This window comes from Pinus tabuliformis, chromosome Q, assembly GCF_031772625.1.
Source record: "Pinus tabuliformis cultivar Carrire ecotype Pingquan chromosome Q, CPIR1, whole genome shotgun sequence".
Lineage (NCBI taxonomy): Eukaryota > Viridiplantae > Streptophyta > Pinopsida > Pinales > Pinaceae > Pinus > Pinus tabuliformis.
Genome location: NC_142296.1, coordinates 365,639,846 through 365,784,024, shown reverse-complemented (window position 1 = coordinate 365,784,024; position 144,179 = coordinate 365,639,846).

The following is a 144,179-nucleotide window of genomic DNA, read 5'->3' as shown; positions in this document are numbered from 1 at the left end:
TAGGAAAATCAAACTTTCTGATCAGAAGGACCAAGTGCGATGGGGATATTCTCCCAAGGGCATGTTTACTACCAAGGAAGCATATCAAATCCTCTATCAACCCAGGCAGATTATAAAGGATCAACTATGGAACCAAGTCTGGCAACCAAACATCTGGCCTAAGGTCTCCACTTTCCTTTGGATTCTAAGCAAACAAAGGATCCTCACATGGGATAACCTACAAAAGTGAGGATTTATTGGGCCTTCCAGATGTTCCAACTGCAATCTTCATTTAGAGACCATTAAGCATCTCCTGGATACTTGCCCATTAGCTTCTCAAATATGGGAGAGAATAGCACAGTGTAATAGACGAACAGGTAGAAAAGAGGGAGACATCGTAAATACCATCAGGAACAGGCCTCGGTATCCTTTCCAAAGTTCTCTACTCAACACCCTCTGTAGCCTCCTTCCAGGCTTCGTCTACTAGATCATCTGGAAGGAAAGAAACAACAGGATCTTCAAAAGTCACAGTTTGCCTCTTGATACTCTTTGGCTTCTTCTCAAGTAGAATCTTCAAGAAACTCTAGCTCTTAAACAATGGCAAGATTTAGATATGCTAGTTTTACCCCAGGAATGCCTCATTCTCGCCAACTAGAACCTAGATCTCACCTCTGTAGATCTTAACAAGCCCAGTACTTCAATTCACTCTGAGTCTGCTCAATTCTAGTCTCCTCCTGCCACCCACCCTTACAAGCTGAACTTTGATGGAGCAGCTAAGGGAAATCCTGGGCCGGCTGGATATGGTGGAATCTTTAGAAATGCGGAAGGCTCTGTTTTGCATATTTATCATGGATCGCTAGGTAGAGATACCAATAACGTTGCTGAGCTTGAAGGCTTATGGAAAGGTATACGCATAGCAGAAATAGAAAACTTGCTCCCTCTAGAAGTAGAAGGGGATTCATAAATTCTAATAAAGGTTGCTATCCGGATACAATTAGGATCCTCAGCAGCAAAGATTGCTTCAAGCTGGAGGCTCCTAAGCAGACTGGAACAAATTGAAGAATGGCTCAAAATTCCACGTAGTATCTCCTTCAAGCACATTTGGCGAACAACTAATAAGGTAGCAGATAGTCTGGCTAATCAAGGGGCCGATCAGCAGCTCCCATTCTTCTCTGGTCCATTGAATAGTTCCAATGATATACAACTCAAATGAGATTGCACTCTCCTGGTGCAACAAGACCTATCTCTCCCGGATCCGGGTGTCTGATTGTTGTACAGGTACATGGGTAGCAACATGGGTGGGTGCGTGGCTCATCTCCACTGCCTCTCGGCCTCTCATGGCACCGAGCTTTATTTCCCCTGAGCTCAAATTTAATGCCGCTTTATTGCAGCCTGTCCCTCCTCTCCGGCCTGTTTATTTCCTGATTATGGCGCCCTTAACTCATCTCATTTGCGCTCCTCCTTTGCGCTCCAGTCCCTCCTTTGCAGCTGCAGAGAATCGTTCTCGCACCATCATGGGGGCTTGCTGGGCTCTGGTTCGATGGGTGGATTTCTGGCTAGGGCTTCAGGCTTCTCACCGCCACACCTGCAATTTCGCTAGCTACTTGTCCTCTGCTCTCCCATTCGCCCATCTGGGTGCTGAAGCCAAGCTTGTTCTAATCTTTTTCTGCCTCCATAGTTTAGCAGGCTGCCAGGATCTTCTTGTTCTTCCGGTTATGCCGAAACTTCGCCAGAGGATGAGCTGCAGGAGAGGCAGCTCACGGGGGCAAACGGGCCGCCAGGCCTCCTCCTCCAAGACGGATTCCTCGACCTTTTGTTCGGACTTCCGCATGGACCGGTATCCGGATACAAGGAGTGGACGGGGAAGGGGCAGAGGACTGCACAATTTGGCAGCGAGCTCTTTCAATTCTGCGACTAATACCGCTAGGCTTCAGTTCCCCTGCACTCATGGCAATTTCTCCTTCATGGCCTCTGTTACCATAGAGCTTAGCGAGATTAGTGCTGGTCAGGAAGTTGTTTCCCCTGGGGTGACTACGGAAAGGCTGGTAGAAGACAGATATGGCTCCATTCAGATGAACTACGAGCAGAGCAAGGCCTTAGGCTCAGGCAAAGGTATGGTATCCCCGATCATGAATCATCAGGCGGGCCCGAGTGTCCCTATCGGTAGCGGCTCTACAGGCAAAGAGGGCCACCCCTCTAAGGACGAAGAAGATTACAAGTATGGATGCCACATCATCGAAGAGTAGCCCGATACCTCTCATGACATTTAAACAGGTTTGTGCTCTATGGTTTTTCGGAATTCAGTATGCTCGAGGACATCCATTAATCACCTTATTCACAGTCATGATAAGCGCTCCAGCTCTTAACATTGGTTTCCCCTGCGAGGGGAGCACTCTGCCAGCCTATGGTTTCTGGTCTCGGTTGCAGTCTTAGTTGCTTCAGAAGTTTGTACTCAGATTTTGTTTCAGGCAGAGTTTCTCGGTTCATTTGCCATGGACTAGTCATCCTGTTATGGTTGTTGTATGGCCCTGGTTTAATTTTCAGTTCCAAGCACAACAATGGGGTTTTTTTGCTTTTTTGTAATAGTCATGGTCAGTTTACTTGCAGTCCTTCAGTGCAATACTCAGCAGGGTATTTTTTTTGAGTTTTTGATTAGCCATGCTTTGTAAACATGCCGCATCTTCAGGCTAGCTTTCACGAGGCCATGGAATCGATGTAAAAATATTTTGTATCAATATAGAAGTAGAAATATTTAGAAAAAAAAAAAAAAAATTCTGATACCAACCCCCCATTTGATCACATGGTGCAGTAAGAGACACATCACCATCCACTTTTGTAGGTAGAAGAAGAAGAGGTGACAAAGACGGTAGGAGAAATGGATGGAGATGATGACAATGAGGAAGATCCTCTTGGATTTCCCATTCAAGATATTGATGTTAGTGTGCAAATAAAGAACATCCCTCCATCTTTTCTTCCAAACTTTCATGGTCTAAGGTCAGAGTATCCGAAAACCTTTCTCTTTGAATTTGAAATTTTTTGTAGATCTTACGGTTACTTATTAAAAAATCAAAAATTGAGATTGTTTCAGCAACGTTGAAAGATAGAGCTCTTAAATGTTTCATGAGTTTAGGGACTAATTCATTAAGATCATGGAATGATATGCACAAGCTATTTCTAAAAAAATATAAATATCATGATCTTAAAGAAGAAATATTTAGAATGAATCAAAAAGAAGATGCGAGCCTTAAGGATCTAATATAGAGGTTCATGTATAATGTTAAGAGGGAAAAATCACATCATTTAGGATCTGACACACTAAAAACCCTCTTACTTAGAAAATTTAGGGATGAGTGGATTAATCTCCTTGATCTCACGAGTAGAGGTGATGTATACCAATTATCATTTGAACAAATTTGTGAAACATGCAAACACATATCAAGGGGAAGGGAAAGAGTAAGTAAATTAACATCAAGATCGGTAAGTCAAGCTAAACTTGAAAATTGGGTTGATAACTTTAAAACAAAAACTCTTAGTAATTAAATATTTCCCATCATTACCAAAGTTGAAGGAAGTTTACTAAGAAGGCAGTGGAGTAAGTCAATCACCAAAGCAGCTATGTTATGTAGCTCCAAGAAGACCATGGCAACCTAGTCAACCTGATATGATGCAAGGATCTAATTCACAATTTCAAGCTTATGTACATCCATCTCAAAGTAATTGGAACACACCCTTTCCTTGGAAACCTTGGCCATCTCAACCATAAAACCTGTTAGCGCTTGAAATTTCACCTCAGGCTGAGAAAGTTAAACCTCAAGGCAACATCAAACCACTTAGCCTCGTAGCTAGCCCTACGGGGCAGGAGAGGGCACTCTCCGGTCTATCTCGGTGAGATCTTCAATAGATGAGATGACCAATAGGGTAACACTGATTTTAGGTTAGTAAACTGATAAAAAAGGTTGTTTTGGGGTTTTTAGGGTTTTTGGTGGCAAATTGAGGGGCTGGCAATTTTGGGTGCGGGGACTGGACACAGTTTCTGCAGGGGGTTCTTTGGGGCGAGGTAGGAGACAGTATTGATGCCTTTGATTGGGGTGGATGGTCAGGAATGACAGGTGAGGAGCTAAGGAGAGCAAACAATAACTTTGAATTCTCCTTAAACAGTAGAAAACATCGAAATTAAACAAACTTAAAAGCAGAGCATGACAGTCATGAATTCTTACTTTAACACTTCGTTTGCTTGATGTGCAGAAGGGAAAGAAAGGAAATGATTCACATAACACACTTACAGGTACATAGAGAAACACACCATCAATACATGTAACCACAAGAATCCCAAAAAGGACTGCAAAACCCTGGTCTTCCTTAGCCAAAAATTGCAGAGATACAGTGAATAATACAATGATAGCTTCTCCCTCAAGAGTCCAACCATGAAAATGAGCAAGAAAGTACATAATATAGATGATCTAACCTCTTTCCTTGCCTCCATGGGTCGAGCTCACTATCCTAGGAGCTGTTTCAACCACTTATAAACTAAGCACTACAAACTAGGCAGTCAAAACAACTTGCCTCTATAAGCTAGGAAACCAATTCATTCATTTAATTTTCACATTTTTCATGAATGAATCTTCTAGAAGAGGTACATAAGAGTAAAAGTATCATAAAAGTACAATAATTACATCAAAGAGCCTAATAATCCACCCCAAAAAGTCAAACAGGGTCAAACTGCGTTTTTCTGAGCTGTACACTGAAAATTGGAGAAGTTTGCCTGACGGGTCGCGCGCCTTCGGGACCATATTTGGGGCACTTCGTGGTGTCCAAATTGAGCAAGCGTAGGCTTGGTGGAAAGGTCTATGAGTCTACTTTCCAACCCAACTGGAATTTTTGAATTTGGTGGTCATTTGCCCCTCCAAAATTGCAATCTCCCAAGACTGCTTTCTGCAACTCAAAAATGTGGCAGAAAGTCATTTTTTGCTTGTTTTTTGACTTTCTGGAGGCCCAAAACTTCATAAAATCTCAAGTTCATTGATGAGCATATGTAACTTCTCATGAAAAATCTAGAAATGCTGAGTTTTTACAAAATGGAGTTGCCATGATGTAGGGTCGCGCGGGGGGTGAGACCCGTTAATGAGCAAAAACCTGTAAATTGCCTGAAAAATCAAAATTGACCCAAAATTTTCAAAATTTCTTGGGATTTGTGCTGTGGCTGGGCTATTTAGTTCCTTGGTCCTTCAGTGAGGCCTTAGCCAAGATATGGAGGGGATCGGGCCTCTTTCTCCTTTTTTGTGCCTTGGCCAACCACCTTTGGAACATTTTCATCTTTGCCTTGCACACATGCATTCTTGCCCAGTAATGGTTCTTCATGTTCCTCAGCAATTTCTTCTCTTGGTTGGCCTTAGCCAACAGCCTCTCTAAGTGTGCATTTACCCGGATCAGCATGGACTCTCGGTTAGCGGGCAATGGATCACCGGGTCTTCTCCGGTTCAAATTGCGGTCACTACGAATCCTCCACAGCTCATCAAGTGCTTGCTCATCCTCCAACTGTTTGTTGCGCTGCTCGAGGTATGTGATGGTCCATTGTGCCCCCTCTAATCGCCTCTGCAAGGCATCATTTTCAGCTCTGAGGTGCTGAATGATCTCCTTTGCCTCTCGGCTAGGAGAACTGACATCAAGATCAATAAGCTCTATATCCGGAACACCTGATGGTCCCTTATCAATCTTGGGCTGTTTTCCCTTCCCTGGTACCTGTGCTTCTGAAGAAAGCGAGGCCCCTTCCACCTGATGTGGAGATAACACTCGCTGAGCCGATGAAGAAGGCGAGACCCCTTCCACCTGGTGTGGAGATAATACTCGCCTGGCTGTTGCAAATAAGGCCCTCTAGCCTCTCTGATAAGTAACCAAAGGTGAGGAGCTGACATGTCTAGTGAAGGGGATATCATGCTGCTGTGATGGTCTTCCCTCCTCATGAATAACCTCAGGATGTGGCGGTGATGGTGCTGTGAAAAACTCACGAGAGATGAACTCCTCCCATGAGATGCCCTGCTGAGCCAACTAATGTAATACCACTAGCTGAATCAAACCATAATGGTAAAGGCTCCTGTGCTGTTGTGCCAGGCTCTTCCTCTGCATCATGGACACCATCTTCTCAATGTTCTGATAGAAGAAAACAGGGATGTTCATCATCCTCACTCGGGTGAAGTGCATCAAGAGGCGAATATGGTATGAATATACCTGTGAAAATCTGCCCTCACAGGTAAAATAGTGCATGATGAGCCTCATCATGGGAGCATACTCGCTCCTGAGAAATCTGAAGGGAAACACTCCTGTCAAGTGTCTCATGAGTGCTGGTCTAACAAAAGGCTCAAAATGAACACTGTCCAGCACCTTGCGCTTATTCCATACCTCTCCAACATTAGGTATCCCTGTAGCCTGTGCAATCACCTCAGGTGTCAATGTGAAGTCCACCCCGGCAAGGTTGACATGTCCATCATGCAAGTGTAAAACAAACAGGCGAGCCAACTCTCTGTGGTGCTGAATCCGAGAGATCCTCTCACAAAACTCATAGCAAGACATGTACTGGAAGCATGAGACTGCCATAGGACAAGCTTATAAATCTGTCAAAGAGGTGGGCTCCTCTCGCCTATGATGACCACCCTTACCACCCTTATGAGGCCTCCTTTGTATTTCAATCTCTGAAGCTGATTCCTGGTCATCACTCTGCTCATAGGTTTCGGTTTCTGACATTGTTTAAGGAGCAGAGTGGCCAAAATGTACTGCTGTTTCTGCTTTGTAAAATGCTGATTTGTATGCTGTTTCAAGGGGGACAAGGAGCATGAAGGGAATTTTAGGGGAGGGACACTTTTAAAGGGAAAATGGGAATAAATATATAACACAGGGATTTAAGGAAAAAACATTGCCAAAAATCATTGCACATGCATCATCATATACATTGTTTACATGAGTAATGAGAGGTAGGGTTAGGGCTTTAATTTTTCATTTTTTAGGGAAGAGGGGTAGGGTTTGGCTTTTTCTTTACAAATTCAAAAGAGAAATTTATATAGAAAAACAAGGAAAATGACATGGGAAATGGGGAAAAAATGATTACAAGGGAATACTCTTAAAACAACATAAAACCCTAGGCATTTTTACAATTCCAAACTACAGCAACATGGAAGCTTTTCTCTTGCACAATGAGATCTTTACAAATGAATTCATGATGTCTTTAACCATAACTAGCAACCATTTTTATGTTGGAGAGCCTACCTTAGGCAATTTGGCGATTTCGTAGGGTCCTTAGACAAATTTGCAGTCGGTTTGGTAAAGAGGACGCTGACGGGTCGCGCGCCTCACCCAATGGGTCGCGCGCCACTAACGGGTCACGCCCGTTGAAAAATTACACTGCTGGAAGGCTGCTGACGGGTCGCGCGCTTGGTCTGACGGGTCGCGCGCCTGTCCAGCTCCCAAATTCGCTCCAACTTTCACTCAATCGCTCTTGCAAACAACTTGGATGCACAATTAGGGTAGATGGAGGGAGATTGGGCCTTTATAGCTTTGATTTGAAATAATTTCATGCTCAAACCCACTTTATAATGTTTCTCTTTGACACTTTATAAAATTGACCTTTTTGGTTTCCTTTGTCCTGAAATTGACTCATTTACTGCTTTTGCTCGATTCTTTTTGCAGGGATATCATCTGAGGGATCTTGGCAAGGGAGCCAGGGTTACATACTGTCCTTGGAAGCTTTTTGAGATTTCATCACTTTTTACAAAAATTTGAAAAATGACCTTGGCTTTAAAAACAGAGTTTTTAAATCCAAGGTGAACATTAACTGTACAAGATTGAAATTTGCGAAGAAACATCTTTAAAATCATCCCTTTGGCTTGCTGAGCACTTACTGACCTTCTGAGACATGACCTTGTAAACCATTTTGACCAAAACCCTAGACCTAGGAATTTGACCTCAAGACAAGACAAGATAAGCTTGAAAGTGACTAAGGACTGAAATGACCTGATCCAGCAATGCCAAGAGAGGGACAAATACACCAGCTCCTCCATCAGGGTTATGGCATGCCTAATGGGATGCAAAAAATGACACTGATGAGACACCTACTTATGCAAATGCAAAGAGCTTTGATCGCTGATGGAGGGCGACAAGACCGACTCTAACATTGGCTCCAATGGGGATGGTAGCTCCTTTGAGGTACCAAGAACCTTACACCTCTGGGAGAGCAGACCAGTGCCTTATCATCATTGGGCAATGGAGTCAATATTTACACATGTCACCCAAAGTTGGACAACTTTATTGACTTTGACAATTGACTGAAATTTGAACTAACTTTGACACAAACCGACTTGATGGCAAACTGAAATAACTTGAAAAACTCACTCAACAGACCAAACACAAATGACTCGTGACTGACTTAACTAAAACAAGAACTTACAAATCTTATTGAAGGGCAGCAGTCCATCAAGATTTGAAATCATGATGACAACCACCTGTGTTTCTTACAAGACAATATACATCAAACTATATCAAAATGCCAATGCAACCAATCAAGCAGATGGCTGCGTACCATATTTCTGCTTTCACTCTCGTCGAGCAGGCAGAATACTAAACTTGCAGGCAACTCAACACAATCACTGAAACCAATGCTTATAACAATAAACCAGACAATATTTATCCTTTCTAATGCTTGCAGAAGAACGCTGAAGGGGTCTTGAAAATCCTGAAACACTGGCTTATCTGGAGATCCAAATGCAAAAATACGAGTATTCACTTCACTCTGATCTGAAAGGACAACTGATTTCTGAGGAATAGAAATGCACAAATCTGCCATCTGAGCATTAGCTGTAGGTTCCTTGACCATGAGAATTTCGGGCATATATTCCTCAACTTCATGATCTATTTCATTCTTAAACAACAAACAGTCTTCAAGATTATCGAACATGACATCCTTATCATCTCTGTGAAGGAAAACATTATCTGTTTTTTGATCTACAAGATTTTCAACAGAGGAAGAGGTTTCCCCAACACTTTCCTGCCTATGTGTGCACTGCAAATCTGCTGTAGCTTGGGCTGTAACAAGACCTTTCAAGAGCTGATCTATCTCCTCTTCAGACAAAGGAGACAATGCCTTTTGTTTTCTTCTGCTTAAACAGTAATTATCTTCATATGATAGGGCACTCAAACTATCATTTATTACTGAGCTATTGAAAGGAGATTCATCACTTACTTGCACAAAGGTCTCACCTTGCTGTTCATGAACATCTGAATCCAAAACTCTGTCTATGATCTCAACAGCAGAGCTCTCTTTGATGGGTTGCATGCTGCTGTCTTCTGTGGGCAGATCTGAAACAAGCTCTTCTCTTTCATCATCTTCCACTATATGACCATCTTCAGCCTGCTGATCTTGATTCTGCTGCAAAATGTCCTGATCATCTTGACAAGTATCCTCTAAGTTTTCTTTATGCTGCTGAAACGGATTTTCATACAAAGCCTCCATAATCTCACGTCCATAAAATTATCATCTTCATAATATTTCTCAAGGCTTTCAATAAAAGTAGAAGCATGTTTGCAACAGTCATGAACCAAATTTAATGATGGATAAGATGCTTGATATCTTTCAATAAACAAGGCATGAAAATCCTTTAAACAGTAAATACAGGCCGGCGGCAAATTTTCATACCAGGATTGAGCTGCACCTTCCAGAGTGGCCAGGAATATCTTCATTAAGCAATCTTCAGGAAAATCCACCTTCAACTTGCGAATATGCATATGAAATCTAACTAGATGTAAAGCAGCGTCCTTCCTACCATCATCATTAAATATAGGTAGATTCCCTGACCAATCTACCTTCAGAATTTTATTTGGAAAACCAAGGATGTGATCTCGGCTCAGGGGAGCGTATCTTCTTGCAATCCGATCCATCTTGAAAAGCTCAAAGCTACTGATCTCTCTGCAGTGAAGTCACCATGAAGCATTGATCTCTCAAGTTTTTAGTGAAGGAGTCGCCAGTGAATGATTTCAGCCTTGTCAGTGTCTGATCATTGTCCACTATCAACAATCAGATCTGAACTTGATACATGTACTGGGGTAAAATGCAAATGAAGTGTTGTATTCACAAGCTCACGGAGATTGACTGAAGCAGCGTTTATCTACTTCCGCTTATGCAAAGCAAAAGCGTTTCGAAGGCTACCTGGCATAACTTCAGGCTCCGTCTAAGACTTATGAAACAAACACATCAACCCACAAACAAATTGAATGTTCTCCCCAGTATGGTCGCCAGTATGTTAGCGCTTGAAATTTCACCTTAGGCTGAGAAAGGTAAACCTCAAGGCAACATCAAACCACTTAGCCTCGTAGCTAGCCCTACGGGGCAGGAGAGGGCTCTCTCCGGTCTATCTCGGTGAGATCTTCAATAGATGAGATGACCAATAGGGTAACACTGATTTTAGGCTAGTAAACTGATAAAAAAGGTTGTTTTGGGGTTTTTAGGGTTTTTGGTGGTAAATTGAGGGGCTGGCAATTTTGGGTGCGGGGATTGGACACAGTTTCTGCAGGGGGTTCTTTGGGGCGAGGTAGGAGACAGTATTGATGCCTTTGATTGGGGTGGATGGTCAGGAATGACAGGTGAGGAGCTAAGGAGAGCAAACAATAACTTTGAATTCTCCTTAAACAGTAGAAAGCATCGAAATTAAACAAACTTAAAAGCAGAGCATGATAGTCATGAATTCTTACTTTAACACTTCGTTTGCTTAATGTGCAGAAGGGAAAGAAAGGAAATGATTCACATAACACACTTACAGGTACATAGAGAAACACACCATCAATACATGTAACCACAAGAATCCCAAAAAGGACTGCAAAACCCTGGTCTTCCTTAGCCAAAAATTGCAGAGATACAATGAATAATACAATGATAGCTTCTCCCTCAAGAGTCCAACCATGAAAATGAGCAAGAAAGTACATAATATAGATGATCTAACCTCTTTCCCTGCCTCCATGGGTCGATCTCACTATCCTAGGAGCTGTTTCAACCACTTCTAAACTAAGCACTACAAACTAGGCAGTCAAAACAACTTCCCTCTATAAGCTAGGAAACCAATTCATTCATTTAATTTTCACCTTTTTCATGAATGAATCTTCTAGAAGAGGTACATAAGAGTAAAAGTATCATAAAAGTACAATAATTACATCAAAGAGCCTAATAATCCACCCCAAAAAGTCAAACAGGGTCAAACTGCGTTTTTCTGAGCTGTACACTGAAAATTGGAGAAGTTTGCCTAACGGGTCGCGTGCCTCTGCTTGACGGGTCGCGCGCCTTCGGGACCATATTTGGGACACTTTCCGATGTCCAAATTGAGCAAGAGTAGGCTTGTTGGAAAGGTCTGTGAGTCTGCTTTCCAACCCAACTAGAATTTTTGAATTTGGTGGTCATTTGCCCCTCCAAAATTGCAATCTCCCAAGACTGCTTTCTGCAACTCAAAAATGTGGCAGAAAGTCATTTTTTGCTTGTTTTTTGACTTTCTGGAGGCCCAAAACTTCATAAAATCTCAAGTCCATTGATGAGAATATGTAACTTCTCATGAAAAATCTAGAAATGCTGAGTTTTTGCAAAATGGAGTTGCCATGATGTAGGGTCACGCGGGGGGTGAGACCCGTTAATAAGCAAAAACCTGTAAATTGCCTGAAAAATCAAAATTGACCCAAAATTTTCAAAATTTCTTGGGATTTGTGTTGTGGCTGGGCTATTTAGTGCCTTGGTCCTTCAGTGAGGCCTCAGCCAAGATATGGAGGGGATCGGGCCTCTTTCTCCTTTTTTGTGCCTTGGCCAACCGCCTTTGGAAAATTTTCATCTTTGCCTTGCACACATGCATTCTTGCCCAGTAATGGTTCTTCATGTTCCTCAGCAATTTCTTCTCTTGGTTGGCCTTAGCCAACAGCCTCTCTAAGTGTGCATTTACTCGGATGAGCATGGACTCTCGGTCAGCAGGCAATGGATCACCGGGTCTTCTCCAGTTCAAATTGCGGTCACTACGAATCCTCCACAGCTCATCAAGTGCTTGCTCATCCTCCAACTGTTTGTTGCGCTGCTCGAGGTATGTGATGGTCCATTGTGCCCCCTCTAATCGCCTCTGCAAGGCATCATTTTCAGCTCTGAGGTGCTGAATGATCTCCTTTGCCTCTCGGCTAGGAGAACTGACATCAAGATCAATAAGCTCTATATCCGGAACACCTGATGGTCCCTTATCAATCTTGGGCTGTTTGCCCTTCCCTGGTACCTGTGCTGCTGAAGAAAGTGAGGCCCCTTCCACCTGATGTGGAGATAACACTCGCTGAGCCGATGAAGAAGGCGAGACCCCTTCCACCTGGTGTGGAGATAATACTCGCCTGGCTGTTGCAAATAAGGCCCTCTGGCCTCTCTGATAAGTAACCAAAGGTGAGGAGCTGACATGTCTAGTGAAGGGGATATCATGCTGTTGTGATGGTCTTCCCTCCTCATGAATAACCTCAAGATGTGGCGGTGATGGTGCTGTGAAAAACTCATGAGAGATGAACTCCTCCCATGAGATGCCCTGCTGAGCCAACTGATGTAATACCACTAGCTGAATCAAACCATAATGGTAAAGGCTCCTATACTGCTGTGCCGAGCTCTTCCTCTGCATCATGGACACCATCTTCTCAATGTTCTGATAGAAGAAAACAGGGATGTTCATCATCCTCACTCGGGTGAAGTGCATCAAGAGGCGAATATGGTATGAATATACCTGTGAAAATCTGCCCTCACAGGTAAAATAGTGCATGATGAGCCTCAGCATGGGAGCATACTCGCTCCTGAGAAATCTGAAGGGAAACACTCCTGTCAAGTGTCTCATGAGTGCTGGTCTAACAAAAGGCTCAAAATGAACACTGTCTAGCACCTTGCGCTTATTCCATACCTCTCCAACATTAGGTATCCCTGTAGCCTGTGCAATCACCTCAGGTGTCAATGTGAAGTCCACCCCGGCAAGGTTGACATGTCCATCATGCAAGTGTAAAGCAAACAGGTGAGCCAACTCTCTGTGGTGCTGAATCCGAGAGATCCTCTCACAAAACTCATAGCAAGACATGTACTGGAAGCATGAGACTGCCATAGGACAAGCTTGTAAATCTGTCAAAGAGGTGGGCTCCTCTCGCCTATGATGACCACCCTTACCACCCTTATGAGGCCTCCTCTGTATCTCAATCTCTGAAGCTGATGCCTGGTCATCACTCTGCTCATAGGTTTCGGTTTCTAACATTGTTTAAGGAGCAGAGTGGCTAAAATGTACTTCTGTTTCTGCTTTGTAAAATGCTGATTTGTATGCTGTTTCAAGGGGGACAAGGAGCATGAAGGGAATGTTAGGGGAGGGACACTTTTAAAGGGAAAATGGGAATAAATATATAACACAGGGATTTAAGGAAAAAACATTGCCAAAAATCATTGCACATGCATCATCATATACATTGTTTACATGAGTAATGAGAGGTAGGGTTAGGGCTTTAATTTTTCATTTTTTAGGGAAGAGGGGTAGGGTTTGGCTTTTTCTTTACAAATTCAAAAGAGAAATTTATATAGAAAAACAAGGAAAATGACATGGGAAATGGGGAAAAAATGATTACAAGGGAATACTCTTAAAACAGCATAAAACCCTAGGCATTTTTACAATTCCAAACTACAGCAACATGGAAGCTTTTCTCTTGCACAATGAGATCTTTACAAATGAATTCATGATGTCTTTAACCATAACTAGCAACCATTTTTAAGTTGGAGAGCCTACCTTAGGCAATTTGGCGATTTCGTAGGGTCCTTGGACAAATTTGCAGTCGGTTTGGTAAAGAGGACGCTGACGGGTCGCGCGCCTCACCCAACGGGTCGCGCGCCACTAACGGGTCACGCCCGTTGAAAAATTACACTGCTGGAAGGCTGCTGACGAGTCGCGCGCCTCTGACGGGTCGCGCGCCTAGTCTGACGGGTCGCGCGCTTGTCCAGCTCCCAAATTCGCTCCAACTTTCACTCAATCGCTCTTGCAAACAACTTGGATGCACAATGAGGGTCGATGGAGGGAGATTGGGCCTTTATAGCTTTGATTTGAAATAATTTCATGCTCAAACCCACTTTATAATGTTTCTCTTTGACACTTTATAAAATTGACCTTTTTGGTTTCCTTTGTCCTGAAATTGACTCATTTACTGCTTTTGCTCGATTCTTTTTGCAGGGATATCATCTGAGGGATCTTGGCAAGGGAGCCAGGGTTACATACTGTCCTTGGAAGCTTTTTGAGATTTCATCACTTTTTACAAAAATTTGAAAAATGACCTTGGCTTTAAAAACAGAGTTTTTAAATCCAAGGTGAACATTAACTGTACAAGATTGAAATTTGCGAAGAAACATCTTTAAAATCATCCCTTTGGCTTGCTGAGCACTTACTGACCTTCAGAGACATGACCTTGTAAACCATTTTGACCAAAACCCTAGACCTAGGAATTTGACCTCAAGACAAGACAAGATAAGCTTGAAAGTGACTAAGGACTGAAATGACCTGATCCAGCAATGCCAAGAGAGGGACAAAGACACCAGCTCCTCCATCAGGGTTATGGCATGCCTAATGGGATGCAAAAATTGACACTGATGAGACACCTACTTATGCAAATGCAAAGAGCTTTGATCGCTGATGGAGGGCGACAAGACCGACTCTAACAAAACCAATCTTGGCAACGAGGTTGGCAAGGAACTTATAGGAGCGATATACAATATCCTCAATATCCTCCATACCCAACTCCATGTTATCCCTACCATCCACCTCCACCACAACCACAACCCCAACCACATCCATCTCAAATATCAACTACCTGTACCACCATTTCCAAACCCACACAATGAAGTAGCTCATCCCACTTACAATGCTGAGGTACAACACTTCCAAATATCTCCTCTTGATCTAAATGGTACTCATCTTAGCTCAGGAACAGTATTGCAAAAAAGAGATTATCTTGATTTCATTGAAGGACAACATGCAAAAAAGGAAGATTCAAATGAGAATACTAAGGAAACATGGGATGAACTTGATGAAGGGCAAACATCAGAATCAAATATTGAGAAAGTTCCCTCATGTTCACCATTAGATCCTCTATGTGTTCGAGAGAATAATCAGCAAAAAGAAGAAGATTTGAATTTCATGGAAGAAGAAGACACCCAAGATGATCCAAATCAGCAAGTGGACTAGGGGCATCAAATCTATATTGAAATTTGGTTCTAGACAATCAGTAAGTTGCAACCACAGACTATTCTTCAACAATTCCTGAGCTCATCTCAATCAAAGAAGTTGGTCTCTCATATTCAGGTATGTGTCAAAAAATATATTTCAAGCCTACACATCAATTTATCTATCATCTTGATGTGCACATGTCTCCATTGGAAGTATTCTTATACTTAAAAGAGATTTTTTTTTCAAGTAGACTATGATAGGAAAAAAAAATGGAAAATAAGAGAAAAAATAAAATCACAGGTGAAAACCTCCACTGAGGCACCTGAGATTGGCTCATTTATTTAAAACCTCCATGAGGCGGTCAATGGGTTGGAAAAAAGAGAAAAAAAGAAAAGAAAAGATCGTAGGTGAAAACCTCCTTTGAGGTGCCTAAGCAGACCTAATAGTTAAAAAACTCATTGAGGTAGCTAGTAGGCCTTAAAAAAGGGGAAAAAAATGAAAAAATGAAAGAAAAAAAATTCCTTTTCTCCATGTATCTCTCTGATGAATGCAGGTGCTCTCCAACCACTACAAGCAACACAAAGAAGTTGGCACCAAAAGAAAAAGGTTGTCAAAATTCTAGTAAAAGGAAGTCAAACTTGGACTTTCTTCCCCTTTTCTCACATGATCTAGAAGGACCAAGTCTATTCCAATCCATTACCATAATCTATTTCCACCATCCACCCATCATTCCCAAGCTTGCTGCCCTAAAATGCTACAGGAAGGCTCTGTTTTGCTACAGGAAGCCAAAAGACACAGAGCAGAAAATTATTTTTTCATATCTTAAAAACCGAGCATCTATTTACCGATATGTTTAAGGGGAAGATGAATATAGATGATGGTAACATGCTCAAGAAATTTCAGCAAATTCCAGTGCACACTTTTTGAGAAATCGGCCTCCATCACCTACAACCATTTTTAATCTTTCTCAAGATTCGTGCATCCATTGACCAAGATTTTTTATGGGGAGGTGCATAAGGATGATGCCAACGTGCTCTAACAATTTCGAGTCAATCCAGTCTATCGTTTGAGAGATGTGCATAAAACAAGATTGCTACAAGAAGATTGTAATTGCTACATGAAGATTTTGTAGCACTAGGGATGGCCGAGAATAAGCTACAGGAGTCAATTCGATTGGAGAAAGGGGTAAAAAGGTCATGTCTTCTTTAGGGAAGTTTGAGAGAGGTCCCTCAACACCACTTTTGTCACGCATTGACTCCACCAGTAGCAGATTGGGCACTGGAAAGAAGCTTGCACACAACAACCTTATTAGTCAAAGAATCATCAAGCTATGAAGACCTATGCAGAAACAAAAAAAGGAAATTATCATCTCCAGAGAAGCATGGATCTATTAGCAATTCAACAACAGTATGCATGCCTCTCCAACAACCATAAGGTAGGTACATGTATGCAATATTCTTCGCCTCTTCTCTTGATCGTATTATAAATATAAATTTGTTGTTAATGCATGAGAGATGAGGTTTTATAAGCTAAGGATGGGTCAGAAGCCTCAACCTCCCTCAGCAACCATAATCACAATTAAGCAATCGACTTGTCAGCAAAAGGAAGAATTAGAGGGAAATAAGGAGAATATTGAAGGAATAACCTCCCTCCAAGCTAAGGGGAAGCAACCCAAGCCTCATAGAGAAATCCAGACACTTGGGGAGCCAAGACTGAGCAGCTGCAAGAGGATTCTGTGTTGCTATAGGAGAAAGCAAAGCTGTTATAGAAGAAACAGGGCTCTTATAGGAAAGATAGACTGTGTGCTACAAGAAAAATAGAGATGCTATAGGAAGGCAAAAGTTGTTGCAAAAGACCTTGATTTTGAGGAATTTCACTCCCAAACCCTAGGATTCGAAGGAAAACACCCAAAGAAAGGGTAAATACATATTTCTCCTTTTCATATGTGAACAAGAAGCCTGCAAAATTTTCATTTTTTTTTCAGTAGTACAGCCTATGGGAAACTTTTGATAAAAGTTTACAAATAAAAAAATGAAATATGGATGCTTCCTTTGAATTGAGCCTGATAAGAAAGGGAATTGCAATTATTTTTGAGTAAGCATGAAATCAGCCTTCCTCCAGGAAATATGAGAACGTTGTTCTTTTTGCCTGTGTCATAAAACCCTCATTACACAAGAATATCTAAAATGTTTAGCAAAAATAGGCAATTACCTTGCCAACTTTGGAAAGCTGTATTGAAGGCTATGGGGGGTGGATCTAACCATATAAACCCCACAACCAAGAAGAAGGAGAAGAAGATACTAATAAAGAGGTAGAAGAATATGGAGAAGAGGGAAATTAGCAAAAAGAAAAACTCAAGGAGGAAGAAGGAAGAAATGAACAAATTGTGCTAAAAACCAAAATAACAGTGTATAAGAGAGACTTAATCAAAACAGAGAACTCCAAAGCCCATTAGGCAATCATCTAGGCCACAAAAGAGAAGATGAAGGCAATAAAAGGCAAGAAGGAATTCACCATGAAAATAAAACTCAAACTGCAGTGATGAAAAGAGGCTTTCCAAGAGGTCTCTAATCTCTTTCTAACTTTTGTCCAAGGCCTAAAAGATGTTATAGAAAGGTAAGAGGCAAAAATTAAGCATGAAGTGCAATTTTGGTCAATATTTGATAGATTTTGTGATGAGATACATAATGCTACAAGTCTGCTATAGGATGCTCTGTGTTGCTATAGGATCTCATTTAAGGGCATTTTGAGGGTTTCAGAGGTGTCCAAATGGTGGAAAAAGGTAGCAGGAGATTGGAAAAGGATGTGGAAGGCATTTCCAAATTGAAAAATATTCAAGAACCTATCTTGCATAAGGGGAAAAAGGTATGATTGTACAAGAGAGAGGCCACTAGGGCCATGAATGAGGCACAATGAGGTCACTAAGTTGCTCAGACGATGAGTAACACTTTCAGTAGGGGGTATAACAGGCCTCCAAGTTAGACATAAATTAAGGCCCATCTAAACATCCTTCAGCACATTAAACCTCTCTTTTTTCATTAGATAATGTATCTTTAACTTTGATATGTTCATTGGGAAGGTTTACGGATAATTGCATATTTGTGCCTAATATTATTTATTTTTGTGGAATATTGTGAGAATGTTGGGCAGACTATGAAGATCTGGAGGAGGAGTTCATTTAGGGACTTGCTCCCTACTACAGGAGGATCAATACTAAATAATAAATCAACAATATATCATGAAATCATGCACAAATTCTGGAGCTCTAATGATTGAGAAAATCTAGGAATGTTTTCCCTATCATTTAATGCAGATTCCTAGTGTTGGGAACCATATCCACTATTTGAGGGATTTTGGAGGGGAAAGCTTCCTCCTTTCATGGGGAATGCTTCCTAATCATTTTGTATAAGTACCAAGCCAAATGTTCCTCTAGGGTTTATTTTTCGTAGTCTTCTTGTGGAGAAAACTTGTATTTTTACTTCTCCACTTTCATTTCTTGTAGGGATGTAATTGTATCGATGGAAATAATGAAGATTGGTACCATTTTAACTTTCTAAATCTTGGTCTTATTCATAGGAATCTAATTTCTCTTAGGCTTTGCCATCCCAGGAGCCTCAAATCCCTTTTGTATTATTTACTTTTCTTCCTTTCACTTCTTATTCACATGCATCTCTTGTTCTTGTTTTTCTTATTTCTGCATTTAGTATTGATGATTTATTGTTGTAGGACTCGGTTAAATGGTTGAAGTAAGTTATTTTTCAGGATCACAAGTATGATTTCATCCTTGTAGTAGTTTTTGAAGGTCATATTAATCATTGAGCTACTTGGATTTGTTTGTTTATTCCCAAATCTAGATTTCTGGAAGTCCCTTGTGGCAAATAGTAGTAAATTTCTGCTATTTTTAGAATATGCTAATGAGTTTCAATAGAGTTGGTTCCACTTGAATTAGATCACAAAACATTCCAATTAATAACAAAATTACCCCATTTCATTTGCAATTTATTAGGTTAGGAATTTGATAAATTAAGTAGCTTACTAGTTCTCGAATTTCTAGATTTTAGACTAGTAATTTTCTGCTATTTTTTAACATGTGTTAACTGGGGTATTTTTGAGTGATTCCACTTGGAATGGAGACCTAATACATCCTAGTCAATAAAAATAATTGTCCCATTCAATTTGTATTTCATTTTCTTTGTCATTCGGTGAATTATAACTTCCTGTAGCAGCACCTGTAACTCCCTGTAGCAGCTTCCTGTAGCACTCTTCCAGCATGTATATAATTGACCAGATTTTCTCAAAAATAGTGGTTTTGTCCCTTAGGTTTGAATCATAACCCTTAGGCTCTAAATCAATGCTTGAGAAGGAATAAACACCACTTAGGACTTTCCCTTTTACCCCTACAAAACATCTCAACAGTTTGGGTTAATGGACAGATTTATGAAATAGATAATACAATGATGATTTTCTTGATTGCCACATGAAATGAACTCTATCAATGGATATAAATTCTTTGAAATGTAATGATTGAAATTTAGTCCATGATATTTACTTTATGCAATTAGAATAGGTTTTTTTTTTCCTGCAATAGGTTAAGGTTTCCATTTCAAGCATTTCATTTTTTGCAATTAGTTTAGGATTTGAGTTCATTACATTCACTCCATTACATCATGACAGTGAAGGAAGGACACAATGTATGCTGCACATATAGTGTCTATACCTCTTAAATTTGTGCGAACCCTGGTTTGATAATTAAATTTGGTAGCCTTGGGAGTTGCAACATTCTTGTTGCAATACTGAGGTTCATCATCACCCATTTGCACTCAAGTACATATCAACTATCTTATCACATATTGTGTTAGTAAAACCGTCTTAAAACAAGATCATTCATTCATGCAATCTTATATACACATACTCATATCAGGGAATTAATCAAACATTCAAACGACCTATAAACATATCATGTTAAATAAACCAAGTAAATGAAAGAATCAAACTCATCACATCTGCACAAGTCAGTCTAGATTAGTACGACACAATATCACAAATATGTCAACTCATACCTGAAAATCATAACCATAACCATCTACACAATCCAATCCAAATTAGAACCATACATAATAACATCAGGATATAAATGCAATGACCAAAATCACCATGCGTATGACTACAATGCATATAACAACAAGTTATTACCATGCATTACTAACCGATGCACGAGCATATGATCACACTGATTAACTAATATCTATCGTGCATGTAATCACAACATCGATTGAATGACAAGCATGTATAAAACCATAATGCATATAATAATCATTAACCATCATACCTGCATGCCCACCATACAAACCTATATGATGATCTTCTCTTACCACGAGGTCTAGGGCTGTAACCTTGCTCTAATAATATGCATTTCCTACTCCATCTCAGCCAACATATCAACATCATAACATAGCAACAAAATCATGATGACACTGACTAGATAATGACCACCATGACAACCATAACCATAACCATGACAATGAATGCATAACAACATACATCTAGCCCATCCATCCCAAGTGTTTTAACCATGCTCTAATACCACTCTGTGGTATCAAACATCACCCAACGAGAAAAAAAAATCACTCTGATACCACCCTATAACCACCCCTCCCACATTTATGCAATTCCGTTGGCTTTCCAAGGTAAACATGAAATGTAGAGTTACTATGATATGACCCGACCTCCTAGTTCCAATTAAGGAAGTGGGGCCGACAAACTGGCCACAGAATGACAACTCACCTCATCCCTCAAGGTTACAAGACACTCAAGGGAAAAAGAACCACCCCAGGAACAAAACCCTGAGTTGGGGATCCTTTTCACACATAATCCTCAACTGCATGCATGAAAAGGTCTCCATATGGTTATATGCCTCCAATGCATGCACAATCCTGCCTGGGTGTAGTTGTGACCCAAATTATCCAGTTCAGAGGTTGTGGTCTCGAATCTGAGCCTCAATTCCAGGTTAGCCTCCAGACCACTACCCAAAACTTCCTGAGAATTCTCAGGATCATAAATTACTTGAAACAAAGGATGAACATACAAACTTGAATGCATAACTTGACCTAGACTACCTATAACATAACAAACATTTCGTCGAACATATGGAAAACATGTAAGCTATAGGTCATGAGTGCATATCTAATCATAAATTAATAGTATTCACTTGAGAATCATCAAGAAGGCTCTAATGCTCTTTAGCTAGTTGCAATAGCACTTGTTAGTCCATGCATTCATCAACCAATCAATAACTAAACAATTCACGACAAGAACCATAGATGGTACACATCATATAAATAACATATAACCATAAAATAACAATCATATAAACCATGCAAACCCAACCATAATATCGTCAAAATAATCATTACATATGCTCAAAGATCACAATAGAAAATACCTCTTATTAACATATGATATACCAACCAAGTTAGGGACTTCCATGTACCACCTGACCATAGATTAGGCTGAACCAAATCTCTCTTTCATCCAATCACCCCTTGCCATATTCCAAGCGTGAATGTGGGATCTCATGGAATAAACTGAACAAAACCCAAACCAGGGCTTCTAGAGGCCAAACCACCTCAACCCTCAACCAGTGATTCCACCTCATGGTCGGACATTAGTAACACCAACTAGATTGGTCTTTACCCAAGTTATCCAGGGATCTAGAGTGTTTGTTCCAACTGCGGCTCCAGGAAATAATAAATCAACCCACAACCTTCCAGGGCTCCATATATTTTATCTAATCTGGCTCCAAGTCCTAGTAACTCAACCCACCAAGGGCTCTAAAGCGTTTGTCCCAACCTAGGCTCTAAGACTAGTAACTCAATCCAAGTTGTTCCAGGGCTTCCAGATCATTTGTCCCAACCAACGACTCCAATAAATAGTAACCCAACCCACATCCCTTAGGAATCTAAGCACCAATTAAAAAACAACAAGTGGAAAAACCCATGACACCATGGCTATCCTAGAAGTGACAAGGCAAGGCTAAAGCCACTGCCAATCCAGGAAAATCCCCATGCCAATGACAACATATAACCAAAAATCCACATGCATATACCATGCATGCTAAAACTGGCAAGGAAATCATACATGTAACTCGATACCTGCAAAGTAATCTAGTTGTAGTTGTTGATCCACTCGTTCCCTTGTGCTTTCTTGCTTTCTGTTTCCTTCTTTCTCCAAATCCAAGTGAACACTAGAGTGCTCCAAGCATGCTCGAAGAATACTCTAAGTGTGCAAGAGTATGAGAGAATATATGAGAGCTCCAAAATTGAACTAAAAAAATTCTATGAATTGATCCTCAAAAGCATATTTATCATTGAGGCCTCTATTTTCTTCGTTTTCCTTCCTTTTTCCTTTCATGCAAACCTTTGACCCTTCATCTCCCTTTTCTCCTATTTTCCTTTATTTTCATAAATAAATTCCAATTATTTCCTCTTTTCCTTTTCCAATTTCCTTATCCATAATAAACCAAAAGTGACACCACTAGGATGTTTTTCCCACCATTCAGCTTGGAATACATGTCCCGTGACCTTGGTATTATACTTTTTTACATGGAAAATCAACCAGGGGTTGTTATACTTGAGATGAGACTCATTCATAGTGTAGGAAATGATATGATCATTTTCATCCTTTAAAAGATAGGAATTAGGTCCAACAACTGCAGTGATTTTAAAGGGACCTATCCATAATTTCTGAAATTCATGATGTTTACCCTTTTTAGTGTGCATACAATCCCATCATAATACTTTCTGATTCATAGTGAAATTAATAGATTTAGATTTCTTATTAAAATATTTCTTCACTATTTCCATTATGCATTTTAAATTATCAAGAGAATGATTGCATTGTTCTTTGAGGGCTAACAAATCTAACACTCTTTGAGGAATATTAAAATAGTTAATTTCTTTAGCCTACCTGGCAATATGTAATGAGGTCAATTCAAGTTCAACAGGCATGAATACCTCTTGTCCATATACAATCTGGAAAGGAGAGGTGTTGATACTTGATTTTATGATTGTGCGATCAACCAATAAGGCATACTTTAATAAATTGTGCCAATTACGAAGATTATCATTTATGGTTTTCTTTAGAATTCAAATAAAATTTTTATTCATATATTTAGCTAACCCATTACCTCAAGGGTAATAGGTGGAAAAGGTGGAGTGTTTAATCTTGTATTTGTCATAGAACTGAGTAAAACATGTGGAATATAAATGTTGGGACATTATTTGTGATTAGATAAAGAGGGATACCAAAGCAAGACAAAATGTTTTTCTCCAAAAATTTAATAACTTGTGCATCCTAAGAATTTTTTAATGGAACAATTTCTGCCCATTTTGTGAAATAATCAGTGGTGGTGAGTATGAAGATATGCCTTGTAGATGAGGGAGGATTGATTGGACCGATGAAATAAAGGCCCCATTTTGAGAATGGGAATTTAGCTGTAATGGGCTATAGAGGCAAGGCATGAAATTTCTCTTTACCAGTAGCTTGTTGACACTCTTTGCAACTTTTCACGAATTTATATGAGTTTGAAAATATTGTTGGCTAAAAATAGCCATATCTCAATATTTTATATGTTGTGGATTTGGCCCTAAAATGACCACCTATGTGTATCCCTCCATGAGTGGAACCATGATATTGTGATAAGATAACATCAACAGATTCATCAATGACATAATGTAATAATAGACCATTGAAAGATCTTCGAAAGAGCATATTATTCAAAATAAGATATTTGGAGGATTCTAAGAAAAATCTTCTTTGTTGTATTAGGAAATTTTTACTTTTGTAAATAATAAATTATGTCCTTATACCAGGGGTAATCTGTGACATTGATTTATTTTTAATTGATAAAAAACATAGCATATAGGGATTTATCATCATTTTCTGGTTCACAAGGTTCAAGGTATTCAGCTAAGTGAAGCACCAAATCATGTCCCTTTATTGTTTTGGTAGTGGTGATTGAAAAGTCATGTTCTTGAATTTTGGCAAGACAGTGAGCGAGATTTCCTGAAAGATAAGTTTGAGAAAGAAAAAACTTAACAACATGTAATGAGACTCTTACCTCTATATGCTTGTATAGTATATAGTGTCGAAATTTCTCAATTTCTCTAACAAGAGAAAATACATGTTTTCCAATGAAAGTATTTGAATTCATCATAAAAAAGGCTTTTTCTCATAAAAGAAATTGGTTGTTATAGGCCTTGATCATTCTTCTACATAAGGATGCCAGAAATGGCTTCCTCTATAGCGTTAGTGTAGATAGATAATTCTTTAGAGAAGTATGGTTTAGTTAGCACTGGAATGGACGAAATGGATTCTTTAATGGCAAGGCATATACAAAATCTTCTACACTGAATAAAACTCTCCTTAAATGATAAAAATGATTTTTACAACACTTCGAACATACCGTCATATCATTGAGATAGATCTAGATAATCTTACTGATAAGGTCATCGAAGGCTAATTGAAAATCTCTCTAAAAAGTAGCACTTGCATTGATCAAGACAAAAGGCACACGTTCATAAGTGAAAGTGCCCCAACGAGTGGTAAAATTAGTTTTATATTTTTCCACCTTCCTTATGTGAATCTAGTTGTAACTAGAAAATCAATCTAAAAGTGACATCATTTAAGAACATGTCACTTGTTGCAAAATTTGATCCATGTTAGGTAGAGGAAAAATATCTTTTACGCTTTCCTTATTTAAAGAATGATAATCTACACATAAGGATATGTCACCATTATTTTTCCTAATAGGGACCAGGTTGGCCACCCACTGAGTATTTGATAGGAAAAATGATTTGAGCTTGAATTAATTTATTCAATTCTTTTCTAATAGTGGCTTTGAGAGCATGATAAACCGTTATTTGTCTTTTCCTAACATGTTTTGCATCTTGTTTAATAGGAATGGCATGTTGAATGATGGCAGGATTAAAGCCTCGAATAGATTTATAAGACCAATCAAATACATTAGAGAACTCTTTCAATAAATTGAGCAACCTTTCCTTCTCTTCTTTTGTGCATTGAGATCCAATTTTTAATATCTTTGGATCATCAAGAGTTCCATTGTTTATCGGGATTGTTTCTTCAATTTTTCGTTAAGATTCTTCTCCATGCTTCTCTTTCAAATTAGATACATCACTTGGTGAGAAAGAACTTTGTAAGGGTGAAATTCTGGATGGGTACCAGTTTTCTTTTAAGGATATAATCTGATTCTCCTTAATAGGTTTGTTTTGGATAAAAGCACAAATGCCTTCATTATCAGTGAATACTTTCCAGTCGTCGTCATTGTTTGGGAGATGAGGCCTATAAAGAGATTGTAGAAGGAAATTAGGCCTTTTAGGTAACATTTAATGAGGAGGGATAACTACCTATGTGGCATTGATTATATAATTTTGTAAAATAAAGATTAAAAGATATAGTAATTTCTCCTTTTGAAAAGGAGACACTATTATAATCAAATATGAGATCGATATGATTTCTAGGTTTCCCATAGTTAGATTTGAACTAATAACAAAGCTCTTCCAAAGTGGAGAAGGATTTGGGAGGAAGCTCAAAGAAATCAACAACAACCTTACCTTGGAGGGAGTTCACAAATAATTACATACAAGTATCATTATCATTTTCCCGAAGGTTGTAGCAAGCATTAGAGACTGTGATCAAGTGCTCATTCACAGTGATGGTCCCTTCAGCTGATAACTTAGGTAAATGGTCCTTAAATTTAGGGGGAGGAGCATTGGTTGAAGCCAGTTTTAAAGGAGATTTCACATGCCAAAGAGTGTTATTAATATCTTCCTCAAATTGGAGCAATCCATATTTTCGAATGACTTTAGGAGGATTGGAGGTTGATTGATGAGGAGTGAAAGATGAATAAATTGACCCTATGGATATTGTGGGAGTGGCAGTTGAGCCTAAACCTGATCCTGATGCAGAATACCCAGAGGCTATGGACCCGTAAGTTTCATACGAAGGTTGAGATTAATTCCTAGAAATTATGCACTTTGTAGGAGAGGTGGTCTTAGAAGAGATGGTTAAACATTGTAAAAATCAGCATCGAGCTTCAACTTCTAAGACTACTTTGTATCTTTAGATTTCATCAATGGGGGTGTATGTAGGATTGTTACCTCTAATACGTCTAGAGGATTGAGGTTCACCACTCATATGCAGTTTATTGGTGAGGGGCATGCATGCGTTTAAATTCATGTTCACGTTGTTAATTGATTAATACCTCTTACTTGTCAATAATTTCAATCTCATGTGAAATTACAAACAAGTCATGATTCAATTGACCAATAATAGGAGCATTCCATAATATATAATTGAGAAGAGAGTTAGCAATGTGTCTTTGATCGCTCAGTTGGGGAAAAGGATTAGGTTTTCTATTAGACCATATGGTCATCAATTACTGCCAATTTGAGAAACCAAAGAGTGTATTAAATGATTTTTGATCAATTGATTTTCAAATATCAGGTTGCTTACATTGAAGGATTCTCCTTTGTGTGGCTTCCATCCATTCTTATAATTCGATATCTCGAGAAATGATAGCCCAATTTCTTGCACACTCTTCATTATCAACAATGTTTTGGAGAATGAAATCCAACAAAGAATGAGTGATATTAGTATGGTCCTGAATCCAGAATCCAAGGTTAGGTTGATCAATAGATTTAATAGTGATGAATTTAAGAAAATATTTAAAACAACTAAGTAATCAACGATCCCCAGTGTAGTCGCCAAAATATTGTTGATTAAAGGGAAGTTTTGTGCTTCTCTTAACCAACCCCTCAAATCTCACTAGGGAAAGTGAGATAATGGGAGAAGTCTGCCCTAGGTTTTATCCCCAATGATGTGATGAATTAAAGGAGAATTTAGAAATTTCTTGTGACTTTAAATGATTATTTACATGATGTTTGAGCAGCGAGTGAAAATAAAATAAAATATTTACATAACAATGTCTGAAGTTTAATAAAAGTGTAGAAATATAGATAATCACATTAAAATTTGCATATACAAATCATAAAATAAGATATGTACAACAACAAACTAATCATCATTTTAAGAATTTTAAGCATCAAAAGTTGTAGAGCCTCAACTGCATTGAACTTGGAAAATAAACTGCCAATAAAATATGAAAATTTACAAGAAATATACATAAAAATATATAGAAAATAGGTTGATTTTATTAAATAATAGTTCTATGAGTACAACATAATAATAAATGTAGATTCCTATGAAGAACCATTGGCCAAATCAGATTCTAAACAAATGAAATGCAAAATTCATATACAAAAGTCTAGGAAAGAAAATGAAATGATGAAACAATCTTCAAAACACATTCAAATGCCCTGATATAATGGTAGACAACCTATTTATCTGCAAAATTAATAGTTGTTAACATTGGTCAAATGAAAACAGACCTTCCAACAACATGTAAGATGAGAAAAAAATAAGTTACCTAAAGTGACAAATCTAAAGTGTGAGTGGAGTTGCTTAGACATTATTTTCCCTTCGAAAATGATTTTCTGCCACCTTTTGGTTCAAGTTCTTGTGACTCCTAGAATATCCAAATGAAAAGGAATGAATGACAAATTGAATCTAGTTTATACCTCTCAAAATAATCTTCTATCCCTTTCCTTCATAGCCCTTTCCCTCTTTTATACTCCATCAAAGTGACTAGGTAGTTGAACCACTTGAGTAATTAATCATGTCATGTTCTCTAATCTAGTTTTGATCAGAGGTTGAGGGTGGGGTTCTAAATGTGAAATGAAATAAATTAAATTATACTAAAATTTTCTAGTAGGTGGGACCCTTCGTGTTCCTTAACTTTTAATCATAATAATACTCTTGTCATGAATTTTATCCATTAATTATGTAGTCATCATATGTACCATTCAAAAAATTGAATTAACAAATGTTATCCAAAATGATATGCATAATCAACGCATGGTTCACATGCCTCCGTATGACCATCATTATCTAACTATACACATGTTGAACTAAATGTCATCAACACAAGAAATAAGCATATGCTCCCCGTACCTCCCAAAACACCCCTTGTTTCTCCATAGTGATCCTGAAATGTATATATAAATATATCATCCATAATGCATGTGCATTTTCAAGATAACATAATATATGCACCATAAAAATGCTCAAAAGAAGCCATCATATAAATATGTGTTGTAGAAATATCCACATAAATACACAAAAATGCCTCATGTCCATATAAATCAGTGTAGATAAACCAAAGAGATGAAAACAAACAATGTCCACCTATGAATCAAAATCATGCTAAAAGCATCCATGAACTATTATTTTAGCTTGTGGGAAGAAGCACTTTATACCCTCTACTCTTCTTGGCTTGGGTGAGATGTCACTAAGTGAGAGGAACTGTTAGAGGAATCAGAAAGGGTGAGCTAGGCATTTTTCCTTTTTTTGTTGGCAGCAGGTTGAGGGTGATTGCAAGCTTGGAGAACTACTACATAAAGGGGGGTTTAAAAAAAATATTTGAGACAATATTTGGGTAAATTGTCTTAACTTGAGACAAAAAAAAAACTTGTGTATTGTCTTAAATATTGTCTTTAAGCGGGTGTCTCAAAAATTATTGTCGTAAAGATTGTTGTCTTAAAAAATTGTCTATATAAAGACAATATATAACACAAGCATTATTGTCTCTTAGGAGACAATTTCATTTTTGTCTCTCTTGAGACAATTTCATTTTTTATTTAAAGATCACTTTTGTCTCTCTAGAGACAATATAAAACAATGAATCCAAAAATATCTCACCATTGAAATAAATTGATATAAAAAACATTTAATTAAAGATAAACTACAAAATCATTGATTAATTCATGTTAGCACACAGTGGAATCGAACCACCAACCTCCTTCTTGTAAGGCGGACACTCTTCCATTGAGCAGCACACTTAAAATAATTTCGTGAAGAGTTATGGCAATCTTGAAAACTACATTTATAGCCATTGATTTAAACAACAACAACAACAACAACAAAAAACTAACTCATGATCTATAATCTTTATAAAAACTATAATCATGCAGACCATATTTTTAACTTACTAAAACTAGAAATTGCCCCAAAAGGTGCAAAGAGAGGCGGATTATATCTCTAGCAAAAAATTTCAAAATCTTATATTAGTATACAGTTAAATGTTCATGTATACAGGCATCTATAAAGATAGACTCTATAAAGAGCACATTGTTAAAGATTTAGGCCACACCAAGAGGCAAGTTGGTAGTGCCAAAAGAGGGGAGGATCTACATAAGAGAGAATTAAAAAATCTATCCCAAGAAAAGAAACTCTAATGTAGACCCCATTTATATTATTTTGAGTTATCCCATTGGATTATGAAGGATTTATAAAGTGCTTTGAATTTTTGTTGATGAGTGACATCAATTGAGAATTTGCTTCACACCAAAGGAATTTGTTGAAAACTTAAGTGGAAAGATGTACTTTTCATATGCAATTATGCCAAAGTTATCATGCATTAAGCATTGGAGAAGTAGGAAATCTAGAGAGATACTGATTGTAAAGGGGTTTCACTAGTAGAGAGATATTGGAATTGATAATGCAATAGGAAAAGAAACCAAAACACACTAGAGAGATATTGGACTTGATAATGCAATAGGAAAAGGAACCAAAACACACTACAAAAAAAACAAAAAACATAGATAAAAATGTAAAGCTTACATCTTTTGGAAAGTGCAAGAGAGACATTGGATTTGATAATGCAATAAGAAAAGGAACCAAAACACACTACAAGAATAAACAAAAATCATAGATAAAAAAATAAAGCTTACATTTTTTCTAAAGTGCAAATTGCATAATAAATTTATAACTGTTATCTTAAAGTGGCAAGCTTGATTGAAGAAAGTGTGACTTTCAAATTTATCAATAGTGTGATACAAAGTTAATTAAAAATAGATATTCAAATGTGTACTTAAAAAAACATCTTAAAATAAAACTATTTCAAAACTTCCACTATAAAAAATCTCATTGCTATTTCTTACAAAATCACGTAATGCATCCCCACATAATTGAATTGGCCCATAAAAAGACACACCATAAGGGAAAATAGAAGGCTAAATTCAATGAAAACAGTCTCAACTCATGCGCTGAACTAAAGGATGAATGAAGTATCTAAATCAGATTGAGTTTGGATGAAGGATAAATGAGCTTGCATGGATAGGAGTTGAATATCATCACCCAACAAGCACGCACTTCATTCTAATTCAGGTTTGATTCATTTGTTATTCCAGGGAGTTCGGTGTTGCTGTTTGAAGTGATAGTTTGTATGGTTATACATTAGAAGGGTGCATGGGAAAGAATCGGCATCTTAGGTGTGGTGCGTGTTTTCCTTCCAAAAATATCTTTGTGCCCATGCCATTGCCAGAAAATTGCAGAGTTGAATTCTTCAGTAAAAGACAATAAATCTCAGGACAACAAACCTATCAGTTTTCTACAATGTAAAACCAATAGTGAAGACTATATATCGATCCAATTTACTACCAATAGTGTATGTGATGTATATGCAAACCTAAATCAGAGGGATGTTCCAGTTGCAAAAAATAAATGATATGCTCGCACTGTCAACAGGTTTGGCAGATAAAGTTACAAAATTATAATGTCTACTTGTTGAAAAGAAGAATATTGGTGATTAGATTCCAAGACATTCATAGCTCAGCCATTGATGAATATAGGATGTCAATTCCCAATGTTTCATGGGGCAGTAAAAGGCAAGTTGAGACAAGTCAACAAGGGATGGATAATGTAACTTTATATTTAGACCCACATGTGCTCAACAATAGACATCCATAGAAAAGGAGAGGGGAATAAGACTAGTTTTGCAACAATAAAGAGGAAAATAAAACTCACACTACATGCAGCTAATGGAAATGGACTCAAAATATTATATAGTCTAGTGACACAGTCACTGCTCTCTTACAACACTCTACAATGTAGAAGAGCTTTGGCCTCCACTAGTGTTGTTGTTCTGAGTTGTACTTGCATCACCCAAAAAACATGTGAAATCTGATTGCAGTTTTGGAATGCCACCAATGCCTTGAAAAGTGTCTCTAATGGATTGGAGTGTGCCCACAATTTCCATCATAGTAGGTCATCCTTCAAGAGAATCTCTTGTGCAAAGTAAACCCATGCTTAAGGATTGATTGAGGTAGCTAAGATCTTTATCTGTTTGAGTGCTCATACTAGCCCCTCTCAATAAAGGCCCCTAGCAATAATTTGTCTATCTAGCTGATACTTAATATAATGTATAAAAAATAAATGGCAAATAGAAAGCACCAAATTCCATCTAGGTACGATAGGATAAATACTCTGTGATATGATCACATGTACTTAAGAAATGAACCTTCCAAATAAATGCAAACAAAGGGAATGCTATCTTGATATGTTCATGAAATGTTGCTACTCCAAATTAATTGCCCACATTTATCACATCATTGTAAGTTGTATGCATTATATAATTATATGTGGTGGAAAATCAGTATTAACTTTACATGTTATGCTTCATTTCTGACTGAAAACATCCTTACCTCAGAAATCAAGGTCAAGACAGCATATATTTTGTCATATGCAGGATAGCGAGATTTGAGGGCAACAACATTTGATAATATAGATGAAACCCAGTCAGGATCATGAATTGGGGCAGACCATATGGGCCCAACCATATTAAATTTCTTGCCACAATCACTGCATCCTTGAGGAACAATTGGGCCAAAACCAGGTGCATATCATACACTGTTATTCTTGAGCATATTGAGGCCATGGGTTGCAAGTATCAGCTAAATTTGAAGCAAGACTAAACTTGAATATATTTTACAACATAGTTTTTTAAAAAATGATTTCATTACTTTGGTGTACATTTCTAAAACATGTTTCTAAAAAATTTTGAAGATTTGAAGCTTTTGTGCAGTTTATTTTGTGCCTAAAAAAATTGAAGAGTTATCACCATCTTTTAAAATGGCAAGTTAAGCATACCTTGTTGACAGTTCATGCTAGAGGCTGCAAATGGAATGAATCACATCCAACACATTGGTACACATAAGACAATTTCAGAGGTGTGTTTTTCATTGCATTTGCAGACCTACAAGAACACAGAGAAGGTTAGATCTTTATGGCTATCAAAGGAAGACCCAATCAATGTTGTAAGATCAGGTTTTGTACTCCTCGGAGCATTCAATCCAATCACTAAAGAAAGTTCAATGAGGTGGAAATATATATAGAAAATAGAAACTAATGTTACCACTAAATTATGGGGGGGGAAGGGGTGCGCTCCTTTCCAAAGTCATTGGAAGATAGAAATAGGATAAGCTCAGCTGAGTATTAGTTGGAACTGTTATAATTCATTGTCCTTTCAATTTTTGATTACATTTTAAACTATAACTGTAATACACAGAATCTCTTTCTGTAATACACAGAGAATCTGTGTGAGGAAGAATTGTTGATTTGAGAAGAGGAATTAATGGAAGAAGGAGAAAGTATGAGTGCATCCTGATCATCGGTGCAGAGCTCCGTGTTCTTCACATACACAACTGACTGCACAGTTTTATTTGGGACCCCGCTCCTTGAGTGCCTTGATCCTATCCTGTAGCTGCTTCACATACTTGATGATATAGAATCAAGTATAGACCAATAAAGAAGAATCCAATATTACTATATATTACTATATTACTATGACAGTTTGGGTTGAAGAATCATGTTTTTCAGTGTACTTTTACAAATTCTGTTCTTGTAGATGGGACTATTAGACCTTATTTTGAGTGGAATAATTACATTTCATAATTTCTGTAATGAAAACTTGTAATTTCAACAACCCATTGAAAATCGATCTAATTTGTAAAGAAAGCACAGCGAAAAGTACACAAATAATATATTCCAGTTATTTTAAGAATTCTCTAAACTATGGAAGAGTACTTACATTAACTCCATAAACAGTTGGTGGTACTTTCCAGGAGAGAACCAAGGCAGAGTGAAGAAATAAATTGTATTTGGATATGGTGGATGATAGGATCAATTACATTTTATGAAGGTAATCAATAAACACTCAAATACAAAGTACTAAATTTTGTACATGATAAGATACACATCATTTGAGGGATTTATGACCTAGTAGTTTTCCAGTGCGATTTTTTGGAAAGTTTTCTAGTTTATTTTTGTGTTTAGTTTGTTCTGGCCGACATTCATTGAAATCACAAGTTTGACAGGTGAACTCTTCACAATCGAAGTCATCCAGAGGTTTTTGAGGGTGTTGAATCCATATATGTTTTCAAAAAACCCAGTTTAAACAACACAAATCAAAATTTGGCCACAAATGTTTTCACAAAATTTTGAACAGAAAAATTGTAGAAACTCCAAAAAAATTACACTTAAAACTACTCCATTTATTATTGTGCAACTAAGTTCCCAACGCCTCATCTGCATCATAGGGGAAAGTGTTTGGCCAAATTTTCTAATCATTACCACTTTGCGCTGATGAAACATATTCATTGAATTGAATTAACGAAACAAACAAGTGATAGGGGCTTACGGTGTAAGCAAAGCTCCAATAAGAGAAATGGCAATACCAGTTGCTCCACTTCCTCTTAAATTAGGAACAAACATTCCTTTTAACACCTCATTGGCTTTAGGCTTTGCATATGCCAGCTCTCCAACGAAACAACCAAACATTGTAAGTATAAGAAAAGCAATGATCGCCTCCAAATTTCTCATCTGTAATGTCCCAAGATATAACATAGGATAAAAGGCTTTGAACTTTGCATACTAACACTTTATGCAGGTAGAAATACACATGGGCAATTTAAAAAAATCATTGGACAAACATATAGCAGTAATAACAATATCATACTTCTTTAGATTATAGTGAATGTCAAGGAACAACGCATTCGATATCCTAAATACAATTTAAGTTTCAGTCATTACCCAAATTAATCCCCCTATTGAGTATTCCAATGTTACATGGGGATGCATCCCCTAGATTGGAGAGCACACCCCCAACATTTACCATACACTCCAGAGATGGGGGTTCATGGAAAATCATTTTGCCACATCCCCCTTTTGGGGAAACTTGGGGAAACATTTCCTTGGTGTGAGAGAAGCATTTTACCAAAAATGGGATGTCTGGTGGCCCCTCCCCTAGAATAGGAATGCCCAAACCCCCTCGCATCAAATTTTTTGTTCAATAAAATGAGATACGAAAAAAATAGGAGATTGAGCTTTGAGTCTATTTTTTTTTCAATAAAATGAAGATACGAAAAAAAATAGGAGATTGAGCTTTGAGTCTATTTTTTGTTCAATAAAATGAAGATACGAAAAAAATAGGAGAATGAGCTTTGAGGACTCTGTGACTTTAGTAATTAATAGTAATATTACATTATTGAAGTAAGGTGAAATTTTTCAAGTGACACTCCTTTTGTTGGAAATACTGGGGGGGTTGAATCAATATTTCTTTTTCCCACTATTGTTTTACCAGTTAAAACATATATATTCAGAACACAAGATGAACAACAAGAATAGATGCTTTTATTAATATAAACTGTGCAGTAAAATAGATACAATATATAGATGGTTACAATCAGTTGCCAAGCTCCAACTTGGACTTTGGTGAGGCTCCAACCTCCAGAGCACCAACTCTATTTTGCCAAGACACCAATCTTGGACTTAGGAGCACCAACTCCCAAGGATTTCAATCCTTCCTACTTCCGAGGCATCAACCCAAAGGACTCCAATCATACTTACTTCTGAGGCACCAGCCCCAAGGACTCCTATCCTTCTTTCTTTTGAGGCACTAGCCCCAAGGACTCCTATCCTTCTTGCTTCTGAGGCACCAACCCCAAGGACTCCTATCCTTCTTGCTTTTGAGGCACCAACCCTAAGGACTCCAATCCTGTCAAGGCACTTTTGATAATAATGTTCTACTCTCAGAAATCTTCTTTGCTGAGTTCTGTCTATTTACAGCTTCACTGTAGTCTCCAAACTATAGTATCAATGACAATCAGTCTTCTTATGAATGAGTCTTTACAACTCTGCACACTGCACACGCATAGTCTCCAATAGCCTTCATTCTCTTTGATAATGTCTTCACACAACTCTAGTCAGTCTACTGTTAGCTACACTAAGCTCTGCATAAAGAACAACTTCTTGTTCAAGCTTATGTTCTCTACTAGCTACTTCTCCCCTTCGACTGTCTGCTGTCCTGTTAGCCCTGCGGCCCTCTTTCTGTTATTCTGGACCCTTTTTCTGTTCTGTTGTTTTCTCCAATTGCTTCAACAGTGTTCAACAACTGCAGCAGCCTTCACCAGCATTCACCAGCAACTTCATACAATGCTTAACCACCTCTGCTGCTTCTGCTACCTCATATTCTGGTTCTTTGCAACAACAACAGCCTCAACAGTTCTTTGTTTTTACTGTTTTATACATTCTCATGCCTTTGTCCATTCATTTCCGCTTACTCGCTGGCTCTTTGGCTTCCTTCTCGCCTGCTTCAGCTTCCTCACCACTGGCTTGTCTGTCACTGTAGCTTCCTCTGTCTCATCATGCTCACAGGACACGTTAATTCATAAGAGAGTGCCAAATAATCCATGGAGAACACATCTCATTGGTTACGACTGTAACAACGCTCCTTTAACAATGATTGTGGGCATGCACAGAGTTCAACTTCATTTAACGGATAGCCACATCTAATCGCAATCGATTTCGCCATGAATCACCCCATTTACCTGATGTTCAGCCTTCTAAAACCATCGAACACAACCATCGTAAGCCTTTCGGCTTAAAACCACCCCGCAAGCAAAAACATGGTTACATAGGAAAATATATGAAAAACAGGCGAGAAACACTAATGGCGGATTTCAAATTTAGTTTACCCGCTTCTATTCCTGTATCGGGTCCATAGCTCCATCGCAATCGGCGGATTTAACATCCCTTCAAGACTAGCAACACAGCAGATGTGATATTAAATTGGACCATGTTGCAATCAGACCATCGGGTCCGTGACTTACATCGCAATCGACGCTCAAGAGATTGTAATTCCTTTGTGTATTGTTGCGATGGGCGGATGCGATATAGCATTCAACCATAACACAATTCTGCAGCGGGTCCACACTTGCAATCACAATCGGCGTTCAAGACTTCTGGGGGTCCTTTATACATCAACCCCATGACATCGCCGATGGCCAATGGGCCGATCCTCCAATGAATGCGGTCTAGCATTAAGTTGTGTTACAGTTGGACCATCGGGTTCGTGTTATAATCGCAATCGCACGTTCGGTGGTGACCACTCTTTATTCATTGCAATTAATGCAGATGCGTCATAACAACAGGGTGCGATATAATAGGACCATCGGGTCCACATACCTTATCGCAATCGGAGGTTTTGGGTGTGACACTTCATGAACCCGCCGATATAATATACTGCTTTTCCTCCGATAGTGTATTTGTAATATGTATGCTATGGCCTCCGTTTGCATTAAACGCATATATATAGGGTTTTCTCCTCCGATAGTGCATTTGCCTATTCATATATATATTCTCCACTCCTTTAACCCTGCATATATATATTGCTTCGTTGTTTCCTTTAACCCTCTGTATATATATATATATATATATATATATATATATATATATATATATATATATATATATATATATAGATATATAGATATATTGCTCCTCTAATGGCTCTGTCTACTCCTCTTGGCTCCGATAACTCTGTGTGCTCCTCTTGGCTTTGTCTACTCCTTGAATATTGCCATATTGACATCAATGACAATCTATGTCCAACACCTTTATCTCATAGTCTACTTTAAATTGTTTCGATATGTTTGAGGGTGATTCCAACCTCGTCAGACATCATATGGAGAATGTAGAATTTTATATCCCATTTAGAATTCAGTAGACTAAATAGATTTCAGGATTGGCAACATTATAGTGTTTCCACTGGATTGCACAATGATGAATTTGCATGGGATGAATTGTTATTGTTGAGATTTTATCATTATTATTTTTTTTATAATTTTGGAGATGGGGACCCCTATGCTAGGGACCCTAACGTCCCCCTGTCCTCCTTGAATGTCTTTAAAATTTATGGATGCTCCCACATATCTCCCTTTTAATTCCCCCCACTTCCACACCCCCCCATCCTGGAAACTTGGTGGAACATAGAAATATTCATGTGCATCAGTTACACGATATGTCTATTACTACTGCAAAGAATATCAACTCACCATCCATAATGAATAAATTGGTTAAGCTTCTTTGTAAGATTCTCAAGGTCGTCATTCATTAGTAATACCACTCACTATTGCAGAGTGTTGTGTGCTACAATTTAGGCTGTTATATTATGCAATGCCTCTGTCGTATTTCCGTCCCCACAATCTCTGTTTGTAAGCATTTGAATTGCATGATGCTAGATTATAGGGTTACTGCTTTCAAAAATGTAGGTAGCAGTTTTCTTGGATTCTGCAACTTAAGAAAGCAAATCTTCTAAATTCTACAATATCTGGTTATAGGGATGTTCATCGCCTTATGAGCTCTTGTTGTGGATGCTACCTTGCAGGGATTTTCTTGTCATCTTCATTGCTCGATGCCCAATAGATGTGGGATGTTGCCTCTATTTTTCACTTCCATATTTTACTAATGCATAATAAACCTCTGACACTAGTGTACCTATTGTGCTATTTCATAAATGCAGGTAGAAATCTACAGAAACATTTTTAAGAGTCATTAGACAAAAATATAGCAGTTATACTATCATACTTCTTTAGATTATAGTGATTTTACAAGGCATAATGCACACAATATTCTAAATACAATTCAAGTTTCAGTGACTACCCAAAATTAATCCCCTATTGGATGAGTATATACATTGGTGACAAGATCACAGCTACGAGGAATTTCAATTTGCCTTCTATAGTGAATGAATTGGTTAAGCTTATTTCCAAGCTTCTCAAGGCCATCAATGACTGGCAATGCAAATCCCTATTGAAGGGTACTGTATTCTGCAATTTAGAATTTTGCATTCTATGATGCCTGTTTGTGGATTCTGGTTATGAAACTCCCTAACGCAGGTCATTTTATTATGCAATTCAGGGTGTTGTGCTTGTGAGCATTTGAATTGCACAATGCTAGGTTATAGGCTTATTTCAAAAAGATAGGTTTAGCAGTTCTCCCATCTCCTGCAACTTTACAATGCAAAATTTCTAAATTCCACAATATTGGGTTATGGGCATGTTTTTTAGTTCTCCCATCTTCTGCAACTTTAGAATGAAAATTTTCTACATTCCACAATATTGGGTTATGGCCATGTTCCTGTTGCTTATGTGATTTCTCTATGCAGCTACAAATTCTTGATGTTGATGCTACCTTGTAGGTGTTTGCCTATATTCTTCATACTAATTCCATATAGCCAACTTTGTACATTTCCTGGTCTCACTGCAAAAGTATTCAATTTCCATGATATAGAAAGCCATGTGTGCATCAAGTTTTATTGCCGGGAAACAAAAGGATGCATTGTAACAAAAGAACTCTAAATTGAATATAGAATCAACAGCTAGTCGATTACCAATTAACGTGAAAAAGTAGCAAACTCATGTCCCGATTTCATGACAAGAACTTGATCATATCATGCCTAAAAAATTTCCTTTGTAGTGCCTTTGAACTAATAATAAATGTAAAGGTTCACAAGTCTGTAAAAGGAAATTGTCCCCAAGGACACACAAGTCAACATTGGTAGTGACTGTTTTCAACACATTTTACCCACCTTGCATATAAGAGTATAAATTATCCAAAGCCCTAGTGCATTGAAAAAACATAATGCCAGCCAACTATTTTCTCTTATGGTTTGATTAGAGATCGCAAACATTTCTAATTACAAAAGTTTCTTTTATAGGAGGAAAAACAAAAACAAACTAGGATTATATCCCTCTCCTTGATTGAAACAGTCTAGAAAATATTGGAACTACTTTAACAAAGATGATTTTGCACTGACCACCTTGTTCTTGAAGCTTTCTAACTACAAAAGAAAACATCGAACATCGAGTTGACCTTCATATTTGAGGCTGAAGCTATAACAAATCACTGCAAATTGATAGAGACAACACCATAGAATCTGAAATAAATTCAACATCATTGCCCGGTACAACGTCTCTGCAACATAGAGAAAACCAAGAGTTTGAAGTAACCAGGTTACATAAGAAAAATGAATTGTCATTTTGTCTTGAAATAGATGCATAGAGTATAGTCGAAAGGATCGGATGGAGCACCCCAAATCTCTGCACTCCAATGAGAGTGAGTGTGCTGAATCTAGTTAGAAGAACACCAACCCATGTAGGTATATGGAACAACATGTTAAGAGAAAATGTAGTTCCCAACACTGTGATAAAAACACGAAGGGATGAGAAAATTACAAACAATGAATGAAGTGAATGAAGTAAATTGGGGTAAAATTGTTAACCCTTATTCAGTTAGGGTTCTTGTGGACAGTTATTTATCGTTTAAACTTAGGAAACTAAATCAATGGTTTACCTATTGTATAAAGGTAAACCCGCAATTGTCCCAGCAATGGAACCATTTGTTGGCTTGATGGGGCCTGACCTAGGTTCGGAGTTAATTAGCCAAACAAATCCCTATACTACTGGCCCTTTCGGCAGCAGCCCGTGGAGCGCGGATTGAGGTCTCACCTGAAGTAGTATGGGGGGATGCTGGAACTAGGTTTCCACACCCTTGAGATGTCCAAGGGGTCATCTTAGTCCAACTAGGAATGACTTCGCGCAGGTTACTTCACGCACTCTCTTGTCCCGCGAGGCCTTTGCGCTCTGTTATAATCACCTTTGCACAGCCCTAATTAGGGGCTGAGGTGATTTCGTGCTACTAAGGCAACGATTTGTGCTCTTTCCCTAAGTTACACTATGGATCTTACTTATCTTCTTATAACTGTTAGTTAACTTCGCGTAAATAGATACTTATCTTATATTCACTTATTCAACACATTCATATAAGTTCGTGCAACAAATAAATAGTAAACTTGCAATTCATACCCAATATACTTCAACGCATAAAACAAAAAAAGATACACAGAAATGATAAGAAACTTCTCTTTATTATTTTCTCCAACGGTTATAGACTCGACTCACCCTGCGCACTCAGCTGCATGGGTCCGCGCACTCAGCTGTGGACTACTAGGCCTCTACGCACTCAGCTGCAGAGCCTTCTCCTACTCTATGACCCAAAGACATGACTTTTCACGTAGGTTCTTAGATCGAATAATCTGTCTCTACAACTTAGAGCCTCGCTCTATTTATACAATCCCATGGTCCACAGACCATGGGTAGAAATCTCAAGCCGACATTACATTACAAAAGTAAGGGTGGACAAACCTGTGACTCAATTACAACTTTGCGCTCCGTGCCCATCCTTCATGGAGTCTTTACATTGGATGTAGTCAAATCTTGGGCTTTAAGCCCCAAAACTTTCCTTGGCGGATCCCGCACCCAACAGGCCCCCAAGACAAACATTGTGACTCGCTCTCGAGTCACTCTGTCAGTGCGGAGATCTTCACGTGGAGACCTCACAACTCTACTCGGACCGCTGCAAGGTCAGCAATGCACTGAGCGGTTGCCTGCTGTATCTCCTGGAAACATTGTTCAAAGACCACAGTATTTGAATTGCTTCCCTGTATCTGCTCCTACGTCCCCTGCATTTGCGCGAGCTTGTCTTCTATTGATGATGTGATAACAAAGGCTTCATCAATCCATGGTTGGACGCGCACCTTCAACACGCTTCTTTGTTCCGCGCCGCATCTACCTGCTCCTTAAGTGCCTTGGCCTGTTGCATCCGCGCGAGCCTTTGTGTACGGGCCATCGTTTGCATAGTCCCTTTTATGTTGTCATATTGTTGCTGCAGCTCACTGGTGAGCCCCAGTATTGCAGCAATAATGCTGCAACTCCTGGAACTCCCTTAGTTAATTTTATCAACCCGGTAGTTCATACAAACTTGGAAGCGACGGTGCTGTATGCACAAGTACTAGCTCTTGTCGCGGTTGTCACTTGATCAACTGGCACAAGTTCGCTAGGAGCTTAAGCCAACTTCTATGAGCTCTTAGAAGAAGCCTTTTAACTGATGGATGAAAGCTAACTCAAAGGAGGCTAATCTACTTGCAGAAAGAAACTGAAAGCGGAAAGGAAATGCAAACCCTAGCAAACCCTAGTTTTACTAGCTAGCCCTACTGATGCAAGAAAGAGGATGCAAGCTACTGAAAGAGATGCCATTGACTTCTAGGAGGGTGAAATGCATGTGTTTAAACTACTTCTATAATAACATCTGAAAATAAAACATCTTTTTGTATTTTTGAATAAGTTGTCAGAATTATCATGCATGCGATTTAACTGTTTTGACTGTGCAGAGGTGGATTGGTGAGAGGAAATGCTTGCAAAAGGTTGGGAATGTTCGAAGAGGGCCTAAGGGGTCCCTAACACCCTTCCAGAGAGTTTCACAGAGTTTGGCTATCAAGAAACCTCATTCGTGAGCTTCTATAGGAAGTCTGCAGGGGTTCTACAGGATGTTCTGGAATTTCTACAAGATGTCTGTAATTTTTCTACAGGATGTTTAGAAATGGGATTTTGGAGGATGGATGGAGGAAGAAAGATGAAGGAGTGGGTGTGGAGGTGAGATAGGGGTGTGAGGATGTCTAGGACTTGGTGAATGAGGCTGAAGAGTGGCTAAGGCGATTGGGTTGGTTCAAAGATAAGAGAAGCAATGTTGTGTGAGGGTATAGGAACTAGGGCAGAGTGTGAAAACGTACCAAATGAGAGGCAAGAATCTAGGTTAGGGGATGGAGCAGATGGGATTGATGGAGAATAGGTGGATGGAGAGGTATTACAGGCCTTCTGCACGTTATCTTTCGAATTAGACAAATGAAGACTTGGACAATCAAGAAGCTAATTACTTTGACCTAATTTGACCTATATAACAACAAAGAAATGGAACAGAAGTTTATTTGCAATGAAACCATGTGAAATAAATTATGCAATGAAGCAATCAAGAATCTGAACATGTAACCAACTTCTGCAAATAACAATCGAACACTAATGATTGCATGGCGAAGCAAAGAAAGTGTTTTTGTTGGCAGCAAAGTCACCTTTGTCCCAGCTCATGATCCCACTAAGGGAGAGGTGAGATCAGAGGTGCTTGATGGCCTTTTTCTGAAGATCTTCCCTGTTAAGAACCTATCAAATCAATCTGAACATGAAAAACTATTGTAATCATCAAAAACAACCTAAATAACAAAACAAGATTTAAATCTAAATAACAAATTTTATTTTAAGAATGCAGCAAGGACACAAGAAAGTAAACAAAGGAGGTACTGGGCATTTGAGATGGGCCCAACCCCAAGAGCTACAGCCTCCTAAGAAAGATTTAGAGTTGGTGCAAAGCTGGATTCATCTTTATTGAGCAAGAAATAATAGTTACATCAAAAACTGTCCACAAGGGAAAGCTTGAAAATGTGCTGAAACGCAAAGCTAATCCACTGACTAAAATCGAACTACAAACTAGCTAACTTCTACCTACAAAGTGACTAACTGAAATGAGGCCCTAATTAGGACCCCAACAGCCCTCCTAAACTTTAGGAACTCGGCTGCCAAAACTTGCAGTTAACAGCACTTTTACTAGCACTTGCTCGGCTTCCCTTGTGATAATTGATTTGGTGGCCCTTGAACTCCGAGCTGATGGTGTAGAATTCGAGGTAAGGGCCCATAAATGAAGGGGACACCTTCCTACAAATCCTCTCCCTTGTTCTTCCATGAATTTGGCTGCCAAGTGCTCATTAAAACCTTTGATTTTGTCTCAAAATTGACTAAAAATCTGCACAAAGCACCCATTAGACTTGTTAGCATAATGACTAACCCAATTCACTCTATTAGCATAAATATAATAAAAAACATGCAATAAACTAATGAGAATGGTGGATTAAGTCGAATTAGGAGGTTGAATGAGCCCATATAATTATCCATTTTTGGGGCTCATCATCACCCCCCTACTGAAAGTGTTGCTTATCCTCTGAGCAACTAATCTATCTCCTCATCTTTGATGGCCCTGGTGGCCTCCCTGTCATGCCAAGCTTCTGAAGTGATGTCCTCTTCTCAGTCATGAAACCATGCTTTTCTCTCTACTTCTTCCCACTGCCTGTGCTCCTTTTCCTAGAGAATTCTCAGCTTCCTGTAGAACTGTCTCAGCATCCTGTAGAGAGGCCTTTGTGTCCAACATTTTCATTCTTTCTCTCCAGGTGGATGTCTTTGGGCTTCCCCGTTCATAGATGATGGATGCCTTGGAGGGAGACCTCTCCTTTTGTGTAGCTGGGGTTTCTACCATTGTAATTGGCTCTTTTGATTGTGGTTGGGGTCTGCCAGTTTTTATCCTCACGCTCCTTCTTGCCTTAAAATACATGGAAGGCTCCATCTTCCACTTCCCTTTCTGCTTTGGAGATGTGCTTAGGGTGGCTAGCACAGCTGCTACCTCCTTGGCTAAAATCTCAGTGGATTTTTCCTTCTGTTGCCCTTTTTCCAGACTTCATGTAGAAAGTCCTGTGTTGACTGTTTTCTGGCTTCCTGTAGAAACGGTTTTCACTGTTTTGGCTTGCTTGGCTGGGGGTGCCTTCTCTTTTAAATTTGTTGTGGTTTCCTTGGGTGTGCCCTCACTTGCTTGGACTTTTTCAGTCCTCTCTGCCCTGATTTGCAACCGTTTCTCCCTTGGTGTTTATGCCTTTATTCCACCCATAGTTTTGGGCTCAGCAGCTTGGCCTTTCTCTTGTTTCTCTTTTTTCTCTTTCTGTGGTGGTATGTCCTGGGTTTCCTTACCCTTAGCTTTCTCTTCCGACTCAAAGTGTTCCCTGTCTTCACCGCTGGATGAAGTGTAAGTTCACACAGCAACCTGAAATGATAACCATGGATAATGCTAAATATGAATCCCCCTGGCATGGTGAGAGTGCTCCCTTTTTCTTATGCTTTGGTCAGAAACGGAAATGTTGTTTATAGTGTCCCCCTGGACTCAAGGAAGAATTCCTTGGCTGTTTGATATCAATGAACAACAATTCCCTGGTTATAATGCTGTTGCTGCCCAAAACTCAACTGTCAAAAGGGAATTAGGCTCTCACAGACAGAGTGCAGAGCTTAATTTTCATCCCCAACCACATAAAAGTCACATTCTTTATGCACATGTTAGCCCTTATAGTGGTTTATCGTTTCTACAGAAGGAATTTGTTAACAAGAATTGTGGAGGAGAATTTTGACAATATCGACTGAGAAATTCTGTGCCACACACAGGCAGCTGCTATTTTTTGACTCACAGGCAGACTTGTTTCATACTTTCTTATTCAAAATAGTTTAATTCACCGCCTTTCGAACGTATCATGCATGGAAGAGTGTTTTTTCAAGCCTACCTCTCTCAGAACTCCAAACTCGATGAAGAAAAGTCCAGGCTTCTCTGCTTCAGAAGGATATGCCGTACTTCCTGTAGAACGTCTTCCTGTAGAATGCCCCTACGCCTCTGAGTGAGCCCGATACGCAGCAGAATCTCGAACTAAGCTGAAAAGCTCGTGGAGGACGACGGGTTAACAGATTGTGGGAGCAGAGGACACGTACTTCGGCTAAGAATGCTGCAAGTGCAAATTAATCAGCGGGTGGTGAGAGTCAGCCGAGCATTCTTTAATTGCTGTGTGATTTGCAGTGAGGGAGTGAAGTGGCCAACATGTGCGCTGGCCCATGCAAACATCGGTGCTATCCTGAAACATCATGTTTCCTACCTGTGATCACTCCATCAATTACGTCGAAGGTCAAATAGTCACCATTACCTGTTTCCCGATTTCCCCCTGAGATGGTTGAGCGCACGTGTCTCATTCACCCACCAAGTGCTGTTGAACTAGATAAGGGTGGCCAGTTAGCTGGCCACCGATTTTTTTAATCCCAACCATGTCATTGCTCATGCAGTTTCCAAATTACATTCAGGCAATCAGAGGAATGAGTTTTAGTCACGTACTTGGAAGTCGAATGGTTGCTGTGAGGTGCTGTGGCCTTTCATTTGCTGCATGCACTGGTTTCTATGGTTGCATGGTGGCTTGGTTGCTGATTCATGGCTATTTTTTCTTGTGCAGGTATCCTCTGGCCGGATCCATGCTGTAGGAGCTGGCTTCACGTTCAGATCTGCACCCTCAAGCTGCTGATGTCAAATTTTCACAGGATCAAAACTTGTTTTTGCCATTGCTCCCGAATGATAGATCGGATCGATCTGAAACTTGCTGAGCATGTTCCTATCATCATTATGCACCTCCCATAGAAAAATTGCGATCAATGGATGCACAGATTTCGAGAAAAATGGAAAATGGATGAAGATTACAGAGATCAATTTCTCAGAAACCGTGCATCGGAATCGGCTGAAACTGCTTGGGTAGGCTACTATCACCGATGTGCATCTCCCCATGAAACAAGTTTTGAAATGGATGCACGGATATGGAAAAAATGCAAAAATGGCTGAAGGTGATGGAGGCTGGTTTCTTGGAAACCATGCACTGGAATGGGCTGAAATTGCTCGGGCATGTTGCCATTGTCCCTATACAACTCCCCCTATAACAATTTTTCAAATGGATGCACGGTTTTCAAGCTAGGGAAAAAACAAATTATGTTCTATGTATTTTTTTCTTCAAAGCATTCTGCAAGTTTTTGCATGGTAGAAAAGATGAGCTTGGGTTGTGATGCAGGCATGGAGATGATGGAGGAGGAGTTTGAAGATTGCAAGAGGACTTCTGAACCCTTGAGGAAGCTATCATGTTTGCCAAACTACCTTTTTGAAATCCATTTCTAGCTTCCTGTAGAAATATTGTAATTTCTATAGGAACTTCTTGTAGAACACGCAGTTTTGAGGAAAGAAGCACAATGAGATGGAAAAAATGATGGAGAAGGGTGAGGTATGGACAGGGGTGTTTACAGTTCTAACCAATAGATTCCAACCATCAAATTCCCTTTTAAAATTGAATTTGGTTCGTCCGAAGGTTCTACAGGATGTTTCAGAACTTCCTGTAGAAATGTCGGGAACTTCTTGTAGAAAGCCAAATCTTGACCTGAATGTGACCAAATCCGAGGAGAGGTGAGTGGCCATGGATGGAGTGTCTGAATGGATGTCCTGGAGCCTGGTACGGACTCATGTCCTCGTTTTGCGTGCCCCTCTTTTCCTATAAAGTATTCATTGCAACCTGCAATTTTTCACAGAGATTAGTCCTGCTTTCTTTTTTCTTTTTTCGTTTTTTTTTAAAACAACTAGGGTGCCTCATGGAGGTTTTCACCCTAATTGCCTGCCTTGGGCGCCTCCAAGGGAGGTTTTCACCCAAGGATCTTATTCTCTTTTTCTTCTTTTTTCCAACCCATTGACCGCCTCATGGAGGTTTTCAATCAATGAGCCAATCTAAGGCGCCTCCGAGGAGGTTTTCACCTTAGATTTTTCCTCTTATTTCCATTTTTCCATTTTTTCTTTTTTCTATTTTTTTTTTCTACCCTACCCTACTTGAAAAACAAATCATTTTCAAGTGTAAGAATACTTCCAATGGAGCCATGTGCACATCGAGATTAGAGACAAAATGATGTGGAGGCTTGAAATGCATGCTTTGATAGCTATCCGGATTTCAAAGACCAAATGATCTGACTTTGAAGGGATCAAACATAGCTGAGGAAGAGAGTACCGCTGCAACTTAGTGACCGTCTGAAACCATATCTCAATATAGCTCTGATATCCTTGGTCCTTTTGCTGATTTGGATCATGTTTCATGTCACCTTCTACCATGACCTTCTCATCTTCCTCTTTTTGCTGATTTTTCTCTTGAATACATGGAAGATTTGATGGTAACCATGAGGGAATTCCCTCAATCTCTGATTTTGATGCCTTCTCTTCATCAAGTGCAGCCCATGGTTCTTTGATATCTTCTTTTGAATCTTCTTTTGCCTTTGGTCCTTCAATGTTGTCAATATAATCTCTGTTTTGCAACACTCTTCCTGAGCTATGGTGAAGATCATTGAGCTCAAGAGGAGTCATTTGGACATGTTGTGCCTCAGCTTTGCAATTGGGTTGAGTTATTCCAAAGTGTGGGTTTGGAAATGGTGGTATGGGTAGTTGGGTGGGGGTGTATTTTTGAGATGGATGTGGATGGGGTTGTGGTCGGGCAGGTGGTGGAGGAAAATGAGCAGGAGGAGAGTTGTACTGGGGCCTCCATCCCTGATGAGGTGCATTCCACTGAGGCTGTGGCTGAGCATAAGAGTGAAATGAATGAGCAACTAGAGAAGCATGGTATTGAGGAGGATACGACCAAGGAGGGGGTGTGGACCAGGAAGGATGAGTAGGGGGACCCCAAGAAGGCATGGAAGTGGCTTGATAGGGGTTGTAATAGGTCTGGGATGTCCCTTGCATTCCCTACTGGTAAGGTATGGGTCCATGTGGCCTCCTTTGGTTCATATAATAGAGTGATTCGGTGGCTCCCTTGGCTCTCTGATATGCAGCTTTAAGTCCCGGCAAGGAAGGGCACTAATTCGTTGGATGGTATTCTTCACAGATGAAACACACTTCTAGGGAGTGCATTGGACATTCGTTCCTAGGATGCTTTCTAGTGCACCTAGGACAAAAGATGTCCAAAGCCCTCTTGGCTTCCTCTTGCTTCCTTTGGATCTGTAAGGTATCCAGTTGCATGGCAAGAAACTGCCTCATCTCACTCTTGAAATCTTCCATCTGATTTGCAAATTCATTTTTGGATAAGGTACTGCTCCCAACATTTCTGCTTGTAGCCATTTGCTCCAGAGGAATGTTTTCTTCTTCTTCTTCCCTTGAGGTTCTTCAAATATGTCTTACTGCCCACATAAGGGTTCTTTAATCATAGCCATCGAAGAAGAGAGAAGGTTGGTTGTGTGAAGCAGTGGGGGTGTTGTGCAATAATTTTTCTGAATTATCTCTACTCCTACAAGGCATGAAAGGAAATATTTTTGGTTGATTTTTGCTTTTTTTCTGCTTGTACCTACAAAACTAAAATAGATTGAACTGCAACTAACTAAAATCTATCTTGCAGAAATGAAAATGCGGAATTGAAAGGAAAGCAGGAAAGGACTAATCTATTTTGCTCAAATGAAATTGCAAGAATGAAATGCTAGTCTACGCTTGTAGAATTGAAATGCTAATCTACGCTTGCAGAAATGAAATGAAAGCAGGAAATGTCTATTCTACTTTTGCGGAAATGAAATTGCAGAATGGAAATGAAATATACTACTTAGCAGAAGGTTGTAGTGGAAAATAGAAGAAAAGCAGCAATCACCAATACTCTGACGCTTCCCTGGCAATGGCGCCAAAAAGAGTGGTGAGCCCCAGTATTGCAGCAATAATGCTGCACCTCCTGGAACTCCCTTATTTAATTCTATCAACCCGGTAGTTCGTACAAACTTGGAAGCGATGGTGCTGTATGCACAAGTACTAGCTCTTGCCGCGGTTGTCACTTGATCAGCTAGCACAAGTCCACTAGGAGCTTAAGCCAACTTCTATGAGCTCTTAGAAGAAGCTTTTTAACTGATGGATGAAAGCTAACTCAAAGGAGGTTAATCTACTTGCAGAAAGAAACTGAAAGCAGAAAGAAAATGAAAACCCTAGCAAACCCTAGTTTTACCAGCTAGCCCTACTGATGCAAGAAAGAGGATGCAAGCTACTGAAAGAGATGCCATTGACTTCTAGGAAGGTGAAATGCATGTGTTTAAGCTACTTCTACAATAGCATTTGAAAATAAAACATCTTTTTGTATTTTTGAATAAGTTGTCAGAATTATCATGCATGCGATTTAACTGTTTTGACTGTGCAGAGGTGGATTGGTGAGAGGAAATGCTTGCAAAAGGTTGGGAATGTTCGAAGAGGGCCTAAGGGGTCCCTAACACCCTTCCAGAGAGTTTCACAGAGTTTGGCTATCAAGAAACCTCATTCGTGAGCTTCTACAGGAAGTCTGTAGGGGTTCTACAGGATGTTCTGGAATTTCTACAAGATGTTTGTAATTTTTCTACATGATGTTCAGAAATGGGATTTTGGAGGATGGATGGAGGAAGAAAGATGAAGGAGTGGGTGTGGAGGTGAGATAGGGGTGTGAGGATGTCTAGGACTTGGTGAATGAGGCTGAAGAGTGGCTAAGGCGATTGGGTTGGTTCAAAGATAAGAGAAGCAATGTTGTGTGAGGGTATAGGAACTAGGGAAGAGTGTGAAAACGTACCAAATGAGAGGCAAGAATCTAAGTTAGGGGATGGAGCATATGGGATTGATGGAGAATAGGTGGATGGAGAGGTATTATAGGCGCTCTGCACGTTATCTTTCGAATTAGACAAATGAAGACTTGGACAATCAAGAAGCTAATTACTTTGACCTAACCTGACCTAGATAACAGCAAAAAAATGGAACAGAAGTTTATTTGCAATGAAACCATGTGAAATAACTTATGCAACGAAGCAATCAAGAATATGAACTTGTAACCAACTTCTGCAAATAAGAATCGAACACTAATGATTGCATGGCAATGCAAAGAAAGTGTTTTTGTTGGCAGCAAAGTCACCTTTGTCCCAACTCATGATCCCACTGAGGGAGAGGTGAGATCAGAGGTGCTTGATGGCCTTTTTCTGAAGATCTTCCCTGTTAAAAACCTATCAAATCAATCTGAACATGAAAATCTATTTTAATCATAAAAAACAACCTAAATAACAAAACAAGATTTAAATCTAAATAGCATATTTTATTCTAAGAATGCAACAAAGACACAAGAAAGTAAACAAATGAGGTACTGGGCACTTGAGATGGGCCCAAACCCAAGAGCTATAGCCTCCTAAGAGAGATTTAGAGCTGGTACAAAGCTGGATTCATCTTTATTGAGCAAGAAATAATAGTTACATCAAAAACTATCCACAAGGGAATTAAGCTTGAAAATGTGCTTAAATGCAAAGCTAATCTATTGACTAAAATCGAACTACAAACTAGCTAACTTCTACCTACAAAGTGACTAACTGAAATGAGGCCCTAAGCTCTCTTATTTATACAAATTGAGGACCCCAACAACCCTCCTAAACTTTAGGAACTCGGCTGCCAAAACTTGTAGTTAACAACACTTTTACTAGCACTTGCTCGGCTGCCCTTGTGATAATTGATTTGGTGGCCCTTGAACTCCGAGCTGATGGTGGAGAATTTGAGGTAAGGGCCCATAAATGAAGGGGACACCTTCCTACAAATCCTCTCCCTTGTTCTTCCATGAATTTGGCTGCCAAGTGCTCATTAAAACCTTTGATTTTGTCTCAAAATTGACTAAAAATCTGCACAAAGCACCCATTAGACTTCTTGGCATAATGACTAACCTAATTCACTCTATTAGCATAAATATAATAAAAAACATGCAATAAACTAATGAGAATGGTGGATTAAGTTGAATTAGGAGGTTGAATGAGCCCATATAATTATCCATTTTTGGGGCTCATCACTCACGCGCCTCTGTCTCCAAGCGTTGTATGTTTGGGTCCTCCTATAGAGCGGTGAGAACCTTGAACGATTCTTCCAACATTTTGGTGTAGTCCCTCACTGCACTGCTGATCTCTTCTATGCCTATGGTGATGGTGCTAGTGCATTGTTCCCTCACCTCTGGAGGAGTTGAAGGCTACGCCTTCAAAAATAGCTCTGTTATCTAGAGGTTCAACTCCAGCTTGTTGGGTTGCGTTATATTCTTTCCACAACTAGCCCATGTAGTTAGCCAGGGGGTTAGAAGGGGGGTGGAGGCCCCCCTTCGTTACACCGATTGCATAGCGGGGGGAGTCACAAGGGGTTTGAGGGGTGCAGGTAACCCTACTCTATGGGGTCCAGTGTAGCGCCTCAGAAAATTTTGTTTTTGGACCCTATATTAGGTTGGGTAGACCTACCTATGGTTTTGTGCATGATTTTTCACACATAGTTTTGGATGCCATGGTTTTCAGTCCATGGTTTTGGACGCGATGGTTTTTGGTCCATGGTATTGGATGCTTCAGCATGTATAAATATGTATTGTAACATTGAAAGGAACATAATGAAAAATCAAGCTGGTAGTCCCGATTTTGGGATCCAGGGGAAAATCTTTGTGTATATGTGTTTTATGTGTTGTGCTCTCGCATTGTTTATTTTTGTGTTTTAGAATTCATATGCAGGTAATTTCTGTACGAGGTTAAAACCTACATTTGGTATTAGAACTATTTTGGCTTCAAGGGGATGCCTTTGTTGCTGAGGGGTTTCACTCGGGCCTATGGTAGACCCTGTTCAGTGGGAGATCTGTGAGATCAATTCTGGTGGTGAAATAAGATGGCGAGAAGTGGAAAGATAGAGATCGAGAAATTTAATGGTCAAAGTTTTGAGTTACGGAAACTCAAGATAGAGGAACTGTTGGTGGATAAAGATCAGTGGATCGCGGTAGATCTGGGTACTAAAACAACGGGAGTGTCTGATGAAGAATGGAAGAAGTTAGATCGAAAGGCAAAGAGCATAATACGATTGTGTCTTAGATTCAGTATTATTGAATGTATTAGGGGAAGCTACGACTAAGGCTTTGTGGGACAAGTTAGGGATTTTGTACCAATCTAAGTCTCTGGTGAATAAACTGTTCCTGCGGAAAAAGCTGTATAACATGAGGATGAAAGATGGAGACTTGGTGATAGAGCATATGAACGCATTTAACACTGTGGTAAGTCTATTATTATCTATTGATATTAAGATTTCAAAGGAAGAAAAGTGCATCATTTTGTTGTGTTCTCTACCAGATTCGTGGGATAGTCTGGTTATTGCAATAGGTAGCAATACAACTACCTTGCAATTTGATAAAATAGTCTCATCCTTGCTGATGGAGGAGATGAGACAGAAAAATATGGAGAGCCAGAATTATGATGCCTTGTCTGTACGAGGATGGTCCTAGAACAGAAACAAAAATAAGTCATCAAGTGGGAGATCTAAATCTAGAGGGGGATCTAAATCTCTAGGAAAACCTGTAAATGTGGTGTGCTGGAAGTGCGGAAAGAAAGGGCACTACAAAAGGGACTGTAAATCTAAAGCTCATGATAAAGGAAAGGGATATGATGATGCTCCTTCTATAGAGGCGAAAACCATCTCAGATAAAGGTGGGGATGTGTACTTGGATTCTTTAAGTACACATGTAGATCATGAGGCATGGTTGATTGACTGAGGTGCATCCTTTCACTTCACTCCCCATAGAGAGTGGTTCTGTGAGTATGAGAAATATGATGGTGGTGGTGTCTTCTTGGGGGATGACAGGAAGGTAGAATCATTGGTCGCGGAAAAGTAAAGTTAAAGTTGCAATGTGGAATGGTTAGAACACTTCCAAATGTTCTACATATTCCCGCATTAGCAAAAAATCTGATTTCTGTAAGCAAGCTGAATGATGCAGGTGTAAAAACAGTGTTCAAGAAGGATACCTGCAAGATGGTTCAAGGGGAACTAGTATTGATGTGGGGAGTTTGAATTGGAACTCTGTACAAGCTGTAAGGTAGCACTATTGTTAATGGGTGCAACAATTCCGTGGTTCCTGAAAGTGGAGCAGAAAATCTAGTGGTCTCTGGAGAGAAGACCATGCTGTGGCATCAAAGGCTTGGACATATTGGAGAGAAAGGCCTTCGAATACTTCATGGTAAAGGTATGGTAGAAGGTATGAGTAATAGCTCTCTGGTGGTAAGAGGGTGAAACATATATTAGAGCTTGTGCACAGTGATGTGTTTGGACCTATGAAGGTTCCATCACTGGGTAAGTCTGTGTACTATGTATCATTTATAGATGACTTCTCAAGGAATACATGGATATATTTCCTTAAGAATAAATCTAAATTCTTTGATAGGTTTAAAGAATTTAAGGCTCTAATGGAAAACCAGACAGAGAAGAAGATAAAGGTGCTGAGGACAGATAACGGTGGAGAGTTTTGTAGTAAGGAATTTGAATAATTCTGTAAGAAGTGTGGTATAGCATGGCAGAAGACTACTCCATATACACCTCAGCAAAATGTAGTTGTAGAAAGAATGAGCAAGACGTTGATGGAAAGGGCAAGAAGCATGCTCAGTGGTGCCAGGTTAGGACAGGAATTCTAGGCAGAGGTGGTGGAGACAGCATGTTACCTGGTCAATAGATAACCTTCATTAGTGTTGGAGGATAAGACTCCACAAGAGGTATGGATTGGTAAGAAGCCTTCTCTTTCACATCTTAGGGTATTTGGATGTGATGCATATGTACATGTTCCAAAGGAGAAACGAACCAAGTTGGATAGTAAATCTGAAAAGTGCATCTTTATCGGGTATAAGGATGGTTTAAAGGGTTATAAGCTTTGGAACCCAGTAACAAGGAAGGTTGTGTGCAACCAAGATGTGGTGTTCATAAAGGTGAAAGATGTTATTAAACATGAAGTCCAATGAAAGGAATCTGAGAAGATAGAGTTTGAGCTAAAGGAGGAAGAATCAGACTCTACAGCAAAGGAGGAATCAGAAGATGAAGAGCCACAAACTCTGGGAGTGAGAAGATAAGTTCGAGAAAGAAGGAAGCCAGAAAGGTATAATCCATCTGCTTGCTGTTCAAATTTTTCTTTATCTATTACTGATGATGATCTCAGAACTGTGAAGGAAGCAGTAGATTCAGAGGATGGAAAAGTCTGGAAAGAGGCCATGGTTGATGAAATGACATCATTGCAAAAAAATGAGGCTTGGGATCTGGTGGAGTTGCCGGATGGAAGGAAACCCATTGGTAACAAATGGGTGTTCAAGAAGAAGACAAATAAAGAAGGAAAGGTGGAGAAATAAAAAGCTCGGTTGGTAGCAAAAGGTTATTCCTAAGTTCCGGGAATTGATTTTGGTGATATTTTTTCTCCTGTTGCCAAGGTAACTTCTATTAGATTACTTTTATCTGTTGCTGCTGCTTTTGATTTTGAGATAGAACAGATGGATGTGAAGACAAAATTTCTTCACGTGGATCTGGAAGAGGATATCTACATGAAGCAACCTGAAGGCTTTGCGGTGAATGGTAAGAAAGAACTGGTATGCAAGTTAAAGAAGTCTCTGTATGGATTAAAACAATCACCAAGGATGTGGTATCAGAAATTTGATACATTTATACGAGGACTTGGCTTCACCAAAAGCAAAGCAGATCATTGTGTGTATTTTAAATTAATTGGTGACTGTGTTATTTATCTAGTCTTGTATGTGGATGATATGTTGCTGGTTGGAAATGGCAAAGAAATTATCTAGGATTTGAAGACCCATTTGTCATCCAAATTCGACATGAAAGATCTTGGTGCTGCAAACTATATTTTGGGCATGGAAATTAAAAGAGATCTAACAAAGAGGAAGCTCTGGTTAAACTAGAGGAAGTATGTCGAGACAATATTGTAGAGGTCTAATATGCAAGATAGTAAACCGGTGAAGGTTCCTATTCCTGTAGGTGTAAAGTTATCTGTTGAACAGTGTCCCAAGACACAAGAAGAGGAAGAGGACATGTCCTGTGTTCTATATGCAACTGTAGTCAGTAGCCTAATGTATGTGATGGTCTATACTAGACCAGACATTGCACATGCAATGGGAGTATTGAGCAAGTTTATGTCAAAACCAGGGAAGGAGCATTGGACAGCAGTGAAGTGGGTTTTCAGGTATTTGCGTGGCACTAGTGATTATGTTTTGTGCTACCAAGGAAGACCAGGATTGGATAGATTGTTGGATATTCGCGGCTTTGTTGATGCAGACTGGGCTGGAGATCTGGATCAGAGAAGATCTACAAGTGGGTATGTGTTTAACATATTTGGAGGTGCAGTCAGTTGGATGAGTAAGAAACAATCTGTAGTGGCACTATCAACTACAGAGGAAAAATACATGGTAGCCACTCATGCAAGCAAGGAAGCAGTTTCGTTGCAGAGATTGTGTTCAAGTATGGGGTTAGTACAGGGAGCTATAAGGATAGACTATGACAACCAAAGTGCAATTTTCTTGGCAAAGAACCTTGCATATCATTCAAAGACAAAGCACATTGATGTTCTTAATCACTTTGTGAGGGATATGATAGAAGACAAAAAGGTGTTGGTGGTAAAGGTGGACACTTTGAAGAATACTGCAGATGCATTGACAAAATCTGTGAGCTCTGAGAAGTTCTCTTGGTGTAGAGAAACAATGGGCATTGTAGGGCTAGATAAATGACTAAGCTCTCTTGTGGCCTCCTGGGGAAAGAAAAAAACAAGTGGGAGAATGTTGGGTTGTGTTATATTCTTTCCATGACTAACCCACATAGTTAACCAGGGGGTTAGAATGGGGGAAGAGCCCCCCCTTCGTTGTGCCGATTGCATAGCGGGGGGAGTCACAGGGGGTTTGAGGGGTGCAGGTACCCTCACTCTATGGGGTCTGGGGCAGTGCCTTGGAAAATTTTGTTTTTGGACCCTATATTAGGTTGGGCGGACCTACCTATGGTTTTGTGCATGATTTTTTGCACATGGTTTTGGATGCGATGGTTTTCGGTCCATGGTTTTGGACGCGATGGTTTTCGGTCCATGGTATTGGATGCTTCGGCATGTATAAATATGTATTGTAACATTGAAAGGAACATAATGAAAAATCAAGCTGGTAGTCTCGGTTTTGGGATCCAGGGGAAAATCTCTGTGTATATGTGTTTTGTGTGTTATGCTCTTACATTGTTTATTTTTTTTGTTTTAGAATTCGTATGCAGGTAATTTCTGTACGGGGTTAAAACCTACACAGCTAAACCTTGGCCATATTGTCTCGTGCCTCACGCACCCCTACTACTAACCTCTGAATGTGCGCCTCTATTAGGATGGCCAACTCAGGGACCATCTTGCAGGCTTCTTCAAGTACCTGCACTATCTACCTGTTCTGGGACATGACCTCGTCGCACTGCAAGCTCAGCTACTCCATGTTGATTCTTTGTTCGCTCAACAACTGTAGAGCGTGACTCTCCCTGGCCCGCAGTTCTACAGTCACTCCATCCTGTAGGACATAGAGTGTCTCCCGAGGGAGCGTATCCATGTTGATCCCTACTCCCTTCAATGCACTGACCATAGGCCTGTCGGCCTCGTTTTCTATAACCAGTGCCCCCTTTGGCAGCACTATTGTGTTAGTTGTGCGGGTGCGCAACATTTCCTCAACTGCGGTCATTCCTACTGCGAGGCTAGTCAAGAGAGTACCAACTTGAGGAGTGCACACTTGCAACTCCTGAATCTGTGCCCGGAGGGCCCCCAACACAATTTGATTCTCTTCCACCAACTACTAGAGGGCCTCCATGATGACATTGCGCACCGTCTCCCCTATATCGTGCAGATCTCCCTCAGTGAGGGTAATCAGGTCAAAAGAAGTCTTGGAGGCTTTTGACTTCTTTCGCTGCCCCATCTGCTCTCTTGGGCGCTAGCGCTTCAACTGTGTAGATGCTGGTTCTGGGTCCGTGCCACCCTCCTCTGTCTCTGTCTCCATTTCTTGCTCCTGCTTAGGCAAAGGCGACTTTCGGCCCTTGCGCTCCTACTCTGTTGCTTTCTATGCTTCTGCTACTTCTGCCTCTTTTCCTCTCTTCTCTACCAACTGTGCTACCCGCAGTTTTGCCTCCTCCTTCTTTTTCTTTATAGTAGACTTGCCTACTTCCACTGTGAAGATGGCTGGAGCATGCCACTCCAGTGGCTACGCCACAAGTACGTCGAAGATAACATCATCTGTGGCCATGTATGGTAGTTCATTCCACTTCTTTGCGGGGTCCTTGCCCGCCCTGATGTAGACATGGTGGAAGTCCACCTTAAATTCCATGAAGCTTTGTAAGCTGTTATAGACAGTGGGCGATAACCGTAGCTTGCGGTTAATCCCCATTTTGATGTTCATCTCCATGAACACCCAGAATATTTTGCTGTCTCGGATCTTGCACATGTCTTTAGTGGCCCACAGTGAAGCATACTTTGCGGCCTTTCGGAGATCCCTTACAATTAAGGGGAACTGGCTGTCCTCAGGTAATTCCCCGACCACCAGCACTATGGATAACAGAAGCCATGCATAGTGGAAGGTTTTCCCTTGTTCCTATGCCTCGCAGAAATTCCCCAGGAACTCCTGGCACAAGTATTCAAACCAGTTAAACTGGACCCCCTCTGCGCACTGCTCGGCAAGTGCAACCACCGGCACAGGCACCTCATCCGCACAACACTTCTGCATGACCTTACCCACCAGTATCTGAGTCGTGACTTTGACTACCTTTGTTGGGAATGGAATCCCCCCACATCATGTTTTGGGGCTCAAAGCCCAAGTTTTGAGTAATATTGTTGTAAAAACTCCATGAAATTGCGGGTGCGGAGAGCGACTTGTATGTAGAGTCATAGGGTTGTTCGCCCTAAGTTTTGAATCTAGTGTTGGCCTACCCCTGGTCCGTAGACCATGGGATTGTATAAATAAAGCAAGGCTTTAAGTTGTAAAGTAGTCAAGCAATGAAGAAGGAATGAAGGGATAGAATACGATAGTAGCAAGAGTCTAAGTGTCTTGGGTCGTAGTAGTAGGAAGAGGCTCTGCAGTTGAGTGTGAAGAGGCCTAGTAGAGTTCACAGATGAGTGCGCAAACCCCTGCAGCTGAGTGTGCAAGGTAAGGTTGAGTCTGTAACAGAAGGAAGCAAATAATAAAGAGAAGTTTTATCAGAATCTTGTGTATTTGTTCTGAGTTATTACATGTTTGATATTACTTGCAATTATATTGTTTATTTACTGCACACACTTATATGAATTGTGACCATTGTTAAGTGTAACTAAAAGGGTATAAATAAGTTCAATTAATCACCTAATATCGGCTGTGAGGAAAGAATGAATTGTGACCATTGTTAAGTGTAACTAAAAGGGTATAAATAAGTTCAGTTAATCACCTAATATCGGGCTGCGAGGAAAGACTTGGGTAATAACAAGGTTCGGTCCCCGAATAGGGCTGTGCGAAGGCAACATCTCACGCTGCGAGGTACGGGTAAGCGCATGTAGCAACGTGCGCACAGAGTCGAATCGCGGACCACTTGATACCATCAGACATCTTCAGGGTGCGAAAACCTGGTTCTAGCACCCTCCCATACTACTTCGGGTGAGACCTCAGTCCGCGCTCCACGGACTACTACCGAAAGGGCCAGTAGTACCAGGATTTGTTTGGCTAAATCACCTCCGAACCTGGGTCAGGCCCCAACAAGCCAACAAATGGTTTCTTTGCCGAGACCGAGATCTACATAAGGGATGTCTGATGTTGTGTCATTGGAATCCGAAAAAGAAAGAAATTGAAGGGTGGCTAGACAGAGAAATTCACGAGTTTGCGGCATAGGAAAATAGGAATCTACGAGTATTGAAGAAACAATGGTTAGAGCGCTACTTATATACGGAAATCGATGAAATTTTGTTTGTTGTCCTTCCCCTCTGAGTTGTATGAGTGGATCCTGAAGCTAGAAGATAGTCAGGGAAGGTGTAGGCTCGACAAACCAATTGTGTGGACTCCACAATTGGTGCGCAGACTAGAAGTATCAGAAGATAAGATCGCGCACATTGTGGACCATTGGCACGATTGAATCATAGGAGGATTTATCACCAAATTTGCAGTAGATACTTCAGTTAGCTACAGTGAGGCGGAATGACAGTTCCTCAAAGGAACGCGAGGTAATTACATTAAATGTTTGAACACTTGGATTAAAATGCTACTGTATGAAAAGCGGGTTATTTGAATAAATTGATGTTTGGGGCTACGCGAAGTGGGAGGATCTACAGAAACAAAGGTAGCAAAGAATTAGAGACTAGTCCCTTAATTTCACCACCACGGGAGAGCGAGGAGGAGCTCGTGAAAGTATCACCAAGAAGCTCGATCAATCTGATAAGACAGTGAATTTCACACATACCACCCCCACCTACACCACCACTAGTTTCACCATCTTCAGCCCCTTCTTCGCCCACACCACCTCCACCACCACCACAGTTTAACATGGTGAGCGCAATAAAGTTTTTGGTATTCAGAGGAGTAGGAAATGAAGATCCAGACCAATTTTGGTTCATGGTAAAAGCTGTATGGGAAGCACAAGGAGTCACGGATGATAATATCAAGAAGGCAATGCTAGTTAGCGCCTTGCAGGATTGCACACTAACATGGTACATCAAGCATTCCAATGACAATCCAAACGCAGGGATCGCGGATATCCAAGTTGCGCTAAACAGGGAATTTAGCAGGCCAAAATCAGAAACACAGTCGATTATTGGGTTTAAGGAAATCACGATGCTTCCAGGTGAGACCCCCTGGGAGCTAGATCAGAGACTAAAGGGTAAGATCCGTGAAGCTAATATGACCTTGACAGATGCACAACACCGTGCATGGTTTGTAGCATCACTAACACCGCATCTAAGGAATGTGTTATCACAACAAAAGCTAACCACTCAGGTCGAAGCCTTGGAGATGGCGATGAGATTGCACGAAACCCTGATAGAGGATCCTAACCTGGGAGTTCAATAGATCCATGCGTAGTTGCAGAACTTGTGTCTTGAGATGCAGAGCTTGAAACAAGATAGGACAACTCAGCCAGAGGGACGCGAAGAGGTATGGTGCATAAAATGCAAGGGCCAGGGGCACGACAAGGACCATTGTCCAGTCTTCGCAAACTACCTAGCAGGAGGAGGGCTAATGCCATTGCGAAGAGAGGCACAAGAAGGAAAAAGCACGTCACCTGCATTATGGTGCATGATTTGTTAGATAGGAGGGAAGCACACTACAGATAACTATCACCTATTACAAAAGTATATAAAGACGTCCCAACAATTGTTCTGTAATTTTTGTATGTTAGTAGGCCATGATGAATGCACCTGTAGAAGTTATGAACTAATGATGGATTGGACTCCTACATACAGAGTTTAGATCAAAACACGATCCCTCGATCAAAATACAGGGATGGTGCATATTGGATTTCAGGGGCGCGGATGAGGTCGAGGTGGAATGGGACCAGGAAGGGGTTGCGGACAACTGATTTGTTACAATTGTGGAAGGCCAGGGTATTATGCCCGTGATTGTACAAATCCGATGAAATCATCATTTTTATATTGTACCCAATGTGATCATGAGATGGAGGACTACCCTACACTGATAGCGAGGTTGTGCGATAAAGGAGTACTCCAGCCTCCCCCGACTCAGAACCTACAAATGATGAGGTCTGAGCCATGCGAAGAAGACCCGAATGTAAACATAATGCTTCGAAGTGGTATCACAACTGGAGATGACAAAGGTAAGTAGCCAAAAGAAAGTGCGTGGGTTCACAAGGCTCCTACAAAGGAACCTGAATTTGATTTGGAGCATGTGAAGGAGACATTCATGGAAGCTAAGAAGAGCTTCATGGAGGCCTCCACTTTAGGTAGTAAGGATCAACTAGAACCAGGGATGGATCCTTCAATGCTCACTACCTTTTTGGAGACATGCATGAAACTGTTGTGTGACAGTAAGGCTGTAAAAGGACTGCAGGAACTTATCACTAGGTGCGTGGGGTTAGGAGAACCGCATGTAGTCTGGAAACTTGGAAAGCATGCATTTCGAACAGGAAGGAAAATGAGATTGACTGCGCAAATAGGAGAATATGAAATGGATCAAGTGATTCTGGATTTAGGATCAGACGCGAACCTACTGCCAAAACAAACATGGGAACGCATGGGCAAACCACGTTGCAATGGTCCCCTATTCAATTGCGAATGGTGAACCAGCAGAAGATCCTACCGATGGGAAGATCACAGGGAATAATGGTAGACATCAAAGGTGCGAGCGCACTTGCAGATTTCGAAGTGATAGAGATTGTCGATGACAAAAATCCCTATCCCACGCTACTGGGAATAGGTTGGGCCACTGATATGAACAGAGTGATAAATCTAAAGAAGCGCAAAATGATATTTGAGAAAAAGTCATTGCGCGTAGTGGTGCCTTTAGACCCTACGGAAGGAGTGCGCTACACAGAACCGGTGTGCGACAATGATAGTGATGACGATATCGACTATATCTATAAGATAACCACGCAAGAACAGGATTGGGTGAATCCTACAATGGATGGAAGGATTTTGTAGGAACGCGAAAGTTCCTGCACATCGGATTCGGATGAGGAAAGAGAGTGATGGCAGAACCAGTTACATGAGGTAACCACACTCAATTGTAACATCATGGTACGATCACTGCACTGTGGGACAATAGAGGTAAGGGATGTGCCTATGTATGATGGGTAGACCGAGGTGGATGAATTCCTGAACAAGTTTGAAAGTGAAGTGCTAGAACAGCAGCGGTTCGATGATCTGAAATGGGCACTGCACGCTACGCCCACAAGATGGTGGGGTACACATCAAAGAAGTTTTGAAAACTAGCGTGACTATAGAAGGATGATGGTTATACAGTTTGGAAAGTCTCAGCTGTGGATGAAAGATGGGTATGATGAACGAAACAACCTGTGCGCCCACCTCTCCAGATGGGTACAGGTGTATGGTATGCAACCTGCACAAACGCATAGCGTCCCATAGTAGGAAACAAGGACAACAAGCAGGAGCGGGCAAGACAAGGGCACGCTCGACAAAGTATGATAAGACCAAGCACGCCAAAGATTATACACGGGGAAGTCTTTAACAAGGTGTGTGGCATGCTGAACATGGTCCACCATGTGAAACACACTGACTGGGACCTGCGCATACCAACGGTTCGATGGGCCTATAGGACCATGTGCACAACCATGATCATGAAAGAAGTTCTGAAAATAAAACATGAAGCAGGGGCTGTAATCACTAAGGAGCATGCAAAGTCGAGTCTGCACATAACATCATCTGTAGACACGACGGTCTGTGAAGCCCAGAATGAAGGAATCACGTAGTTGCAAGAAACAGAACACATATGACTCAAGGAAGAAATCTGACAGGGAAGCCTTAGACTTCGCGAACTTGAAAAAGATCGAGTACGGTTGAGGGAAAAGAGTGCTTCGATGGACGCAGAGGTCAAGAAGCTAGAAGATGAAATACCAGGAGCATTTCTCATCGAAAAAACTAGGGTGGTAAGGCAAGGTGCGTACGCTCATACTGATAAGTTGGAGAACTATCGTTGTGAACTAGTTAGTCTACTACCTTGGCTTGAACCACATATCCCTAAACGTAGTGACCAGGGTAGCACCTTGAGAATAGTAGAGTGTGCGACGCCAATTAGCACATCGGAAGATAGGGATTCTTCGCGAACCATGCTAGAAGACGAGATGGAACACCGCACAGGTGGTATGCCCACCTGACTAGCCGAAGGAAGAACAGTCTTAGTGCTCCAGGCATTTGAAAGGGAGCGGGACTATAAAAGACTCTGCCTGGGAGCTGCGCGATATTGGAGATGCGTGCGAAATCAGAACGTCACAAGGTTCGTGACCGTGCAAGGAGGACTGCGCTGCCACGCAGGTTGGCTTGGAAGTGACCATTGAGGTCATTGTTCACGATGGGATGTGCGATTTGAGGCTAAATGGAGCGGGTGGAGAGCATTTAAGACGCGAGTTATGGGCAAGATTTGGGAAAATATACCACCAAGAAAGCATTAATGGCCTGAAATTGGGGGGAACAGTTGAATTCGAATTCAAAAAGTGCTATAAAACTAAAAGGGCCGGCCAACGAACAATACTTGGTCATTTGAGATTTGAGCGCTTGAGTAGAGCACAGACCATTGAGAGCCGAGCGATAATCGAGCCCCTAAGTTCGCGAGTGATAGAATATAACCTACATATAATGATGGCCACTAAGGATGGGTTGGGAATTGAGAAGGGCATCGTCGGCGAGGCCGCATAGACCCCAATAGAGGAGGATGTTCCAAAAGGTGCCGGGGTGGTCACAAAAATCCCCAAATCACCGTGAACACCAAGGCCCAAGAAGGATAAACAGGAAATGGGTCCAGTACGCATGTCCCCAAGGAATCCGCAGCACAACAAACTATCCATGGAAGAGAAGGGGAAAGCAGTCACAATAGAAACGGATGAGGAGGAAAAAGACTTGCAGACCCTGATCACCGCAGCTGAAGAAGAAGAAGACATGGAGGAGGATACCCAACCTATACGCTCTACAATGAAACTACCCGCATATGTCCCTTCGTGAAAAGGGAAAACCAAAGTTCCGAAGGACCTCAACGAAATGAAGAGCTCACTCTAGACCCCGCTCCTCCCCGATGGCATTGTATTTAAGGGCACGCACCTAGGCCAGGTGCCAACCCTGAAATTTGAAGACTGGGACCTCGCTGATAGTGAGAATTTCCCATAGCTCGAGACTGGGAACTTAATGAAATAGAATACTGAGGGGGCGGTGATCACATTAGAGCTACGAAAATGGCTGCACGGTGTGGAAAAGGTCTGGTTGTTGCATTTGTTATGGATACCACATTTCCACCACGCACCTATCACCATTTTTGTCATCAGGCAACTGCTCTGCCTGGTGCATGATGGGTATCTATGGCTGGAGGAGCTTCTTCCCATCACGGTAGACCTCAACCACTGTTTTTCTTGGCTCCCCTGTAAAGGAAAGGACCCTATGACTATAGCCAGAAAAGGGAGCGATTTGACTCTCGCAGAAGCCATGAAGGCAAAGTATAAGCTGGAGAAAAAGAAGAGAGGCTACGCCATCTCCAGCATCAAGGATAAGGGGGTGCGCATAGCAAATCAACTCTTGGCCGGTAAAGTGATGATAAAATGCCATGCCAATGAGGTACCATTACTAGTGTTGGCATTAGCCGAACAATGCACGGAGGGGGTCCAGTTCAACTGGGTCGAGTTCCTTTACGAGGAGTTTTTGTTAAACTGTCGCAAGGCCCAGGAGCAGGGTCAAACCTTCCACTACGCGTGGTTTCGCTTATCCATATTGTTGGTAGCAAGAGAACTACCAGAGGATAGTCAGTTCTTGAACATTTACCGATACTTACCAGAGGCCACAAAGTATGCTTCGCTCTAGGCCACCAAGGACGCGAAACAAATTCGCGATACAAAAGTTTTATGGGTGTTCATGGAGGCAAGTATCCGAATGTGGATCAACAGGAGGCTGCGCCTATCACCTACGGTGAAAATAGTTTGTAGAGTTTTGCAACTTCAAGGCAGATATGCACAACATATACATTAGGGCACAAAAGTACCCGATGCAGCAATGGACAAAGCTACCATTTGTAGCCACTGACGACGCGATCTTTACCGTATTGGAAAGATGGCTTCCCGAGTTGCGCACCCTAGATTTGGTGGAACTAGAGAAAGCAACATCACAGAAAAAGAAGGATGATGCCAAGCTACGTGTCACCCTACTAGCAGAGAGAAGGCGAAACAAAAAAGAAACAGCTGAAGTAAGGGCAGTGCGCGAAGCGACATAGAAAGCCACGGAGCAGAAGCAGGCTACATAAGCAGAAGCAGCAATGCAGACAACAGAGGCAGCAACGGCACAGGCCGAGGAAGGCTAAGCAATGTCCTCAGGGTAGGAGGTAGAGGACACCGAAATAACAGAAGGGAGCGCGAACCCTTGGCTGCGTCCACACAGTTAAAGCGACCGCACATCACAGAAAGATCAGGTCTGAGGAATAAGGTCAAGGCCTCGAACTTGGCTATTGACCTGATCACCTTAACTGAAGGTGATCTCCATGACATCGCCGAGATGGTTCGCGATGTCATAGGTGAAGCGCTCCAAGAGTTTATGACAAAGCACCAGAGTGTGTTGGGGGCCCTCAGGGCACAGCTACAAGAGTTATAGGTACGACCCCCTCAGGAAGGTACCCTGTCTACCCACATCGCAGCAGGCACTTCAGCAGCAGAGCAGATGCTGCGCGCGAGGATGGCCAACACCATAGTCTTGCTAGAGGGAGCATTAGTATCATCAGATGCGATGGCCCGAAAGTTGGTTAGCATGATGGAAGGCCTTGGCCTTAATCTAGCTTCCCTTCCTTGGGAAATGCTCTATCAGCTACAGGATGGGATAACAGTAGAGCTACGCAATCCAAGTTCTTAGCAAGCAAAAAATAAATATAGAACAACTCAGCTTGTAGTGCGACGAATTAGTTTTGCAGCATCAATAGTTGGTTCAGACGGTAGATGACACTTGCCGAAGAATCTCAGAACTGGCCATCCCAACAGATCTACCAGTGGAAGTGCGGATCCACAGATTGGCAACCGGCGTCTGCGAGGCCAAAGAAGAAATGACAAAGGCTTAACTCGAGCTGAATCTTCAAATCGCCGAGCTGTGGCTAAAGGCGTAGCCATCCACTCCCCCAGAAATTAGAGAACAGCGCGCTAGCGCTATCACAGTGGGATTGGAGGAGATTGGGGGTGCAGTGCTAAACTACACCAGCTTGTTGGAAGAATCACTTGAGGTCCTCACAACTCTGCAGGAGGAGCCCAAAATTCAGTGCCTGGAGACAGAGGTGCGAGAACTCTAGTAGCAATATGACAATGTCTGAGGAACTATGCAGACAGTAGTCCTCACTCAACGGCTTGCGAAGATGCAACAAGCTAAGGCATTGAAGGAGCAGGTGGACGCAGCCTGAAAAAAGGAGGCAGTTCTGAAAGCATGCGTCCAGCCTTGGATCGACGAGGCTTTCACTCTCATGGCAGCCATCGAAGGAAAGCTCGCGCATATACAGGGATGTACACTTTAGGGCAGAGAAGCTCATCGGACTTAGAGGCCTCGGAGAGGGCATGTAGCGGGTTCAGGAGATAGCAGCTCAGTGTGCTGCTGACCTCCGCACAGTTCAGGAACAGTTGGCGAGCCACCGCGCGAAGATTGCCACACCGACAGAGTGACTCGAGGACGAGTCACGATGTTTGTGTTGGGCACCTGGGCATGGAATCCCCCCACATCATGTTTTGGGGCTCAAAGCCCACGTTTTGAGTAATATTGTTGTAAAAACTCCGCAAAATTGTGGGCACGGAGTGTGAATTGTATGTTAGAGTCATAGGGTTATTTGCCCTAAGTTTTGAATGCAGTGTCAGCCATGGGATTGTATAAATAGAGTGAGGCTCTAAGTTGTAAAGTAGTCAAGCAATGAAGAAGGAATGAAGGGATAGAATACGATAGTAGCAAGAGTCTAAGTGTCTTGGGTCGTAGTAGTAGGAAGAGGCTCTGCAGCTGAGTGCGCAGAGGCCTAGTAGAGTCCGCAGATGAGTGTGCGAACCCCTGCAGCTAAGTGCGTAGGGTAAGGTTGAGTCTGTAACAAAAGGAAGCAAATAATAAAGAGAAGTTTTATCTGAATCTTGTGTATCTATTCTGAGTTATTACATGTTTGATATTACTTGCAATTATATTGTTTATTTACTGCGCGCACTTATATGAATTGTGACCATTGTTAAGTATAACTAAAAGGGTATAAAAAAGTTCAGTTAATAACCTAATATCGGGCTGCGAGGAAAGACTTGGGTAATAACATGGTTCGGTCCCCGAATAGGGCTATGCGAAGGCAACATCTCAAGTTGCGAGGTACAGGTAAGCGCGCGTAGCAACATGCGCGTAGGGTTGAACCGCAGACCACTTGATACCATCACACATCTCCAGGGTGTGGAAACCTGGTTCTAGCACCATCCCATACTACTTCGGGTGAGAGCTCAGTCCAGGCTACACGGATTGCGGCCGAAAGGGCCAGTGGTACCAGGATTTGTTTGGCTAAATCACCTCCGAACTTGGGTGAGGCCCCAACCAGCAACAACCTTGTCGTTGATATTGGAGATCGCATAGCCCCTCTTTTTCTTCTCTAGCTTATATTTCCTTTTCATGGCCTTCGCGATGGCCAAATCATTGGTTTTACCCTTAAAAATGTCTGCTGGGTCTTCCCCTTTACTAGGGAGTCTGGTAATTCTATGGATCAGGTGGTCTGTGATGGGGATGGGCTCCTCTAGCCATAAGCACCCATCATGCACCGAGCAGAGCAACTGCCTGATGATGAAGATAGTCACTAGTGAACGATGATAATGCAGCACCTAGAGCAAGTTCAACAACCCTGCCTTTTCGACATCGGGAACCACTTACGCGGCTCCAACTCTACGACTCCCGCCACGGTGTTTTTCTTTGGATTCATGAGCTACACAATTTCCAAGTGAGGGAACTTCTCGTGGTCAGCGAGATCCCAATCTTCAAACTTCAAACTCGGCACCCATCCCAGGCATACTCCTTCAAAACTGATATCGTCGGGTAGCAGTGAAGTTTGTAGAGAGCTTTTACTCTCATCGATATCCTTGGGTACCTTTGCCTTCCCCTTCCAAGGGGGAACATACACGGGCAACTTGGTTAGAAGGTCCATGCCCTCGGTTTCTTTCTCCATGTCTTCATCCTCGTCCTCTTTTCTATCAAGATGTTTTCAAGGTCTTCCTCCTCGTCATCAGTTTCCAAATTAACCGCTTGCCCTTATCTTCCATTGTTAACTTAGTTCGCAACGGGTTTCGAGGGGAAACATGTACTAGAATCATGGGCAACTTATCTTTCTTCGGTCTCCATGTGCGCGGTGATTGAGGGATTTCCGCAACTATCCCGACACTTTCAGGGCATCTTCTACTATTATGGCCTGTACAACCTCTTTGGCGGTCATTTCTTTGATTTCCCTGGCTTCTTCAAGTGCTGCCATTTTGTTTGTCCAGAAATCTCTCAATTGCTCAACCGAGTGCTCAAACAACACTCTCAATAGGTCAAATAGTATCGGTTCAAAATACTCTAGACGCACAACAGCTCAATTCTCGAATGGCCAAGTGTTGTTTGCAGGGCAGCCCTTTGCAATATATATCGCCTTTGGAATTTGAATTCGACGGTTCCCCCAAAATCCGCTCCATTAATGCTCCCTTGGCGGTAGATTTTCCCAAATCTTGTCCATAAAGTCTGCCTTAACTGCCTGTCACCTACTCCATTTAGTCTCAAATCAAGCATCACATCGTGAATAGTGACTATAAAGGTCACTTTCCAGCTAACCTGCACGGCAACGCAGCTACCCTTGCGCTGTCGCAGACCCTGTGAAACTTTGCTCTTGCACGCAGCCCTGACATCGCGTAGCTCCTGGTCATCAAGGTAACTACATAACCCTTTTCTCGCACAATAAAATTTTAATCCAAGTGTTCAAAGACTTTACGTACTTACCTCGTGGTCCTTTGAGAAAGCATCACTCTGCCTCACTATAGCTAACCGAGGTGTCCACTGTGAAATCAGTAATGAATCCTCCTATAATTCGGTCAAGCCAGTGGTCAACAACACGCGCTATTTGATCCTTCAATGCTTCCAATTTTCACACCAATTCTGGGGTCCACACAATAGGACCGTCGAGCTTCCACCTTCCTTGGCTATTTGTAGCTTCGCGATCCACACATACAGCTCAGTGGGAAAGGATGCGAAGAAGATTTCATGGATCTTTGTGTACAGGTAGCAATCTAACCACTCTTCTTTTGACAGTCACGGGTTCCTATATACAAATCATTTGTTGGCTTGATGGGGCCTAACCCAGGTTCAAAGTTAATTAGCCAAACAAATCCCTGTACTACTGGCCCTTTCGGCAATAGCCCGCGGAGCATGGACTGAGGCCTCACCTAAAGCAGTATGCGGGGATGCTGGAACCAAGTTTCTACACCCTTGAGATGTCTGAGGGGTCATTTTAGTCCAACTAGGAATGACTTCGCACACCGTCTCCCCTATATTGTGAAGATCTCCCTTAGTGAGGGTGATCAGGTCGAAAGAAGTCATGGAGGATTTTGACTTCTTTCACTGCTCCATCTGCTCTCTCGGGCACTGGTGCTTCAACTATGTAGATGTTGGTTCTTGGTCTGCGCCACCCTCCTCTATCTCTATCTCCATTTCTTGTTCCTAATCAGGTGAAGGCAACTTCTGGCCCTCACGCTCCTTCTCTGCTGCCTTCTGTGCTTCTGTTGCTGCTGACTCTTTTCTTCTTTTCTCTGCCAATTGCGCTACCCTTAGTTTTTCCTCCTCCTTCTTTTTCTATGCAGTAGACTTTCCTGCTTCCACAACAGAGATGGCTGGAGCGCGCCACTCCGGCGGCCACACCTCAAGTACGTCAAAGATAACATCATCCTTGGCCATGTATGGTAGTTCATTCCACTTCTTTGCAGGGTCCTTGCGTGCCCTGATGTAGACGTGATGGAAGTCCGCCTTAAATTCCGCAAAGATTTGTAAGCTGTTATAGACAGTGGGTGATAACCGCGGCTTGCGGTTAATCCCCATTTTGATGTTCATCTCCATGAACACCTAGAATATTTTATTGTCTCAGATCCTGCGTGCGTATTTAGTGGCCCACAGTGAAGCGTACTTCGCGGCCTCCAGGAGATCCCTCGCAATTGAGGGGAACTGGCTGCTCTTAGGCAATTCCGCGGCCACCAGCACTATGGACAGTAGAAGCCATGCATAGTGGAAGGTATTCCCTTAGTCTTGTCTCTTGCAAAAAATCTCCAAGAACTCTTGGCACAAGTATTCGGACTAGTTAAACTGGACCCCCTCTGTGCACTGCTCAGCAAGTGCAACCACCGGCGTGAGCACCTCATCTGTGCGGCAATTCTGCATGACTTTACCCACTAGTATCTGAGTCGCGACTTTCACTGCCTTGTCATTGATACTAGAGATCGCGTAGCCCCTCTTTTTCTTCTCCAGCTTATATTCCTTTTTCATGGCCTACGCGATGGCGAAATCACTGCTTTTACCCTCCAAAATGTCTATTGGGTCTTCCCCTTTACAAGGGAGTCAGGTAATTCTATGGATCAGGTGGTCTATGATGGGGATGGGCTCCTCCAGCCACAAACACCCATCATGCACTAGGCATAGCAGCTACCTGATGACAAAGATAGTCACTGGTGCACGATGATAATGTGGCACCCAGAGCAGGTTCAACAACCTTGCCTTTTCTACGCCGCACAACCACTTGCACGGCTCCAACTCTACGACTCCCACCGCTGTGTTTTTCTTTCGCTTCATGAGTTGCGCAGTTGCCAAGTGAGGGAACTTCTTGTGGTCAGCGAGATCCAAATCTTCAAACTTCAAACTCGGCAGTCGTCCCAGGTGCGCTCCTTCAAAACTGATATCGTCGGGTAGCAGCGGAGTTTATAGAGAGCTTTTACTCTCATCGATATCCTTGGGCACCTTCGCCTTCCCCTTCCATGGGGGAACATACGTGGGCAGCCTGGTTAGAAGGTCTGCACCCTCGGTTTCTTTCTCCATGTCTTCGTCCTCATTCTCTTCTATCAGGATGTCCTTAGGGTCTTCCTCCTAATCATCGATTTCCAAATTAACCGCTTTCCCCTTTTCTTCCATTGTTAACTTAGTTCACAATGGGTTTCGAGGGGACATGTGTACCAAAATCATGGGTAGCTTGTCTTTCTTGGGTCTCGGCGTGCGCGGTGATTTAGGGATTTCTGCAACTATCCTGGTGCTCTCAGGGGCATCTTCTACTGTCATGACCTGTGCGGCCTCTTCGGTGGTCATTTCTTTTATTTCCCTGGCTTTTTTAGATGTTGCCATTTTGTTTGTCTGGAAATCTCTCAATCGCTCAACCGGGTGCTCAAACAATGCTCTCAACAGGTCAAACAGGTCTCGGTTCAGAATACTCTAGACGCACAACAACTCAATTCTTGAATGGCCAAGTGTTCTTTGCGGGGCAACCCTTTTGCAATTTACAGCACCCTTTGAATTCGAATTCGACCGTTCCCCCCAAATCCGCTCCATTAATTCTCCCTTGGCGACATATTTTCCCAAATCTTGTCCATAAATTTGCATTAACTGCCCATCGCCTGCTCCATTTGGTCTCAAATCAAGCATCACATCATGAATAGTGACTATAATGGTCACTTTCTAGCCAACACACGTGGCAGCGCAACTACCCTTGCAATGTTGCGGACCCTGTGAAACTTTGATCCTGCACGCAACCCTGACATTGTGTAGCTCCCGGTCATCAAGGTAACTACATAACCCTTTTCTCACATAATAACGTTTTAATCCAAGTGTTCAAAGACTTTACGTACTTACCTCGTGGTCCTTTTAGAAAGCTTTGCTCTGCCTCGTTGTAGCTAACCGAGGTGTCAACTACGAACTCAGTAATGAATCCTCCTATAATTCGATTGAGCTAGTGGTCAACAATGCGCGCGATCTGATCCTTCGATGCTTCCAATCTAGACACCAATTTTGGGGTCCACACAATAGGAGCGTCGAGCTTCCACCTTCCTTGGCTATCTACTAGCTTCACGATCCACTCGCACAACTCAGTGGGAAAGGATGCGAAGAAGATTTCGTGGATCTCTGTGTACAAGTAGCAATCTAACCACTCTTCTTTTGACAGTCGCAGGTTCCTATTTACAAATGGTTTTGTTGGCTTGATGGGGCTTGACCCATGTTTGGAGTTAATTAGCCAAACAAATCCCTGTACTACTAGCCCTTTTGGCAACAGCCTGCGGAGCATGGATTGAGGTCTCACTCGAAGTAGTATGGGGGGATGTTGGAACCAGATTTCCGCACCCTTGACATGTTTGACGGGTCGTCTTAGTCCAACTAGGAATGACTTCGTGCAGGTTACTTCATGCACTCTCCTATCCTGCGAGGCCTTCGCGCTCTGTTATAATCACCTTCGTGCAGCCCTAATCAGGGGCTAAGGTGATTTTGCGCTGCTAAGACAACGATCTATGCTTTTTCCCTAAGTTACACTGCGGATCTTACTTATCTTCTTATAACTGTTAGTACTTCGCATAAACAGATACTTATCTTGTATTTCTTATTCAACACATTCATATAAGTTTGCATAGCAAATAAATAGTAAACTTGCAATTCATACCCAATATACTTTAACGGATAAAACAGAAAAAGATACACAGAAATGATAAGAAACTTCTCTTTATTATTTTCTCCAATGGTTATAGACTCAACTCACCCTGCGCACTCAGTTGCAGGGATTCACACACTCAGCTACGAACTACTAGGCCTCTACGCACTCAGCTGCAGAGCCTTCTCCTACTCTACAACCCAAAGACACGAATTTTCACTTAGATTCTTAGATCTAAAAATCTATCTCTACAACTTAGAGCCTCACTCTATTTATACAATCCCATGGTTCGCGGACCATGGGTAGAACTCTCAAGCCGACATTATATTACAAAAGTAAGGGCGCACAACCCTGTGACTCAATTACAACTTTATGCTCCACGTCCATACTTCACGGAGTCTTTACATCAGACTCAATGCAAGGGTTTGCCACCACAACCCTACGCGGAGAACTTTCTGCGTGGTCACTCTTCCTGCATAATGTCCTCCTGCGAGGCCCCCATGAGCATCCATGAGGATGCTACTTCGTTCAAATTTTGGTACATACCTTCACAGTATCTCATTAGTCCCCATCTTGTATAAATTCCCTGCAATGACAAAAAAGTCTGTCGCGCACACCACTAGTTCCTTCTTCTGCTGGACAGAGTAACCTTCCAGCGCAGTTCTAGTTGTGAGAAAGTGGATTATATCTTCGAAGTGTTCATCCGCTACGCGCACAGCAAAAAGTTGCGCATTGGGTAGTCCTTCCTCCAAACTAGTAGGTTCCTCCCCTATCTCAATGCGTGACAAGTGATCTGGTCCCACGTTCAATCGCCCAGGCTTCACAACCACTTCAAAGTCATATTCTTTGAACAATAAAAGCCATCTGCATATGCGCCCCCCAAACATAGGATTATTGATCGTACTTCCCATCGCGAAGTTCATGTGCATCCACACAGGTTGTTTATCATATGCTTGTACCCACCTAGACAGATGCGCACGCGGACTATCCCGACCATTGTAGCTATCCGCCGACTGCCCTATAGTTTTCCCAAACTGTATGTGCATCATCCTCCTACAGGCACGCCAGTCATCAAAGTTTCCTTTGTGCGTACCCCACCACCTCGTGGGTGTAGCGCGCAGTACCCAATTTAGGACTTCGAGACATTGTTTTTCCAACACCTCCCTCTCAAATTGGTCCAGGAAAGCATCTACCTCACCTAATCCATCATAAGTAGGTAAATCTCTCATTTCCATTGATACGCAACGCAGTGATATTGTCATCATGTTACAGTTCAACACGGTTACCTCGTGTAACCGGATCTGCCATCGCTATATGCCCTCATCCGAATCTGAAGTACAGGAGCTTTCATGCTCCCATGACATTCGTCCATCCATGGTAGGATTTACCCAGTCTTGCTCCTGCACAGTTATCTTGTAGATGCAGTCCAAATCTTCGTCACTTTCATAGTCGCACACTGGCTCTGTGTAGTGCAATCCCTCAGCAGGGTCCAATGGTATTACTATGTGCAAAGACTTCTTTTCAAAAATCATCTTGTGCTTCCTCAGATTAATCACCTCATTCATGTCAGTGGTCCAATCAATTCCTAAGAGTGTGGGGTAGGGATTGTTGTCATCAACAATCTCTATCACTTCAAAATATACTAGCGTGCTCGCTCCCTCAACATCCACAATGATTCCCTGCAATCACCCAATGGGTATTATCTTATGTTGGTTTGCCATTCGCAGCTGAATAGGGGACCACTGTAGCATAGGCCTCCCCATTCGCTCCCATGTCTGCTTTGGCAGGACGTTCGCATCCGATCCAAGATCCAGAACTACTTGGTCCATTTCATATTCTCCAATCTACACGGTTAGCCTCATCTCTCTCCTTCTTCTTGTCTTGTGCTTTCCGATCTTCCAGACTACATGCAGTTCTCCTGGCACGGTCCCAGCGCATCTGTTAATGAGTTCCTGTAATCCCTTTACGGCCTTACTGTCGCGCAGTAAATTCATGCATGTTTCCAGGAACATTGTGAGCATCGATGGGTCCATTTTTGGCTCCGGTCTATCTTTGCTTCCTGAAGTGGAGGCATCAACGAAGGTCTTCATAGCTCCCATAAAGGTTTCTCAAGTGCGCTCCAAATCAAACTCCGCTTCTTTCGTCAAAGCTTTGAGAACCCAAGTACTTTCTTCGGGCTATTTGCCTTTATCATCTCTCATCACGTTTCCACTTCAGAGCATGATGTTCACATTTGGATCTTCCTTGTGCGGCTCAGACCTCATCATCTACAGGTTCTGAGTCAAGGGAGGCATTAGTCCTCCTTTTTCGTGTATCCTAGCTATCAGCGTAGGACAATCTTCCGTCTCATGATAAAACAAGGTACAATACAGACATGATGGACGTGTTGGGTTCATACAATCGCGGGCATAATGTCCTGGTCCTCCGCAATTGTAACATATCAGCTGTCTACGACCTCTTCCAGGTCCTCCTCCACCTTGACCTCGTCTGCGCCCCTGAAATCCGGTTCACGCCACTCCTACATTCTGGTCTAGGGGCCGTGTTTTAGCCTAAACTCTGTAGGTGAGGGTTCTATCCATCATCAACTCATAACTCCTACAAGTGCACTCATCGTGTCCCACCGACCTACAAAAGTTACAGAACACTTGCTGCAAATTCTACGTGTACTTCTGTAACAAATGGCAGTTGTCCATAGGATGCTTTCCTCCTATTTGACAAATCGCACACCACAAAGCAGGTGCCGCACTTGGTCCCTCTTGTGATTCCAGCCTTAACGGCATCGGTCCTCCTCCCGCAAGGTAATTCGTGAACACCGATCAGTGGTCTTTATCATGGCCTTAACACTTGCATATTACGCACCACACCTCTTCGTGCACTTCTGGTCGAGCTGTCCGGTCATGTTTCAGACTCTGCATCTCAAGGCATAAGTTATTCAACTACGCATGGATCTAATGAACTCCCAAGTTAGGATCTTGTATTGGGGTCTTATGCAGCCTCATCGCAATCTCTAAAGCCTCTACCTGAGTTGTTAACCTTTGTTGCGACAATGCATTCCTCAAATGCAGTGATAGTGATGCTACAAACCATTCACGATGTTGTCCATCTGTAAGGGTCATGTTATCTTTGTGAATCGTGCACTTCAGCCTCTGATCTAGCTCCCAAGGAGTCTCATCTGGTAGCATCGTGATCTCTTTGAACCCAATGATCGACTGCACTTCTAACTTTGGCCTGCTAAATTCTCTATTTAGTGCTATTTGAATATCCGTGATTCCCGCATTTGGGTTATCATTGGAGTGCATAATATACCAGGTCAACACGTGGTCCTGTAGGACACTAACCAGTGTCGCTTTCTCGATATTGTCATCTGTAACTCCTTGTGCTTCCCATACAGCTCTTATCACGAACCAAAATTGGTCCGGATCCTCATTCCCCAAACATTTGAACATAGGAAACTTCACTGTGCTCGCCATATTGAATCGCAGTGGCGGTGGTGGTGGTACGGGTGAAGATGGAGGTGATGGTGGTGAAGATAGTGGCGGTGTGGGTGGGGGTGGTATTCGCGGGATTCTTTGCCTTATTAGATTGATTGCACTTCGTGGTGAGACCTTCGTGAGCTCTTTCTCGTCCCCTTGCAGAGGTGAAATCAAAGGGCTATTCTCTGGTCCCTCACTTCCCTCATTTCTGTAGTTTTTTCTGCTTCGCGTAGCTCCAGTCATCAAGGTAACTTCATAACGCTTTCTCGTACAATAACATTTTAATCCAAGTGTTCAAAGACTTTATGTACTTACCTCACAATCCTTTGAGAAAGCGTCGATCCGCCTCGCTATAGCTAACCAAGGTGTCAGCTGCAAACTCAGTAATGAATCCTCCTATAATTCAATCGAGTTAGTGGTCAACAGCGCGCACGATATGATCCTTCGATGCTTCTAATCTGCACGCCAATTCTAGGGTCCACACAATAGGACCGTCGAGCTTCCACCTTCCTTGGCTATCTTCTAGCTTCACGATCCACTCGTACAGCTCAGTGGGAAAGGATGCGAAGAAGATTTTGTGGATCTTTGTGTATAGGTAGCAGTCTAACCACTCTTCTTTTGACAGTCGCGGGTTCCTGTTCTCCTGTGCCATGAACTCGTGAATTCTTCTATCCAACCAACCTTTAATTTCCTTCTTTATTGGATTCCAATAATACGACATCAGACATCTCTATGAAAATTCCGTTCCTAGCAACGAAACCATTTGTTGGCTTGATGGGGCCTAACCCAGGTTCGGAGTTAATTAGCCAAACAAATCCTTGTACTACTGGCCCTTTCAGCGACAACCCGTTGAGCGTGGACTGAGGTCTCACCCAAAGAAGTATGGGGGGATGCTAGAAGCAGGTTTTTGCACCCTTGAGATGTCTGAGGGTTCGTCTTAGTCCAACTAGGAATGACTTCACGCACTCTCCTGTCCTACGAGGCCTTCGCGATAGCCTTAATAAGGGGCTGAGGTGATTTCGTGCTGCTAAGGCAGTGATCTGTGCTCTTTCCCTAAGTTACACTGCAGATCTTACTTATCTTCTTATAACTATTAGTTAACTTCGCGTAAACAGATACTTATCTTATATTCACTTATTCAACACATTCATATAAGTTCGTGTAGCAAAGAAACAGTAAACTTGCAATTCATACCCAATATACTTCAATGCATAAAACAGAAAAAGATACACAGAAATGATAAGAAACTTCTCTTTATTATTTTCTCCAACGGTTACAGACTCGACTCACCCTGCGCACTCAGCTGCAGACCAATATGACTCTGCACACTCAGCTGCAGAGCCTTCTCATACTCTACGACCCAAAGACATGACTTTTCACATAGATTCTTAGATCTAATCATCTATCTCTACAACTTGGAGCCTCGCTCTATTTATACAATCCCATGGTCCGCGGACCATGGGTAAAACTCTCAAGCTGACATTACATTACAAAAGTAAGGGCAGACAACCCTGTGACTCAATTACAACTTAGCACTCCGTACCCATACTTCACAGAGTCTTTACATCAGATGTAGTGGCTTTAAGCCCCAAAGCTTGCCTTGGGGGATCCCGCGCCCAACAATTGGGGTGAAATTGTTAACCCTTTTTCAATTAGGGTTCTTGTGGACAGTTATTTATCGTAACTTAGGAAACTGAATCAATGGTTTACCTATTGTATATAGTGCATATTTATATGTACTATGTACATTATTTTTCATACCATTCTTACTAATACTATTGAATTCATTTTCCAACAAAAATCAATATTCTCTACATTAGTTGTAGACTTACAAGTATAAAAATCAAGACTACAAATAAACGACATCCATCCTTTGTATCAATGTTACAAATAAAATAGTTCATCAATGTAGAATTCAAAGTGTTGCGAATATAGGCCATAACTACCCAAAGAACATCTCTATAAAAACCCAACTATCAAAGCCACTCTATCAACAAATGTCAAGGAATATCAAAAGCTTCCTAAAACCCACAAAAAAAAACATGCTTTTGTGTCGTAATGCTCCATCCCCCGAATAACACTCCTCAAAGTGAGAATCTAGTTGAGGATTTGATAATCTCAACAAAAATTCAATAATCATTCCCTAAAACTTATCTATATCTACATACGTTGATATATGAGCGTTTAAGAGAGTGGAGTGAAGCTCGCCTAATATATGTCCTATTATAATGGTTCTGAAATGTGCAAGTACTTGTGTTTAATGCATCACTGAACTTATGGATGGGATGAATAATATCATTGCTCCAATATGGTTGAGCAAAAGGAAAATATCTTAGTCGTGGTTGAGGCAAGAGGTTTCATGCCACGAGTCAAACACTCAAATTATAAGCCTTCAATATCTCTTTCCTCATTCACCTATAGTTTAACATAATTTTGCTAGGATTTCTATGGAGGTGGAAGAATCACATCATATGAATCAAGGGGAGCATAGATTAGGTGATTGGTGGGGAATTTCATAAAGTTAGATGCATGTGAAAACCCAATAATGAGATCAAAGATGGTGAAGATGGAATTTTTTGGTAACAAATTTTACCTGAGGGCTTTGGCTAAATGCCTCAAGGCATGCAAAAGTTCAATTCTTTGTTGGGATATCAAATGATGTTTCGTCCTCCTGCAAAGAGAACAATATTTGAGGTGGGAGACCACTACTAGTTCAAGGTAATTTGCCAATCTATCTTAATCTATCTCCATAGGTCAACCATCTAGACCCCAGATTTTATCTTTCTTGAAAGATACCAAAATGCCTTTGAATTCCTTTTTTGAAACTTCCTTCGTTGATATCAGATTATCCTCCTCTGTCACATATCTGGGGAAATATGTAGATAACTACATGATTCCTCTAGATTTACCCTCTTTAGCTCCTAAATTGACTGAATGGGATTGAATCTAAAGTATGCTTTATCAGGGAACTTTCTGACTGTGATATGCTCTTCATTCTACATTTCCCAAATAATATTTACTCACTTTCTATGATTAGTAAAGTTATGAAATAGTTTTGTATTTTTATTATCTTTTTCAAGCCACACAACTCTGCTTTTCATTCTCCATTCAGCCTCTCTCCATTCTAACCTCCTGTTCTTCTTTCTATCTACCTCTATTATTTTTCATTCCGACTAAGAAAGAGATTGAAAAGTGGTTAGCTCGGAAGATTCATGAGTTTATAGTTTAAGAGAATAGGAATCCACACCTATCGAAGGAGGATTGGTTGAATAGGTGTCTGTGTACAAAGGTACACGACATCTTCTTTTGCACTTTCCCAATTGAATTATATGAGTGGTTAGCTAAATTGACAAATAATCAAGGAAGGTGGAAACTCGATAGTCCCATAGTGTGTACTCCAAAATTGGTACGACGACTAAAGGCATTTGAAAAAAATATCACACAGGTTGTCGATCATTAGCTTGATCAAATTCTGGGAGGATTTTTTATTGAATTTGCAGTTGATACCTTAGTTAGCTATAGTGAGGTGGAGTAAAGATTCTTTAAAGGGCTGTGAGGTAAGTATTTAAGATCATTGAATACTTGGATTAAATTGCTATTATGTGAAAAGAGGGTAATGCCATTACCTTAATGTTCAGAGCTACGTGAAGTGATAGATTCTTTAGAAATCATGGATCAAGTCCTGAGTATAGTCCATTGATTGAATCTCCTTCAAGCAACGACAAAGGGGCGGCACTGACTACACCATAAAGCGTTGTTCAATTAATAACTCAGGGTATTTCAAGGATATCTCATCCATCCACTCTACCTCCACCTCCATCGCATACACCTTCACCTACACCTCTGCCTCCACCTCCATCATTCATCATGGCCAACGCAATGAAGATGTCAATCTTCAAGGGAATAGGAAGTGAAGATACAGAGCAATTTTGGTTTATTGCAAACGCTGTATGGAAAATGCAACAAATCACCGATGATAATATAAAGAAGGTGCAATTGGTTACCGCCTTGTAGGATTGCGTGCTGATTTGGTACATTAAGTATTACGATGGTAATCCTCAAGCATCGTTAGCAGAGACTCAGACAACTTTGAACAAAGAATTTAGTAAGCCTAAATCTGAGGTGCAATTAGTAATTGAATTTAAGGAAATCCTAGTGAGAGTCAATGAGACACCTTGGGACTTTGATCAGAGTTTGAAGTTCCAGATCAGACAGGCTAACATGCAGATCTCAGATACCCAATGTTGCGACTAGTTTATTTCATCACTTTTGCCGCATTTAAGAAGCCCTTTGTTGCAACAAAAGGTAGAAATGCAAGTAGAAGCCTTGAATATCGCGATGAGGCTGCACGTGTCACATTTTCAGGATACGAACCTAGGGGTACAACAAATTCACTCACAGTTAGCGAGTCTACACCTATAATTACAAAGTCTGAAGAAAGAAAAGGAGGCTAAGCCAAAAGTGCATGTAGAGGTTTGGTGCTTCAAGTGCAAGGACCACGAGCATGATAAAGATCATTATCTAGTATACACAAATTATCTTATAGGGTGGAGGGTAGCCCCCTTGAAGCCATAAGCCTCAGTCGGTCTGAGCATAGGAGCTGCGCTATGGTGCACCATTTGTCAAGTCACTGGGCAACATGCGAAAAATAAATGCCACTTACTTCAGAAGTTCGTTTAGACACCCTAGCATCTGTTTTGCAATTTTTGTAAGTCTGTTGGCCAAGATGAGCACCACTATCGAAGTTATGAGCTAATGATGGAAAGAACCCCTACTTACCGTATGCAACCAGAAACTTGGCCTCTAGATCAAGGCGCAAGAGGAGCGCGTGGGGGTTTTCAAGGTCGAGGATGAGGACGAGGACGAGGTTCTTGGTAGAGGTCGCGATGATATTATCTGCTACAACTGCAGACATTCGGGGCACTTCGCACGAGATTTCCCGAATCCTACACACCCCTCATGTCAATACTGTAGAAAATTCGACCATGCCATAGAAGAATGTACAATGCTAATAACTAAAATGCAACAGAGGAAAATGCAGCCTCAACGACCTATGCAAAATTTACAAATGATGAGGGCTCAGCCCCGCAAGGAGTATCAAAGCATTAATATCGTTCTAATAAGTGGTATGATGACTAGCGCAGATAAGGGTAAGCATCCTGAAGAAGACAGATGGGTCCGCAAAGCTCTTGAGAAAGAAGTCACCTTTGACCTTAATCGTGATAAGGAAACATTCATGAAGGAAAAGAAGTGCTTCGCTGAGGCCTCCACCTCAAGAATCCAAGAAAAGACACCTGAAACTAGTGCGAAACAAGAGGTTGATCCTTCCATACTCACTACATTTTTGGAGATCTGCATGAAATTATTGCGCGACAGAAAAATTGTGGAAGGATTGCAAGAATTAATAGACAAGTGCACCAATAAGGAAAAGGCTTCTATGGAGCAGTGCACAGTTAGAAATATTGGTAAGCATTAGGCGCGAACAGGATGTGAGATGTGGCTAACAGCACAAATAGGTAATTATAAAATGGACGAGGTCATTTTGGATCTGGCATCCGATGTGAATGTTCTACCAAAACAGACTTGGGAAAGGATGGAGGGACCTGCGCTGCAGTGGTCTTTGATTCAACTCAGGATGGTGAATCAACAAAAAATCATCCCCATGGGACGATTATATGGAGTAACGGTTGATATTAAAGGTGCAAGTGCATTAGCAGACTTTGAAGTTATATAAATTGTTGATGATAGTAATCCCTACCTCGCGCTCTTGGGAATCAACTGGGTATATACATCAAAAAGGATTTTCTGAATTATTCAACTTCAAAACTTGATCGCCATGCTTCTTCCAAAATCCAAGTTGACTTAATAATGAGTCCAAAGAGGCCCAAAAACAATATATAACCCAAAATTAAATTAATTGTTCTACAGAAATCCCCTTTCAAGGTGCATTCTACAAAAATAGTTTTTTCTAATAATATCTCTACAAAATGTTCATTTTCAGTAGCTTAAGTATTCAAAAAAATGTATACCTGTGAGAAAAATAAAAAATTACTTTCTAACCTATAAACAACAATATTCAAACCCATAATATTGGCTATACCATCCATGTCTTTTACCAGCTGGGCTACGCAATGTGGCCTGTCATATCATTCTCATAAATTTAATTTATAATGTGTGATCATACCTTAATAGAAATGGGGCACTTGACCTTGTCACTGGTCCTCATGAAAGCATTTGTAAACCTTCACAATGATCAAATGTTGGCATTCTAACTCATCTTAATCATTTTCTACGTGTGATGCTAACTCGGTGTATAAACAACCAGACTCTGAGTCTTGGTGACCTGTGTCACTATTGGCGGTACATGTAACATGCGCCAATTGTGGTACTAGACTCATTATACTCTATTTGACCATGTGCTCAAGGTGACAAAACCTTCATAATCAACGAACCAGTCTGGAATTTAACCAAAATCCTCAATGATGGTTGATTTCTTAGCAATGGTAACAATTGGATTGACCTTTGTCTATGGCTACATACTTCTCAACCCTTCTGTCAATGGATGCACAGCTTGACCCTTCTATTAATGGCTACACAACTTGACCCTCTTGTTAATGGCTACACATCTTAGACCTTTCTCTCGGCCCTCTATCTTGGCTATGTGTCTTGGTCCTCTGTCTCGGCTCTATGGCTCGACCCTTTGACAGTATGTTAAAGGCCATGAAGCTCAGATGTCTATCAAAGACTTACGAAGCTCAATTCTTTTGTCAATGCCTATGGATCCTGGCAAAAATATTTACGTGCCTCAAACACAATAAACAAAAATAGAATATCGCCCATAGCCCAAACACGACTTGGTCATTTGAGCAATACAACTTACATTTTGTCTAACATCAGATGGTAATGTGGCTCGACCCTTTACCAAATGCAGTCATCCAAAATAAAAACAAACTCAACCATGACTCAACCACTACTTAATCACCCAAGAAATAGAGCTTATGATTTGTCCAACACTAAATGTTTATATGGCTTTCTCCTTTGCTAGACACAATACAAAATAAAAAACAAATTAGCCACAAAATAAATCACCTGATTATTGGGCCTTACAGCTAACGTATCTCAGACATGGATTAAATAAAAAGTTCAGTTACGATAAAAACCCAATCACTTAATCAACTGAAAGATTCAACCATAATCATAACTTAATCATTAATCACCAGGGCTTACGTCCAATGTGCCTCTGACATGGACCAACTACAAATAAACTCAAACACAATCCAAATACTTCAGAACTCAATACCAAGCCTTACGACCATCAATGTATCTCAAATATTGATCAAATAAAAAACTCGTCCATGATCAAAAACTTCAGAACTAGACAAATCAATCATGCATATTGAAACTTCAACCTCATACAAATACCTCCAAACACATAACATGGAATATTTCTTGCACAAGTTTTTTTGGAAATAATACTAAGAGGGGAGGTGAATCAGTATTACCAACTTAACAATATTTCATTTCCATAAACAGATTTATATACGCTACTTCTGTTAATGCAAGTTGCGTATATATGCAATTTTGTTTAGAGCAACCAGTGTATACCTTGTAAACTTATTATTTAGTCAGTTGATCCTTAATCTGTGTATCAGAACCATATAAGCAGTAACATGTACAGTAAAAACAGAGTAGACAATCACACACAAGAACACAAGATATAAGGTGGAAACCCAATGTGGGTGAAAACCACCTGCTGCAATTTGTCTCTATCTTCTTTAAATAAGAAACTTATTTTTACAGTATTTATGTACTGGTGCAATCTTATACCAGTACGCAGGCTTCTACCTGCAAAAAGCTACAACCTTCTCTCATTCTCCAGCTTCTCCTAGAAGGGAGCTACAACCCCCTTAGCTCTTGTACTAGCTGATGTACTAGTACGTAGGTGCTGACCTACAAAAGGCTACAACCTTCTCTTTTCTTCCAGGGACCACGTTTCATAAATTTTCAGACTGGATCCATCAATAGCATCAATCAAACATCAAAATATATCTACATCAATCAATCTTACTTGCACTTAACCAAAACTGAATCAAACAATCACTTCTTTGAATGTTGTAACCAGAATACAATAGCAGTACCAGAACCCAAAACACTGCAACAGTAAACAGAAGTAGCTAAAACATATTATATGAGACATACGCTACTTCAATGTGCCTAACCTGCGTGCATACGTTGTTATATGAAGGCAAACCTGCGTATACGTTGTTTTGAATTGTCGAACCAACGTGTATACACGCTTTTGCTATACTGAACCTGTGTACAAATCTGTAAAAGATGATTTAACCTTTACAACTATTCAGACATCAGTTATACCTAGATTATCAGATGTACAGATTACGACATGCGCCAATTATTCAGATAAAAGATTAAAACCACATAAAGATACTTCTCTTCAAGCTTTAAGATCTTGACCCATCAATAGAACTTATCCTTCTTCAAGCGCTCAGGTTCCTCCTTGATTCAGATCTAGCAATGCACCATAACCCAATGACCAGTGTTCTAGATCTTCTTCTTCATAAGATATTCAATACTTGAGTGCCTTTGCCTAATGATCTCCTCCTCCTTTTATAGTCTTAGGCCTTACTCAATACCATGGTCCAAAACCACTTAGAAGTAATACCTTGGACCAAATACCTGGGGTCAACACTTCAGTCAAGATACCTTGAATCAATACCACGGGTAAAAATACTAGGGACCAAATACCATGGACCAAAACCAAGTTTTCCCACATTTACGCGCTTTTCCTTGCGGAAAGTGCCTGCATATGCATACGTGCCTTTGGGTCGGCGATCTCACGTGTATACACTGCTTGGTTAAATGGAACCTGCGTATATCTCTTTTTCCTTCATTCTGAGAGCCTAAACTGTGATCTGTCATCTGAGTGAGTTGCCATCAAGGACATCTATGCCAAACCTGTGTCATAATGCCAACAGTTTGATGATATCTTCCTTCATGGCATGGATATTTATATATGAAATTTGTTTGTTGAAGTTGGTGGAGCTAACCATGGGTTGTGCCATCAAATTAGGATTTTCCTTCTTAATATTTTCATGAAGTCAACCATGTGACCATGCCCTTGACTTTTGGGCTTAATTTTGGAATCCATATTACCATGTACATCCTTTAATAAAATTGGTAATTTGGTTTCTCCCCATATTTGGGTCCTCTTTTAATGTTTAGTTTTCAAAAGACCACAACTTCCTATCTGGGAGGAATTTTTTGAACTATAATATATTGTTGGAAAGGTATTGACATGTACATTTCAACCATACTATCCATAGGCCTATTAGTCGATGGTTAAAAAAATAAAAATAAATAATAAAAGTAAAAAGTAAAAATAAAAATAAAAAAATAATAATAAAAAAAAAAAAAAAAAATAAAAATTAAAAAAATCAAACCTCTTAAACTTCAATTAATGAGAATATAAAAGAGATGAGGTTCATACTACTTCATATGTGAAACTGTTACTTCTATGGGCATTCCCTTTTGACATTAATGACACATTTTTTCATCAATGAGAAAACTATCTGCAACAGATATAAGTTTATGATACCACTAGGTTCAAGTCAAAGAATAAGATACCTACAAGACCACCTTCAAAACTAGACAAGATTTGTGTGAATGCTTGATCCAAGATCTTTTCTTCTACGTTGTTTTCATAATTTCATGAAAGAGCATGTAATATCCATGTGTGCAAAGACATAAAGAAGAAGCAACATAAAGAATACCATAAAGACAATGCAACCAATATTTGATAACGGAGTTCATCCAATGTGGACTACATCTTCGGGCCTTGCTTCAATAGTGGGGAGGCCTCTTCATTCATCTCAGTGTTATAGACATTTTTTGGCACTGCAACCCCAAGCATAAAATGTCCATAAACCAAGGGCTCCTAAGTCCCTAAAAGTGTTGTTCCAACCCCTAAAGGAACAAGGTCAACTGATTACAGCTCCTCCCAGAAGTTCTCCATGAAAAACTACTCAGAACTTGTCAAAACAGGATCATTTCACCTGCTCCATAGGCAAAGTGCGTTGCATCTCACCTAATTACACTCAGTGGGTGCGTTGCATTTCAAAAATCCCTTCTATGGGGTGCGATGGGCGAGAAGAGACAAATGGCAGTGTCAATCCGCGAGGTGGAGAAGCATGGAATCTTCCAGAAACTTCTCCTGTGACACTTGCCTCTCTGAATTCGACCAAGGATGAGTAAGAGATCATCAATCTCCAAGTGGAAGCAAGAACTATCAGAGGGAAGACACTAATCAAATCACAAGCTGACTCATCTCCCTTACAGATATCTATATATGGATCCCTCATCCCAGAGATCCTGAAGGCTGGAATTTTTCATCTTGTAAGGAATTGTTGTTGGTTTCTTGAGGCAACATCATAGTGTTGGGTGATCTAAGCTTTGTATGAGGTGAAGAAGGGCTTACTTGCTGAGAGGATGATGCTGGGTCAGAACAACTGGTTGTAACTCTCTTGGCTCTTTCTTGATTATCAATAAAGCTATTCAAGTTTTCCTCCATACTTTTGTGTAATCTATGTTTTGTGCATTTGTATGGTCAATTTACATTTGATCCTAGATTGTTTATGATAATAGATCCATGTTCTCGTATAGTGTTATGCTGCTTTGATTCTATAGGTACTCTGTAAAGCTGGGTATACAAGGAAGCAAGTAGCAAAGGACTATCAGAAGAGAGAGGAATCGAACAAGGAACCAAGCGCAAGATAGAGGTTGGTCTCCTTTATTCTTCTCTCATCTATCTTTCATAAAGGAAAACAAAAGTAGTTTTACTTTGTTTGTTTCTAAGGTAGCTACCACACCTTAGTGGGATTAGTAGTTCTACATAGACACTTTTCCCTATAACAAAATGGCGACTCCACTGGGGAGCGACTAGGTTGTTTGTTTATCTGCTTTTGTTTACTTTATAAACTTACAGACGGAGCCTAAAGTTGAGCCAGGTAGCTTTCGAACTGCATTTGCTATGCAAATGCAAAGTAGATAAATGCCGCTTCAGTCAATCTCCGGGTTTTTTTTATGAATTAAACAACTGATTTACAAACTCTCTAATTGCCCTTGTGGTGGCTCTAGTAACCTCCTTAGATCTACCCCTGTTGTTGATTTACTGATTACCATTTGCTCGGCCAAAATCCCTGAATTGAACTGTAAACTGTGACCCGGAACCCAAGCAAAGTCTTGTTTCAGGTCCAGCACACTGTCTGTTCTGTGAATCTCAAATTCAGCGCACTTCCCAAGTGTAGTAGGTGCACTGCATTTCAAATTCACTGTGTTACAAGTGCGCTGATTAGACTAGGCATTGTTACTGAATTTTGGTTTTTGTCCACTCTTTTCAGATTTATTCAAGAATTTTACTGCCTGTAGTTAGTACACCTCTGTTTGAAACCCCTTTCCTTGCTGTTATTCCGCCTCCATTGTGCAAAGAACTGTAAATGTTTTTGTGTATTTGTTGAGTCATTTTCAGTTCTCCTTTGCAAAAAAGTAACGTAATTGTACTGTCGTTTCTTGATTTGAAAGTGTCGCAAGTGTCGTTTTCAGTCATAGAAGAGAGTCTGATTGCTCTTGATAGTCGATTACCCTGTTACTATTGTATTTGATCTGAATTAGTAGTTTTTTCTAGTGTCGAAAGCAAGTTTTCATTTCCAAATCGCAAAGTGTTATCATTGTCTTCATTTCGATTTTGAAATGAAACTTGTTAGTAATTGTCGCTTTGAAAATAACTCAGATTTGCACATTATCTTTCTTTTATCATTCACATATTAAGAAGGCTGAAAACAAATACATGCATGTGCATTTGCATTTAGACTGTTTGATTCGTTTAATTTAGGACAGTGCATATAGTGTGTGCTCTTTGCTCTTTGTTGAAAGAATATTGTCTCTCTTTCCTTAGTAGCTAGGATTTTCATTGCACAAAGAAGATAAAAAGACTATTTATCATCTTAGATTGCATTTTAGGAATTGTACATCTACATCACGCGGTGAACCTGAAAGGAAAATTTCTTAAGCAAGATCAACTATAAAATAAATTTAATGAATCTAACAACGCTTTGGAACCTAACGCACAACATCTAGAAGTCTAGGTTAGAGACGTATTCCGGCGTCGTAAAGCCTGGTAACTATTGTTTTCACTGTTGGTTGGGTGATTCCTCCACTTTGAGACAATAAGTGCCAGTACAGACTTGTGCTCCCATGTACCGTCGAGTATATTTTGGGAGACCACAATAGGCTTAATCCTTTATCCATAGGAAGCATGTCTGCCGCCCTATCGATCGCAATGCACTTAACACAGCATTCGGGAAGATTGACTGCCGTACCGTAAAAAGTATTCTGCAGTTTTGCGATTGGTTTGGTAATCCCTCTGCCTAGATTTCTAGAGCAGTCCCTTTCGTTCCTTTTCAGACTCCTTAACGGAAAAGGTCCATCTGAGCACTTGTCACTTCAGGCTCATTAAAAATCGAAGGCGACTAGAGTCATCTTTTGTTTTTTCTCGACTCTTAAAAATTGAAAAAACAAGTTGTGTCAAAGCGTCTAAAATTTATTTTAAACGGAATAATCATCACCTTTCCTACGTTGGTCTTAGGTTGAGAGAATGGAGTCCACCAACCAAGGAGTTCCCCTTGGAGGAAATCCTAGTCCCTTCTCCTCTTGGGGAGATGTTGGTGCACCCCACATGGCCACATTGTCACTTCCAGGATTGACGATTGGCTTGCCCGTATGGCTTTTCTCAACCTCCGTCGTTCAGAACACCGCAATTCCTGAACAATCGAGTCAGCAACTAGACAATTCCAAAGTTACCCCCCAACCCTCTACTTCGTCCAATTCTTCCTCTCCTCCTTCCTCTTCGCTTGATGAGGCTAGTAAAGCCAAAAATCAAGTACCAGAGAAGAAGAAGGAAAAGAAGAAGAAAGAGAAGAAGAAGAAGGAGCCAAAGGCAAAAAGGGGCAACCAAGCGTCGTCTAGCGAAAATCCACACACTGCACCGACCAGGCCTAAATCGCCATGTGTCATTTGCAAAGGAGACCACTATCATAGAGATTGTCGCTGCATCCCTCGAATTTTAAGGGACTGGTCTCCTCGTTTGCACAACCCGGTGTCGTCAACCTCTGATGATCATGTTGAAAGCACACCGTCGACTAGTGAAAGTGAAGCCCCTAGACAAAAAGGAAAGTGCAAATTTCCTTGTAAACTGTGTGAAGGCGATCACGCCGTCCACCGTTGTCCCTTCTTAGACGAGGCTAAAAGAGTTTTGGACGACCGTCCGGTTACACCGTTACGACTTCCTCCTGGATATAAGAAACTCTTGCCGAGTCCGTCACTAGTTGAAAATCCTGCTGACCCGCCCAGGTGGTCGGCCGAAGCGTCTGTCATTGAAGATAAACCATCTGAACCCATACCAGACGAAAGTCAAAAGGTCAAGGCGGCAATTGACCCGGTTTTGCCTTCAGAGGTTCCATCTTCAGATGATACAGTCACCGAAGAGAACAAGGATGACACCGTCCAAATTCTTTTCGTAAGCACAGACTCCGATGAACATGGGGGCAATCTACCCATTCCTTTACCGCAGGAAGGAAGTTCGTCAGATTCGTACCTGGCCGTCTATTCGGTCCCACCTCCAAGCAACCTAGCTGTTTCCTTCGACTGGAATCAGCTAGGTAGACCCCGTTTACCAGCTAGTGTACCATTCCGAATCATTGCTCAAGTATATAGAATGGTTATGGCTAGTACCATCATAGATGAAGGGGCTTCTGTGAGTATCCTTTCCTCGACTTCTTGGAAAGCGCTTGGTTCGCCATCGCTTTTGCCTGAGATGAGAAATCTAACAGGCTTTGACAAAGGAACCAGTCGACCGTTAGGGATCCTTCCCAATGTGCCCATAACATTGAGAGGGAAAACCATTCACATGAATGTAATGGTAGTCCAAGGACCCCTGGATTATAATCTACTCCTTGGACGAGACTATATTTATTGCATGGGAGCTATTGTCTCATCACTCTTTAGAGTAATGTGTTTTCCGCACGAAGGAAGAGTGGTCAAGCTCGTAGACCAGCTTTCATTCCCCGGTTCACGCATAGAAAATAGTCATATACCATCCCTGAATGGTCTTTTCACGCAATGAATGTCTCATCAATCCCCAGTCCGTCCACCTGATGAGCACGAGTGATTCAGGGGACATGACTGAAACCCAGGGGGCATGCACCCTGGTCTGCTTCAGCAGGAAAACTTCAGGTATAGCGTAGGTTTCCGTGAAGGATATATGACTAGTCTGACACTCCCGTCCGTAATTGGAAAAGGGGGTTGGACTGGAACAAGATTTCCTTGTCAAAGTTATGTGAGTGGAGGCATCTGCACCATTCACCTTTGTGTATTTCGGTATACATCACCGAAGAAGTGTTTTGTTTGCGCTGTGAATAGAACAATCTTTGGTAACCTGAAAGAGGTAGACCTTTTGGCAAAACAAAAGTTTTGTCTGTGAAATTGTGGGGTAACCTTGAAACTCTATGTCTCTATACCTGGGGGCATGCAAACCTTTTGGCATGTAAGCAAAGAGTGACCATTTATCTTTTTTTTTGGATTGGTCGTTTCCTAACTTGCATAAAGAAAGGATGTGGGGCAAAGCTTTGAAAAAATGCCGTTTTAGATGAGACATTCTTATTTTATGACTGGATTGAGCAGTTTTAACGTGGATTTCATGCTCGTTAAAAAATAAACATAAGCAATGAGCAAATGTTTCCCCCAGCGTTTAAGCTCAATAAAAAATGAACCAAATTTCTGGTAAATAATTGTCATGAATGTAGTACTTCAGCCTTTAAAGCCTTGGTCATGTTCTCATCATCACCTCCACTCTGTATTGGCCGATCATTCACCTCCATTTGATTGTTTACCCCTTTTGAGGAACAACGGTGAAGAGTGATCCTATTAGCCATCCTTGTAACACTGCCATGATTGGAAAATTCCAAACCTTACCTGGAATCAGCTGCTACCCAATTTTATCACTCGTTCCTCAAAGACGAGTTTCCTTTAAGCTTTTTTCAACTGACTCATAAAATATGAAAAGATTGTCGAGCCATTGGCCTCTCTAGCTCGTTAAAGGGACCGGAAGTGCTATCCCTCCTTTAGATTTTAATCTTTTTGGACCTGAGGGATTATTACACAAAAAGATCGAGCACTTGTTTTGTTCGGCTCGTTAAAAGTATCGAAAATTCATCCCTTCTGTATTGTTTTATACTTTTTTGGACTTAAGGGATTAGATGACGAAAAAGGATTTTGGAGTTTCCTTCACGTCCCTTTTCAGACTCTCTAAAATTGAAAAGGACCGAGTTATCTTTGTCGTTAAACTCGTTAAAACCTAATAGCGACGAACTTGTCCATAGCAGACAAGAACGAGTTTCACTATCGCTAGGCTCGTTAAAAAATAGCGATGGGTTTGCTCGAAGGGCAAATTATAGAACAAGCATATGTTATCCTCCTCAAGCTTGACAAAAATAAAGAGGTACTGGTCAGCAATGACTGGGGAAAAATTGGGAAGAAAACTTGAAGAAACTTTGTTGGTAGCAAGTCGCTCTTGAACATGACACTTTCACTCCGCATCCAAGTCGGGTTGGGTTGTTTCATTCACCGGTCACATCACCATGGTCACATCACACCATCCACATTTGGGGTTAATGCTACCAATCCATCATGTCAGTGTCGCCGGTATGTTCAAGAGAAGTCACTCAGAGAATTCACCTGTGTCTCACCCGCTGCAATACATTTACACTCCATTCTTTCATGACCGCCACCCTGAACCTTATATCACCAGACCGTTTTCACCTCCATTAAAATCATTTGCTCCATTCCATGTCATTGATGTGGGATTCATTAAGGCCCTCCTATGACAGATCGCTTCTTGTCGACATCAGCTCATTATCCAAGAAGTCGATCTAGGAACACCCCTTTCAGTACTTTGAAACTTGCATGCCTCAATGGCAAGTTTCTCACTTCCAGCGACAGGTTTACATCAATGACCTTCGACCGAAAGATTTTGCGTGGTGTTCGACGCCAAGTCCCTTATTCACACCCTGTGAATTGTACTGCAGTACCTTGAGGATCATTATCATTATCGGTGATTCCTCTCGCGCCTGTTAACAGCTTACATCATTGGCTGGTAATCAGGCGATGTCTTTCCATGTTCGACTCCAAAACATCTCTCACATGGATCGACTTGTACTTTGAGTGAAGATCAAACGAGATTGAAGACCCCGTATCTAGTTTCATCCATCCGGGCTGCAATATATATTCAGGAAAATAAAGACATCAAATGTACATCATTGTTGTACAGATAATCATCCAATCTATGGGATGATGGCTCCTCCTGAATCATCAGTCTACACTCAGATGATTGTCTGTCCTATGTACATGAAAATGAATTTATAAAGCTGAGCATGGGAATGCCCGCCTCAGCTAGATCATGAAAATATTATGAAGATAATGTATTGTATTGTATCTTATTACAGGTCTCCTCCCAGCTTGAAAGAACTTCGGATCCTCATGATAAAGCATTTCACCCGACATCGAACAAGATTAATGACCTCATGCTTTAGGGGGCAACTGTTATAGACATTTTTGGGCACTGCAACCCCAAGCATAAAATGTCCATAAACCAAGGGCTCCTAAGTCCCTAAAAGTGTTGTTCCAACCCCTAAAGGAACAAGGTCAACTGATTACAGCTCCTCCCAGAAGTTCTCCATGAAAAACTACTCAGAACTGGTCAAAACAGGATCATTTCACCTGCTCCATAGGCAAAGTGCGTTGCATCTCACCTAATTACACTCAATGGGTGCGTTGCATTTCAAAAAGCCCTTCTATGGGGTGCGATGGGCGAGAAGAGACAAATGGCAGTGTCAATCCGCGAGGTGGAGAAGCATGGAATCTTCCAGAAACTTCTCCTGTGACACTTGCCTCTCTGAATTCGACCAAGGATGAGTAAGAGCTCATCAATCTCCAAGTGGAAGCAAGAACTATCAAAGGGAAGACACTAATCAAATCACAAGCTGACTCATCTCCCTTACAGATATCTATATATGGATCCCTCATCCCAGAGATCCTGAAGGATGGAATTTTGCATCTTGTAAGGAATTGATGTTGGTTTCTTGAGGCAACATCATAGTGTTGGGTGATCTAAGCTTTGTATGAGGTGAAGAAGGGCTTTCTTGTTGAGAGGATGATGCTGGGTCAGAACAACTGGTTGTAGATCTCTTGGCTCTTTCTTGATTATCAATAAAGCTATTCAAGTTTTCCTCCATACTTTTGTGTAATCTATGTTTTGTGCATTTGTATGGTCAATTTACATCTGATCCTAGATTGTTTATGATAATAGATCCATGTTCTCGTATAGTGTTATGCTGCTTTGAACAGGTGCCCTAAATATCCACTTCTCAAAACACAATAATCACATCACCAATAGGTTTGTCTCGTCCTTCTAAAACTTTTGACTGTAAACATGACCAACTTATAAAAGGTGCATTGTTGTCTCAAACTTCATGTCCAACAATTAATGAAACATGTGGGATTTTGCAATGAGAACTAGGATCCACTGCTCATATCCCAAATCTAACAACACTAATGAAATCCTTATGAAATTATAAGTAAAATGAGTATAAACTCAACTATATTCCACCACCGTCAACTCTGGACCCCCAAGAGAATATTCAAATTTCATAGTAGATTCTTTAATGGAATATTCCTTGAGAATATTCTTTCTCAAAAAGCATGCCCGTGCAAGGTTCCCATCACAAGGTTCCTCCTATCAAGGTTCCTAATCTGTCATGGATCCTTGACCCTCTACGTCCCAGCCTCCTCCATGCTCACAACTCTGCCCTCCACAAAATAAAAAACGTTGGTTTAAATATTAAAGGGTTGGTGGAAATTCCAAAGTCGTTGAGCTAGAAATTTGGCTATCACATATCATATTAAGACTTGTGGTTTCGCAGGTCCAGGGGTCAAATCCCATGACCATACCATTTTGGTGTTAAATATTATAACAAACATTTTAAATAACCCGTCCACTATATATAACATTATAAAATCATGGAGAATCATTCCTAGCCTCCTCCTTTGGACTATATGGAAAGAAAGGAACAAGCGTATTTTCAAAGACCAAAGCACTCCTTTAGAAATCATCTGGGGCAACTTCTGTCATAACCTGAAAGAGACATTGGCGCTCAAATCTTGGCTCCCGGATGACTTTCCCACGCAGGCAAATGAGATAGCCATATGGGAAAATTGGAACATTCAACTCCCTCAAGGAATTCCTGCTTGCAAAACTTCAGAAAGCTTGAATATCAGTAAGCACTCCTGGTTCCCCCCTCCAAGGCATAGATTCAAACTCAACTTTGATGGAGCTTCTAAGGGTAACCCTGGCAAAGCAGGATTTGGCGGCATTTTCAGAGATCATAAGGGCGCCCCTCTCCTGATCTACCTCGGCAACATTGGATGGGACATGAATAACTCAGCTGAGCTGGAGGGGCTCTGGCAAGGATTACTCCTATCCCAACACCATGGTTTCCAGCCTCTCGAGATTGAAGGAGACTCCCTAATCCTCATCAATCTGGCCAAACAGCTGCTCAATGGAGCTCATGCGAATAAAATCTCCAGTAGCTGGAGACTTGAAGCCAGGCTGGACGCCATAGAAAAAACACTCAACACCAACAGAGCAATCATATTCAACCATGTTAAACAGGAAAGCAACAAGGTCGCGGATCTATTGGCTAACCTGGGAGTGGAAAATAGGCATTCTCTTCTCACTGGAGCTCTAGACATAATTCAGAATCATGAACAAGAACAGGAATGCAACATTCTGGTCCAAAAGGATGCAGCTCCCCCGGATGCGGGTGCTTATACTGCTGGTTAATGTGATGGGACAGGGGTGCGGTGAGGTTGAACGACACTTGCCTGCCCTGCACCACTTGGTTCATCATCGGATGAAGTTTAAATAGAGGCATCGGATTTCATTTGGTTTCACATCATGTGGCTCTGATATGCACAGCCTGTACACCGATTTCTCCATCGCTTCCACATGCTCTGACCTGAGTTGGGCCTCGGCTCTCTTCAATGCTGGAGTTATGGGGGGGGAATCCAAGGACGGGAGGATGAGGCTAAATACAGGCTCAGCTCTGCAATCGTTTGGAATCCTCCGGTGCTCTGCTGGTCTGGTAAAGTTGTGTTTTGGTATGTTGCTTGGTTATGCTTGGCCAACTCTGCGACGCTGCCTCTGTCTTCTCCCAATTTCCCTATCAATCCCCCCTCTGCTTACCCTATCACTCTCCCCACTCTTCATTCCACCATGGTTCGCCAATGTATGCTCAGCAAACAGGGCGATTCGCGGGGTGGTAGCTCTCGGCCTCAGGCTAGGCGGCATAGTACCTCAGACTCTCTATCTTCTTCAGCGGAAAATCCCCACTATCCTAACACAAGAAGTGGCCGTGGTAGAGCAAGCCTTTGCTCTGCTCCCTTCCCTCTACCATCGCATCACACCCCCCATACCATGCAATTCTAGTTCAGAAGCTCCCTCAATAAACCGATCATCATCGTCACTCTTTCCATCTCCTTTTCTGAGGAAGCAGAGCAGAGTATCTCGATGACCTTCTCCATGGATCAGATGCACAGGGCTGGACCGAGTCGAAACAGAGACAAGGAAGAAAAGCATGGATGTCATGGTGGCCAGACCAAGCGGAATGGGAAGGCCGTCATTGGCAGCCTGCATGAGGAATTGGAACCATAGAATGACACACAAGTTATGGAAGGGCGCATGAAGGACATGTCGGACCCGCAACCGAACGTGTCAGACCCACAGCTGAACGCAAGCAGTAGAGAAGGCGAGCAGCAGGCCGTGGGCCAAACTGAGCCAGACAACCCAGATGACTGGGGTTGCCCGATAGTGGAGGAACCTGCCACGGAGGATTTCATTAATCGCATCATGAATGCCAGGTGGCACTTCATTTAACTCCTGGTTTTTTCTTCCTCTTTTTGTCCACATAGGCGATCCAATGAAGATGTACTGCTGGTTTTATGGGTGGTCGGTTGTTCTTGGGTAGATTAGCTGGGGTTACAATGCGGGTTTACTGGCTCTCTTCAGAAAACTGTGGTTAATTTCCAGTGTTGTCTTCTTTTTTGCATCTCCTTCTCTATCAGACTGGTTTCCCCTCTGTTGGGGCAGTCTCAGATCTAGTTAAATGGAAGCAAGCTGAGATAGGTTGTGTTCCTTCACGGCTAGAACACCTCTGTAAATACCTTTTTATTTTCTTTTAATAGATTACTCTTACTTAGAAAAAAAAAAAAAACATTATTAATCATTGTAATAATTGGTTTTATGTATAACCGTTGGTTGTTAGACCACCGATTTTAAATGGCCACCATTCAAATCATTAGAAACCACCACCGATAACTTATAACGATTGGTTATATTTTTGAAACGCTGTCATTTGATTTAAACTATCAAGTTGTACCAAAAAAATACCATCGCATAACCATTGGCGTGGTCTTGTTCTCGTTTGTCAAGTTTGGTGGAGCCACCAAGCTTAGCAAGCTCCACCAACCTTTTTTAGCCACCGTAGACATGGTTGAAAACACAAATATGTATGTCCTCGATGTTATATTAATACTTGTCATGGTTTTGCAATGGTGTTTGTTTTAGTTTACTCTGGTGAGGTATGGGTTTGACTCCCATTGCGACCTCCACCCTTCCTTTTTTAAATTCAATCCAATAGTCCACGTGTCAACCTTTTATAGGGACATGTGGCACCTTTCCATAGGGCCACATGGATGCTTATGATTAGTCAACATCATGCCCAGTCAATTATTGATTGGCCTAGTTAGCACGTACCATGTGGCACCACTTCGATACCCATTGGAACCGACCACGTCAACTCTACGACCAATCACCAGTGCCATGTGTCTTGTTGACTTTGAATTTTTGGCTAATCTTGACCAAAAAAATTTTAAGCATAACTTTTGCATACAAACTTGGATTGAGTGACCATTTGTGCCCTTGGATTCCTTATGACGAACTCTTCGACTCAGCCCTATTTTTGTAGAGATTCAACAACTTTGAATTTTGGGCCATTACAGATCCTCCTGGATTATTCCTCCCTATTGAAGGACTTTTGGTCCTCCAAAAGTATAAATATTACTGCAATCTTGATCTACATAACAAATGTCTCTAATAGGCCACCTTTCCTTTCCTTCACCTTTGTACTTCAGAACTAGGAATGATGAATTCAACACCTATATCCATATGAAAATTTGTAGTTGCCAATACATGTCCAAATTGCAAGATTCCAAACAAGACCATACTTGCAAAGAGTTTATAAAACACTCACAGTCCAATTTTAAAACAAAACCCATACCCTTTGATATTCAACTAATGGCCAAAATATCATTGTGTTACATATTCAAGTGATGTTATACACTTCATCTCTTTTACAAGTTCTTGCCGATATATGGGATCTTTAAAAAGAAACATGTGATTTACAATGGTGCTCATGCTCAACTACTTAAAAAGGCTACCCATCTTTTGCCTAACTAGGCTAATGGGCTTTCTTCCTATAGTTGGCTTCCTTGTTGAACTGCTTCATCGATCAATTCCTTCACAGGTGCTTTCATATGCTCTCGGTCCTTATTTGGACATAGCTCTAGATGAAGCTTCCAATATGTGGATTTATGATGTCTACCCTTGTTGCAATGGTTTTTCTTCCTCCATACTTTCTTGACCATCTTTCGTGTCTCCTTTCTAGGTGATATATCATTTTTTGAATGGCAATCTTTGGTGTGACTCTGGTGATGTGAACTTGACTTAGTTCTTCCTTTAAAATTCTCACTATCACTAGAAGGTTTTGATGTGCTCTCAACATCCTACACTAACTTAGAATTTTCACTAGAAGACTCTCCTGTCTCCATGGGTTTGGAGTGTCTTTCAAATGCACCAAAACCATCATCATAATGAGAACATGAAACTGAAGAATCACTAACACTGTTTACCTTAGTTTTTTATTCTAAAGTGGGTGATGATGGCTTCTCTAATCCTATATTGCACTTCAACTTTTCCATGGCTTCTTATGTGGCTTGTAACCGAAGTTGCAACCACTGCTTCTCCTCTTCTACTTCTTGTAATAGTATTCTTAGTTTAGCAGTATTTTCTTGAATTCTCTAGTTGATCTCCTCAAGTTCTTGGAGCCATAAATTATTTCATGCTTTATTTGAATGATGAGAAAAAGATGATGAAGAAGAAGGGCATTCACTTCATGATGGAGATTGAGGTTCAGGAATTTCTCCACCATTCCCTTGATTTACCGTAGCATTATCCTATGCTCTTTGTTCTTCTTTTCCTTTTTTGCTACTCTCTTCTCATAATTTGCAAAGAATTTATCTGCCATGTCTACCATCTTGTAGAATACTTTGTGGAAATATTTTTCATTCTCGGTGCGAACATCGTCATTCTCCATTTTCCTTCTTCGTGTTGCATGTCCAATCTTTGGGTCAAAAGGTTTGAGTTTCCCTTCACCCTCTTTGAGTTTGGCCTTGGTTATCATCTACACTCGAAATTCACATCAGCAAGAAGACTACTCTGATACCAACATGATCCATGATCTTTTCTTCTATAATGTTTTCATAATTGCAGGAAAGAGCATGTAAAAACCATCTATGAAAACACTTAAAGAATAAGCAACATAAAGGAGACCTGAAAGACAATGAAACCAATATTTGATAATGGATTTCATCCAATGTGGACTACGTCTCTAGGCCTTGCTTCAATAGTGGGGAGGCCTCTTCATTCTTCTCAGCAAAAATGAAAATGAGTGCATGGAAAAATACATCATTATACCTCCAATCCTTGGAATGACCTGAAAATCCACTGCTCAAAAGACAACAATCATAGCACTAGTAGGTATGTCTCGTCCTTCTAAGACTTTTGATTGTAAACATGACCAACCTCTAGAAGATACATTGATGTCTTGAACTTCATGTCTAGCAATGAATGAAACATCCAGGCTTCTTCCTTGAGCCTTGAGATCCACTTCTCAGATCCCAAATCTAACTGCATCAATGAAACCCTTGTGAAATTATGAGTAAAATGATTATAAACTCAGCTATATTATGCCACCATCAATTTGGAACCCCAAATAATCTTCAAATTCCACAGAAGATTCCTTATGGGAATACTCTAAAGAATACTCTAGGGAATATTCCAATGAGAATATTATTTCTCGAAAATTTCACCTATGTAAGGTTCCCGTCACAGGGTTCTGCTTGTCAACTTTCCCACTCTGTCATGGTTTCTCAGCCCTTTGTGCTTTGTTCTCCTCTGTGCTCATGACTCTGCCCTCTGTTGAATATGAAACATTGGTTTAAATATTAAAGGGTTGTTGGACATTACAAACCCACTGAGTTGGTGGCTTGGTTGGCACATAGCGTATTAAGACTTGTGGTTTGGCAGGTCCGGGGATCAATCCCCATGACCATACCATTTTGGTGTTAAACGTTATAGAAAACCTTTTAAATAACCCATCTGCTATATATAACATTATAAAACCGTTGTAGAATTTGGTTTTATGTATAACTATTGGTTGTGAGACTGCTAATTTTAAACAACCACCATTCAAACCATTACAAACCATCATCAATAACATATAACGGTTGGTTATATTTTTGGAACTTCATCGTTCAATTTAAACCATCGAGTTGTAACAAAAAATTATTGTCATATAACCATTGGCATGGTTCTATTCCCGTCATTCAAGTTTGGTGGAGTCATCGGGATTAGTGGGCTTCGCTAACCTTTTTTAGCCATTGTAGACATGATTAAATGCAAATATGTATGGCCTTAATGTTATATTAAGAATTTTTGTGGTGTTACAAGAGTGTTTGGTTGACTTCATTTTGGTGAGGTTAGGGTTCGACTCCCATTGGGACCTCTACCCTTCCTTTTTCTAAGTCAATGCACTAGGCCATGTGTTGACCTTTCTTAGGGCCATGTGGCACCTTTCCATAGGGCCACGTGATATGTTTCCATAGGGCCTGATGGAGCACTTTGATTAGTCCACATCATGCTCAGTCAATCCCTGATTGTCCTAGTCAACACCTTCCATGTGGCACCACCTCAACATTCATTGGAACCTACCACATAAACTGTACAACTAGTCAGCAGTGCCATATGTCCTGTTGATTTTTACCTTTTGGCTAAGTTTGACCACAACTTTGACTGAGCATAACTTTTGCATATGAAATTGGATTGAGGCGTCATTTGCGCCATTGGATTCCTTGTGATGAGCTCTCCAACTTGGCCCTACCTTTTCTAAGATTCGAGGACTTTGATTTTTGGGCGATTAGGGATCTTCCTAGATCAATGGTTGGTCATTCCATTTGGTTTATGTAATGCACTAGCTATATTTATGAAAGTGATGAATAATGTACTACTCCATACCTATATTCATTTGTTATAGTTTATTTATATGATATATTGGCCTAAACTATTACTTAGGAGGAGCATATCTTTCATCTTACTAAGGTGTCAAAGACATTGAAGAAACACCAGTTGCTAGCTAACATCAATAAATGTGGATTTCCCAACAACCTTTGGTGTATTTTAGGTATGCGATTGGTGGAGGGGAGCTCAATATAGGTCTTGCAAATATGGAGGCCATCATGAAGTGGCTAGTTCCTATAAATAACTTCAAAGTTAGAAATTTTGTTGGGGACACATATTACCTATGGAAGTTCATATCTTCACTTTTAGCATTATTTGTGCTACTCAATGCCATAAAAGTGAGCATAAATAATTTCTAGTGGGGGAATAATTAGTCGAAGACTTTAGTGGGGAACAAATCACTGGAAGAATTTTGATGTGCTAAAATTAAAAATACTCATTAGAGAAATTTTGAGGTAAAAAATATGCCTCAAAACAAAAATGTACAACAAAAATAAACTTTATAAGAACCAATAGCATTCAATATGATGATGTCAACCATGGGGGATGATTCACCATTTTTGGAGTAAAAAGGTATTAAAAAAAAATATGTTTTTTCAACTCATATTTTCAACTTATCTCCCTATTATTTTACTCAAATTTCAAGAAGGAGCACTCGTTTGATGCATAATTTAATGTTGCATCCAAGGAGCACCCATGTTGCATCCTTTCAATGGACCCTACTACATGAAAAATGTGAAATGCATGAAAAATGTGATTGCAATCACATTTTTTCATGTATTTCACATTTATCGTGTAGCAGGGTCCATAAAAAGTATGCAACATGGGTACTCCTTGGATGAAAAATTAAATTCCACATCCAGCGACTGCCTCCTCTTGAAATTTGAGTAAAATCCTAGGGAGATAAGTTGAAAAAATAGTTCTTTCTTTTTTCCCTCCGAAACTTGATGAGGTAATCTAATCGTATTTTATTATTTCCATTATTATTTTATAATATTCCTTAGGAGGTCCATTTTAGACCTCAATTTTTCTCTTATTCAATGATTATTTATCATTTATCAAACTTGTAAAATCTCTTCAAAGTGGAGAAAAATGTAAGTATGCCATCAGAGTGGTCTTCATGCAAGGAGGAAGGCTTGTAGGCCATCATTATGAAGTATTTCATGGGGTACTTCTAAACTACCCTACCTATGAAAAGGAGCTCTATGCCTTGGTACAATTTGTTAAAAAGTGGAAACACTATCGGATGGGAAAGGACACCATCATCCATATAGATCAATAATTGTTACAATATTTGCAGGCTAAAAGTAAGCTATAGTAGACCAATCATTACAAGTGAATGGGGTTCTTATAATGATTTCATCTAGTCATGAAGTAAAATAATGACAACACAAATAGGTTGGAATACATGCTTTTAAGGCCACCCACATCCAAAATTACCATCTTTTGGAACTCTAATGCACATGGATCCTTTCACACATGATACATACACCAAAGATGAGGACTTCAAGGAGGCGCTTCAGCATCTATAAAGCCAGATTCGTTTAGAATATGTTGACAAAAAATATGGATATCATCTCAATAATGGGTTTCTCTACAGGTTAGATAATTCTTGTGTTCCTCAAGGTGAGTGACTATAGTTATCAAAGATGTTCACAACTCCAAGGTTGTAGGACATTTTGGTGCTGGGAATATAGTTTCCAACTTAAAAAGGCATGTGTACTGTCTTGGAATGCAAGAATATGTAGCATGATACATTATAGGATGTATACTTTTTTGTACTAGCAAGATTAGTAATAAGAAGTAATATCTATGACATCACTTACAGGTACCAAATAGACATTAGGAAAACATTTATATGGAATTTGTGGTAGATTTTTTAATAACTAGGAAGGGACATGACTACCTTTTTGTGGTAGTTGACATGTTTAACAATATGTGTGTTCTCATGCCTTGTGAAAAAACCATCAAAGGAAAAGGAATTGAAAATTGTTCTTTGAACATGTTTGGGCACACTTTGGGATACCAAAGAACATAATTTTAGATAAGGAAACTATATTTCTTAGTGCATTTTGGAATATGTTGCTGGAGAAGATGGATATGGAGTTAAAGAGGTCTACAACATTCAAACCACAAAAATATGGAAAAACAAAAGTAGTTAACATGACTTCACTACATCTTTTTAGGGGTTATAGTTAGAATCATCCAAAGAATCTAGATGAAAATATGATCTATATACATCACTCTTATAATAGAGCAATCCACACTTCTATTGTTAAGTTACATTTTGAAACAAACTTTGGATGATATTTTCCATGTTCACCCTTGCATGTTATGTATGGAAAACAAGAAGGAGTAAGGGAGGACTTCACAGGAGATGCATTAAGATTATAAAAATGTGTTGAGAATATTAGGTAGATCCATTTTCCAGTACATGAGATGTTAAACAAGTTGTAAGAAAAATATAAGGCTAGGCATGATCACCATGAAACAAATATGGAGATGGAGCATGGTCGTAATTGAACAAGGAAATAATATACGGTCCTAATAATAATATCATTACTATGCAATATGGTCCTTTGAAAATATTAGAAAAGGTGGGAGATAATGCCTACAAACTCAATCTATCCCCACACTCTATGAGCTCTCCATGTTGGATCAGGAGGAGGAACAAGTACTACCTTCTATAGAGGACTTAGCACCAAATGCTTAAGCAAAGTTAGAATAGGAAACATGTTTGTAGAAGAGGTTCAAAACTACAATATAGAGGGGAAATGACCTTTGGGAGATTAGGTTGAAAGGAAAACTTCTAGACAAAGTAAAGTGGTATTCCAAGGAGATGGTGGAGGAAAAATTTCCTCACCTCATTTAGTAAATATTTTTGGGATCAAAATCCTCCTTAGATGGGGAGGTATCTTCTCGGTTGGATCATTATATTATTTTCCATCTATCCTGATTCTTTCAAGGTGGAAACAAATTGGAGAAATTACTCTGCAAGGTTATTTTGACGACATGCCCCAATTTGGAGAATTAGGTTTTGAAACCTTTTGGAGTCATTTTGAGGAATCAAATGGAATTTCCTATGGTCAAACTTTCCCACTTTAGAATTGTACCTTGATACACTAATCTAAATTTATAAAACTTTCCAATAGTGTAAGAATTACATCAATTAGGGTTCATATGCAAAATTCATGCCTCCTACAAGTTGACCTACCTTGTTGATCACCACGGTATGAGACGATGCCAAATCAACCCCATTACTCATGTAAATGGGCTAGCCATGTGTGGAATTTCAAAAAGACTCTATAAGGTTCAAAATTGTAACTCTAGCTGAGGGTTCCGGGAGTTAAACCTTACCTCTAGTTGGATATCAAACTATGTTAAATACCAAGCCACTAGGAGGAGTAGGCCCTTCCATTATATGCTATTGCATTTTGTTCCATAATTGAGGAAAGCAACTGAGAGTGGGAAGTTAGAGAGATATAGAGGGGGTTAAGTCTATGTAGTAGCCTTCAAAGTCCATAGGTCTCGGGTAAATATATAGAGAGTACCTCTTCCATTGTACTCGCATATTTCCACACTATAAATAATATAGTAGAGCAACATCACCTTATAGTTGAGTTTTCTTCTATAAGAGCTTCCCAGGGAAAAAACATGAGTCTATTATGGAGGTGTGTGTGTATTTATTTTAGTTCTTTATTTCTTGCATTCAACTATTTTATTGATTTAAGCAAAAAAATAGCTATTAAAGAAATTGAGATCTAAAGGAAATTAACCCTCATAGTATCAATTTTAGTTGTTTCTATTAGATCTATTATGACGAACAATTATATTGGAATATCCATGGAAATTTAAATATCAATGATGGTTTCCTTTGAGCCTTTACATAGGTATTTATTCGTTAGGTGATAATATCCTTCAAAATGTTCTACAAATTTTCTAAGAAACAATTTTATTGCCTAACACTAATAATCTCAACAACACTAGGGTCACATAGAAACTCACTCAAAAAATCCAAATGAAAAAGAAATGAAGAAATCACTCAAAACAAAAACAATGCTCTCATCCAAAAAACAAAATAAATCCACTCTCCCATGCTAATATTATACAAGTATATAGGATCATCTCTCAAGAACCACTCATGTTTCCTAGGTCCTCTCATCATGGAGTTGATACCAGACTAGATTTGATACCATGTAAGAAAATGGGATAGTAGACATGATTTCCTCACACATAAAACTCAGTTGAGTGATATATTTAATTAACAACGTTACATATAAACACATCAAGATTTGGATCAACATAGACACACTATCTTAGCCACACTAACAACATGTTGAGAGAATATCTCAACCACACACCAAACGAGTAAATAACTAGTTGGAAATAATATCCCATGTCCAACTAGATCTAAAAACCTCCTAAAGCTTAAAATCAAACCACAGACATGGAAATTATATCTACCTCACAATCATCAATTCATTAACAAACCATAACCTTATGGTATGATGAAAAATCACATGTTAAGCCATAAGAAAAATAGGAGTTAACAGTTCCAACTTGCCAATCATACATGTGTATACTAGCATGAAACAAAGTTTGAGTAAAAGATATTGCATTCATATTTGTTATCATTTAATTGAATTTCAATCAAGAATATATTCCTTTTCAATGGATCTTAATATATTGGCACAATTTTTTTTCTTGTTAACAACCCTAAGAGAAAAAAGGCATATTTCACAATGAACTATAAGATTACAAGCTTGATATAAAAGCTCATATAACTTGAAGTAAGCAACAATAATGAACCTAATAAGATCAAACATTATATTGTAAAGAAATTAGGGAGATGGTAATTTTAAAGTTCTTTTCATAAGTTAATCACCATAGATACCATGCATTGGCTTCTAAGAAAAAGAACCTAGAGATGGATGCATTTTTGTTTGGGCACTTTGACTTTGGATAAATTATTATTTGAAGCTTCGCATATGATGCCAAAGAAATTTTTTCATCCTTAATGTTTTTGTTTTATTTGTTTCATGGCATAGGAGAGGATAATTTTTCATTTATTGTTTAATAAATCTTGTTAGAAACATGATATTATATTTAACAAGGATATTTTGTTTGTAAGTTATATGCAAAAACAATTTAATGCATACGCATGTGGGAGATTCACAAAAGGATTTAGTTAGACCCTCTATATCTCGAACTTACACAAGATACTTTTACAAGAGACGAAGATGATGAGGACGAATCATGAGAAAAGGCTATGAGTACTTCTCATATAGTCAAGTGATATACTGAAAGAACATACCTTTCTCATTCAAGTAGAACCAAAAGAGAGGAGAGGATTGAGGCAAGGACTATGAATGTCAAGTCTCTAGGAAATAGAGGATGAAAACACAAATTTTCAAACTTTAAGCTTGGACATCATAATAGTGACATAGATGTATGCAATAAATGAAACAAAATATTTCCAAATAAACCATAGTGCTATTACCCAACATTGTATTCACTAAAGGATAAATTTATTGGTTAAGAGCTTCACTTGAAGACTCAAAATTGGTGTAATATTGAAACATTTAAATATACATGAGGATAAAGACAAATTGGGTAAGGGTGGCCAAGTAATCTATGATGCCATGAGTTAAGGAACTAGAAAAACAAGATTCGTGTAAATTTTATAAATTTAACTATTCCAATCATGCAGCTGGTTCTCTTCTTATCATTAGAGGTCATATTCATATTTTAATAATATATGTTGATAGCTATTGTCCTCATATTATTGCACAATTGTGGTTGAATGTAGATGATCCTCACCTTTCATGGTTTTCTTGAAGTTTGTAGCCGCAAACATTCCAATTTGTAGACCATTCTTGTGCTCATAATCTGTTGTTCTCAATTGTCCTTAACATTGATAATAGATTGATATGAATTAGATTATCTCTTAATGACTTGTAGACTATTCTAAGTTTTCAAAAGTTACTTTGTTTTGGCACATGCTATAGTTAGTAGATTATTCTATTGTTTGCGTCTTATTTTTGTTTTGTTTCAATCACTTGTTTAAAATTCCTAGCTAGAATTAGATAGTTGCACCATGCATTTTCATTCACAGTTGTATGATAACCATGTAATAACCAATAGGTTTTCCATTTCAATGTAGGAAGGTCTAGTTGGGTCCTTTCCCAAGTAAGCATGTGAAGTTGATAAGACACATTTACCCATGTCAATGTAACAACCCTGGTGAAAATTCCATGTAAAAAGTAAATAAAGGAAAAATAATAACCACGATTGATGGCACACTTATTCCAAACCGAATGTTGGGAAAAATCCTAGTGATGGGGATCACTTCTGATTGATTAACGGCTAAGGAAATTGGCAAAGGAAATGACTAAGAAAAAATGGTATTTTTGACACATTTATTTATGAAAATAATGGAGATTAGGAGAAAAGGGAGGTGAAAGGTCACAGGTTGAATGTGAGGAGGAAAATGAAGGAAAATAATGGAAAATGAAGAAAATAGAGGCCTCATTCATAAAAAGGCTTTTGAGGATCAGTTGGTAACCTTTTTTCAATTCAATGTTGGAACTCTCTCACTACTCTCTCTCTCTCATACTCTTGGATATATAGAGTTTTCTTGGAGCACTCTTGGAGGGTGTGGCATACTTGGATTTTTGGAGCATGAAGGCAAAGGAAGAACAGGAAAGCGCAAGAGGACATCGGGATCAACAACTACAATGATATTTTCTTGCAGGTACCGAGTTGCATGTATGTTTTCCTCACTAGTTTTGGCATGCGTGGCATATGCATGTGGATTTTTGGTCATGATCTGTCAATGGCATGGAGGATTGCTAGGATTGAGAGTGGATTGCCTAGCCTTTCCATTTCTTGGATAGCCATGGAGATTGTGGGTTTATTTTCCTTGTTTGCTTTGGTTGGTTCTCATGTTTCCTTAGATTGGGTTGAGTTATTAGTTCCTGGAATTCTAGGTTGGACAAACGCTCTGGAAGCCCTGCAACAACTTGGGTTGAGTTACTAGTCCTGGAATCCTTGGTTGGAAAAATGCTCCAGAATCCCTTGGTGGGTTGAGTTACTAGTCCTAGAAGCCTTGGTTGGACAAATTCTCTGGAAGCTCGATGACAACTGTGGGTTGAATTACTAGTTCTGAAAGCCTTGGTTGGAACAAACACTCTAGAAGCCCTAGAAGGTTTGGATGGAGACTAATCTGATAATGGCTTTGTGATGTCTGACCGTGGGGTGGAATCACTGTTGATGGGTAGTGGTGGATGGCCTTTGAAAGCCCTTGATGGTTTTTGATTGATGTGTTCTATGAGATCCCACATTCATGATTGGAATATGGCACAAAGGTGATTTTGCATCATCAATATGAGGTTATTTCTCCTTTTATTTCTATGAGTATTATACTGGTTTATATGTGGATCATATGGTTTTGATTTCATTGGTATTTTTGTTGCTATTATGCTTGTTATATATATGTTTTATGACAGTATCTATGTTTATCTCCCATCATGTTTTTACTAGTAAATGAATGAACAATGTATCTATGACGTAGTGGATGAAATGGCAGTGATGTGTTGAGGCATCAATGCTTCTTAGTGATTCTTAGCTAAGTATCAAACCCCTATGCTTAGATCTTTTATTTACACTTATAGATTACATATTCTTGATATGTTTGAAGAAACGTTTGTCATGGCTACTAGGGGTTCATTCAAGGTCTCATTCAAATGATTTCATTTATACTGTCATTTATCTATTATTTTACTGTTCTAAAGATGTCATTCAATTATGGGCAATGACCTAGGCTTTGGGCCTGAAAAAGTGAATCAAATCCTAGAGGTGCTAGCACAACACTGTGCAAAATAGTCCCTGGATGTTTGCTTGCAAGCCTGTGAGAACGTCCAGAGGCCCCTGGATGTTGGCATGCCCATAGCATGAGAGCATCCAGAGGTCAAGTGGTCCAAAGGCTTAGTGGGACCCAGGGGCTGCTTGGGAGAAAGGCTGGATTGGTTCTTGAGGGTCCCAATGCTAATGTTGATTGTCTGTATGGTGTGTTTACATCGGTTCCACTTCCTTGATGTGACTTAGGAGGTCGAATCATATCATAGTGGCCTCCTACAGCATGTTTACCCTGGTTGGTTGATTGCCTCGGTAGATGTGGGAGGAGAGTGTTACAGAGTGGTATCAAAGAATGGTTCACCCCTCAGACTAGATGGGTTATGTGTTGGTCATGCATGCATGTCAGTTGTATGCATGTCTCTTACGCTTGCATTACATTTGCTTGTTGCATTTTCATAATGTTGATCATGGTTGTAATTATGTCGCTATGTGGAAGTTGATGTTGTCATTGTGGAGGGAATCATCGTGAGTGTATGATTGGTTACATGTTGTTATATGTCGCTTGGTTACATTCTCATATGTTTGGTTACATTCTTGTATATGTGGTTACATGTATCATTCTTGTAGGTTTGGTTACAATTATTGTTCGTTTACGCTTGATTACATGTGTTTATGCATGTGTATGGCTGGTTACACATTGCTTATGTATGTTATGTTTGCATATGGTCAAGTTTACAATGATGTAGTGGTTGTTTTCATGCATGAGGTTGTGGTATGAGTTGTTGATAAGGTCATGCATTGATGACTGGACCCTAGCTAGAATGATGGTTGCATGGTTATATGCTTATGTGTTATGTTTCTATATGTTGTCATGATTATGTTATACATGTATCACATTGATTTGTTAATCTTGCATACAAGGTATCCTCCCCAAGCTATACTAAGGTACGTTGGTTTATTGTGATTTGGTTTAGCTAACATGATATACCTTGTAGGAAGAAATATCAAATGGCTAGCAAGATGGTAGACTACAAAGACTCTCCCTATGAATCAAATGAGCAGTATGGTGTTGGAAACTCTTCCAATTTGGAAGATACACTGAGAAGCTTAAAGGAAGAAATAAGGAGTTGTAAGGCAGATAATGACAGAATCATGCAGGCACATGAGAAACAAGTAGAGGTAAATGCAGTGATACTTTAGAGTTTGTCAAATTTGCAATGACAGGGACCACGTTGGATCAGTTATGAGCAGGAGGACATAACTAATGGGGCATATGGTAGTAGATCACATGGTGGTCACAGGTCAGATAGAGATGACATGGTTACAAATGGAAGATTTTTGGACACTCCGGATAGGAGAGGGGATAAACATAGGTACTATTATAGTTCTGATTCAGATAGGCAATATGATCGTCATCATTATCATCCTTACAGGAGGAGTGATAGGGGATACTTTCCAGATGAGTTTAAGAAACAAAAACCACCTATTTTTGATGGAGAGATGAAGAAACCATAGGATGTATAGGCATGGTTGGTTGGCATGAAGAAGTTCTTAAGGTTACATGATTACTCAGAGAACATGAAAGCTAGAGTAGCTACATTCACTCTCAAAGGTAAAGAAGACATTTGGTGGGAAGATGTGAAGAATGTCAGATGAATTCATGAGGAAGACTTAACTTGGAGTGAGTTTGAGTGGTTATTCAATAAGAAGTATCTATTGGAGAGATACTTTGATGACAGGGAGAAAGAATTATATGAGCTAAATATGGGATCCATGATAGATGAGTACACTAGTAGGTTATTAGAGCTACTAAGGTATCTTTCTTACCTCACGGAGGAGAAGGCCAAGATTCAGATGTTCATTAGTGGATTACTAATAGCATTAAAATACAAGATTGAGTTCAATGAGCCAAAATCATTGGAGGAAACCATTCGAAAGTTAAGGCATTGCTGTGAACAATTGAAGCACAGAACTGAGACTAAGCCAAACTAGAAAGGTAATTCAAAGAACAAAGGAAAATGGGACAGAAAGCAATCAAGACCTCACGGTACAGGTAATAAATAGAATGTAGTTCCATCTAAGAATTTCAATGCATTAGATAGAGGACATGGACATCGATCTGAAGAACAGAATAAGGAGGCAGGCTCGAAGCCTATAGAGTGTTGGACTTGTGGCAAAGATCACTGCAAGAGAGATTTTCCGCAGAATCGGGGTGGTATGCCTCATATATATAGCGCACAGGATGCACAGACTGTTAGTGATGTTGGTCAAAGCATTCCTCGTATTTATGAAACATTGGATAACAAATAGGAAGACCATCAAGCATCTATCATTGAGATGGACGGTAAGCTTTGTGATCAAGTTATTTCTATTTTGATTGACCCTGGATCTAATTATAGCTATTTTATCCCTAACTTGGTGGATAAGTGTGGTTTGAGTAAGGAATTACATGTAGAATCTTGGTCAGTGCAGATGGCTACATGTACAAAGAAGAAAGTTCACCATTGGGTAAGAGCTTGTGAATTTTATTTTAATGGTATGCCTACTGTATCACATTTGAATGTATTACCGTTGGGATCATAAAGCATGTTGTTGGACATGGATTGGTTGTATCTTCATAGAACCAAGGTAGATTTTTATGATAAAGCCATTGAGTGTGTGGATGACAATGGGGAACCAAGAGTCCTACAGGGAAATAAGAAAGAGACATCAGTTAGGATGATGGAATCTATGCGGGAAAAGCGTAGTCGCAGGAAAGGGTGTGTGTTATTTGCAATGCATATATCTAGTGACAAAGGTAAGGAAGTTGAGGATGCAGATGTTTTGAGCAGGTACTCAATTCTACAACAGTTCAAGGATGTATTTCCTGAGGACATTACAGAGTTTCCACCTCACAAGGAGGTATACTTTTCTATTGAGTTGGTGCCAGGGGCACCTCCAGCATCAAAATCACCTTGCGAGATGAGTACACTTGACTTGGTAGAGTTGAAGCTACAGTTGAAGGAAATGTTGGACAAGGGATACATTAGGCCAAGTGTATCACCTTGGGGCGCACTCGTATTGTTCGTATAGAAGAAAGATGGTACTCTCAAATTATGCATTAACTACAAGAAGTTGAACAAAGTGACCATCAAGAACAAGTATTCGTTACCTAGGATCGATGACTTGTTCGATCAATTGAAGGGAGAAGCATTTTCTCAAATTTAGATTTGAGATCCTGATATCATCAAATATGCATCAAAGAGGAGGAAATTTACAAGATAGACTTCTAGACCAGGTATGGGCATTATGAGTTTGTTGTAGTACCATTTGGTTTAACTAATGCTCAAGATACATTTATGTGCTTGATGAATAGTGTGTTGCGTTCGTATTTGGATAAGTTTTTTATTGTATTCATTGATGACATATTGGTATATTCTAAAAATTAGGAAGAGTGTGCTGAGAATTTAGCAACAATGTTGAGGTTATTGAGAGACCATCAGTTGTATGCTAAGCTCATCAAGTGTAGTTTCTTTCAAACAGAGGTACATTACTTGGGGCATGTTGTCTCCAAGGAGGGAATTGTAGTAGATCTAGAAAATATAAGAGCCATCATGGAGTGGGTAGCTCCTAAGAATCTAGATGAGGTGAGATATTTCATGGGGTTGGCATGATATTATAGGAGGTTCATCAGAAACTTATCACAGATTGCTTGTCCTATCACATCATTGCAAAGGAAAGTTAAGAAGTTTGAACGGACAGAGGAGTGCGAGGCTAGTTTTAGCAGCTTAATAAGTTTTTGACACATGCACTAGTATTAAATATTGGAGATGCGGAAAAATAGTTTGTAGTGTACACAGATGCTTGCAAGAAAGGACTTGGTGGAGTCCTTATGCAGGATGGATAGGTGGTATGCTATGAGTCACAAAAACTGAATGAGCATGAACATAACTACTCCACACATGAACTTGAGTTGGAAGAAACTATACATGCGTTGAATATGTGGAGACACTATTTTCTAGGAAGGAAGTTTTTATTGATGAGTGATCACGGTGGTTTGTGGTATCTATTTAACCAACTGAACCTAAATGGTATGCAGACTTAGTGGTTGGCTACGATCAGTGAGTTTGATTTTGAGATCAGATATATCAAAGGTAAAGAGAACAGAGTGGCAGATTCTCTTATCAGGCGGATATAGGTAAATCACTTAGCAACTATGAGCTCCTATGAGACAGACTTACAGGATAGGATCTTGCAGGAAGGTCAGCAAGATGTCTGATATATGGAGATTATGCACAAGGTTGCAGCAGAGTACATGCAAAGGTACAAGTGATAGTATAGGTACATGTATAGGTGATAGTATAGTTAGTGGTACAGGTACATGTACATGTACAGGTACAAGTGTAGGTGCACAGGATGTGGACTATTGCCTTATAGTAAATGGATTGGTTAGATTCAGAGACAGGATATACGTGCCAGATAGTAGTGAGCTCAAGAAGGTGATCTTGTGAGACTTTCATGTGAAACCATATTCAGATCACCCATGGTATCAGAAGACACTGACGACAGTGATGAGATTTTATTATTGGTCGAACTTGAAGAGGGATGTAGCAGAGTTTATGGCTAGTTATTTTTATTGTTGGCATGTGAAGGCAGAGTCTAAAAATCCAGGTGGGTTGTGACAACTGATTGCAATTCTAGAGTGGAAATGGGAATTCATTTCCATGGACTTCATCATAGGCTTGCCAAGGAAAGTGAGACAACATGATTCCATCATGGTTGTTATGGACAAGTTGATAAAGGTTGCACATTTCATTCTAGTGAAGTTTACATTCTCAGCTAGTGATGTAGCACAGCTATTCATCATAGACGTGGTTATATTGCATGGTGTTCCAAATAAAATTGTGTGAGACAGGGATGTGAAGTCCACTTCTAAGTTTTGGAAGGAGTTATTTGTATGTTTGGGCACAGAGTTGACCTTCAGTACATCTTATCATCCGCAGACATAAAGAGAGACAGGCTGTCACCAGGATATTAGAGGACATGTTGAGGATGTATGTGATGCAACAGCAGTGAAAGTGGGAAGAGTTTGCTTACAAAAATGGGTATCAGGAATCTTTGAATATGAGTCTGTTTGAGGCATTCTATGGGTGGAGTTGCAATACTCCTATAAGTTGGAGTGATCTAGTTAACATGGTGTTGATTGGACCAGACATGTTGGCAAACATGGAACATGAAAGTCAAGTAATCAAGAATAATTTGAAAGAAGAACATGATAGAAAGAAGAGTTATGGAATATTGGAACAAGTTGTTCAAGGAGTTCCAGGTTGGGGAACTGGTGTACTTGCGCATCAAACCAAAGAAGAGCTCCTTACATATTGATCATGTGCCAAGATATCACCACGGTTTTCTGGACCCTTCCATATTGTTTAGAGGATTGGGCCCGTAGCCTATTGACTTGCACTTCCTCTGACAGTGAAATTCCATGACTTTTTTCTATGTGTCATTGCTTAGTATGTTAAAGATGTTGATCATGTGATTGATTGGTATATATTGCAGGTGGAACCAAATGGCGAATTCCAGCGAGAGCCTCAGTTTATATTGCATAAAAATATGCTCATGCTCTGGAATCGAGCAATCGAGTGAGTTAAGGTGCAGTGGAAGAACTTTGGAACTGATGAAGCTACATGGGATGTGGAAGATCAAATGTGGACTATGTATCCTTCCTTGTTTGTCTGTTGAGGAAAATAAATTTTAGTGTGGTGTTTTGGTATATGTCTTGGTATATCTCTTGGTATATGTTTTGGTATATGTCTTGGTATATGTTTTGGTACATGTTTTGGTGATGTTTGGTATATGTACATATGTATATGGATGTAAATATTTCCATGAGCTATGTTATAAAACTTCAATAAGTGGTATGGGTGTCATGTCATTATGATGTTATACTTGTTATGTTTTCATGTTGGTTTGCTTCTTAGTAGGCTGATCATTGTAAATACTGCAATGAGCTTAGTTATAAAGCTCCATCGGTAGTATGTTTTTCTTACAACAATTTTGTGGATTATAGGTGTTGTTGAACACCAATGATGGTGTTCCCCCAAGGGGGAGGGTTTTGTAACATCCCTAGTGAAAATTCCATGTAAAATGATAATAAAGGAAAAATAATAACCACGGTTGATGGGACACTTATTCCAAGTTGAATTTTGGGCAAAATCCTAGTGATGGGGATCACTTCTGATTGATTAATGGCTAAGGAAATTGGAAAAGGTAATGGCTAAGGTTTTGGAAAGGCAAAATGACATTTTTGGCACATTTATTTATGAAAATAATGGCAATTAGGAGAAAAGGGAGGTGAAAGGTCATAGGTTGCATGTGAGGAGGAAAATGAAGGAAAATAATGGAAAATGAAGAATATAGGGTCCTCATTCATAAAAAGGCTTTTGAGGATTAGTTGATAACCTTTTGTTAGTTCATTGTTTGAGTTCTCTCATTATTCTTTCTCTCTCTCATACTCTTGGTTACATAGAGTTTTATTGGAGCACTCTTGGAGGGTGTGGAATTCTTGGATTTTTGGAGCAAGAAGGCAAAGGAAGATCAAGAAAGCACAAGAGGACATCAGGATCATCAGCTACATCAGGATTTTATTCCAGGTACTGAGTTGCGTGTATGTTTTCCTCACTAGTTTTGGCATGCATGGCATATGCATGTGGATTTTTGGTCATGATCTATCACTGGCATGGAGGATTCCCTGGATTGAAAGTGGATTGCCTATACTTTGCATTTCCTAGATAGCCATGGCGATTGTGGGTTTATTTTCCTTGTTTTTTTTTTTGTTGGTTCTCATGTTTCCTTAGCTTGGGTCGAGTTATTAGTTTTTGGAAGCCCTAGTTGGAAAAATACTCTGGAAGCACTATAACAACTTGGGTTGAGTTACTAGTCCCAGAGGCCTTGGTTGGACAAATGCTCTGGAAGCCCTTGGCGCGTTTAGTTACTATTCCTAAAAGCCTTGGTTGGACAATCACTCTGGAATCCCATTGATAGTTTTGGGTTGAATTACTAGTCCTGGAAGCCTTGGTTGGAACAAACGCATTGGAGGCCTTGGAAGGTTTGAATGGAGACCAATTTGATGATGGTTTTGTGATGTCCGACCATGAGGTGGAATCAATATTGATGGGTGGAGGTCGATGACCTCTAGAAGCCCTGGATGGTTTTGGATTGATGTGTTCTATGAGATCCCACATTCATGCTTGGAATATGGCACGGGGGTGAATGGTTGAAGAGAGATTTGGCTTAGCCATTCTACAGTCGAGTGGAACGTGGAAGTCCCATCTCGGGTTGGGATTTTGAATCATCAATATGAGGTTATTTCTCCTTTTATTTCTATGAGTATTATACTGGTTTATATGTGGATCATATGGTTGTGATTTCATTTGTATTTATGTTGCTATTATGTTGGTTATATATATGTTTTAGTACGGTAGATATGTATGGCCCTCATCATGTTTTTACTAGTAAATAAGTGAACAATGTATCTATGACCTAAAGGATGAAATGGCAGTTGATGTGTTGAGCCATCAATGCTTCTTAGTGATTCTCAGCTAAGTATGAGACCCCTATGTTCAAATATGTTATTTATACTTGTAGATTACATATTCTTAATATGTTTGACGAAATACCTTTCATGGCTAGTAGGGGTCCATTCAAGGTATCATTCAAGTGATTTAACTTATACTGTCATTTCTCTGTTATTTTACTGTTCTAAAGATGTCATTCAATTCTGGGAAGTGACTTGGGCTCTGGGCCTAAAAAGGTGGCTCAAATCCCAAGGATGTTGGCACACCACTGTGAAAAATAGTCCCTGGACGCTAGCTTATAGGTCTTTGAGAGCATCTAGAGGTCCTTGGACGCTAGCATGAGAGTGTCCAGAGGTCAAGTGGTCCAAAATCTCAATGGGACCTAGGGGCTGGTTGGCAGAAAGATTGAATTCGTTACTGAGGGTCCTAATGTTAATGTTCAATGTATGCATGGGGTGTTTTCGTCAGTTCCACTTCCTTGACATGACTTAGGAATTCGAATCATATCATAGTGGCCTCTCATCACATATTTACCCCGGCTAGCTAGTTGCTTGAGTAGATGTGGGAGGAGGGTGTTACAATCAACATGTACATGTTTAAAGATTTTGTGTGAAATGGCTAAAGAGGTTGTCACAATTTTTGTAGTGGCTTATCAAGTTTGATTGATCTTGTGAATGACCACATGATATAAGAAAATTCAAAGTCTCTTAATGGTAGCATTAACAAGGAAATGATTAGATTATGAATAATTTTCACTCCATTATATTTGTAATAGCATTAAATTGAATTTTCATCTTTTATGTGTTTATTCATGTTCTATGGTATGTCATAAGAAAACAATGTGTCACTCGTTGTAGTTTGGTGGCATGAAAACCCTTTAAAGCAATTTACACAATGTGCATCCACTTGATTATAGAACTAAATGGATTAACCAATTTTGCTTATTGTAGGGAAATCAAACCTACGATCATAGCTTGCAATGCATAGCCACAACTTGTAATACACAATGGAAAAGGAGATCTACAAGATCACTTAAAAATTGTCATAGCCCATTGTTACAACAACTATTTTGTTAACTTGTTGCAATCTCTTATGAGGACATCTTATCCATTTTAACTAAATTATGACACTTGTGTCTAAATGGTTCTTTTGTAATATCACTTAAGAATGTGAGTAACTTTAATTACATTCATTTCTTCACCCTTGTATGCATGTTGAGTTCTACTTTTTTTTTTTTGGTATTTACAAAACATTGTAATCCTACAAAACACCATTCACAAATTTAGAATCATAGCAATAGATTTTTTGGCCTCATTGAAAAAGAGAAAAAAATCAACTTATGTTTTTATATTTAAATTTGTTTTTATGTTTCAATATTTATATTATGTTACAAAGATAATAAGTAGAAAAACTAAATCTTTATTGCAAATCTATTTTTTAGTAAGGCAAAGTTTTTGTTGACTAGTTATTTTTTTGAAATTCTAATTGTCTAAGTATCTTAAAATATATGAAAATCCATGTGGGAAGAGTTAAATGGTAAAACATCATATCTTTAATGTGGAGGTGCGATTACTTTTTTGATATTTCATTTCTAGTTTTTTTTTTTTTTTAATTCCTTCTTAGTTTAAGAAATAATTTCCACCACAACAAAAATAAGTTTGTCCACTTAAAATTTATCTCTTTTCATCCAAAAATTATTTATTTCAAAAATGTAATTTATTTCTTTTTCAAAAAAATAAATTAATTTATCATTTATAATATATATATTTAAATTAATAAATAAAGAAATAATTCAAAAATCCATTAATAATCGAACTCATGAGCATTTAAACACTTTACTTTTTAATATTAAGAACGATGAATGTGAAAAAGGTTTGATTTCCATTACTTCCCTGTGTAAAGGTTAAAAATAAATCTCCATCCATGAGCTTGTACAATATAGTTTTCTCTAACAATAAATATACCATATAATTTTAATAAATCTATATAAATTTATCTTATCAAGATCTTGGTGCATTTATTATTTTAAATATCAATTAATCAATGCTTTTTGAAAAAGTTTAGACAACTTGTTTTTAGTCTTCAAATTTATAAAAATAAATTAATGATAACTAAGTTAAATTGACTTAGTTGGCACAGTTAATTCGAGTTTATGGCCTATGTTGAGTCATGTAGAGCGTCTCCTACATTATAGGAGCCTTGGTTGAGTTTATTTTGAGTTCTAATTAATTAATTCAATTTCACTGAGTTAAAGTTAGTTAAACTAGTTCCAACTAATGGAGGAACTAGTAGGAAGTCACACAATGGGGTGTTGCTTCATGTGTTCAACCATTTCACTAATGATTCACTCATAAATAACTCATGCATTTCAGATCTGAGAGTTTCCCAGTTGAGATTGGAGTTCATGGACAATGTACTATTAGTTGTATAATCATCTAAATTTTGTAGGTGGTGCATGCAGTCAGAGGAAGGCCTTTGAGGATTGTGCAATTCATATTGAGGAATTTCCCTAATTAAGAGGGGGATAATTCCCTAGGAAATAATGCAAGGAAATAGGGACTTGGGCAAGCCAAAATTTGGTTAAATATTGGCCTAGAATTGTCTAAGAAGCAATGAGACAAATAGAGATAGTGCAAAGGTTTCTTGGGCTTGAGAAAAGCATTGTAATCTTCTCATATTTTCATGCAATATATAAATAGTAGGGGTTTTTGTAGTGGATTATCAAGTTTTATTGATCTTGTGAATGACCACTTGAAATAAGAAAATTCAAAGTCTCTTAATGGTAGCATTAGCAAGGAAATGATTAGATTATGAATAATTTGCACTCCATTATATTTGTAATAGCATTAAATTGAATTTCCCTCTTTTATGTGTTTATTCATGTTCTATGGTATGCCATAACAAAACAATATGTCACTCGCTGTAGTTTGGTGGCATGAAAACCCTTTAAATCAATTTACACAATGTGCATCCATTTGATTTTAGAACTAAATGGATTAACGAATTTTTCTTATTGTAGGGAAATCAAACCTATGATTATAGCTTGCAATGAATAGCCATAACTTGTAATACACAATGGAAAAGGAGATCAATAAGATCTATGGTGTTGCAATGCACAATGGAAAATGAGATCAACAAGATCACTTAACAATTATGATAGCCCATTGTTACAACAACTATTTTGTTAACTTGTTGCAATCTCTTATGAGGACATCTTATCCATTTTAACTAAATTATGACACTTGTGTCTAAATGGTTCCTTTATAATATCACTGAAGAATGTGAGTAACTTTAATTACATTCGTTTCTTCACCCTTATATGCATATTGAGCTCTACTTTTTTTGGTATTTACAAAACATTGTAATCCTACAAAACACCATTCACAAATTTAGAATCATAGCAATAGATTTTTTGGCCTCATTGAAAAAGAAAAGAAAACTCAACTTATGTTTTTATATTTAAATATGTTTTTATGTTTCAATATTTATATTATGTTACAAAGATAATGAGTGGGAAACTAAATCTTTATTGCAAATCTATTTTTTAGTAAGGTAAAGCTTTTGTTGACTAATTATTTTTTTGAAATTTTAATTGTCTAAATATCTTAAAATATATGAAAATCCATGTGGGAAAAGTTAAATGGTAAAACATCATATCTTTAATGTGGAGGTGCCACTATTTTTTTTGATAATTCATTTCTGAATATTTTTTTTTTAAATTACTTCCTAATTTCAGAAATAATTTCCACAATAAAATAAATAAGTTTGTCCACTTAAAATTTATCTCTTTCATCTTTCCAAAAATTCTTTATTTTAAAAATGTAATTTTTTTTTTAAATAAATTAATTTATCATTTATAATATATATATTAAAATTAATAAATAAAAAAATAATTCAACAATCCATTAATAATCAACTCATGAGCATTTAAACACTTTACTTTTTAATATTAAGAACGATGAATGTGAAAAAGATTTTATTTCCATTACTTCCTTGTGTGTAAAGGTTAAAAATAGCTTATATAATATACTTTTCCATAACAATAAATATATCACATAATTTAATAAATCTACATAAATTTATCTTATCGAGATGTTGGTACATTTATTATTTTAAATATCAATTATAATAAATATCATTTATTATAATTTATTTATTATTTATTATTTTAAATATCATTTATAATATATATATATATTAAAATTAATAATAAAAAAATAATTCAACAATCCATTAATAATCAACTCAGGAGCATTTAAATACTCTACTTTCTAATATTAAGAACGATGAATGTGAAAAAGATTTTATTTCCATTACTTCCTTGTGTATAAAGGTTAAAATTAAATCTCCACCCATGAGCTTGTATAATATACTTTTCCATAATAATAAATATATCACATAATTTAATAGATCTACATAAATTTATCTTATCAAGATGTTGGTGCATTTATTATTTTAAATATCAATTCCATAACAATAAATATACCACATAATTTAATAAATCTACATAAATTTATCTTATAAGATGTTGGTGTGTTTATTATTTTAAATATCAATTAATCAAAGATTTTTGAAAAATGTTTAGACAACGTCTTTTTGTCTTCAAATTTATAAAAATAAATTAATGATAATAAATTTATAAAAATAAAAGTTTAGATGATTTGTTTTTTTAGTCTTCAAATTTAGATAACAAGATGTAGACATCTTGACTAAGGCACTATTAAGAGGAAAATCCGAATTCTATAGAGGAACAATTGGGGTATATGATAATCTCTTTCTCGCTGAGAGGGAGTATTGAAAATGCAACAAGAAAAACCTGATTTAATTTTGTCCTTGAATTAAATTAGGAATAAAGTTATAATTCCACATCGCAAGACAACTTGTACGAGTTAACTAAGTGAAATTGACTTAGTTGGCACAGTTAATTCGAGTTGAGGGCCTAAGTTGAGTCATGTAGAGTGTCTCCTACATTATAGGAGCCCTCGTTGAGTTTATTTTGAGTTCTAATTAATTAATTCAGTTTAACTAAGTTAAAGTCAGTTAAACTAGTTGCAACTGATGGAGGAACTAGTAGGAGGTCAATCAGTGAGGTGTTGCTTCATGTGTTCAACCATTTCGTTGATGATTCACTCATAAATAACTCATGCATGTCATATCTGAGAGTTTCCCAGTTGAGATTGGAGTTCATGGACAATGTACTATTAGTTGTATAATCATCTGAATTGTGTAGGTGGTGCATGTAGTCAAAGGAAGGCCTATGAGGATTGCGCAATTCATATTGAGGAATTTCCCTAATTAATAGGGGGCTAATTCCCAAGGAAATAACGCAAGGAAATAGGGACTTGGGCAAGCCAAAATTTGGTTAAGTATTGGCCTGGTATTGTCTAAGAAGCAATGAGACAAATAGAGATAGTGTAGAGGTTTATCGGGCTTGAGAAAAGCATTGTAATCTTCTCGTATTTTCTGACTAATGCAATATATAAATAGTAGGGGTTTTTGTAGTGTCTTATCAAGTTTTATTGATCTTGTGAATGACCACATGATATAAGAAAATTCAAAGTCTCTTAATGGTAGCATTAGAAAGGAAATGATTAGATTATGAATAATTTGCACTCCATTATATTTGTAATAGCATTAAATTGAATTTCCCTCTCTTATGTGTTTATTCATGTTCTATGGTATGTCATAACAAAACAGTATGTCACTTGTTGTAGTTTGGTGGCATGAAAACTCTTTAAAGCAATTTACACAATGTGCATCCATTTGATTCTAGAACTAAATGGATTAACCAATTTTGCTTATTGTAGGGAAATCAAACCTACAATCATAGCTTGCAATGCATAATCATAACTTGGAATACACAATGGAAAAGGATATCAATAAGATCTATGTTGTTGCAATGCACAATTGAAAAGGAGATCAACAAGATCACTTAACAATTGTCACAGCCCATTGTTACAACAACTATTTTGTTAATTTGTTGCAATCTCTTATGAGGACATCTTATCCATTTTAACTAAATTATGACACTTGTGTCTAAATGGTTCTTTTATAATATCACTTAAGAATGTGAGTAACTTTAATTACATTCTTTTCTTTACCCTTGTATGCATATTGAGCTCTACCTTTTTTTTTTGGTATTTACAAAACATTGTAATCCTACAAAACACTATTCACAAATTTAGAATCATAGAAATAGATTTTTTGGCCTCATTGAAAAAGTTAAAAAAAAAAACTCAAATTATGTTTTTATATTTAAATATGTTTTTATGTTTCAATATTTATATTATGTTACAAAGATAATGAGTGGGAAAACTAAATCTTTATTGCAAATCTATTTTTTAATAAGGTAAAGTTTTTTTGACTAATTATTTTTTTGAAATTCCAATTGTCTAAATATCTTAAAATATATGAAAATTCATGTGGGAAACGTTAAATGGTAAAACATCATATCTTTAATGTGGAGGTGCAACTAATTTTTTGATAATTATGTTATGCTCTTGACCTGCGAGAAATTCCAGAATACCAAATATGCGAAGAAATACAACCCAGAACACAGAACAAAATGAGAAAAACAACAAGTATTTTATTATTCAGAGATGAAAGCAATGTTCACTTGCCTCTTCGAGGGGGAAACCTCCAGCAGAGCAGAGCTCGATTACAAAATAAGACTCGATATTTCTCAATGGGGAGTCTCTATCCTTTATATAGGATTCATACATACAATACCATGGGTCATTACCATGGTTCTCTCAATACCATCTATCTAATACCATGGCTCGTTTGCAACTAACTGTGGTCCCTTTCTTGAATGCAGGTCAGCCACTTACACTTATTAATACGGGCTTTATTGACTCTTTAACTAACTATAACTATGACTCGACCCCATTACATAAATAAAGGGGTTAGGGTTGGACCCTAACATGCCCTCCCCCATCAAAAGCAGCCTTGTCCTCAAGGTTGAAGCTGCAGAAACTGTTGAAGAATAGTGGTTGGTTCCTAGGTTGCATCTTCTGGAGAAGTGTCTTTCCACTTGATGAGGACTTCCTTGATCATGCGGCCGCGTAGATGTTGTTCTCGTGTAGACTGGTTTAAATTCTGCAATTTTTCCCCACCACTTTCTTGAGGCATGATACATGGAAGATTGGATGGATTTTTGAAGTTGGTGGCAAGGCCAGCTTGTAGGCTACTGCTCCAATGCGCTTAATTATTTGATAAGGTCCATAGAATTTTAGAGCTAATTTTTGGTAGCCCTTTTCTTTGAGCGATGTTTGCTTATATGGTTTTAACCACAGGAATACCTGATCCCCTTCTTGAAATGTGTGCTTTGAACGATGTTGGTCTGCCTGTTGCTTCATTTGATTCTAAGCTTGATGGAGATTATCTTTGAGACGGGCTATCATGGCTACACAGTTCTGTAGGATTTGATCCACTACTTGCACCTTAGAGCATCTAGGGATATAAGAAATAGGTGAAGGTGGGAGTTGGCCATACACTGCTTCATATGGAGTCATCTTGTTGGCTGCATGATAGTTAGTATTATACCACCATTCAGCTAAAGGTAACCACTGTACCCATTGTTGTTGCTTTTCTGAAGTGAAGCACCTTAGGTATGTCTCCAAACATTTGTTGATTGCTTCAGTTTGACCATCAATTTGTGGATGATAGGAAGTACTTAGTTGGAGTTGGGTTCCTTGTAGCTTGAAAAGTTCTTGCCAAAAGTTACTGGTGAAATTCGAATCACGATCAGACACAATAGAAATGGGCATGCCATGTAGTTTGAAGATATGGTCCATGAAAGATTGAGCCACCAAAGTGGGGGTAAATGGGTGGGGTAGAGCACAAAAGTGAGCATATTTAGAAAGTCTGTCCACAACCACCATGATGACTGATTTGTTGCTTGACTTCGGGAGACCAGTAATGAAATCCATAGAAACATCCATCCAAACAGAGGCAGGTATTGGAAATGGTTGTAAGGTGCTTAGTAGCTTGACTATTTCTCCTTTGTGACATTGACACACCTCACATTCAACTACAAAAGTAAGAATGTCAGTTTTCATGCATGTCCAAAAGAAAGAATGACGAGTGCGAGCATAAGTCTTCTGAAAGCCTGCATGGCCTGCAGTGGGAGATGAGTGCATCTCTACCAAAATGTGCATTTTGAGGGTGGATGTTGGCGATATAACTACTATATCCTTGTCGAGAAGAATATCATCCTTCCAAGAGTAGCCAACTGAGGAATTAGGATCTGCTCTCAAGTTATTAATGAGTTGGGAGAGAGAGGGGTGTGAAAACCATTCCTTGTGGGCTTCTTCAATCCAATCAGGTATGGGAAGAGAGATTGATAGTAGGGTGATTTCATCCTCAAATTGGCATGATAAAGCATCCACTACTACATTGTCACACCCTTTCTTGTAAATTATCTCATAATCATATCCCAACATTTTGGCCAGCCATTTATTTTGTTGGGGCAAGGATATACGTTGCTCCAAAAAATATTTGAGGCTTTGATGGTCTGTACGGATTAAGAAACACCACCCCAATAAGTATGTGTTGGCATTATGACACAAGATTGGCACTATGACATAGGTGTTGTTCTTGATGGCAACTCACTCAAATGACAGATCATAGTTCAGGCTCTCAGAATCAAGGAAAAGGAGGTATATGCAGGTTCCCTTTGACTAAGCTGCATATACACGCGGGATAGACGATACAAAGGCGCGTATGCGTATGCACGCACTTTCATGCAAGGAAAAGCACGTACATGTGGGAAAACTTGTTTTTAGTCCATGGTATTTAGTCCTTGGTATTTGGACCTATGGTTTTGGACCATGGTATCTCATTCGAAGTGTTGAACCCAGGTATTGAGTCCCAAGTATTGGCTCTAAGTGGTTTTGGACCATGGTATTGAGTAAGGCCTAAGACTATAAAAGGGGAAGGAGATCATTAGGCAAAGGCACTCAAGGATTGAATATCTTATGAAGAGAAAAGATCTAGAATACTGGTCATTGGGTTATGGTGCATAGCTAGATCTGAATCAAGGAGGAACCTGAGCGCAAGGAGAAGGATAAGTTCTATTGATGGGTCAAGATCTTAAGTCTTGAAGAGAAGTATCTTTGTGAATTTTTGATCTGTTATATTTGGCACATGAATTGATCTATAAATCTGATGATCTGGGTATTACTGATGTCTGAATAACGGAAAAGGGTAAGATTATATTTTATAGATCTGTATGCAGGCTCAACATAGATAAGGCATGTATACACGCTGGTTCGGTAATTCAAAATAGCGTATACGCAGGTTGGCTTTAATACAACAATGTATGCATGCAATGTACGTATCATGAAATATGTTTTAGCTACTTCTGATTATTGCTGCAGTGTTCTGGGTTTAGGATTGGTTTCTGGTTACTATTACTGTATTCTGGTTACAACATTCAGAGAAGTGATTGTTTGATTTAGTTTTGGATGGTGCAAAGGAGATTGGTTGATGCAGATATACTTAATGTTTGATTGATGTTATTGATGGATCCAGTCTGAAAATTTATGAAACGTGGTCCCTGGAAGAAAAGAGAAGGTTGTAGCCTTCTGTAGGTTAGCACCTACGTACTAGTACATTAGCTAGTACAAGAGCTAAGGGGGTTGTAGCTCCCTTCCAGGAGAAGCTGGAGAACGAGATAAGGTTGTAGCCTTCTGCAGGTAGAAGCCTATGTACTAGTATGAGACTGCACCAGTACAGAAACATTGTAAAAAGAAGTTTCTAATTAAAAGAAGATAGAGACGAATTGCAACAGGTGGTTTTCACCCACATTGGGTTTCCACCTTATATCTTGTGTTCCTGTGTGTGACTACCTGCTCTGTTTTACTGTTCCTAGTTATTGTTTATATGGTTATGATCCACAGATTAATGATCAACATCTGAAGAATAAATTAAATTATAAGTTTGCAGGTTATACGCTAGTTTCCTCAACTGCAATCGCGTATATATGCAGTTTTTACTAACTGAAGTAGCGTATACAAAACTGATTGTGAAATGAAAAATAATTGACTTGATAATACTGATTCACCCCCCTCTCAGTATTATTTCCAACAATTGGTATCAGAGCAGGTCCTTCAGAAGAAGCTTGATCACTTGAAGGAAGATCTATCATCATGAGCAACTACGAAAAGGAAGCATCTATCAGGCCACCAATCTTTGATGGGAGCAACTTCGTCTATTGGAAGGTAAGAATCACAGCCTATCTTCAATCTCTTGGTATAGAAGTTTGGGATATCGTGGAAGGAGGATACACATTTCCATCAGCAACTCCTACAGATATGGCTAGTAAAAAGCAGTATGAAACAAATGCAAAGGCTGTCAATACTTTATTGGGGAGTCTATCTCAATCAAAATTCGTCAAGGTGATGCAGCTCAAAACCGCCAAAGAAATATGGGACAAGATCGTTCTGAGCTATGAAGGAGACGATTAGGTAAAACGTGCAAAACTACAATCTCTCAGAATTCAATATGAAACTCTCAGAATGCACAATGATGAAAGTGTGGCTAATTATTTCTTACGTATAGATGAGATTGTTAATCGCATGAAAAACTTGGGTGAAGAGATAAAAGAAGTTACTTTGGTTGAAAAGGTTCTAAGATCTTTGTCTTCTAAGTTTGAATCAAAAGTTTCTACCATAGAAGAAAAGCAGAATCTTCAGAGTATTACCATGTCATAGTTGCACGGAATCCTAACTGCTTTCGAAATGAGAAAAGGGGTCCATCAGACATGAGAGAAGCCGCATTCAAAGGAGAATACAATAAGTCAGGACATACGACAGAAGGAGAGGAAGAATCAAAATTTGTCATAAACCTTCAGTGGGGTTCTAGAAGATTCAGAGGTAAGCTACCTTTCAAATGCTTTGCTTGTGGAAGAGTTGGTCACTATGCAACCAAATGTCCTCATAAATATAAGCTTGATAAAGGTAAGGAACTGGTTAAATGGAATAGAAAACAGAGTATAAGTAAGAAGATTTATTATACACATGAAGACATCGATGGACTTTCAAATAGTGATGAAGATGAACATGGTAATGATTATAGACTTTTGATGGCTTTTGAAGATGATGATTTCTTGGATGCTATAGATAAAGATGATCTATATGAAGAAATTTCTAAACTTAAAATTTGTTTAGAAGAAAAGAGTATGATTATAGATACTCTGACATTCCAACTTGCTAAAAGGGAAAAACATAATGAAAATTTAGAATGTGAAATTGTGGGACTTAGAAAAGATATTGAGAAAACAAAAGCTCTTAATCTTAGATTTGCTAAAGGATCTGAAACTTTAGATGAGATTATCAAAGTGCAGCGTTCTCCTCTAATAAAGACAGGTCTTGGATATACTAAAGAAGCATCTCAAGCACAAATGCCATCCACCTCCAAGAGTTATCTTAATGCAGCAAGGAGAAGTGAACAGGTTGACAATCGGCAGCAAAGGTATAAAGCAAATCACCAGGTAAATTGGGGTCAATCAACTTCAAGGATGAACAGAGATCACCAAGTAAATCAGGGTCAATCTACTTCAAGGATCAGCATATAGCAATCTATATATAAAAATTGATAATGATAAGTTGTTAATACTTGTTCTATATGTTGATGATATCATTTTTGGTAGCAATGAAGAAGACATGAGTCAAAATTTTTCCTTGGTGATGCAAAAAGAATTTGAAATGTCCCTGCTTGGTGAGCTAACATATTTTCTTGGTTTACAAGTCCAACAAAACAAAGATGGTATTTTTCTATCACAAACCAAGTACCTCAAGTAGATCTTGAAGAAATATGGGATGGAGGATTTGAAACCAGTATGTACCCCTATGGTAACAGGATGCAGCCTCAGTGAAAATGATGAATCGGCAGCAGTACATCAACCAACGTATAGATCCATGATTGGTAGTTTACTCTATCTAACAGGTACCCAACCAAACATCATGCATGCAGTGGGAATAGTTGGAAGATTTCAGGCAAATCCAAAGAAAACTCATCTTCAGGCAGTTAAAAGAATTTTCAAGTATCTTCAAGGAACTCGAAACTATGGCTTATGGTATCCTAGAGATACAGATCTCACACTTCATGCATATATAGATGAAGATTGGGCAGGAAACGTGGATGACAGAACAAGCACTAGTGGTGGTGCATTATTTATGGGTCCCAGATTAGTATCTTGGTTCAGCAAGAAACAAAGCTCAATTGCATTATCTACAGCTGAAGCAGAATATGTGGCTAATGCATCTTGCTGCACACAACTCCTTTGGATGATGCAAAATTTGCAAGACATTCAAATCACTTGTACTCCACCTATCTCCATTTTGTGTGATAATACAAGTGCAATTAGCATTTCAAAGAATTCAGTCATGCATTCGAAGACCAAGCACATACCTATCAAATATCATTTTCTTTGGGAACAAGTGCTTGAAAAAAAGGTCAAATTGGAGTATGTTCCCTCTAAGGAACAAGTTTCTGATATATTCACCAAACCTCTGCCTAGGGAGACATTTGAATACCTCAGACAAAAACTGGGAGTAGTTGATGCATCATCTTGCTGTTGAAATTATATGTTTCAGAGAGCAGTGGTTGTACGCGAGTTTCATGAAGCGTATCCGCATACATACACCGATTTCTGTGGATACAGTCGTGTATATGTTGGTTTGAAGACAAACAGTGGGCTAGACTCAGGATGAAAGGAGTCTAATATGGGTCTGATAGAGACCATCTGGCACAGGTTCAGGGGGAGCATATACTTCTAATAATGCATTGTTGGCATTATCTTAGAAGATGTTTTTGTTTCAGGTGGAACAGGTGCAGAGGGAGATCATGGTTGCCGGTCTGAATGATGATTGACAGATGCTGCTGATGTTAGTTGTTGATGACTATCATAGTCTTGTCTTAGATATTTTGTCTCTATGTCATGTATATCTTTTATTATCAATGTCATGTAACGGCCTATTTTGGTTTCCCCACTATGTCTGGGATGGATGAGGTAATGTTCTTGTTTTATCATGTGTAAACTTTTGGTGAATCCCCACTTGGTTGGGTGGATGAGTCAATATTGGTATATCCCTACTTGGTTGGGAGATGGATGTATGTATGTGTCTTTGGTGATAGGAAGGTAATTTATGATGAATAGAGTTATGTTCTTTCTTGTAGAACATCTTTTTGCAAACCTTGCCTATAGTCAAGGGGAGCATGGACAACACAGCAGAGCAGAGATTTCAGCATGTACTTAGGGGGAGCATAACCCTTTGCCCTTGATGACAAAGGGGGAGAATGACTTTGAGTGACTTGGGGTTGCCATCAAGTCCAAAGGGGGATATTGTTGGCATTATGACACAGGATTGGCACTATGACACAGGTGTTGTTCTTGATGGCAACTCACTCAAATGACAGATCACAGTTCAGGCTCTCAGAATCAAGGAAAAGAAGGTATACGCAGGTTCCTTTTGACTAAGCCGCATATACACGCGGGATAGACGATACAAAGGCGCGTATGCGTATGCACGCACTTTCATGCAAGGAAAAGCGCGTACATGTGGGAAAACTTGTTTTTAGTCCATGGTATTTAGTCCTTGGTATTTGGACCTATGGTTTTGGACCATGGTATCTTGTTCGAAGTGTTGAACCCAGGTATTGAGTCCCAATTATTGGCCCTAAGTGGTTTTGGAACGTGGTATTGAGTAAGGCCTAAGACTATAAAAGGGGAAGGAGATCATTAGGCAAAGGCACTCAAGGATTGAATATCTTATGAAGAGAAAGGATCTAGAATACTAGTCATTGGGTTATGGTGCATAGCTGGATCTGAATCAAGGAGGAACCTGAGCGCAAGGAGAAGGATAAGTTCTATTGATGGGTCAAGATCTTAAGGCTTGAAGAGAGGTATCTTTGTGTATTTTTGATCTATTATATTTGGCGCATGACTTGATCTATAAATCCGATGATCTCGGTATTACTGATGTCTGAATAACTAAAAAGGGTAAGATTATCTTTTATAGATCTGTACAAAGGTTCAGCATAGAAAAGGCGCATATACACGCTCGTTCGGTAATTCAAAATAGCATATACGCAAATTGGCCTTAATACAATAGCGTATGCATGCAGGTTCTACATATTGAAGTAGTGTACATATCATGAAATATGTTTTAGCTACTTTTGATTATTGTTGCAGTGTTCTGGGTTCAGGATTGGCTTCTGGTTACTATTACTGTATTCTTATTACAGCATTCAGAGAAGTGATTTTTTGATTTAGTTTTGTATGGTGCAAAGGAGATTGGTTGATGTAGATATACTTAATGTTTGATTGATATTATTGATGGATCCAGTCTGAAAATTTATGAAACGTGGTCCCTGGAAGAAAAGAGAAGGTTGTAGCCTTTTGTAGGCCATCACCTACATACTAGTACATCAACTAGTACAAGAGCTAAGGGGGTTGTAGCTCCCTTCCAGGAGAAGCTGGAGAACGAGAGAAGGTTGTAGCATTCTGTAGGTAGAAGCCTATGTACTGGTATAAGACTACACCAGTACAGAAACATTGTAAAAATAAGTTTCTAATTAAAAGAAGATAGAGACGAATTGCAGTAGGTGGTTTTCACCCACATTGGGTTTCTACCTTATATTTTGTGTTCCTGTGTGTGACTGTCTGCTCTGTTTTTCTGTTCCTGGTTATGTTTATATGGTTCTGATGCACAGATTAATGATCAACATTTGAAGAATAAATTAAATTATAAGTTTGCAGGTTATACGCTAGTTTCCTTAATTGCAGTCGCGTATATACGTAGTTTTTACTAACTGAAGTAGCGTATACAAAACTGATTGTGAAATGAAAAATAATTGACTTGATAATACTGATTCACCCCCCCTCTCAGTATTATTTCCAACAGTATGGTCACTAGGTATCTACTGCATGTAAGATGGTCATCATCTCCTTCTCATAGGTAGATTGTCCCATATAATATCAATCTGGTGAAAGCTAAGGGTCGACAACACCAATACCAGTACCTGAAGCATCACATTCAGGCACAAAATATTTGGTGAAGTCGGGTAGTGCCAATACGGGAGTCAAACACATGGTGTATTTGAGAGCCATAAATGCCTGTTGCGCTGCATCAATCCAGAGGAATGAATTTTTCTTGAGAAGGTTAGTGATGAGTTTAGTAATGCGACCATAATTGCGGACAAATTTGTGATAGTAGCCAGTGAGACCCAAGAATCCCTTCAAACTCTTAAAGGTTTCTGGTTGGGGCCAATCTTCCATTGCCTCTATCTTTTTGGGATCCACCCGGACACCTCCATGACCCACAATGTCACCGAAATACTCAACTTCTTCTATGCCAAAAGAGCACTTGGACAATTTGACAAATAATTTATGATTCCAGAGCAGTTGCAAGAGAAGGTCTACATGTTGAAGATGTTTTTCCCAGTTTAGGCTTTAGATGAGAATGTCATCAAAGAAAACAAGGACACATTTTCGGAGATATGGTTTCAGCAGGTGATTCATGAGGCTTTGAAAAGTGGATGGGGCATTACAGAGACCAAATGGCATGACCAAGAATTCATAATGGCCTTCATGAGTTCAGAAAGCAGTCTTGGGAATGTCTACTTCTTTCATGCGTATTTGGTGATAGCCAGAGCGAAGATCTATCTTAGTAAAGAATTGAGCACCATGTAGTTCATCTAGCAGATCAACAACAACCGAGATAGGGAATTTGTCTTTGATAGTGAGCTTGTTGAGTGCCCTGAAGTAAGAAACATACGCCATTCCCCTTCTTTCTTGAGCACCATGACCACTGATGATGAATAATGGTTGATGCTAGGACAAATAACACCGATTTCAAGGAGTTCCTTGATGAATTTTTCAATTTCATTCTTTTGGGCGAAAGGATATCGATATGGGCGCACATTGGGCAGTTGTGCCCCTGGGACCAAAGTGATGTTATGATCATGTTCCCCTCTAAAGGGTGGAATCTCTTTAGGTTTGTCAAATACCTACTGGTGGTGATTTAAGACCTGTTGCATCTCAAGATGAATATGAAGAGTAGTGGGATCTATGGTTTGGATGGCATTAAACTGGGTGATAAATCCATGATGGCCCTTTTTCAACAACTTTTCCATGCGATGCAAGCTAATGATAGAAGGAGCACCTACCTGGAGTCCACAGAGGGTATGCATGTGGTCATTCTGCTTAAAGCTCATATATAACTCCTGGAAATCCATGGTGATTGGGCCTAGTGTGCGAAGCCATTCAACACCCAAGACACTATCACAACCACCCATGTTAATTGCAAACATGTGGATCTTTAGGTGGTAGTCTCCCATCTGTAGTTTGATATTTTCGCAGTGGCCTTCACATTTCATTGTCCCCCCATCAACAATCTGGACCTGGAAATTAGAGACGACCTTGACAAAACAATGAACTACTTCGGCGACTCGCTGATGGATAAAGTTATGAGTGCTGCCACTATCAATCAATACTACTACAGGGTGATGTTTAATACAGCCTCTGATTTTGAGAGTTTGGGGCGCAGAAATTCCTGCCAAAGCATGTAGCAAGATAACTGGTTCTTCTGGTGTAGCTGGGAGTTCATTGTCCTGTTGGGTTTCCTCAACTTCATCCTCTGCTCCCTCAAGGGGTGGGGATTCCTTAGATGAGTTGTGATAAGTAACATCAATTTGAAATAATTTGGGTTCCTTGCATTTATGCCTAGGGAGTATTTCTCATCACAGTAGTAGCACAATCCTTGCTTTCTTCTTTCAACCATTTTTGTTGAAGACACATTTTGAACCTTAAGTGTTTGGGTAGGGCCTTGAGCCTAGGTGGGGCGTCCCTTGGCTATGAAATTTGGACGAGGTGACTAGAAGCTAAAGCACGTTCCACTTCGATAGCCTTTGTGGAAGTGTCTATTCATGTAGGTGGGTGGTGCATCCAGACATGGGCTTGGATGGCTTCTTTGAGACCATTTATAAAACATTCCAAATAGAATTCATCTCCTAGACCTTCTGTGCAGATGGACAATGTCTCAAAGGCTACAATGTAGTATTTTACTGTGCCTGTCTGTCGAAGCTTAGTAAGACGACCCACAAAATTATATTCTCTGTCAAAGCGGTCACAAAGAGATTTTGAGAATACCTGCCAAGTTATGTTCTCGGGATATCATTTCTGATGCCACTGCCACCATTTCCATCTCTCTTGGTCCAAGTAAAGGGCTCCCACATGTAGTTTAGTTTGATCATCTCGGATATCATTCAGAATGAAATATTGTTCCATTTGTTCTACCCATACTATTGAATTAGAGCCATCAAATTTATACATGTCCAGATTGGGTCGGCAAGGGTGGGAATGTTGGTGATTTCCATGGAAGTGAATATGATGGCTAGATTCTCCTTCAAGGTCTTCATTAATACCATGTGCCTCTGGATGCAACCCCGACGTGTTCATTTTGAATTGTGCCATGAATTTCTACATTTGTTCCGTTAGGCTCTAGAAAGAATCCAACTTTTTTTCAAGGCACTCGATCTTCTCGTTAGCCATGACTTGAGCTCTGGTTTCTACCATACACAGATCTTAGTCACTTGTCGTCACTTTGAAAAAATTTGGGACCACCCGAAAATTGAAGCTGACAAGTGAATGGTACCACTGCGATCAGCTCGTCGTCCTGAATCTTATGGGCTAATACTCCCCGTTGATCAATACTGCAGTGGCCAAATTTTAGAAAACTTGATCCTGCCCAATGTCTTGCGAAAATCGGGCCCAGACTCTAGGATCCACAAGCCTCACTGCGCAAATGGTCAGATCTGTCAGTGAAACCCCAACTGCTGAATGTGAGTTGGACTGCGGCGGTGACAGAACCCCAACTGCTAGATTTGAATGGTATTGTGGTGGTAGAACCTCAACTGGTGAATCTTATTATTGTGGCAACGATAGAACCCCAACTGCTAGATCTGATCTGGAAAATAAGATAATGGGCGATCTTCAGAGAGTTGAGGGAACTATGGTCTCAAAGGAATGTCAGGTGCTACAGATCACAATATACATAAGGGTCCAACAATATGTTATGAAACCAGCTCACAAAAAGATAGAAAAGATAAACCAATGCCTTAGAAATAAGCCTCTTTGAGGGGGCAACCTCCTTTACATTACATAAATGAACAATTCTTAGATGATACCAAAGGCAAAGCCTCCTTTCTATATATAGGAGTCTAAGGGGTCATAATATAATCAGAGCTGACATAACAATAATAATGTAAGGGCATAACAATAACAATAGTGGGCTTCTATGAGGCACAATAATAACAATATGGGGACTACATGGGCACAACAATATAATAAGGGGGTTGCACTAATAACAATAAGGGGTTACACTAGTAGTATAGGGACCTAACATGCCCCTCTCCATAAAAAGGTGTTGTCCTCAACGCTTGAGTAGTTCTGGATGTTTCTGTATAAAATTATCATCCATCCATGTAGAATCTTCAGCGGGTAAGTTCTTCCACTTGATGAGATACTCTGAAATTGATCGATTTCGTAGCTATTGATTTCTCGGTTCTGTGACTGCTTCAAGTTCCAATATAATTTTTCCTTCCTTGTTAAGTTCTGGCAATATTGTTTGAACTGGTATCTTCTGCAACTTTTGAATGAATTCCCACCCTACTTCGTCATTCTTCCATTCATCCCTTGCTTTGTTTATCGAATTTGGTTGGATAATTATACCAACCTCTAGCATTTCTGCAACCATACGTTCAATTTCACTCCTTTCGGCATACGGATATATATAAGGCCTTATTTTGGAGGAACACTTCCTGGAATCAAACTAATATCATGATCATGATCACGAATAGGTGAGAGGCCTTTGGGAGTCTCAAATACCTTGGAATGATTGTCCAGGACTTTTTGGAGATCTGGAGAAATAGATGATTTCGATGTGGGAACCTTTAGCAAACATAATTGTGAAATTACGCCTCTTTGTTATTTCTTTAGAAGCTTTGTCATTCCATTAGAGCTGATTATCTTTCATGGTTTCCCTGTGATACCCCTTAATTCAACTTCCTTTCCTTCAGAACAAATCATGAAAAGTTCTTGAAAATTAAAAGCTAGTGTACCCAAGGACTGCAACCATTGGACTCCTAGTACAACATCAGCACTACCCATTGGAATGGAAAGCATTGGGCTATTCAATACATATTCTCCCATGGATACCTGATATTATGGCACTTTCCAGAGCAATTTATGGTTCCTCCACTTGCAACCGTCACTTGACACTTTGGTGATGGATATAGGAATAAATTCAATTCCCTGGTTATCTTACAATGAATAAAATTATGGGTACTACCTGAATCAATCAACACTATTACCTTTTTCTTCTTGATATGTCCTTCTATCTTTATAGTTTGAGGAGTGGTAATTCTGGCCAACACATTACAAGATATGGTCGGATTCATTTCTTCTTTCTCTGAGGTTGGTTCCTGGTGAGTATCCTTTTCTTTTGACTTTTCTTGATCCTTTTCTTCTTGATATTTCACTACTTGAACCTTCTTCTTCTTGATATGTCCTTCTACCTTCAGAGTTTGAGGAGTGGTAATTCCTTCTAATGCAGTACAAGATATGGTCGGATTAATTTGTTCTTTCTCTAGGGTTTGTTCCCGGTGTATATCCTCTTCTTTTGACGTTTCTTGATCCTTTTCTTCCTCCTCTTCACAATCTATGTAAAATAATTTCTTCTCGACACACTTATGACCTTTAATGTATTTGCTATCACAATTTTAACAAATCCCTTTTGCTCTTTTTTCTTCCAATTGTTGTGGTGTCAACCTTGTAGGTTGTGGAAGGCTAGGAGAAACAACACTTCCATCTTTATAGTTGTGAGGAGTGGACTTCCTTGTTGCCATAATTTTGCTTTCCACTTTTCGTGCCAACCTGTATGCCTTCTCTAATGAATCAGGTTCCCAAAGGCGAACCTCATGTTGGATGTTATCTTTAAAGTCCCTATGAAGACATCAATCCTCTACTTCTTTGGAATATCATTTACCCTTATATTCAATTTTTGAAAGTCCTCAATGTGCTTTGCCATTGAACACTTTTGTTTGAGATTTATCAATTTGCTAAAGAATGTGTTGTTCTTTGTATCCTCATAATGTGTTATCATTTCCTCTATGAAAATTGATCACGTGACAAGTGGTTTACGAGAACAAAGCCCTTTATACCATAAAAATTGATTTGGTTCTAAATATAAAGATGAAATATGTAGCTTTTGTAACAGTTGCACCTCATGTATATCAAAATATTGCTCCATCTGTAGTATCCAATTTACCGGATCTTTTCCATCAAACTTCCTCATATCGTTATTTCGTGATTTTAGGAGCTCGATCTTGATACGACTGTAACTCTGTAATTTCAGATCTCCAATTTCTAAAATTTACTCTTGTGGTAGATTTCTAAGTCCTTTTTCTAACCTCACTAGTCTGATCAATATTGGATTCTTCAAGAAAGAGTTATGCCAAATCTCCTACGATGACCTGATTATATCCTAGTTCAGTAGAGAGAACTTGTACAACATGCCACATGTCATTATTTCGACCTTAGGTTCTAATTTTGATACCCAAAAAACTACAGTCTGTCTTCTTTCTGTCTTCTTTCTGTCAATTTTTACAAAATTTGAATCAGATTCTCCAAAAGAGAGTTATGATGATTTTCCCAAGGTCACCTATTTGGGATGTAATTCGGGGGCCTGCAGAAACCCTAAATATCTTGGACCGTATCTTTGAAAATATAATGAAGAAAAATCTGAAATTCAGGCCCGAGATTCAACATGATTTTAGCTCAAATGAGTTTTAATTTTAGAATCTAAAACTTCGTAGAAAACAAATTATAGTAAAAATTCCACGATGACCTATTTGAGATGGAATTTTGGAGCTTTCCAAAACCATAACTTCCTAAGATCATATCTCCGAAAATACAACAATACAAGATCTGAAATTCGGACCCGAGGTTCAGAACGATTTCTTCTCAAATGGTTTTTTTTTTCTTATCTTCTGAAACGTCGCAGAAAAAAAGTTATATCGAAAATGCGACAAGTGCCTGTTTGGAGTAGCGAAACCCTAGAATCCAAAGCTCCGATACCAAATGTTATGAAACCAGCTCACAAAAGGGTAGAGAAGATAGACCAACGCCTTATAAATAAGCCTCTTCGAGGGGGAAACCTCCTTTACATTACATAAATGAACAATTTTTAGATGATACAAAAGATAAGGCCTCCTCTCTATATATAGGAGTGTAAGGGGTCATAATATAATCAGAGACGACATAACAATAATAATTTAAGGGCACAACAATAACAATAGTGGGCTTCTATGGGGAACAATAATAACAATATGGGGACTACATGGGCACAACGATATAATAAGGGGGTTGCACTAATAACAATAAGGGGTTACACTAGTAGTATAGGGACCTAACACAATAGTACTCGACCCAATCTTTCAGGTCACTAACTAAGGAGGATCAACCGTACCCTTAGTTGTACTACCTGACTAACCTATTGTATGCGCGAGTAATCTCCCCGAGTTCTGTTCTTAGTGTACTATAGTAGCAAGGCGGCTTACGGTTTATCTAAGGCGAGGTTTCAGGGGAGCCTAGGGGGCTTCTGATATACCTAGAGGCTACGTGGAAGGCAGTCCGTGTGTGGTTCTATCTAATGCGCTACTACTCGAAGGGGTACCCACAGGGGTTACAAGGAAGTCCAACAAGCGTGACCACCTCTTGTATTTTCTGCGTGCATGCCTCCCCAAATCCGTAGGTTTATGCACTCAATGACAAATCCCATGGTTTAAAGACGTTGGAACACATCTCTAGCCTAAAAAACTTCTGCCAAAAATGGAGGTACCACCAGCCCTAGAAAGTGCTCTGATACCACTTGTTATGCTCTTGACCTGCGAGAAAGTCCAGAATACCAAATATGCGAAGAAATACAACCCATAACACAAAACAAAATGAGAAAAATAGCAAGTATTTTATTATTCAAAGATGAAAGCAATGTTCACTTACCTCTTCGAGGGGACAACCTCCAACAGCGCAGAGCTCGATTACAAAATAAGACTCGATATTTCTCAATGGGTAGTCTCTATCCTTTATATGGGATTCATACATACAATACCATGGGTCATTACTATGGTTCTCTCAATACCATCTATCTAATACATGGCCCGTTTTCAACTAACTGTGGTCATTTTTTTAAATGAGGGTCAACCACTTACAATTATTAATACGGGCTTTATTGACTCTTTAACTAACTATAACTATGAGTCGACCCTATTACATAAATAAAGGGGTTAGGGTTGGACCCTAACAAATTCATTTCTGATTTTTTTTTTTTAAATTCCTTCCTAATTTAAAAAATAATTTCCACAACAAAAGAAATAAGTTTGTCCATTTAAAATTTATCTCTTTTCATCCTTCAAAAAATTCTTTTTTTTTTAAATGTAATTCATTTTTTTTTTAAAATAAATTAATTTATCATTTATAATATTTGTATTAAAATTAATAAATATAGAAATAATTCAACAATCCATTAATAATCCAACTCGTGAGCATTTCAACACTTCAATTTTAAATATTAAGAACGATGAAGGTGAAGAATATTTTATTTCCATTAATTCCTTGTGTGTAAAGGTTAAAAATAAATCTCCATCCATGAGCTTGTACAATATACTTTTCCATAACAATAAATATACCACATAATTTAATAAATCTACATAAACTTATCTTATCAAGATGTTGGTGCATTTATTATTTTAAATATCAATTAATCAAAGCTTTTTGAAAAAGTTGACAACTTGTCTTTTTAGTCTTCAAATTTATAAAAATAAATTAATGATAATAAATTTATAAAAATAAATGTTTAGACAATTTGTTTTTTTAGTCTTTAAATTTAGACAACAATATGCAAACATCTTGACTAAGGCACTATTAAGAGGAAAATCTGAGTTCCATAGAGGCAAGATTGGGGTATATGATAATCCCTTTCTTGCTGAGGGGGGCATTGAAAATGCAACAAGAAAATCCTGATTTAATTTTTTCCTTGAATTAAATTAGGAATAAAGTTGTAATTCCACATCACAAGACAACTTGTATGAGTTAATTAAGTTAAATTGACTTAGTTGTCACAGTTAATTCTATTTTAGGACCTAACTTGAGTCATGTAGAGTGTATCCTACATTATAGGAGCCATGGTTGAGTTTATTTTGAGTTCTAATTAATTAATTCAGTTTAACTGAGTTAAAGTCAGTTAGACTAGTTCCAATTGATGGAGGAACTAGTAGGAAGTCAGACAGTGGGGTGTTGCTTCATGTCTTCAACCATTTCACTGATGATTCACTCATAAATAACTCATGCATGTCAAATCTGAGAGTTTCCCAATTGAGATTGGAGTTCATGGACAATGTACTATTAGTTGTATAATCATCTGAATAGTGTAACTGGTGCATGCAGTGAGAGGAACGCCTATGAGGATTGCGCAATTCATATTGAGGAATTTCCTTGATTAATAGGGAGCTAATTCCCAAGGAAACAACGCAAGGAAATAAGGACCCAAAATTTGGTTAAGTATTGGACTAGGATTGTCTAAGAAGCAATGAGACAAATAGAGATAGTGTAGACATTTCTCGGGCTTGAGAAAAGCATTGTAATCTTCTCATATTTTCTAACTAATGCAATATATAAATAATAGGAGTTTTTAGTTGTGGCTTTCCCTAGGAAATCATTATGTAATGTGTTGATTTAATTATTTCTCTTATATGCTTAGTTATTTTTCAATCGTATAATTGTTTCCGCTAATGATTAGAGTAGATTCAAGTCTATTGTTTTAGTAAATTACAATTAGCAGTTTGAATTTAGAAGTAATTTATACAAATTGAACAAGGAAAGACTATAGAGTCCTAATAAGAATATCAATACTATGAAATATGGTCCCTTGAAAATATTAGAAAAGGTGGGAGATAATGCCTACAAACTCAACGTGTCCCCACGCGCTATGAGCTCTCCATGTTGGATCAAGAGGAGGAACAAGTACTGCCTTCTATATAGGACTTAGCAACAAATGCTTAGGCAAAGTTAGAAGAGGAAACATGTTTGTAGAAGAGGTTCAAAACTACAAGATAGGGGAAAAATGACCTTTGGAAGATTAGGTTGAAAGGAAAACTTCTAGACAAAATAAAGTGCTATTCCAAGCAGAAGGTAGCGGAAAAATTTCCTCAGCTCATTTAGTAAAGATTTTGGGGATCAAAATCCTCCCTAGATGGAGAGGTATCTTCTCGATTGGATCGTTTTATTATTTTCATCTATCTTGATGCTTTCAAGGTGGAAAAAATTGTAGAAATTAGCCTATGAGGTTATTTGACGACATGCCCCAAATTGAAGAATTAGATTTTGAAACCTTTTGGAGTCATTTGAGGCATCAAATGGAATTTCCTATGGTCAAACTTTCCCACTTTAGAATTGTAACTTGATACACTAATCTACATTTATAAAACTTTCCAATAGTGTAGGAATTACATCAATTAAGGTTAACATGCAAAAGTCATGCCTCCTACAAGTTGACCTACCTTGTTGATCACCATGGTATGAGACGATGTCAAATCAGCCCCATTACTCATGTAAATTGGCTAGCCATGTGTGGAATTTAAAAAAGACTTTATAAGGTCCAAAATTGTAACTCTAGTTGAGGTTTGGGGGAGTTAAACCTTACCTCTAGTTGGCTATCAAACTATGTTAAATACCAAGCCACAAGGAGGAGTAGGGATTTCATTATATGTTATTGTATTTTGTTCCATAATTGAGGAAAACAACTGAGAGTGGGAAGTTAGAGAGATATAGAGGGGTTTAAGGCTATGTAGTAGCCTTCAAATTCCATAGGTATTAGGTGACTATATAGAGAGTACCTCTTCCATTGTACTTTCATATTTCCACAATATAGATAACATATTAGACCAACATCACCTTCTAGTTGGGTTTTCTTTTGTAAGAGCTTCCTAGGGAAACAAATTGAGTCTATTATGGATGCGTGTGTGTTTTTCTTTTAGTTCTCTATTTCTCACATTCAACTATTTTATTGATTTAAGCAAAAAAAATAGTTATTAAATAACTTGATATCTAAAGGAAATTAACCCTCATAGTATCAATTTTAGTTATTTCTATTAGATCTATTGTGACGAACAATTATAGTGGAATATCCATGGAAATTTACATATAAATGATGGTTTCCTTCGAGCCTCTACATAGTTCTTTATTCATTAGGTGATAATTTCCTTCACAATGTTCTACAAAATTTATAAGCATCAATTTTAGTACCTGACATTGATAATCTCAACAACACTAGGTGCACATAGAAACTCACTTACAACATTCAAATGAAAAAGCAATGAATAAATCACTCAAAACAAAAAACATTCTCTCATACAAAAAAAAAATCAATCCACTCTCCCATGCTAATATTATATAAGTATAGAGGATCATCTCTCAAGAACCACTCATGTTCCTAGGTCCTCTCATCATGGAGTCGATACCAGAATAACTTTGATACCATGTAAGAAAATGGGAGATTTGACATGATTTCCTCACACATAAAACTTAGTTGAGTGATATATTTAATCAACAATGTTACATATAAACACATCAAACTTTGGATCAACATAGACACACTATTTTAGCCACAGTATCAACATGTTGAGAGAATATCCCAACCACACACTAAACTAGTTGGAAATAATATCCCATGTCCAACTTGATATAAAACCTCCTAAAGCTTAGAATCAAACCACAAACATAGAAATTATATCTACCTCAAAGTCATCAATACATTAACAAAAGATAACCTTATGGTATGATGAAGAATCACATCTTAAGCAATAAGAAAAATAAGAGTTAACAATTCCAACTTTCCAATCATGCATGTGTATACTAGCATGAAACAAATTTTGAATAAAAGATATTGCGTTCATATTTGTTATCATTTAATGGAATTTCAATCAAGAATAAATTACTTTTCAATGGATCATAATATATTAGCACAGTGTTTTTGTTTGTTAACAACCCCAAGAGAAAAAAGGCATATATCACGATGTGCTCTAAGATTACAAGCTTAATATAAAAGCTCATATAACTTCAAGTAAGAACCAATAATGAACCTAATAAGCTCAAACATTATATTGTAAAGAAATTAGGGAGATGGTAATTTTAAAGTTGCTTTCATAAGTTTATCACCATAGATACCATGCATTGGTTTCTAAGGAAAAGAACCCAAAGATGGATGCATTTGTATTTAGGAACCTTGACTTTGGATCAATTATTATGATGAATCTTCACATATGAAATTTCCTCATCCTTAAGGTTGTTGCCTTGTTGATTTCATGGCATACAAGAGGAAAATTTTGCATTTGTTGTTTAGTAAAGTTTGTTAGCAACATGATATTAGATTTAACAAGGATATTTTATTTGTAAGTTATATGGAAAAATAATTTAATGCATATTTATGTGGGAGATTCACAAAAGGATTTATACAGACCCTCCAAAGGTCAAACTTACACAAGATATTGTCACAAGAGACAAATATGATGAGGACGAATCATGAGAAAAGGCTACTAGTATTTCTCATATAGTCAAGTGATATACTGAATGAACATACCTCTCTTGTTCAAGTAAAACCAAAAGAAAGGAGAGGATTGAGGTAGGGACTATGAATGTCAAATCTCTAAGCAATAGCGGATGAAAACACAAATTTACAAAATTTAAGGTTGGACGTCATAAAAGTGACATAGATGTATGCAATAAATGAAACAAAATATTTCCAAATAAACTATATTGATATTATCCAACATTGTATTCACTAGAGGATAAATTTATTGGTTAACAGATTCACATGAAGAGTGAAAAATTGTGTAATATTTAAACATTTAAATAGACATGAGGATAAAGACAAATAGGGTAAGGATGGAACCCAAGTAATCTATGAGACCAAGAGTTGAGGAACTAGAAAAACAAGGGTCATGTAAATTTTATAAATTGAACTATTTGAATCATGCAAATGGTTCTCTTCTTGTCATTAAAAGCTATCTTCATATGTTAATAATAGATGTTGATAGCTATTGTCCTCATATTCTTTCACAATTGTGGTTGATTGTAGACTATCCTCACCTTTCATGGTTTTCTTGAAGCTTGTAGGTGAAAACATTCCAATTTGTAGACCATTTTTGTGCTCATAAATTGTTGTTCTCCATTTTCCTTAACATTGATAATAGATTGATACGAAGCATATTATCTCTTAATGACTTGTACACTATTCTAATTTTTCCAAAGTTACTTTGTTTTGGCACATGATATAGTTAGTATACTATTCTATTGTTTGTGTCTTATTTTTGTTTCATTTCAATCACTTGTTTAAAATTCCTAGCTATAATTAGATAGTTGCACCATGCATTTGCATTTGCAGTTGTATGATAACCAAGTAATAACCAATAGATTTTCCATTTCAATGTAGGAAGGTCTAGTTGGGTCATTTCCCAAGTAAGCATGTGAAGTTGATAAGAGACATTTACCCATGTCAACATGTACATGTTTAAAGATTTTGTGTAAAATGGCTAAAGAGTTTGTCACAATTTTTGTAGTGTCTTATCAATTTTTATTGATCTTGTGAATGACCACATGACATAAGAAAATTCAAAGCCTCTTAATGATAGCATTATCAAGGAAATGATTAGATTATGAAAAAATTTCACTCTATTATATTTGTAATAGCAATAAATTGAATTTCCCTCTTTTATGTGTTTATTCATGTTATATGGTATGTCATAACAAAACAATATGTCACTCACTGTAGTTTGGTTGCAGGAAAACCCATTAAAGCAATTTACACAATGTGCATCCATTTGATTCTAGAACTAAATGGATTAACTAATTTATCTTATTATAGGGAAATCAAACCTACGATCATAGCTTGCAATGCAGAGTCATAACTTGCAATACACAATGGAAAATAAAATCGATAAGATGTATGTTGTTGCAATGCACAATGCAAAAGGGGATCAACAAGATTACTTAAAAATTTTCATAGCCCATTGTTGCAACACCTCTTTTGTTAACTTGTTGCAATCTCTTATGGGATATCTTATCCATTTTAACTAAATTATGACACTCGTGTCTAAATGATTCTTTTATAATATCACTTGAGAATGTGAGTAACTTTAATTACATTCTTTTCTTTACCCTTGTATGCACATGAGCTCTACTTTTTTTTTGGTATTTACAAAACATTGTAATCTTACAAACACCATTCACAAATTTAGAATCATAGCAATAGATTTTTTTGCCTCATTGGAAGAAGAAAAAAAAAACTCAACTTTTGTTTTTATATTAAATTATGTTTGTATGTTTGAATATTTATATTATGTCACAAAGATAATGAGTGGGAGAACTAAATCTTTGTTGCAAATCTATTTTTTAGTAAGGTAAAGTTTTTGTTGGCTAATTATTTTTTTGAAATTCTAATTGTCTAAATATCTTAAAATACATGAAAATCCATGTGGGAAAGTTAAATGGTAAAACATCATATCTTTAATGTGGAAGTGGCACTACTTTTTTGATAATTCAT